Source organism: Phoenix dactylifera, chromosome 9 (genome assembly GCF_051530095.1).
Source record: "Phoenix dactylifera cultivar Ajwa chromosome 9, Ajwa_hap1_PhDact_Kaust_v1.1, whole genome shotgun sequence".
NCBI classification, from domain to species: Eukaryota; Viridiplantae; Streptophyta; class Magnoliopsida; order Arecales; family Arecaceae; genus Phoenix; species Phoenix dactylifera.
The window spans coordinates 11141755-11285933 of NC_143198.1; the positions used below are offsets into that span (position 1 = coordinate 11141755).

Sequence of the window (144179 nt, forward strand, 5' to 3'; positions counted from 1 at the left end):
ATGCTAGGGTGTCGCTCCAAATCTCCCGAATTAGTACCTTTTGACCCCGAAATAGAGCGTTCTATTAGGACCCTTCGAGCCGAAATCCGTACCTATAGAACCATAGGATCTGCTCCACTTATAGAGATGGCTGAAGAACAACCCTCCTAATTTCCTAAAGGAGTACTTCACTCCTTCCATTTATACCTCTCCATCTTGTATTCGACTACCTGATACCACCGCTGCTATGCAATTTGAAATTAAGTCTAGTGTCATCCAAATGCTTCCCTCTTTTTATGGACTCAATAATGAAGACCCATACAAATATTTAGATGAGCTCCTTGAGATTTGTACCACTGTCAAAATTCAGAACTTCACTGATGATGCTCTGAAACTTAGGCTATTTCCTTTTTTCCTTAAGGATAGAGCTAAACAATGGCTCCATTCATTAGAAGCCAATTCCATTCTTTCATGGGCTCAAATGCAACATGAATTTCTAAAGAAATATTTTCCCATAGGAAGAACAAACCAATTTAGGCGTGCTATCACGAGCTTCTCCCAATCTGATGGGGAAGAATTCCATGAAACTTGGGAAAAATTTAGAGATTTACTCCGAAAATGCCCGCATCATCAAATACCCAAATGGCAATTAGTGCAATGTTTCTATGACGGGTTGTCTGAACGAAACCGTCAGATGGTTGATGCTTCTTGTGGGGGTACCTTCATGCTTAAAAGTGAACATGAGGCATGGCAATTGTTTGAGAACCTTAATGAAAATTCCCTCCACCATGCCTCCTCCGCTCGTCAAGCATCCCCGAGTTCTCAAAGAAAAGGAACCATATATGAAGTTAGCCAGTCCATAGGTCTATCTGACAAAGTAGATGCACTATCTCGCGAGTTGGACCAGCTAATGTCTAGAGAACAATTTCCAAACTTTCCCCAAGCACAAGTTTGTGCTCTTTGTTCTAGCCTGACTCACCCTATTCATGAATGCCCTTCGGCAGCTCAATTCCCTGAATTTGTGCAAGAACAAGTAAATGCTGCCCAAACGCAATCCCGACCGGGTAATGACCCATTTTCCAATACTTATAACCCGGAGTGGCGCAACCATCCAAACTTCTCTTGGAAGCAGCAGACTTCCAATACTTCCCAACCTTATTCCCAAAACTTTCAACCATTCCAGAATGTTCACCCAAACCGCCCTCCTACTCACTATTCACAATTTCAACATATCCCTCCTCCAGCACCCCAAAGAGATATGGCTTTTGAGCAAAAGGTTTTAACTGCTCTTCAAGGACTCGAAGCCAATTCACAATTGTTGCACTCTCATACCCAGTCTATTGCTAAATTAGAAACCCAGCTAGGGCAGTTAGCGAGTGCACTAAATAAAAGAGAGGAAGGCAAGCTTCCAAGCCAACCAGTGAGTAACTCGAGAGGGTAATACATGGCTCAAGAGACTCAACCGAATGATGTTCACCATGAACAAGCCAATGCCATGACCACCTTAAGAAGCGGATGCATAGTAGATAATAAGGTTGGAGAAAAAGAACATAAAGAAAATGAAGATAAGAATATGACTGTGCCTAAAGAGAACGCGAACTCGTCTGTGTCGTCATCTAGTCCAGTGTCGACCACACCGTTTACACTGAAGGCTCCTTTTCCCCAGTGTCTGAATACACCTTCTGCCTTTGGCAAGAAAGGAACTTCGTTGGAAGAAATAATGGAGGTATTCAAACAAGTCAAAATCAACCTCCCTCTCCTTGATGCTATAAAACAAGTTCCATCTTATGCCAAATTTCTTAAAGACCTTTGTACACAGAAACGAAAATCTAGGACACATGTGCCTAAAAAGGTCTTCCTGACTGAACAAGTGAGCTCCATCCTTCAGCACAAAACCCCTCCTAAGTTCAAAGATCCTGGTGCCCCTACCATCTCTTGTGTGGTGGGAGACAATCCTATTGATCGAGCATTATTAGATCTAGGGGCGAGTGTTAACCTCCTTCCTTATTCAGTCTACGAAAAGTTCGGATTAGGTGAATTGAAGCCTACCTCGGTGTCCCTACAGTTGGCTGATCGATCTGTTAAAATACCACGAGGAACAATTGAAGATGTCCTAGTCAAGGTCGACAAATTTTATTTTCCAGTCGATTTCATCGTCCTTGATATGGAACCTATGCCCAATCTCAAGAAACAGATCCCCATGATTCTTGGTCGTCCCTTTCTAGCTACAGCCAATGCATGTATTAACTGTAGAACGGGGGTGATGGATATATCCTTTAGGAACATGAAAGTCAAACTGAATGTATTCCACGCCTCCGATCAACCTGCAAGGGAAGATGAGTGTTTTCTAGTAGACAGAATGGACGATCTTGTAGAAGAAGCCCTTCCCTATATTCTGGCAGATGATCCTCTGGAAGCATGTCTAGCCCATTTTGACATTGATAATCTTGATTTAAACAATGCCATAAAAGAAGTCAATGTCCTACTTGACAATCCGTCTCTCACAAATTCTCATCCTTGGCATGTCCGATATGAACCTCTTCCTACTCTTTCTAGTACACTACAGTGCCCCTCCATCGAGTCCCCTCCCAAACTTGAGTTAAAGCCACTTCCGGTAACCCTTAAGTATGCTTTTCTAGGACCCGAAGATACCCTACCTGTAATCATCGCAGCTGACCTATCTGACAAACAGGAGAGTCAACTTTTGAGTGTACTCGGAGAACACAAACATGCAATTGGATGGTCTGTAACTGATCTAAAGGGGATTGTGTTAGATGTATGCCCTAGAAGCCAATTTGGCTGACACATTGTTGATTCTAGGGACATAATTTTATACTTGACTATTTATTATTGAATAAATAAAAGGCATCTTTTCATTCATATTGTTTATGTGTCTATGAATCGTCCAAGAAATTAATAAGATGATGATACATATTCTCAAGAGTTGAGAATTTGAGCCATGTATCATTGGTGATTAATTTCTAAATGCTCCTGATCAATGGATCATCACGAGGACGGTAATCGATCTGATCAGTGCACAGATCACTTTCCTTCTGGATGGACGAGACTTGAGTCCACAGTGTAGGCACACTGAAGTGATAGTGCAGGTGCTTGTTAGAGAACAAGGGTACTGAGCGTGACCAAGACAAGAAGTCACTTGGATGTCTATCCACTCGTCAGTGACTTGCTTGATGTTGCAGTAGTGTGACTGGTCCTTTGACCTGCGGTGCTTCGGCTACTCACAGTGAGGTTATTGTAGTTTGACTGCACACATACATGGTCTCTAGCCATATGGGTCCATGCAGTGTAGATTGGCTGCAGTAAGTTCACTGTAGGAGTAGGGTATGCACCTATAAGGAATCTATCGACCTTGATAGAAGAGGAGTGATCCTATGTGATTTGTTAGACTGAGTTCTAAGACCTTGGCCAGGGCAGTAATATAAAGTAGAAAAAGAGTTTTCCACTATCGAACTCAAGTCGAATAAATCTTGACATATGACAGACGATGGGGTTTGACGAGTTGTCCATGACCTCCGTCCTGTAGGGATCCACGATAGTAGGACTGTATCACACGTTAACTGCACCTAGAGGTTCATCATTCCATTCTGCTGGGTAGCCACTACATGCTGCTAGGTGTCACTGGTGGATGGTGGGACTCATAGGGATTATCTTGATGATCGATAAACCCTAACGAGTTGAGTTGGAATCGTTCCAACCCATTGAAAGGAGTTTTCAATGATATTGAGATAGAGATCACAATATATCTCACTACCAGTCAGAATAGAACCTATGGGGTCACACACACTAGAAGTATTGATCGATCCGATGGTTGAAATCGTGATTAGGAATCACAAGTAATCAATTTGATTGATAAGAAGTTGAAGAAGGAACAAAGGGAATTAATTAATTGGACTTAAACACAAATCCTACTTCGGGTAGGATTCCTAGAGTCCTAATTGGATTAGGACTGGAAATCCTAGTTGGAGTAGGACTGGGATTCCTACTTAGAATAGGATTCCTACAATCCTAATGAGATTAGAAATTTTGAATTAAAATTGGATTCCTACTTGGAGTAGGATTCCTAGAAATTCTAATTGGATTAGGACTTCGGATTCAAATAAAGTCCTAATTGGATTAGGACTAAAATTAAATACATCCTAATTGGATTAGGATTCCTTAAGTCTAAATTAATTATTAATCTAATGAATCAACATGACTCCTAATTGGATTAGGATTGAAGAGTTCAATTGAGTCATGGTTCATTCAAGTCCTAATTGGATTAGGACTAGCCTAGATTGGATCCAAATTGGTTCACCCTTGGGCTAAGCCTAATTGGATTAAGGCTAAACCACATTAGGGCCTCCCAATCCTCATTAGATGAGGATTAGGGCAACATGAGAGGGAGGGGCTCACGCCCCTCCTCCTTGGATCTCTTGGTGCGGCAACAAGAGGGGCCGGCGCCCCTCTTGGTAATACATCAAGGGCTCCTAACTTGTAGGAGCCCTAGATGTTATAAAAGGAGGACTCTTGGGGGCTGACCTAATTGATATAGGAATCCCCCTCCTCTCCATCACGTGGCCACCCTCTCCCTCTCCTCCCTTGGTTCAGCCGCCATCAGCAAAGGGAAAAGAAGAGGAGGCGTCTCCCTCCTCTTGGTCTTCTTCCTTGGCTCCAACGCATGAAAAGAGAAGAAGGCTGCAGGGGCTTTTGATCTTCTTCCCATCTTCATCCTTCTTCTTCCTCCTCTCAAGTGCAATCAAGAGTTGATTGAAAGAGAGGACATCAGCCATCAAAGCTATCTCTGCAAGGGAGCTAGCACCCCGGTGAGATAGAGAGCTTGGATCGGATCCTGCTTCGTGTGGATACCCGTAGAGGCCGGACATTTGAACGGCTTCAAGCGAACCCTCTTCCAAAAACCACGAATTCAGATTTGCGGTGATCATCTACCCGCGCAAGGTGAAGATCTGATCTTCCTAATAGTTTTAAAGGTTTTAATTCTTACCTAATTACGAAAGGTCACGAAATAACGTTCATGCGATGAACGTCGATCCCGCACATGCCTCTTCCGCTGCCACCTGATTTAATTTTTGAAATATCAGCGGCATGGGCGGGTTTCCAACAGTGGTATCAGAGCCTAGGCTTCGTAGATTAAGGTAAGAATTAAATATCTAAAGGCTTATTAGATCTGAAAATTGAATGATCATGCATGCTGAAAAATTCTGCATGCAGATTTTTCAGGGGTGCTGATTTTTGCATGCTGATTTTTATGTGATAAAAAGATGATTCTAATTACATTGTTAATGGGATTACAAAGTTTAGAATCATGATTAGCATGATCAGCGACCTATGTCATGATATAATCAGTTAGTTTTCAGATCTGAAAATTATAATTGTTGCATACGGTGATGATCATAGGATTCAAACCCTTTTGGTGTCAAATGTAATGACCTGCGATGTGATCTGTGATGTCATGTAATTTTTTAGATGCTTGCATGCATCTTATTTGATGTTTTGAGAGGCCTGCGTGCCTCCTGAAAGGGGATGTAATTTATTTTTATTTTTATTTTACATCTGGTTGTATTTCTGTAATGTGATGTACATCAACGATCAAGCTGAAGCAAAGGCATGAGATGAAAGGTGATCTAAGCGGTTGATGGCGATGGGATCAAGAGTTGATCAAGGATCGAATCAAGGAGGCTTGGAACCAATTCAAGAGTTGAAGATCACTTGATCGATTGATGTGCATGTGCTTGTAATACGACCTAATTAGAATCCATGATCATCACCTATTTAAAGTTTAGCTTTAATTTGATGCTGCGATTATAACTGCCTGTGATGTGCCGTTTACATGTGATGTGAATGCGAGTCGGGTAGATAGGTTTACATATGATGTAGCAAACCCAATTGAGACCTAAATCAAAACCTCCTCAATCAAGTCGAGAGTGAACCGACATGAGCAAGTCATATTAGATTAATTGATCTAATTGGTGTCTAGGAAAGCATGAAAGGTGGTTACTTAATTAGGACCTTACTCTCTGAGTAAGGGGAGCCTCCCACCTGCTTACCTGGCCAATTGTTCGATTACCTCTTATGAAGGGCTCAAGTTGCAAATACTAAGACCTGATTAACCAATATTAAGTCAATAGGTCTTCCATTGTAGTAGAGCTGCTAAGGCCTTTCTGATGTTGATTTGTCTCGGCTGGACACAGTGGTCAAGTTGCATCGGGGGGCTGGACCTCTCTATAGACATGAGATGTTGTAGGGTAAAGGTGGGGTTGGGCACCAATAACTGTTAGGTGAGGACCCAATGACGACTTTATTCCTACGGTTATACGGTGGGTCTGACTTAACTAAGAAATGGGACCAATAACTGTTAGGTGAGGTTTTCATGGCTTAGAGACCAAGTTACACTGCTACATGCTTGAGAAGCATTGTACAAGAGTTGTACACTCATCCATCTATGTGTCACCAATAACTGTTAGGTGAGGTGGCATGTAAATCGGTGGGACCGCAGTACCCACTAGAAATCCTAGTCGTGTGGGATTTCCGTTTTCCTACCAGGGGAGTGTGAGGGATTCGAGAAAATAGTGAGAGTTACATTTGTTCTAAAAGACCTTAGAACAGATTAGGATCAAGTACAAAAGTCTAACTAGAATCTTTACTCTCTGAGAATTATAAAGTCAGCTTCTAGACTCTTAACTCATATCCTATAGAACAACCGTTTGACCAAACCCAATTATAAAGATTGGCTCAGCAAATTTCAAAAATAGTTTTGAATTGTGAGAAATTTGGGTATATCCTAGACCATGGAATCCCCATGTTACCAATCCGTCCGATCACTGATCAGCATAAGACGCTTGTTAAGTGGACGAACAATAACAATAAAGTTAGGTGCTGCACAAAGGCATCCATGTCCAATGCATTACAATGCCAGCATGAGAACATAAAGATTGCCAGGGACATATTAAATCACCTGCAAAAGTTGTATGGTGATCAGAGTCACGCAGCTCGGTTTGAAGTGTCCAAGAGGCTCTTCAAAGCCAAGATGCACGATGGGCAGTCTGTCCATGATCATGGTTTGACCATGATAAAGGACTTAGAGAAGCTTGAGAAGCTTGGCATGACCATGCACAAGGAATTGCAAACGGATTTGATCTCGCAATCCCTTCCAGCTTCATATGAATAGTTTATAGTAAACTACCATATGAACAAGGTTGTATGCACTAAAATAGAATTGTTAAATAAATTGGTAACTACCTTAGGAACCTTGAAGAAGTTCAAGGGGCATCGTTTTCGCTGTCAAGTTGGTTTCTACTTTCAAGAGAGAGTCTATTTGGAAGAAGAAGAAGCCTGCGAAGAAGCAGAAGACTAAGAAAACACCAAGTAAGGAAGTTCCAAGAAAAAGGCCAATTGCAAGGAAAAGTGTTTCCATTGCATCATGGACGGCCATTGGAAGAGGAACTGTCCTACATACATGGGAAGCATAAAGTACATGAAGGGTGACAGACCTTCAGAAGGTTTTTCAGATATGCTCAGGATACTTAGGGACTGTGACCTATTGCTAGCAGAAATTTGATTTCTGTATTTTATTTAGCATAGAAAGATTTTTATTTATTTGAAAAATTAAATTGATTTAACATGGTTTTAAGATTGACAGTCTCTATCACATACATATGGATGTATCTGTGAATATATCTGAGCAAACAGTGAATACCATAGGATCTAATAGATCCAAAAATGAGATAAATCTAAAGTATTTAAGGCACCTCAGGCTTGGCCATATAGGAGAAGACAGAATAAACAAATTGGAGAAATATGAGCTTTTGGGCTCATTGACTTTCGAGTCATATTTGATTTGTGAATTCTGCCTTCAAGGAAAGATGGCCAAATTATCCTTTGTAGGACACAGGGAGGTTCACTGAAATACTTACCCTAGTACACACTGATGTGTGTGGCCCATTCGATGTGCAGGCTAGGGGTTGTAATTTTTTACTTCAATTTACCGATGATTATTCACGGTATGGATATGTGTATGAGACACAAATATGAAACTTTTGAAAGGTTCAAAGAGTTTAAATATGAAGTAGAAAAACATATATAAAAACTCACTAAGGTTCTTCAATCAGATCGAAGAGGTAAATACCTTAGTTGAGAGTTCCGCGATTATCTCAAGGAGAATGGTATAGTTTTATAATGGACTCCTCCTGGTACACCTCAGTTCAACGGAGTGTCGGAGAGGAGGAATCGGACTCTATTGGATATGATCCGATCCATGATGAGCTTCATTGATTTACCCTTGTCTCTTTAGATAGATGCCCTATTTTCAGCGATTTATTTATTGAATAAAGTTCCCTCTAAATCCGTTCCTACCACACCGTATGAGATATAGCATGGTAAGAAACCAAGTCTGGGTCATCTCAAGATTTGGGGATGTCCGGCCCACGTCAAGAGACTACAGGCGGACAAGCTAGAGGCTAGGATCATAAGTGCTCGTTTTATATGATATCCTAAAGAGTCATTAGGATACAATTTTTACGTCTCAGAGGATCACAATATGTTTGTGACCCGTCATGCCATCTTCTTGGAAAAACAGTTTATCCTTGATAGAGGCAGTGGGAGGAAAATTGAGCTTGAAGAGAAAGTCTCTGAAAAGCAACGAGTCATGGATCCTATCGAACCCATTAATACTCCAGTACACGATATCCCTCAACCACCTCGCAGATCAAGTAGGGTCTCCCATCCTCCCGATAGATACTTAGGTATACTAGAAGAGGATACCGAGAAAATGTTCCTAGTGGGAGATAGGGATCACATACAGGATCCCAAAACCTACAACGAGGCGATATCTGATATCGATTCCGAGAAAGTCTGGAAGCTATGAAGTCAGAGTTAGACTCCATGCATTCCAACCAAGTCTGGACCTTAGTAGACCCACCAGAAGGTATTGTACCTATTGGATGCAAATGGATCTACAAAAGGAAGATAGATTCGGATGGAGAGGTAGAGACCTATAAGGCAAGGCTTGTGGCAAAAGGGTATAGTCAGCGCGAAGGCATTGACTATCAGGAGACCTTTTCACCTGTAGCCATGCTAAAATCCATCCGAACATTGCTTGCCATTGCAGCATTTCATGATTATGAAATCTGGCAGATGGATGTGAAAACTGCTTTCCTGAATGGATATCTTGATGAAGATATCTATATGGAACAGCCTTTGGGTTTCACTTCCAGTGATGGAGATCACAAGGTCTGCAAGCTGCAAAGGTCCATCTATGGACTAAAACAAGCATCTCGGAGTTGGAACACTCGGTTCGATGACGCAATCAAAACGTTTGATTTCATCGAAAACGAAGAGGAACCGTGTGTTTACAAAAAGGTTAGTGGGAGTTCTGTCGTTTTTCTCGTGTTGTACGTAGATGACATTCTCCTGATTGGGAATGATATTCCCATGCTAACCTCGGTCAAGGTCTGGTTGTCAAAAGAATTCTCCATGAAAGACCTTGGGGAAGCATCCTATATTTTGGGAATAAAGGTCTATAGAGATAGATCTAAAAGGATGCTTGGCCTTTCACAGAAAATGTACATAGAGGAGGTGCTGAAGAGGTTCAGCATGGAAAACTCCAAGAGGGGTCTCTTACCCCTAAGACATGGAATTCATCTCTCCAAGAAGATGTGCCCCAACACATCTGAAGAGATTCAACGCATGAGCAAGATTCCCTATGCATCGGCAATAGGAAGCCTCATGGATGCCATGCTGTGTACACGACCTGATACAGCTCTTACTGTGAGTGTCACAAGCAGATATCAGTCGGATCCAGGCAAGAAGCACTGGATAGCTGTGAAGAACAGTCTTAAGTACTTGAGAAGAACTAAGGACATGTTCTTGGTCTTTGGGAGAAGATCAGAGTTGAAGGTAGAAGGATGCACACATATTGATGATAGAAAGTCTACATCAGAATATGTGCAATTGTGGTTCAGTAAATTGGAAGAGTTCCAAACAACCGATCATTATAGATTCTACCTTAGAAGCTGAATGTTAAGCCGTATCTAAGGGTGCAGTGGAAACCTTCTGATTAAAAGTTAATTGCAGAGTTAGGTGTAATGTCATTAGATGCCATAACACTTTACTGCGATAACATTGGCACCATAGCACTAGCTATGGAGCCATGGTCTCATCAGAAGTCCAAGCACATAGAGCGGCGCTTCCATTTCATACGCGACTATGATGTAGAGGTGCAGAGAGTAGACTCCGCGGATAACGTGGCAGACCCATTCACTAAGCAGCTGAGTAAGCAAAAGACTGAAGCCCACCTTGAGAAGATGGGCCTAAGATATATGACCAATTGGCTTTAGTGCAAGTGGGAGATTGTTAGATGTATGCCCTAGAAGCCAATTTGGCTGACACATTGCTGATTCTAGGGACATAATTTTGTACTTGACTATTTATTATTGAATAAATAAAAGGCATCTTTTCATTCATATTGTTTATGTGTCTATGAATCGTCCAAGAAATTAATAAGATGATGATACATATTCTCAAGAGTTGAGAATTTGAGCCATGTATCATTGGTGATTAATTTCTAAATGCTCCTGATCAATGGATCATCACGAGGACGGTAATCGATCTGATCAGTGCACAGATCACTTTCCTTCTGGATGGACGAGACTTGAGTCCACAGTGTAGGGACACTGAAGTGATAGTGCAGGTGCTTGTTAGAGAACAAGGGTACTGAGCGTGACCAAGACAAGAAGTCACTTGGATGTCTATCCACTCGTCAGTGACTTGCTTGATGTTGCAGTAGTGTGACTGGTCCTTTGACCTGCGGTGCTTCGGCTACTCACAGTGAGGTTATTGTAGTTTGACTGCACACATACATGGTCTCTAGCCATATGGGTCCATGCAGTGTAGATTGGCTGCAGTAAGTTCACTGTAGGAGTAGGGTATGCACCTATAAGAAATCTATCGACCTTGATAGAAGAGGAGTGATCCTATGTGATTTGTTAGACTGAGTTCTAAGACCTTGGCCAGGGCAGTAATATAAAGTGGAAAAAGAGTTTTCCACTATCGAACTCAAGTCGAATAAATCTTGACATATGACAGACGATGGGGTTTGACGAGTTGTCCATGACCTCCGTCCTGTAGGGATCCACGATAGTAGGACTGTATCACACGTTAACTGCACCTAGAGGTTCATCATTCCATTCTGCTGGGTAGCCACTACATGCTGCTAGGTGTCACTGGTGGATGGTGGGACTCATAGGGATTATCTTGATGATCGATAAACCCTAACGAGTTGAGTTGGAATCGTTCCAACCCATTGAAAGGAGTTTTCAATGATATTGAGATAGAGATCACAATATATCTCACTACCAGTCAGAATAGAACCTATGGGGTCACACACACTAGAAGTATTGATCGATCCGATGGTTGAAATCGTGATTAGAAATTACAAGTAATCAATTTGATTGATAAGAATTTGAAGAAGGAACAAAGGGAATTAATTAATTGGACTTAAACACAAATCCTACTTCGGGTAGGATTCCTAGAGTCCTAATTGGATTAGGACTGGAAATCCTAGTTGGAGTAGGACTGGGATTCCTACTTAGAATAGGATTCCTACAATCCTAATGAGATTAGAAATTTTGAATTAAAATTGGATTCCTACTTGGAGTAGGATTCCTAGAAATTCTAATTGGATTAGGACTTCGGATTCAAATAAAGTCTTAATTGGATTAGGACTAAAATTAAATACATCCTAATTGGATTAGGATTCCTTAAGTCTAAATTAATTATTAATCTAATGAATCAACATGACTCCTAATTGGATTATGATTGAAGAGTTCAATTGAGTCATGGTTCATTCAAGTCCTAATTGGATTAGGACTAGCCTAGATTGGATCCAAATTGGTTCACCCTTGGGCTAAGCCTAATTGGATTAAGGCTAAACCACATTAGGGCCTCCCAATCCTCATTAGATGAGGATTAGGGCAACATGAGAGGGAGGGGCTCATGCCCCTCCTCCTTGGATCTCTTGGTGCGGCAACAAGAGGGGCCGGCGCCCCTCTTGGTAATACATCAAGGGCTCCTAACTTGTAGGAGCCCTAGATGTTATAAAAGGAGGACTCTTGGGGGCTGACCTAATTGATATAGGAATCCCCCTCCTCTCCATCACGTGGCCACCCTCTCCCTCTCCTCCCTTGGTTTAGCCGCCATCAGCAAAGGGAAAAGAAGAGGAGGCGTCTCCCTCCTCTTGGTCTTCTTCCTTGGCTCCAACGCATGAAAAGAGAAGAAGGCTGCAGGGGCTTTTGATCTTCTTCCCATCTTCATCCTTCTTCTTCCTCCTCTCAAGTGCAATCAAGAGTTGATTGAAAGAGAGGACATCAGCCATCAAAGCTATCTCTGCAAGGGAGCTAGCACCCCGGTGAGATAGAGAGCTTGGATCGGATCCTGCTTCGTGTGGATACCCGTAGAGGCCGGACATTTGAACGGCTTCAAGCGAACCCTCTTCCAAAAACCACGAATTCAGATTTGCGGTGATCATCTACCCGCGCAAGGTGAAGATCTGATCTTCCTAATAGTTTTAAAGGTTTTAATTCTTACCTAATTACGAAAGGTCTCGAAACAACGTTCATGCGATGAACGTCGATCCCGCACATGCCTCTTCCGCTGCCACCTGATTTAATTTTTGAAATATCAGCGGCATAGGCGGGTTTCCAACAGATTGACCCATCTATTTGCATGCATCGCATTCACCTAGAAGAAAATGCAAAACCTACCCGTGAAATGCAAAGGAGACTTAACCCTAACATGAAAGAGGTGGTCAAGAAAGAAGTAGTAAAGTTGCTAGATGCTGGAATCATTTATCCTATCTCTGATAGCAACTGGGTGAGTCCGACTCAAGTAGTACCAAAGAAGTCAGGCATTACTGTGGTTGAAAATGCAGAAGGAGAATTAATGCCTACACGCACGACCACTAGCTGGCGTGTTTGCATCGACTATAGAAAGCTTAACTCCATGACTAGGAAGGATCATTTTTCTTTGCCATTTATTGACCAAATATTGGAAAGATTAGCCGGTCAGGTTTTCTACTGTTTCTTAGATGGTTATTCTGGATATAACCAAGTGGCCGTGTATCCTGATGATCAAGAGAAAACCACTTTCACATGTCCATTCGGAACATTTGCATATAGAAGAATGCCATTTGGACTATGCAATGCACCTGCGACATTTCAACGATGCATGATGGCAATTTTTTCCGACATGGTAGAAAAATTTCTGGAAGTATTCATGGATGATTTTTCAGTTTTTGGCCCCTCATTCGATGATTGTCTCAGTAATTTAGCCCTGGTTCTGAAAAGATGTAAGGAAACCAATCTAGTGCTAAGTTGGGAAAAGAGCCATTTTATGGTTCAGGAGGGAATAGTTTTGGGACACATTGTGTCCAAAAGAGGGATTGAAGTAGATAAAGCTAAAGTTGATCTTATTTCTAATCTTCCTCCACCCAAATCTGTGAAACAAATTCGTTCTTTTCTTGGCCATGCTGGATTTTACCGTCGCTTCATTAAAGACTTTAGCAAAATCTCGAGGCCCTTGTGCAATCTCCTTGCCAAGGATACACCCTTTGTTTTTGATGAAGCATGTAAAGAGGCCTTTGAAAAACTCCGATCTAAGTTGTCTACAGCACCCATCATACAACCTCCCAATTGGACCCTTCCATTCGAACTTATGTGTGATGCTTCTGACTATGCCATTGGGGCAGTAGCTGTAGTATTTGCCCTGGATAAGTTTCGGTCCTATCTCTTAGGGTCCAAGATTATTGTGTTCACTGATCATTCTGCTCTCCGGTACCTCCTTTCAAAGAAAGACACCAAGCCTCGCCTAATTCGATGGATCCTATTGTTACAGGAATTCAATCTAGAAATTCGTGATAAGAAAGGCACCACAAACGTTGTAGCAGACCATTTGTCTAGGATCGTTCTCGAACCTCCTCATAACATTTCACCACTTCATGACTCCTTTCCCGATGAACAATTGTTTGAGGTACAACAAATGAAAACACCTTGGTTCGCTAACATAGTGAACTATCTTGCCATAGGACAAATTTCCGATCACTGGTCCAAGCAAGACAAGGATCGATTCTTTTCGCAAGTTAAGTTCTACTTTTGGGATGATCCTGATCTATTTAAGTACTGCCCAGATCAAGTAATCCGTCGATGTGTACCGAAATTTGAATTTCAGAGTACTCTTAATTTTTGTCATACCCAAGCCTGCGGAGGATATTTTGGTGGTAGAAAAACTGCAGCTAAAGTCTTACAGAGTGGATTTTATTGGCCTTCCTTGTTTAAGGATGCTCACAAATTTTGCCAAACTTGTGAGCGATGCCAGCGAATGGGTACAATCACCCGTAGAGATATGATGCCACTTAACCCCATTTTAATTATAGAAATTTTTGATGTATGGGGTATTGACTTCATGGGCCCTTTCCCGCATTCTTTTGGTTTTGAGTACATTCTTGTCGGGGTTGACTATGTTTCAAAGTGGGTAGAAGCAGTTGCCACTAGGAGTAACGATCACAAGGTTGTGGTTAAGTTCTTACAAACAAACATATTTAGACGCTTTGGCGTACCCCGAGCTATCATTAGTGATGGGGGATCACATTTCTGCAATCGATCTTTTGAAGCTTTGATTCGCAAATATTCAATCACCCACAAAGTTTCCACCCCGTACCATCCCCAAACAAGCGGACAAGTTGAAGTTTCTAATAGGGAGATAAAACACATCTTAGAGAAAACAATACGCCCTGATAGAAAGGATTGGTCTCAAAGATTAAATGATTCTCTCTGGGCTTATCGTACTGCCTATAAGACTCCTATTGGCATGTCTCCTTATCGACTGATTTTTGAAAAAGCTTGCCACTTACCCATAGAACTCGAGCATAGAGCTTTTTGGGCCATTAAAAAGTTTAACTTTGATATGGCTGCAGCTGGTTCTAACCGGAAACTTCAACTTAATGAGCTTGAAGAGTTACGCAATGAAGCGTATGAAAATGCCAAAATATACAAGGCAAGGACTAAGGCTTTTCATGACAAATACATTAACCGCAAGTCTTTCGAGCCTAATCAAAAGGTTTGGTTATTCAATTCTAAATTGCGTCTCTTTCCTGGTAAACTTCGCTCTAGGTGGGATGGTCCCTTCTTAGTTAAGAAAGTTTTTTCTCATGGGGCAGTAGAAATTCAAAACCTCAGTGATGGTCGTATCCTAAACGTCAATGGTCAAAGATTGAAACCTTATATAGAATGTGTTGCAGACGGACAGTTAATTGAATCCCTTGATTTAATGGATCCTATTTATCGGGATGAATAAGGATGTACTGTGTCTGGCTGAAGACATTAAACTTAGCGCTTATTGAGAGGCAACCCAATTTCCATAGATTATTTTTGCACATTTTCTTGTCATATTTTTTCAGGAATCCTCAGATTACTGATGCAACTAAGGTACAATGCTTCTATCCTCCATATGCATCATATTTTTGTAAAACAAAATAATAATAATAATAATAATAATAATACTTAAATATTTACATAAAAAAAATATTGAGGACAATGTCTGATCTAGGTTGGGGGGTATAAGATTCGAATTTTTGAAGAAATTTTTCGAAATTTTTGATTTTGTGAATAAGTATTTCATCTCATAAAAAAAAAAAAATCTAATTTCTATGCTTTAGTGCTGAAATGATAAACACACAAAGTATATAAAATCTAAAAAGCCCAATAACTAGTCAGGAGTAAGTCAATTTGAGTTCTTTTTATTAAAAGTTCTTTTAGTGAGTTGTAAGATAATTTTTACTTTGGAATTTCACAACACACATGGCCTACACTTCTAAGGGTTAGGTTCAACATTATGTTGTTAAGTCTGGTAGCAACCTTGAGTCCTGATGAATCATACTTATCTAATTCACTTTTATTAAAAAAAAAAAAAGTGAATTTAGTCAGGTACATCGAAAAGGGCTACCTATTGTCAAAGGTCAGCGGGCTTGTAATGAGGAACCCGAGCATAGATCCGTAGGGGAGTCTTGATGCCCAACACCTTACGCCATCTGGTGTGGGAGTGTTGACTGAATGCTCGCTACACGGAGGAATCATTACAAGAGTAAAAGTGCGTAATTTATAAATCTAAAAAAAAAAGAGAAGAAAAAGAAAAAAAAATTATAATATTGATCTTGAAAAAGACGATAGTGCGAAAGCCGTCGTTGTAAAAATTCGAGTAAACTGGAACATTACAGATAAAGCCCATGAGGTATTAAAGTAAACATCCACAACTCTCGAAATCCTGCAAGATAGGATGATTTTGAATCAGTGATTAGGTCTTATCTGACCAATTCTTGGAAACTACTAGCTTTAGCAGTATTTTGGAGAATCTAAAGCCTTAGCTTGTGTATGGTCCAGATATCACCGAGCACCCAAGTATAAATTAGCCTTACAATTCTCTAACGGAAACTTAATGACTTTAACTTAAGTTGCATCTTGACCTAGGATTTGGGCTGACTTAGTAATTAAAACTTTGTGTGCTTTTGAAATTATTGGCATTAATGCATTTGAAATTAGATTTTATAAAACAATAAAATAAATTTTTTTTTCGACACAGTTTGTGGGTATCTGAGCCGGAAACCCTCACGAGACAAAACTCGTCCACTAGGGCCACCTAGGGGTTTAAAGCCTTATTGCATACGGTAAATGCAATCGCGATTCCTGCGAAAGTGAGTTAGTTTTTTTATTATTATTTTATTTTGCTCGAGGACTAGCAAAATGTAGGTTTGGGGGTGTGATAAGTGCTAAATAATGCATAAATTAATATCCTATTCATAGCACTTATCATTATTTTAATTCACATATTTTGTAAATGTAACTAAAAAATGTGTTACCTTCACCATTGCATTTTTATGAACTATCAAAGTTTGATTTGATTATTTATTAAGTTTTATATATGCAGGTCAAGTCAAATCCAATTGAGGGATTGCCTAAGCCCACACCCCAACCGTGTTCCCAGCCATATGAGGTTAATTCCATCTTCCTAGCCAAATCACATTAAAATAAGCTCAACCCCTCACCCAGCCGACCACACCCATTCATAGTTTAGCCATGTTCTTCCGCTAGATCCTAACCCAATCCCATTCTTTCCATGTCCACATCCTCATCCCAACTTTAGCATCCCGTGCGGTGGTTCCCAGCAAATCTTCAATGCCTTAACCTCCGGAACCACTCCTTCCCAGCTCTTATCTTGTCCCGAATCCATGCATTTTCTCCTTGCTCCGTGTTGAATCCCACGAACAAACTCCTCTGATTTCTCATCCGGATTCATCCCAGTATCTTTCGGATAACTCTCAACAAATTCTCCCGAGCATCACGGCACCCAAACAGCTCCTCTGTTTCGCACGTCTTCATCCAAATCACTTCACAGCCGTTCCCAACCGTGAACAGCATATTTATCCTCTTCCTCCGGTTTCAATCGAGTTCATCCCATTCTCCCACGGATAAACCCAGCATCCCAACCGTTCTTCTTCACAGATTCACTCGTATCCCAGCAGTTCCAACGTCTTCCCATTCTCCAGCGTCCGGATGTTCCATGATTCAAACTTCCATAGCCAGCCTTTATCCCGTATCAAGCCGTTCACAGCTTTAAATCCTCTGTTACAGCCGAATCCAGCCATTCCCGAGCTTCTTCTCATTCCGGATTGATCCTGTCATCCATAGGATAAAGTTTAGATGTTCATTCCGAAGCTAGATCCCATGATCTTCGGATCAAACTCTCTCATCTTCTTCCGCGCATCCGGCTCACTCATCCTTATCCAAATAACATCCCCTGCTTCAGCGGAACAGAGGCACCTCATCTTCATCTCCGAGAGCAACCAACTAAGCAAGGATCACGGATCAGTTTCTCTTATGCACAGAATAATCTCAGCATTCCTTGCATCTTGGTCCACGTCCTCGTCACCCCCTGCAGCCGAAGATCAAACAACAGACTTCCAGATCAACTACCAGCTCACCTTCCTCTGCTTCGGAATCAAATCCCAACAGCATACCAACTTTTGGATCAGCTCCAAATCTCAGCAAAGTCAGCACCCATGACGCGTCCGAGTAATCCGCGATTTGACTCCATCCGCAAGAGAGCTTCGTGAGGCTATAAAAGGAGAAGACTCCTCTTCATTGGGGGATCGATCAATCTCTCGGAGGCAAGTCCCACGGGAAGAAGAAGAGGAAACAGGGGAGGGAGTGAGCCACGGGAACATGAGAGAATAAAAAAATAAGAGGAGAGAGAAGAGTTTTGTTATTTTGGGAATATTTCAAAGAAAGAAATCATGAAGGAAGAGATGGGAGCCTGCTGCTGTGCTGCTGCTGCCGTCTCCAACACCATGCAGGGCTGATCTCTTCTCCAGGGCCGAATGTAGCCCTAACAAAGGGCCAAGGGTTTTTATATTTTTAATTTCTATTCTTGGAGTTGTATAAACCTTATTCTGCTTCTAATGAATATTTTATTTCATCTCATATTTAATTTCTGTGATTTTAAATATGAAGTTTATACAACTGCTCTTCATGATCATTGAAGTAAAAATAAGATAGTTCATGCTTAAGAAAGATGCGATGTGCTACCACCTTAGATTAGGGTAGACATTTCATGCTAGACTAAAGATGGATTATGCCTAAATTACTTCTGTGAAATTTTATTCGAATGCTTATTAGGCTTGTAGCCAATTTGCATGTTAATCCAAGAATAAATTAAAATATAAATAACCCTTGTTCCGATGTTAGTGGTGAATTCCTTGCCCTAGGTTCTCCCAAATTGATATCATTTTAATTACATTTTTTATTCAATTGCTTAGTTTAATAGTCTTCAAAAATTCTCTTCCTTTCAAATATTTTTATTTTTAAGAAAAATAACTATACCCCAATCCCTGTGGATCGATACCTGTAATCACTATCCTACTAGATACGTGCTATTGCGTGGTCTTTAAAGTTGACTATCAGTGTACCAGGAGGAGTCCATTATGAAACTATACCATTCTTCTTGAGATAATCACGGAACTCTCCATTAAGGTATTCACTTCCTCAATCTGATCGAAGAATCTTAATGAGTTTTTGTGCTTATTTTTCTACTTCATATCTAAGCTTTTTGAACCTTTCAAAAGTTTCATATTTGTGTCTCATACACATATCCATACCGTGAGTAATCATCGGTAAAATGAAGTAAAAAATTACAACCCCTAGCCTGCACATCGAATGGGCCACACATATCAGTGTGTACTAGGGTAAGTATTTCAGTGGACCTCCCTGTGTCCTACAAAGGATAATTTGGCCTTCTTTCCTTGAAGGCAGAATTCACAAATCAAATATGACTCGAAAGTCAACGAGCCTAAAAGCTCATGTTTCTTCAATTTGTTTATTCTGTCTTCTCCTATATGGCCAAGCCTGAGGTGCCATAAATACTTTAGAGTTATCTCATTTTTGGATCTATTAGATCCTATGGTATTCACTGTTTGCTCAGATATATTCACAGATACATCCATATGTATGTGATAGAGACTGTCAATTATAAAACCATGTTGAATCAATTTATTTTTAAATAAAAATCTTTCTGTGCTAAATAAAATACAGAAATCAAATTTCTGTTAGCAATAGGTAACAGTCCCTAAGTATCCTGAGCATATCTGACATACCTTCTGATGGTCTGTCACCCTTCATGTTCTTTATGCTTCCCATGTATGTAGGATAGTTCCTCTTCCAATGGCCGTCCATGATGCAATGAAAATACTTTCCCTTGCAATTGGCCTTTTTCTTGGAACTTCCTTACTTGGTGTTTTCTTAGTCTTCTGCTTCTTTGCAGGCTTCTTCTTCTTTCAAATAGACTCTCTCTTGAAAGTAGAAACCAACTTGACAGTGAAAACGATGCCCCTTGAACTTCTTCAAGGTCCCTAAGTTAGTTACCAATTTATTTAACAATTCTATTTTAGTGCATACAACCTTGTTCATATGGTAGTTTACTATAAACTATTCATATGAAGCTGGAAGGGATTGTGGGATCAAATCCGTTTGCAATTCCTTGTGCATGGTCATGCCAAGCTTCTCAAGCTTCTCTAAGTCCTTTATCATGGTCAAAGCATGATCATGGACAGACTGCCCATCGTGCATATTGGCTTTGAAGAGCCTCTTGGACACTTCAAATCGAGTTGCGTGACTCTGATCACCATACAAGTCTTGCAGGTCATTTAATATGTCCCTGGCAGTCTTCATGTTCTCATGCTGGCATTGTAATGCATTGGACATGGATGCCATTGTGCAGCACCTAACTTTATTGTCATTGTTCATCCACTTAACAAGCGTCTTACGCTGATCAGTGATCGGACGGATTGGTAACATGGGGATTCCATGGTCTAGCATATACCCGAATTTCTCACAATTCAAAACTATTTTGAAATTTGCTGAGCCAATCTTTATAATTGGGTTTGGTCAAACGGTTGTTCTATAGGATATGAGTTAAGAGTTTAGAAGCTGACTTTATAATCCTCAGAGAGTAAAGATTCTAGTTAGACTTTTGTACTTGATCCTAATCTGTTCTAAGGTCTTTTAGAACAAATGTTCCTCCCACTATTTTCTCGAATCCCTCACACTCCCCTGGTAGGGAAACGAAAATCCTACGCGACTAGGATTTCTAGTGGGTACTGCGGTCCCACCGATTTACATGCCACCTCAACTAACAGTTATTGGTGACACATAGATTGATGAATGTACAACTCTTGTACAATGCTTCTCAAGCATGTTGCAGTGTAACTTGGTCTCTAAGCCATGAAGACCTCACCTAACAGTTATTGGTCCTATTTCTTAGTTAAGTCAGACCCACCGTATAACCGTAGGAATAAAGTCGTCATTGGGTCCTCACCTAACAGTTATTGGTGCCCAATCCCACCTTTACCCTACAACATCTCATGTCTATAGAGAGGTTCAGCCCCCCGATGCAACTTGACCACTGTGTCCAGCCGAGACAAATCAACATCAGAAAGGCCTTAGCAGCTCTACTACAGTGGAAGGCCTATTGACTTAATATTGGTTAATCAGGTCTTAGTGTTTGCAACTTGAGCTCTTCATAAGAGGTAATCGAACAATTGGCCAGGTAAGCAGGTGGGAGGCTCTCCTTACTCAGAGAGTAAGGTCCTAATTAAGCAACCACCTTTCATGCTTTCCTAGACACCAATTAGATCAATTAATCTAATATGACTTGCTCATGTCGGTTCACTCTCGACTTAATTGAGGAGGTTTTGATTTAGGTCTCAATTGGGTTTGCTACATCACATGTAAACCTATCTACCCGACTCACATTCACATCACATGCAAACGGCACATTGCAGGCAGTTATAATCGCAGCAATAATTAAAGCTAAACTTTAAATAGGTGATGATCATGGATTCTAGTTAGGTCGTATTACAAGTACATGCACGTCAATCGATCAACTGGTCTTCAACTCTTGAATTGGTTTCAAGCCTCCTTGACTCGATCCTTGACCAACTCTTGATCCAATCGCCATCAACCGCTTAGACCCCTGTTCATCTCATGCCTTGTCTTCAACTTGATCGTTGACATACATCACAACACAGAAATACAATCAGATGTAAAATAAAAATAAAAATAAATTACATCCTCTTTTAGGAGGCACGCAGGCCTCTCAAAATATTAAACAAGATGCATGCAAGCATCTGAAAAATTACATGACATCACAGATCACATCGCAGGTCATTACATTTGATACCAAAAGGGTTTGAATCCTATGATCATCACCATATGCAACAATTATAATTTTCAGATCTGAAAACTAACTGATTATATCATGACATAGGTTGCTGATCATGCTAATCATGATTCTAAACTTTGTAATCTCATTAACAATGCAATTAGAATCATCATCTTATCACATAAAAATCAGCATGCAAAAATCAGCACCCCTGAAAAATCTGCATGCAGAAAATTTTCAGCATGCATGATCATTCAATTTTCAGATCTAATAAGCCTACTTATAATTAATTCTTACCTTAAACTACGAAGCCTAGGCTCTGATACCACTGTTCGGAACCCGCCCATGCCGCTGATATTTCAAAAAAATTCAGATGGCAGCGGAATCGGCATAAGCGGGATCGACGTTCATCGTATGAACGTTGTTTCATGAACCATTCGTAGATAGGTAAGGATTAAAAACTTTTAAATACATTAGAAGATCAGATCTTCACCTTGTGCGGGTAGATGATCACCGCAAACTGAAGTTCGTGGTCTAGGATGAAGGTTCGCTTGAAGCCGTTCAAGTGCCCGGCCTCTACGGGTATCCACACGAAGCAGGATCTGATCCAAGCTCTCTATCTCACCGGGGTGCTAGCTCCCTTGCAGGGATAACTTTTGATGGCTGATCTCCTCTCTTTCTTTCAACTCTTGAATGTGCTTGAGAGGAGGAAGAAGAAGGATGAAGAAGAGGAGAGGAACGAAGCCCCTGCAGCCTTTCTTTTCTTCCCTGCGTTGGAAGAAGGAAGGGAAGAGGATGAGGCCGCCAACACCTTGGACTCCCTCTCCCTTGCTTGCGGCTGAAGACCAAGAGGAGGAAGGGGCCACGGCACAAGGAGGAGGAAAAGAGGAATACCACTTAGGGTTTGGCCTTTTGGTCCTTATAAAGTCATATGAAGCTCCTACCTTTTAGGAGCTTCATTATATTCCCTTTTAAGAACCAAGAGGAGGGGCGCACGCCCCTCTTCTTTTCTCTTGGATTTCGGCCAAGCCCTCTTCCTAACCCCTCATCACGCACGCCCCCACTTGATCTAATCAAGTGGGGCGTGGGTCCTAACTCAAGGTGATTCAATCCTCTTCCAAAGAGGATTGGGTGCACTTGTTTCCCTTCAAATCCTAATCCAATTAGGATTCGTTTGAATCATGACTTAATTGAACCATTCAGCCCCAATCAAATTAGGAGTCATCATTATTCATTAGATTAATAATTAATTAGGACTTAAGAAGTCCTAATCCAATTAGGACTTATTTAATTTTAGTCCTAATCCAATTAGGACTCTAATTTGAATCCAAAGTCCTAATCTGATTAGGACTCTAGGAATCCTACTCCAAGTAGGAATCCAATTTTAATTCAAAAATCCTAATCTCATTAGGATTGTAGGAATCCTATTCCAAGTAGGAATCCCAGTCCTACTCCAACTAGGATTTCCAGTCCTAATCCAATTAGGACTCTTGGAATCCTACTCGAAGTAGGACTCTTGTTTCAAGTCCAATTAATTAATTCCCTTTGTTCCTTCTTCAACTGAATATCAATCGAATTGATTACTTGTGATTTCTAATCACGATTCAACCATCGGATCGGTCAATACTTCTAGTGTGTGTGACCCCATAGGTTCTACTCTGACTGGTAGTGAGATATATTATGATCTCTATCATAATATCATTGAAAACTCCTTTCAATGGATTGGAACAATTCCAACTCTACTCATTAGGATTTATCGATCATCGAGATAATCCCTGTGAGTCCCACCATCCACCAGTGACACCTAGCAGCATGTAGTGGCTATCCAGCAGAATGGAATGATGAACCTCTAGGTGCAGTTATCATGTGATACAGTCCTACTATCGTAAGACCTCGGCCGGGGCAGTATGCACAGTGGAGAAAGAGTTTTTCACTCTCGAACTTAAGTCAAATAAATCTTCACATATGACAGACGAATTAGGACTTATTTAATTTTAGTCCTAATCCAATTAGGACTCTAATTTGAATCCAAAGTCCTAATCTGATTAGGACTCTAGGAATCCTGCTCCAAGTAGGAATCCAATTTTAATTCAAAAATCCTAATCTCATTAGGATTGTAGGAATCCTATTCCAAGTAGGAATTCCAGTCCTACTCCAACTAGGATTCCCAGTCCTAATCCAATTAGGACTCTTGGAATCCTACTCGAAGTAGGACTCTTGTTTCAAGTCCAATTAATTAATTTCCTTTGTTCCTTCTTCAACTGAATATCAATCGAATTGATTACTTGTGATTCTTAATCACGATTCAACCATCGGATCGGTCAATACTTCTAGTGTGTGTGACCCCATAGGTTCTACTCTGACTGGTAGTAAGATATATTATGATCTCTATCATAATATCATTGAAAACTCCTTTCAATGGATTGGAACGATTCCAACTCTACTCATTAGGGTTTATCGATCATCGAGATAATCCCTGTGAGTCCCACCATCCACCAGTGACACCTAGCAGCATGTAGTGGCTACCCAGCAGAATGGAATGGTGAACCTCTAGGTGCAGTTATCATGTGATACAGTTCTACTATCATGGATCCCTACAGGACGGAGGTCATGGAAAACTCGTTAAACCCCATCGTCTGTCATATGTGAAGATTTATTCGACTTAAGTTCGAGAGTGGAAAACTCTTTCTCCACTGTGCATACTGCCCCGGCCGAGGTCTTACGAACTCAGTCTTATAAATCACATAGGATCTCTCCTTATCTATCAAGGTCGATAGATTCCTTATAGGTGCATACCCTACTCCTACAGTGAACTTACTGCAGCCAATCTACACTGCATGGACCCATATGGCTAGAGACCATGTATGTGTGCAGTCAAACTACAATAACCTCACTGTGAGTAGCCGAAGCACCGCAGGTCAAAGGACCAGTCACACTACTGCAACATCAAGCAAGTCACTGACGAGTGGATAGACATCCAAGTGACTTCTTGTCTTGGTCACGCTCAGTACCCTTGTTCTCTAACAAGCACCTGCACCATCACTTCAGTGTCCCTACACTGTGGACTCAAGTCTCGTCCATCCAAAAGAAAAGTGATCTGTGCACTGATCGGATCGATCACCGTCCTCGTGATGATCCATTGATCAGGAGCATTTAGAAATTAATCACCAATGATACATGGCTCAAATTCTCAACTCTTGAGAATATGTATCATCATCTTATTAATTTCTTGGACGATTCATAGACACATAAATAATATGAATGAAAAGATGCCTTTTATTTATTCAATAATAAATAGTCAAGTACAAAATTATGTCCCTAGAATTAACAATGTGTCAGCCAGATTGGCTTCTAGGGCATACATCTAACAGGCTGGACACAGTGGGCAAGTTGCATCGGAGGGCTGGACCTCTCTATAGACATGGGATGTTGTAGGAGTAAAGATGGGGTTGGGCACCAATAACTGTTAGGTGAGGACCCAATGACGACTTTATTTCTACGGTAATACAGTAGGTCTGACTTAACTAAGGAATGGGACCAATAACTGTTAGGTGAGGTTTTTATGACTTAGAGACCAAGTAGCACTGCAACATGCTTGAGAAGCATTGTACAAGAATTGTACACTTATCCATTTATGTGTCACCAATAACTGTTAGGTGAGGTGGCATGTAAATTGGTGGGACCGCAATACCCACTAGAAATTCTAGTCGCGTAGGATTTCCGTTTTCCTACCAGGGAAGTGTGAGAAATTCGACAAAATAGTGGGAGGTACATTTGTTCTAAAAAATCCTAGAACAAATTAGGATCAAGTACAAAAATCTAACTAGAATCTTTACTCTCTACAGATCACAATGTCAGCCTCAAACCCTTTGATCCGTATTCTTGAGACCAACTGATTGACCGGTACCAATTACAAAGACTGGCTTAGAAACCTCAAAATCATTCTGAGTTGCGAGAAAATAGGCTATGTGCTCGACAATGATATCTCCAAATTACCAGCACGTCCGACCGCTGATCAGCGTGCGACACATGAAAAGTGGACAGACGATGACATTAGGGTCAAGTGCTACATCATGGCATCCATGTCCAATGAACTCCAATGCCAGTATGAGAATATGAAGACTGCTAGGGACATACTGGCACACCTGCAAGAGTTGTATGGTGAGCAGAGTTGCACAGCTCGTTTTGAAGTATCCAAGAGACTCTTCAAGGCAAAGATGCGCGAGGGGCAGTCTGTCCATGATCACGGTCTGACTACGATCAAGGACTTAGAGGAGCTTGAGAAGCTCGGTATGAACATGCACAAGTAATTGCAAGTAGATCTGATCCTGCAATCCCTTCCTAATTCATTTGGACAGTTTATAGTACACTACCACATGAATAAGACTGAATGCACTAAGACCGAACTATTAAACATGTTGGTAACTGCTGAGAGAGTCTTGAAAGGTTCAAGGGAAAATGTTCTTGCTGCTGAGTTGACTTCTGGTTCCAAAAGCAATTCTACTTGGAAGAAAAAGAAGCCTGCAGAGAAGCAGAAGAAAGACAAGAGGCCAAAGAAGGAAGTTCAAAAGAAAAAGGCTAATGACAAAGAAAAATGTTTCCACTGCAATGTCGATGGCCACTGGAAGAGGAACTGTCCTTTATACCTCGAGAGCCTGAAGAACAAGAAGGCATATACACCTTCAGAAGGTATGTTAGACTTGCTCGTGATTGAAACTAACCTTACGGTTTTCTCTACTTCTAGTTGGGTTATAGATTCTGGTTCTAGTGCTCACTTATGCACTACTATGCAGGGTCTAAAGAAAAGTAGAAGGCTGGTGAAAGGTGCGGTAATCCTTCGGGTTGGCAACGGGGCAAAAGTTGCTGTTGTGGCTATGGGCACCTACCCTCTGCGACTACCGTCTGATTTTAGTTTATTACTTAGAGACTGTTATTATGTACCTGCTGCTAGCAGAAATTTGATTTCTGTTTCATGTCTAGCATAGGAAGGTCATGTTTTTACATTTGACAAAGACTGCTGTTCTATGTATTTAAGAAATAAAATAGTCGCATGTGGTTTTATGATTGACAGTCTCTATCATTTGCATATGGATGTATCTGTAAATGTGTCTGAGCAAGAAGTGAGTACCAAAGGATCCAAGAGATCCAGGGATGAGATAAACCAGAAGTATTTGTGGCACCTCAGGCTTGGCCATATTGGAGAGGACCGAATGAACAAAATGGATGAAGATGGGCTTCTCGGCTCATTGACTTCCGAGTCATATCCAGTTTGCGAGTCCTGTCTTCAAGAAAAAATGGCTAGATTGCCCTTTGTAGGACATGGGGAGAGAACCACTGAAATACTTACCCTGGTACACACAGATGTGTGTGGCCCATTCGATGTGCAAGCTAGGGGTTGTTATTCGTACTTCATTATCTTTACCGATGATTATTCACGGTATGGGTATGTGTATCTTATGAGACACAAATCTGAATCCTTTGAAAAGTTCAAAGAGTTCAGAAATGAAATAGAAAAACAAACTGAAAAACTCCTTAAGGCTCTTCGATCAGATCGAGGAGGAGAATACCTTAGTGGAAAATTCCAGAACTATCTCAAGAAAAATGGCATAGTCTCACAATGGACTCCTCCGGGTACACCTCAACTCAACGGGGTGTCAGAGAGGAGAAATCGGACTCTATTGGATATGGTCCGATCCATGATGAGCTTCACTGATTTACCTATATTTCTTTGGGGAGATGCCTTACTTACCGCAATTTATCTACTGAATAGAGTTTCCTCTAAATCCGTTCCTACCATACCATATGAGATATGGCATGGTAAGAAACCAAGTCTTGGTCATCTCAAGATTTGGAGATGTCTAGCCCACATCAAGCAACTACAGGCGGACAAACTAGAGGCTAGGACCATAAGTGCTTATTTTATAGGATATCCTAAAGAGTCATTAGGATATAATTTTTATGTCTCAAAGGATCACAATGTGTTTGTGAGCCGTCATGCCATCTTCTTGAAAAAACAGTTTATCCTTGATAGAGGCAGTGGGAGAAAAATTGAGCTTGAAGAAAAAATCTCTGAAAAGCAACGAGTCATGGATCCTATAGAACCCATTCATACAGAGCTAGTACACATTGTTCCTCCTCCACCTCGTAGATCTAGTAGGGTCTCCCATCCTCCTGATAGATACTTAGGTATGCTTGAAGAGAACACTAAGGAAATGTTCCTCATGGGAGATAGGAAACATATAGAGGATCCCAAAACCTACAACGAGGCGATATCAGATATCGATTCCGAGAAATGGCTGGAAGCTATGAAGTCAGAGTTCGACTCCATACATTCCAACCAAGTCTGAACCTTAGTAGATCCATCAGAAGGTATTGTACCTATTAGATGCAAATGGATCTACAAAAGAAAGATAGGTTCGGATGGAAAAGTAGAGACCTATAAGGCAAGGCTAGTAGCGAAAGGGTATAGTTAACGCGAAGGCATTGACTATCAGGAGCCTTTTCACCTGTAACCATGCTGAAATCCATCCGAACATTGCTTGCCATTGCAGCATTTCATGATTATGAAATTTGGCAGATGGACGTGAAAACAGCTTTCCTAAATGGATATCTTGATGAAGATATCTATATGGAACATGTTGGAAATTATATCCTAAATGTCAATCGTCAGCATGTTGATGATTGAATTTTGTAAATGAATTGACAAATCAATAAAATCTTTTTTTTGGCATTATTCATCATTTTACATCTTCAAATGAACTCTTATATGATGAAGTCCTTAGGACTTATTAATGATAAAGGAGAATTTATCTTCAAGTCCTTAAACTAGTTCACGACCAAATGATATGTTGTTACAAGGACGACAGCATTATCGAGATTAGGTCGTTGTGTGACATATACGTTGGTTGTCCTCTTAACTAAGGAGTGTGGAGACACTGGTATGCCACACAGGTGAAGTGTAGGAGTACATTTCATTGAACGTGACCAATTCCGGAACGCTCTACTGTCAAGAGATGTTCCGAATGGATATGGGTATAAGTTTGACCCTCTGACTTGAGACCGCAACATGTGACTAGCAAGCAACTCATTGTACTTTGGTACCGGACTACCTGAATTTCTAATTCAGTGACGGAAGGTCACTGGGTGCAGTCAAGTACTTGCATAGTCAGTTATGAGTCAAGATGGAATTGACCCCTTCTGGAAATAGGAGATAATGTTTTGTGATTAATTTAGCAAAACCTTGGCTAGGGTAATCCCAGTGAGGAGTCACGGGATATCTAAAGTTAATCACATAATGGATGTACTAATTATAGGGTTGATAGTGAGCTCTAAGTAGTACGGAATCATCCCCAAAGATTTCGGTCATGATTATTTTTAGATAATAGTAGATAGAAACAACGCTCGTAAGGAGTCCTTTGAAACCAAGAAATATAGGCCCGCCTGCCATCCACACCAGAATAGATGGAGTTTTCCGAAAAAACCTGCGGATCCCTCTTGTTCCTGTTTAGTCTCCTTCGTTTCGGAAGTTGTTTCTACATCGCTTTCTTCCTCACTTAGTCATCCTGGCATTAGGAGTCAAAGGGATTGAATTATATAGTAACCATAGTTCTGGGTTCCAGAATATTTGCTTCGCATATATTCGGCCTATCTGGACGTTGGGTACCATTGCTAGATGGTCACATCGATTAGTGTAGGAAGTCGTTCCTATACTACCGGCTTAGGTTCGAACTTATGAAGTCACACGCATAGAAGATTCCTGATTGATCAAGAAGGTTGATGAATGATTAAGAATCATTCAGGGATAATTTGGTCAATTTGATTGGCAAATTATCTTATAAAATAATTAAAGTAATTATCGGAGGATTAATTAGTAATTAGATTGCTAATGAACTCAATTGGATTGAGTAATTAGACTAATGATGAGCCAAATTGAATTAGATTCAATTATGGGCTCAATCAGGGTTTTTGACCTGATTGAATTAGGTCTGAATCAAGAGGACTTAGGTTGACCAAATTAAATTAGATTAAATTTGTTCTTAATTAGGGATTGACCTAATTGGATTAGGTTCAACCCATGGTAATTGGATCATTCTAATTGTTAGTATTTAATTAAATTAAATTGAAACTGTTCGGATCTTGAAATCCACTTGTCACATATCCATGCATGGCGCCATAAATTGATTTTTATTATGATAAAAAATTAATTTAATTTATTTAATGGTGCCATGGGACACTTGGCAACATCAGGGACCTCTTTCATCATTAGATGGTTTGAAATGGAGAGATAAATTTATGAAAAAATTTGGATAAGATCAAATTCTCTCTCTTCATGGCATATGTCATCTTATCTTTATCTCACTTCTAATTAAGGTTGAATTTCGAATTTAATCACCACAAAATCACCATCTGACCCTCTAATCTGATTGGGGGCATGGGAATTTCGAAATTGAAAGAGGAAAGTGGCAACATGATGAATGGTTTAGATTAGATCAAGCTTCATTATGTAATAGCACATGAACTTGAATTTTGAATTCAAAATTCAAAACCCCACAAAATCCTCCACAAATATAGGATGGTTGGCATGAAGTTAGAGGGGATAGCAACACTAAAAGGACCTCCTTCAGCTGGTGGTCGAATTCAAGGAAAAAAGAGAGAAAAAGAAGAAGAAAAAAGGGAAAAGAAAAGAGAGGAACCCTAGTTCATGCATGGAAAAATTCTGCATTCAATCTAGCCGACTTCTTCCTCCTTTAAGTCCATCGCACCATTAGTGTTAGGGGTCCCTGATAAGAGTCTTTAGATCAGATCTAAGTCCTCTTCAATCCCTCCAAACCTTTCCTCCAAGTTCTTTCAAGAAGGCGGTTCAAAAGTTGATAGCGTTGGGAAGATCAAATTTCAGCCTCAAGAAATTCTGCGCAAGCTAGCACTTCTGCAGGATTGGATCTCTTCAGAAACTTCGCGTGTACTTCTCGTAGAGGCCATTCGTGTGCGTGGCTGCGAAGTCAAGGATCAGATCCACAACTTTCATCCATCATAAAAAGTATTAATCTAGCATTAATTATTTATTATGGTGTCAAGATCTAGGTCTGATTCCCCGAGGTTTTACCCTCTTTTGGGGCTCCTCACGGAGATATCTCCAGAATCCATTCGATGGATATTCGGAGATTAATTGGAATAGAGTTCTTAAGTTTCAGATCTGATAGTTAATCATGCATGACAGTTTTAGGATAATTGTTTAAACGATTCCGGCATTATCCTATGTGTTCTTAAGGTGCTGATTTCTAGATTTGATCTTGTAAGCATTAATGAATTAAATTGTTTGATTCGATTTTTCCGCTGCATTTTTGAAACTTAAAAAGAACTACGTATGGCTTGATCCTCCTTATGAAGGGGTACGTAGACAACCCGATCAGGTTCAGCCATGATTTTTTTTTTAAAAAAAGCAGCATGCTTAACACCGAAGAACCTAGGATTCACTTTCAGAACAGCCTTTGGGTTTCACTTCTAATGATGGAGATCACAAGGTCTGCAAACTACAAAAGTCTATATATGGACTAAAGCAAGCATCTTGGAGTTGGAACACTCGTTTCAATGATACAATCAAAACATTTGATTTCATCAAGAATGAAGAGGAACCGTGTGTTTATAAGAAGGTTAGTGGGAGTGCTGTCGTGTTTCTCGTATTGTACGTGGACGACATTCTCCTGATAGGAAATGATATTTCCATGCTAACCTTGGTCAAGGTCTGGTTGTCAAAAGAATTCTCCATGAAAGACCTTGGGGAAGCATCCTATATTTTGGGGATAAAGGTCTATAGAGATAAATCCAAAAGGATGTTTAGCCTATCACAGAAGATGTACATAGAGAAAGTGCTGAAAAGGTTCAGTATGAAAACTTCAAAAGGGGTCTCTTACCCCTTAGGCATGGAATTCATCTCTCCAAGAAGATGTGTCCCAACACATCTGAAGAGATTCAACGCATGAGCAAGATCCCTTATGCATCTGTAATAGGGAGCCTCATGTATGCCATGCTATGTACACGACCTGATATAGCCCTTACTGTGAGTGTCACTAGCAGATTTCAGTCAAATCCAGGTGAAGAGCACTGGACAGCTGTGAAGAATATTCTTAAGTACTTAAGAAGAACTAAGGATTTATTCTTGGTCTTTGGAGGAGCATCAGAGTTAAATGTAGAAGGGTACATAGATTCAGACTTCATGACTAATATCGATAATAGAAAGTCTACATCTGGATATGTGTTCTTGTGCAATGGTGGTACGGTGAATTGGAAAAGTTCTAAACAACCGATCATTGCTGATTCTACTATGGAAGCTGAATATATCGCTGCCTCTGAAGCTGTTAAGGAAGGCTTCTGGTTCAAGAAATTCATTGCGGAATTAGATGTAATGTCATCAGATGCCATAACACTCTACTGCGATAATAATGGCGCCATAGCTCTTGCTAAGGAGCTAAGGTCTCATCAGAAGTCAAAACATATAGAGCAGCGTTTTCACCTCATACGCGACTATGTTAAGAAGAAATATGTCGAAGTGCAGAGAGTGGACTCCTTGGATAACGTGGCGGACCCGTTCACTAAGCAGCTGAGTCAGCAAAAGACTGAAGCCCACCTTGAGAAGATGGGACTAAGATATATGACTGATTGGCTTTAGTGCAAGTGGGAGATTGTTAGATGTATGCCCTAGAAGCCAATATGGCTGACACATTATTAATTCTGCAACATAATTTTGTACTTGACTTTATTATTATTGAATAAATAAAAGGGATCTTTTCATTCATATTGTTTATGAGTCTATGAATCGTTCAAGAAATTAATAAGATGATGATGCATATTCTCAAGAGTTGAAAATTTGAGCCATGCATCATTGGTGATTAATTTCTAAATGCTCCTGATCGATGGATCATCACGAGTATGGTGATTGATCCGATGAGATCAGTGCACACATTGCTTTCCTTGTGAATAGACGAGACTCGAGTCCACGGTGTAGGAACACTAAAGTAATAGTGCAGGTGCTTGTTAGAGAACAAGGGTACTGAGCGTGACCAAGACAAGAAGTCACTTGGATGTCTATCCACTCGTCAGTGAGTTCCTTGATGTTGCAGTAGTGTGACTGGTCTTTTGTCCTGCGGTGCTTCGGCTACTCACAGTGAGGTTATTGTAGTTTGACTGCACGTATACATGGTCTCTAAACATACGGGTCCATGCAGTGTAGAGTGGCTGCAGTAGGTTCACTCTAGAAGTAGGGTATGCACCTATATGGAATCTATCGACCTTGATAGATATGGAGAGATCCTATGCGATTTATATGATTGAGTTCTTAAGACCTCGGCCGGGGCAATATGCACAGTGGAGAAAGAGTTTTCCGCTCTCGAACTTAAGTCGAATAAATCTTGACATATGATAGATAATGAGGTTTGACGAGTTGTCCATGACCTCTGTCCTGTAGGGATCCACGATAGAAGGACTGTATCATACGATAACTGCACCTAGAGATTCATCATTCCATTCTGCTGGGTAACCACTACATGCTGCTAGGTGTCACTGGTGGATGGTGAGACTCATAGGGAATATCTTGATGATCGATAAACCCTGATGAGTTGAGTTGAAACTGTTCCAACCCATTGAAAAGAGTTTTTAATGATATTATGATAGAGATCGCAATATATCTCGCTACCAGACAGAATAGAACCTGTGGGGTGACACACACTAGAGGTATTGACCGATTTGATGGTTGAAATGTGATTATGAATCACAAGTAATCAATTTGATTGATAATCAGTTGAAGAAGGAACAATGGAAATTAATTAATTGGACTTAAACACGAATCCTACTTGGAGTAGGATTCCTAGAATTCTAATTGGATTAGGATTGAGAATCCTACTTAGAGTAGGATTCCTACAATCCTAATTAAATTAGAATTTTGAATTCAATTAGGATTTCTACTTAGAATAGGATTCTTAGAAGTCCTAATTAGATTAGGACTTCGGATTCAAATAAGAGTCCTAATTGGATTAGAACTAAAATTGAATAAGTCCTAATTGGATTAGAATTTCTTAAGTCCTAATTAATTACTAATCTAATGAATTAACATGACTCCTAATTGGATTAGGATTGAAGAGTTCAATAGAGTCATAATTCATTTGAGTTCTAATTGGATTAGGACTAGCATTGATTAAACCCAAAATTGGTTCACCCTTGGTCTAAGCCTAATTAGATTAGGATTTAACCACATTAGGGCCTCCTAATCCTTCTTAGAGGAGGATTAGGTTAACTAAGAAGGAGGGGCGCATGCCCCTCCTCCTTTTCCTCCTTGGTGCGGCAAAACAAGAGGGGCCGATGCCCCTCTTGGAAAAATGTCAAGGAGCTCCTAACTTTTAGGAGCTCCACATCCTATTTAAAGGGAAGAGGGGGCAGCACCTAGGGCAATTGAAACCCTCTTCCTTTCCAGCCATGAGCCCCTCTCCCTTTTCCTTGGATCAGCCGCAAGCAAGGAAGAAAAAGAAGAAGGTCTTGGCGGCCTCCTCCTCCTCCCTTGCTTCTTCTAATGCGGGGGAAAGAAAAAGGCTGCAAGGTGCTTTGATTCTTCTTCAAGTTTCATTCTTCTTCTTTCTCCTCCCAAGCACAATCAAGGATTGATTCAAAGGAAGAAAATCAGCCATCCAAAGTTGTCTCTGCAAGGGAGCTAGCACCCCGGGGAGACAAGGAAGCTTTGATCGGATCTCTACTTCATGTGGATACCCGTAGAGGCCGGACGCATGTGCGGCTTCAAGCGAGCCTTCTTCCAAAACCACGATCATTAGTTTGCGGTGATCATCTACCCGCACAAGGTGAAGATCTGATCTTCCTAATTATTTTAAAAGGTTTTTAATCCTAATCTATCTACGAACAGTTTTTGAATAATGTTCATGAAATGAACGTTGATCCCGCGCATTCCACTTTCGCTGCCATCTGATTTTTTTTGAATTTTCTGCCGCTTGGACGGGTTCCCAACAGGACTTACCCACTTACTATCAGAAATTGGATAAATGATTCTGGCATCTAGTAACTTCACCACTTCTTTCTTGACTACCTCATTCATGTTAGGATTGAGTCTTCTTTACATTTCTCGGATGGGCTTTGCATCATCTTCGAGGTGAATTCGATGCATGCAAATGGAGGGGTCAACCCCTTTCAAATCGGCTACAGACCATCCTATGGCATGTTTATTCTCTTCTAGCACCCTTAAAAGTTTACCTTCCTGTTCAATAGATAAGTTGGCTACGATGATTACAGGAAGGGTATCTTCTGGTCCTAGAAAGGCATACTTAAGATTTGTCGGAAATGGCTTTAACTCAAGTTTAGGTGGAGAATCAATGGAAGGACAAAATGGTGCGCTAGCAATGGGGGAAGAGGTTCAGATCGGATCTTCCAAGGAAGGAACTCATGGGAGATTGATAGTCGAGTAAGATGTTGACTTCTTTTATGGCATTGTTTATATCAAAGTTGTCAATGTCAAAATGGCCAAGCATGCCTCTAGGAGGTCATCCGCTAAGATATAGGGGAAGGCTTACTCTACAAGATCATCCATTTCGTCAATCAAGCAACACTCGTCTTCCCTCACATGTTGGTCAGCGGCATGAAACACATTCAACTTAATTTTCATGTTCCCAAATGATATGTCCATTGCCCTAGTTCTACAGTTGATACATGCATTGGCTGTTGCTAAAAAGGGACGACCAAGAATCACATGGATTTATTTTTTAGGTTGGGCACATGTTCCATATCAAGGACGATAAAATCTACTGAAAAATAGAATTTATCTACCTTGACAAGAACATCTTCAATCATCCCCCGTGGTATCTTCACAGATCGATCAGCCAATTGTAAGGACACCAAGGTGGGTTTTAATTCACCTAACCCAAATTTCTCATAGATTGAATAGGGTAGAAAATTCACACTTGCCCCTAGATCTAAGAGTGCTCGGTCAGTAGAGTTATCTCCTATGACACAGGAAATAGTGGGAGCGCCAGAATCTTTGAATTTCGGAGGGGTGTTGTGTTGGAGAATGGAACTTACCTGCTCAGTTAGGAGACCCTTTTAGGCACATGTGTCCTAGATTTTCGCTTTTGGGTGCAAAGGTTTTTGAAAAATTTGGCATAGGAGGGAACTTGTTTGATAGCATCAAGGAGTGGGAGGTTGATTTTAACTTGTTTGAAAACCTCCATCATCTCTTCTAGTGAAGTTCCCTTCTTGCCAAAGGGAGAGGGTGCATTAAGTGCTTCAGGAAATGGGGCCTTTGGAATGTGAGTTGTGGCAGACGGTGGACTAGCTGAAGAAGAAAAAGAAGGTTTTGGATTTTCATGTGATACATTCCTCTCCTCTTCTTCACCTTCTTTATTGTTACCCTCCCCAACCTTATTATCTTTTACACGTCCACTCTTAAGGGTAGTTAAAGCATTGGCTTGCTCATGATTTAGTCGAGTTTCTTGAGCTACGTATTGTCCCCTTGGATTACTCATTGGTTAACTTGGAAGCTTGCCTTTCTCTCGCTTGTTTAATGCATTAGCTAGTTGACCCATTTGGGATTCTAGTTTAGCAATGGATTGCGTGTGAGAGTGCAATAGTTGTGTGTTTGCCTCCAAACCTTGAAGGGCGGTCAACACTTTCTCCTCAAAGGTTGTATTTCATTGGGTTTGAGGAGGAGGATGTTGAAATTGAGTTGAGGGATGGTAGAGATGAAAATTCTGAGTGTTTTGAAAATTTTGGGAGTAGGGTTGGGCAGTATTCGAAGCTTGCTGCTTCCAAGAAAAAATTGGATGATTCCGCCATCCCGGGTTATATGTATTGAAAAATGGGTCATTACCTGGTCTGGGCTGTGTTTGAGCAGCATTGATGTGCTTTTGCACGAGTTCGGGGAATTGGGGTGCCGAGGGGTACTCATGAATAGGATGCGATGGGCTAGAACAGATAGCATACAGCCTTACTGGTGTTTCCGGTGAGGAACACTCATGAATAGGGTGCTGAGGGGTACTCATGAATAGGATGCTGAGTGGCACTCATGAATAGGATGCCGCCGTCGCGCAGGAGGTGGCCTCCGTCTTCTTCTTCAACAACCGGTGGCTCCCTCGATTCCTTCGGCGTGGTTAGCCTCGGGCCAAATTTGGACCACAACAATACCTTTTATCAATACGTACTAGATGGCAGATGATACACACTAAATAATTAATCATTCTATATTTATTTATTTTTTAAAATTAAAAATTTAATAAACTTTGTTAGCAATCAGAGTTTTACTTTTATTTAATTTTTAGATTTTTTTATTTAAGATAGATGCCCGAGAAAGTTTTACCTTACAGTCCATGAGGTGCGGCCCGTCCGATTTTTGTTCCGAAAAGAGCTGGGATGGACAACACAGGCCCAATCGGCCGGTTCCTCGTAAGAAAGAAATAATAAATTGTCTGCCAGGCATCAGGGAGTCGTCAAGTCGACGATGCTCCTGTGGGGCCCGGGCCTTGCATGTCGTCCACGTCCAGCGTGGCCTCCACTTGCGGATTATTTCCCCGACCCCCAAGTCTCTCTCGCCATGGTGGATAGCTGATGCCAAACCACATCAAACAGAACCAAGCCTCACGTGCATTACACGTGTCTTCAGTTCATTCTGTAAATTTATCCATTTTTATTTTTAAAAATTCGGTACCTACTTATTTGGATGCTGAGACCAGAACTTCTCTAGTCAAAAACAGAAAAAAAAAAAAAAAAAAAGAGGAATCAGGCCACAATTGGGTGAGAAAATAGGAGCCAGGCCGTAAATAGGACCAGAACTTCCCGACCTACCACCATACCAGCCACCGCAACGCCGCCTTTGATGTCCGATATTAAGCTTGTAGGACTGTATTATAAATAAATATTAACGGAAAATAATAAAGAACGAGCAGCAATAAAATAATTTAAAGAAATCGTTACAATATCCGTCACGCCTATATAAAGCCGCGTTTCGTGCATCATCTCCATCTCCTCCGCCTCCTTTCTCTCCCTGTCGGTTATTTTTCTCTCCATTTCTTTTTTGTCCTACTCTCCGTGTGATCATGTCGAGTCCTCTGGCGTCGTCGCCGTCGGAAGGAGGAGGAGCTGGCGGTGCGGAGGAGAGAGGAGGCGGCGGAGACGAGGAGATAGTAGGAGGTCCGTCCGATCGCGGCCCTCGTCGGGCCGGTGATCCGTCCTCCTCCCGGCGGAGGTCGGCCGACGCGGTCTGGCCGGAGCACTTCGTCGAGTCCGTCGCCGTCCGGGTGGCCGTCGATGCCGCTCGCTCCGACGGGAGGCTCGCCGCCGCCCCTGCGGTGGCCGCCATCTTCCAGGTTCCGTTCTCATTATTTTTTTCATTGCCAAGTACATTTGATGTTAATTCTCTCTAAATCGCCTTTTCTACCGCATTTATTTTACTTTTTGTAATTGGTTAGTTAAACACGAGCATTTAATTTCTCGTTGTTTTTTTTTTGTGCGTCTCTAGTTTCACGGATTAAAAAAGCTGCAGGCCTATCCCTGATTCCTTATTCACTTTTTTTTGAAAAAAAAAATATAACGAATTGGAGAAGAAATAGCCATACTATTCCAGGATAACGTGGGATCCAGAGGAGGCTTCCATTTTTTTGATAGATATTTAACATTTTTTTTGTCCTTTTTCTTTCGTTCTGGTTTGGGTCTGTAGCGCTAGGCGGCGCCAATCGTCAGAATCACCGTTACACGCTATTCGAAAATTAGAGACCATCTCGTCGACCTTTTGACGCTCCTTTCTCTCTCCATAGATTTCTCTCTTTTCGTTCTCTCGATGCCATGGATGGGTCAGGTCTATAGCTTTGTGGCTTTCCTTTTCTTTGTTTCCTCTTCTCTCCCTGTGATTTTATTATTCAGTGGAAATCTCTTGAAACATAGGAGCCGGGGGAAGGAGAGAGCGGGGAGGGAGTAGGGGTCCGAGAGACGTGACATCCTACTGAGTTCTGGGCTTCTGCTCTGTTTCTCGCTATCTTTCTCTTTCTTGGCGCACAGTCTCGTCTGACGAGGGCCTCTGAGTATTTGGCAGGAGTGGGTGGCGGTGGTACCTTTTGACCCTGGGGGGTGCGCTTTAACTCCCCGATCCGTCCCTATCGCTACTTTACGTTAGGGTCCGCGGAAAGAAACAAAAAGAGAGATCGGTTATGGTGTTGCCGGATGGGATGGGTGAAGGCATGGAACAGGGAAGACCCACCCAAATCCGGCTTACTACTACCACTGAGCGGCAGCAGCCGCAGAGCAGATGGAACCAGCCCGCCCGTCCCTATCAGTTCTGTTTCAGTATCCCTTTGGGATATTACATTCCCATCCTAGCTACCAAGCCCTCTACGGCTTTCTTGCCTCTTTTAGCAACGCTACAGACGATCCCCAACCCTCTTGAGAAACCTAAAGCTCTTATACCTTTTTGGCAAAGCAAAACGCAGGCCCTATGCTATACTAGTGGATTTCTCGACCACCACGCAAACGTGGTTTCCCCTTTCAACGGTCCTGATGGAGGAGGCCGTCCGGATATTATTATTGTCACTGTGATGGACGTCAGTGATGGTGAGTTTATTTGGGTTATTTTGGTGGTGTCCTTGGAAATGAAAGTGTGGGAAAAGAAGCAACAATGGCAGCGCTTTTTGTTGCATGGGCGGACGATGCTGCGCTGCTCCCAACGACTTGGTTCAGCTCCCTAAACCCAGTTTTCTTTTCATAACACATCTCTGTGGTCTATTTTTCCTCTGAAAATGGGACCCCCTCCTTTATTATCTTTGTATATCCATAAATTTTGATCTTTTAAATACTACCACTGTTCTTTGGCTGTTTATAGAACAGGCAGTTCTCTTTCTTAACGCCTGTATTTATTTTGTTCCATTTATTTATTTTTTAAATATATCTTGTCCCGCAAATATTTCTGCAGAACACATATAGGTAACATGGCGCTTGCCTTGTTGTAATGGTATGCTGTGGTGCTCTCAAGCTTCAACCTGAAATGGTCTAGGACCCAACCCCTAGGGGCCTGTCGTTTTGCTTGCTTTTTGGCATTCGGATGTGTGCAGCAAAGGCAAATCGGATACAAAAGTACTCTTGGTAGAGTAATAGCCAGACGTCAATCAAATTTCAGCACGATTGCTCTTTCTTTTCTGTTCTGATCGAAAACTCAAAATCTCTCTCTCGTCCGCAACCTTTGGTAACTGCAACAAACCGCCCCCCACCCCCTCCCTCCCCCTCGCCCTCTCCCTCCCCCCGGCGTTCTCTGGCCTTATATGCAGCAGCCGAGTACTGTTTTGGTCAAACGGCCATTTGGGTGTGGGCGCGTTATACTGGCTCCCTATCTCCTCTAGCCCCAGCCAAGCTGAGCTGAGTGGCCTCAAAGGACAACAAGTAGCTTTTTGTTTTTTTAAAGTTCCTGCTGTTTAAAAATAAAAAAAATTGTCAGCCTTCTTGCGTACCAACTGTCCATTGTTGCAATCTGCGGATCAGCACGTGCCATCTCTCTTCCCTGGGTCACAAAGAAAGTGGGGTCCATCACTTGTTTGTAGGATGATCTCAGCCACCTGATCGATGTTCCCCTTTTGGGATCACCTGTACGAAAAGTACGATTGTAGGATCGGTGTTAGTATTGCGGGAACAAGGAGACATCGGGTACAAAATATGGCTTGGTGGTCACGGAAAGGAGATGGATCATGGAGATCCTTGTAGCCCTTTTTTTTTTCCATTTCATCTGTCTTTTTTTTTTTAGTTGGTACAACGTCTATGTCTATTTTTACTGAAGGTTAAATCCGATCACATGTTGATCGCCCACTCATGGAGATTGGTCCTTGAGATCATCTGACATGCCATTGTGGGGGTTGCAGTGATTCACGGGTGCCTGTTCCAATAGTAACACCCCTGGGTATGTCGCTGCATGGCATGAGATGACGTTCTTCTCGCGTACAACAGTACGGATGCGGAAAGGTTTTGAAAGCTCGCTGCTGTGATGGCCATCCGCGAGATTAGAATGGCTGTTCCCTTGCCTTGAACCATGAGCTTACTTCTTTGACCCGAGGAAGGGTTGAGAAGATAGGAATTTGAAAACCGGGAGTGTTGGGTATTTAAGACGGACGCTGCCATCGTATCGTTTTTCATGAAAGATAGAAGTAGATTGATATTTTCCGTCTATCTCTTCGTTCCCGGATTGATATGAACCTTACTTTGGCTTTAGTTGTTGAAGGGACTTTATCAATGTTATGGGACAACAAAAGGAATGAAGAAATAAAAATAAAATTCACAAAGAGAAGATTTTACTTCACTGTCATTTACGGCTCTTCCGTTTGTGTTTCTCACATTCTTAGAATGTTATGATTGATTTAATCTGATTATGTCTCACACCAGGTTGGATGTCTTTATTAGAATACCGTTTTGTTATTTTTTGTGTGTTAATTAGCTCTTGCCGATTTATTTGTTTCCTTTTTCCCAGTACATTACTGAATTCATGGTTGGTTTTATAGCACAACGTATGTTTTTTGTTATTAATAAATTTCATGTTTTTCGAGACAAGACCTGTTATCATCTTTGATATAGTCATGGTCATAGTGTCCTGCTGGTAATGCTGACTCTCGAGTCACCTTCTTCAGCAGATTTGAAGTATTAGACTTTATAAGATATGTTGTTTCATTTCTTTTCTCAAAAGTAGTTGTTTCATTTCTTGCTGACTAGAAAAGGGTAGCGTAAGGCAAAGCGGTATGAGACAGAACTAAGGACAAATTGTCCTTGCAGGTGAAAGTAGGGGTGTTATTTGTCTATCTGGTACTCACAGCAAATCATGAATTTAAAAAACTCATCGAAAGCCGTAACATGGTCACATAATGGTTACTGAATCTTCTTCTTTTGTCTATCATTTGTTTAGGTTGAGAGTTATTGGTCAGAAGATTTTCCATAACATGTTTGCTAGATATGGCAGCTAAAGTGGGTTCCTCAACAGTCCAGAACTCTCTCCTTACATAATTATGTATATGCTGCAATTATCAAATTTATTGAAACATAAATTGCAGTAGCCATCCCGCTGGTACATTAAGTTTGCTTTTACTCATAAATTGATTTGATTAACTCATAGGTGCATTTGATCAACATATAGGTTCAATATGTTTAGCGTAAAAAATGTAATTAATTTTCTCATTTACTTATTGTGAGGCTGGTATGGTTATGTTTGCGGCGATCTTTCTAAGAAAGCATTTCAAGTGGCAACATCATGAAAGCTTTGTTGTGTGTGATTCTTTGAACATCCCGGTATGCATAACAAAAAAATATAAAGAAGTCATTAGAGTCAAGAGGATAAAATTTCCACTTAAGGTAACCCATTATGTAGCTCCATTTTCATCTTTGATGATGTGCATGATGATCGTCAACTCCAACTTGTCTCTTACTCAATTTTCCGTTTCTAGTAACATATATTAACATGATATGTTGGTCTTTAAACTATTTTCTTGCGCTGGTCTTACTATCGTACTGATACCCATCAAAGAGGCAAACTATTTGGACAAAAAAGAGAGGCAAACTATCCTTTTGAGTCAGTAATTTCCTAATTGTTGTTTGTTTTGACATTTCTGGTAGAGGATCGAATTTGTCCTTAACATGACTCGTTACACTACCGTTGCATTAATTTCATTTTTTGATTAGGATGAATGGCATCAAAAGTATTGCATTAATTTCGATTATATAACATATGAACAATGCATTTTTCCAATCTTCTGTTATCCTGCATTATCTAGTAATGGAGAAAATTCTGTGTTAGTGATGCAAAGATTTTTTTCTTATTTTGTTAGCATCAGTGCAAAGATTTTGAAATATTGTGTAAATAATCTTTTTGAAATCCCAGTATTGGTTGGTGGTTCCCTTTTCAATCAAAAGAAAAAAAAAAGGAAATCTCAGTATCGGAAGTTCTCCCAAGTGAGATGGCAACTATATTTCCTAGGGATTGGACTGGAATTTGGTTCATAATGATGAAAATGTAATTCATATGTGGAGGTGACAAAATGTCATCTGCTATTGATTGTCATGTTTCTTTCCAACTGTCCATAATATGGGAGATTGTATAAATTAAGATGTTTTTAGAAAAGAAAAACTAAGGCACGATATTAACATTAAGGCTCCCAGTTCATGAATATGATGTTTTCAAGTAATGGGAAGAAAATGTGATTTGGTTGTTGGAAATAAAAATCACTTGGCATCGTGATGATGATGATGATGAATCTGATTGGTGGGAAGAATTTCTGTCTTTATAATTGTGAATTAGATGTAATTTATAGTAATGTCATGCTATGGCAAGGGGAAGAGTTTTAAAGATGTATTGGACCATGTCAGGCTATTTTGCGTCTGTTTCTTTATAAATAACATTTATAAAGTAAAAAGTAAAAAATAATTAATTTTAGAGCAATTCCATGTTATATGAAGTCTTACTGCTTAATTATTATTTTTATTCTGAAGAATAAGATGATGCAATCCAGTGATTTTTCTTTGTTTAAACACTTTGTATGGTTATATGCTTTGTATAACTTACTTTCAATTGTGTAGAATCATTAATTTTTGAAAAATATGCTGAAAATTAGCGATGAATATATTCTGTGTCAATAAAATTAAGAGATGATACAAATGAACTATCTAATGATTACTAGAATTTTTGTACTGTCGATTAAAAGTTTGGGTCATATATCCCGTGGATGATTGTGGTTAGGGTTATCATAACTGTTATGGTTTGTATTGGAATTTATACAATTGCAATTTGACTTTTCTTATCTTCTGTTGGTGGTACATAATCATCTTACCGTCATAGTTTTCGTAATTTGCATTAAATGTAAGTGTTATTTAAATGGAAAATGTGTTACTATGCACAGCAGTGTGATGCTATAAAGTCAAATCAAATGATTCTTTAACATAATTATTGATTTTCTTAAGTGGATCCAGTGGACTAATAATAGTTTTCCTAAAGAACTAATAGTTGAACAAACATGCAAAAAAAAGAAAGAAAATTAATCCTGTGGACAATTGCTTTGCCATTGATTTGAGGTTAATGAATAAGATCTAAAAGTCTTCCATTATGATCTACAATGTTAAAGGTTTTGTCTCTAGCTGTGCAATCGCAAAACTTCGTTTCAATGTTTAATAAGAGCTTTTCCCATTTCTTCCCCCCTTAGAGTTCTCAATTCAATCATTTTTCTTTCCCTTATTGGATCACGCCTTTGCATTAATTAGTTGCAATTTTTGTACTCCATTAATTACTATTACAGTTACATTTATTAGATCCCCTTCTTCTATCATCTAAAATCCTTCATCGAACCATCATCTCCTTGAATCAGTCCTGTGCATCATTATTGCCATGTTCTACTGGCTAAATGCTTGATTGGAAAATTTGGCAATTGCACCTGGCTCACTGAACACTTCATTTTCTGAAGCTAGTGATTCAATATCTTATCTGACTGAGTTTATCATGACTCATGTCTCGCTGTGTTTGAAAACTTGTCAATTTCACATTCCCTCTTTCCATTGCCATTGAATTAATATTGATTAGGACTATTTGGTCTAGACAAGTCAATGAGGCTTAGACCCAGCAAATCAAACATATATGGTTCTAACCAACATCAACTTGTAGGTTAGTTTTTTAATTGCAAGCACTTACATATCACTGCATCCGTGTAGGGATACATGGTTTGAGTTACTGAACAACCTAAAACAGGAGAAATTATCAGATGGACCAAGTCCAGTGGACCAGTCCAAATCTTGAGGCCCGTGTACGGTGCATAACAGGATGAATTTTCACTCCTGTTTTGATCTTGAATACTTTAAATATAAGGGGGGGGTTAATGTCGCAGTGACTATTGGACTGGTCCTCTGGACCTAGTCCATCTAGTAATTTCTCCTAAAACATGGCCAATCTTGTCTAGTTACTAGAAAAGAAATGATATCCAAAGGTTATTAATGACACTTTTTTGAACTGGCCTGAACCAAGATTGGCTTAGTGACCCAAAAATTGAAAATTTGAATCTCATGACATCTAATTATTTCCGCAAAACTGTATTCTGCAATATAATAGCTAGTGAACATCAAAGAAAATAAACAAATAATTGAAAAGTATACTACAAATGTGTACATAACCTAAAAGATGTATAAATTCACGAACAAGATAGTCTAAGCCTTCACCCTAAACCCTACCATCATGCCCCCCCCCCCCAAACCGAAAAAAAAGGAACAAAAAAAAACCAACCCCACAAAAGCAGAAGAATATATTTTGACATAAACAAACAAATCAAACCAGGAGATCTGGTAGTTACTATAGATATAAAGGATTTTGTTTGCTTTACATTTTGATCTCCTTGATTCTTGGAACTGAACTAAACCAATCAGATTCCTATTAGATAAGACCAGAGCCAAACCAATCCATATATAAACCTGTGGGGCTGGTCAGTTTGGTTCCCAGGTTGACTAGAAATCGCTTTCTGTCTTGACATGCATGACTTGAATCTGCCTTTATCAAGAGATGATGTAGTTTGAGCTCCTTTTCTTACATGCAATATCTCCATAAGAAAATTCAAGTCAAATGTAAACTAGATTTTGAGAAGGCTTAGGACATTGTTAAAATGATATTTGTTTTGAAAGTTGTTGAAGTTAAGCTACATGGAAGATGGAAGATGGTGAATTGAGATGCGTGTTTCATCCAATATATAACTTTGCAGAATTACTAAATGGATCTTCTCACGGTTGGATTTTTTTAAGTGGAGTTTCAAGCAAGGCTATCCTCCCTCCTCGTCTGTGTGTTTTAACAAATATTATTGTTACAATACTTGACAAGTCCGTTAAGGTGCCAGTTCAATGGACTTGGTGCAGTTTTCTTCTTTTTCTTTTTTTCTTTTTTTGGGTCTGGGTCGGGGAGAGGTGGGGCAGGGTTGAGCAACCTTCCGATGATACACTCTTTTTCTATAAGTCAAGCTCCTTTGAATTGTGGAATCTCAGGCTTGTCCTCTGTAATTTCAAATTTCTATCAGAGATCAGCTTCCTGAATAGCTTGTTGGCAATGTGAAGGTGGGTGGCATGAACCTCAGTAGACGGTAGGAGGCTATTTCTAAATAGGAACGGTACTTTTGTGCTACTTCAATCCTTCTATGCATGTCCCTGAAGAGAGATGTACGTCCTTTTCCTGGAAGTGTCGGTTGGTTCTTGCGGTTCAGTTCAGCTGTACTTTCTTCACATTGCTTACTGAGAATCAAAAAATTCTTCTGGCCAGATAAGAAGTTATTTGAATCAACTTTTGCTTATCTAGTTGGAGAGTAGCCTGCAAATGAAATTTTCAGGGAGGGTTTCTTTTTAAAAAAATTCTTTGTGGCATCAATTCTATGTCGTAGTGCACATGGTAGCGTAGACATCTGTAAGATAATAGGGCCATTTGGAACATTCTGATTCTATCTCTTACCATAAATACTGCACACCTATAATAGGCAATCTCAAACTAATAAGGTCATCCATGTCTGGAAGAATTTTGACAAGGTTGCAAAAACCACTGGATTGTAGGATAAAGAAGTTTGTTTGTGGAATTGAACATATTTATAGGGGAGTCTCTAAAAGACCTTAAACCAGCCTATACCTGTGCCATTAGATTAAAAAGAGTGGCCAGGATTTTTTTTTCCCCTTGTTGGCTCTAGTGGTTTGTGTTTGGTGGTGAATCACCTTGTTTTGATAGAGGTGGAGTAAGCAACTAAATATTTCTAAGTTCTCGTTCTTCATTATATCATCCCAAAAAGAGAACACCTTACACTACAGCCAAAAAGGGTTTTGCTGACCCTTGTTTGCCGACGCAATTGGTTACTGCGCCAAAATTTACCGACGCTTCTTAGTAGTGTCGGAAGGAATTTGGGTTAGACGTTGCTTATCAGTATCGTGAGAAAATTTTGGCCTCCGATAATGCTTATAAGCATCGTTAGAGGCCTAAGCTAACGACATTTTCTAAATGTGTCGTCGGAGGCCTTCTGCTCCTGAACTTTTCGGAATAAATAAAATGGTCGGAGATTTTGAAATGGCAATGGGTGAAGTGCGATGATGCTTTAGAAAGCGTCGTCGGAGTCTTTCCTCCGACCCCTTCTAGAGCCTTCCCCACCCCCAAAATACATCCCAAACCCCTCTTCCCCCACAGCCCAAATAAATCCCTAACTCCTCCCCCCTCCCCCGTGGAGGTGCATGGAGTCTCTCCTCTGGCAATTGGGCACCAACGTCGTTGCCTCCGTCATCAGAGAGCTGTTCTAGTTCAAGAAACCGGTGGTGACCTGGGCGTCGGTCCCGCGGGGGGTGATCCCTGTGGCTTCCTGCCTCATCGTGAAGGGTGCCGAGGCTTTCAACTCCATCGGCCGCTCCATCATCCACCAGCACTCCCGTCGAGGGTTTCAACTTCATCGCCGACTTTGAGAAGGAGTGGATCAACTCCATCGGCTGGTCCATCATCCAGCACTCCCGCTCTATCATCGACTTCAAGGGTTTCTTCTCCTTTCTTTCTTTCTTGGGTGTGCTTCTCTTAATCGTGTTGGCAGGAAGCCATGGGGAATCGATGTATAGGACCTATAGCTATACATATAGCCGTTGAATTTCTCCGGTGTTATTTACTACGACGCTGATGGGAGCAAGCTGTTGGAGGTTTCCACACCGTGGTCGCCGCTCCGAAGCCCATTGCCTACCTTCCTGCATCCGATCACTGTTGGTTATGATACGAAGAAGGAAGTTGTCCGAGCACTTCGTTAATCCTCCTCTTTCTATTTTGTTAAACAATCCCTCCCTTTTTTGGAGTGCTTAGAAGCTACATGTCCCAGTGTTAAACATTGCAGTGTTTTTTTTTATGTATCTCAATTAAATAAAAGATAACACCCATCTTGATACTCGTGGTGGGTGAGACTCTCTTAGATAATTCATGCAAAAAATAGTGATAAATTTTTTCTTCTTTCTCTGCCTGCTATTGTAATTTGGCAGTGCTGAAAATCGATGTATGGATCTATTCTTGTTGGTTGGGTCTAGATCCTTATAAATTATCGCATGCTTCACTCCCTACTTTGCCTTCTTCTTGTTGTATTCTACGATTTATGTGTTTAATTCTTCATATTTTCTTATTATTATTAGCAAGTACTTATATTGCATGATCGTTGATGAGATGTGCAAAGTAGATAATTTCTTTGCTGAACTATCCAACAAAAAATGGGTATACATGTCAAAAAATAATTATTTTTTTAAAAAAGTAATAAAATGCTGAGCTCAGATTTTAGCGATGCTAGAAATCGACCCTTTAGCACGGTAAATTTTTTTTCCATCCTCACATAACCGACGCTTTTGCGACGCTTTAAAAAGCGTCGCTAAAAAAATTACCGATGCTTATAGGCTTTAAAAAGTACCAGAAAAATTCATTTTTGTTGTAGTGGTAGTCTGGAGGTGGGCCATTTCTAATATCTTAAAATATTTTGTAGATCCTTAGATCCCTTAATTATGGAAGTGTAGTTTGCTTCATGACTAAAGGTTCGTGCAGTTTCTCTGACTTTGAATATTGATGTTTTTTCTCTTTTCGAAAAGGACGAATTCAAGTTCTTTTCCATAATTGGTGGTGAAGAAGTGGATTGTTGCAAAGGAGAATCCTTGAAGAGTATCCAGATATCAAGTGAGGGTTGCATGCTTTTCAGAAAGTGCGTCTCATTTATTTCTCCGCGTCCTTTTTTGAAAACAAAAATGGGTACACTCCAAGCATCTATCAACTGTCAGAGGCTAAGCATGAAAGTCTTCTTTCCTTTTGTATCGAGTGGGGGAAAAGTCGGGTAAGATAGTTGGCAAGCGTGGAGATATGATTGCTGCAGCTTGCTATTGGGCATTTTGGAAGAGAGAGAATATATGAAGCTTCATTGGTGATCCAAAAGATATAAGGAACATTGCTCTATTAAGCTTCTGCCCTTCTAGTTAGCATTATACAGAAGGTTCTAAGTGGATCTTGCTTGTTGGGAGTATTCCAATTGGTTTAAATAATTTCGTTCTGTTAGTCAAATAAATTTGTGGAGTTCTATGCCATCTTTCTCCTAAGATGTAACAGTGCATAGCTATTCACATATATGTGCACTTGGCTGCTTATATGTGCGTCTATATTGATATTTTTCGAGAATAACATGCATACGTCACTGTATTTATCTAGTTAATTGCTAGACTACACTATATTTGATATCTCTTAAAGTTTATTCATATTAGAGGAATTTATCTAGTTAATTCTTTTATCAGACTAAGATAATACATTTTTTATTGATAACACTCTACCTTAATGGTTATCACCATTGCTGATGTAGAGTATATGTAATGTGGTTCTATAGTTTCTTAATTTTTGTTACTGTAAGTATGATTAGAATGTAGAGAAAGGATTCAAGTATGCTTTTTTCTTTGTAAAAAAAGTTAATTGTTTCTCATGTGATTGATGATAAAAAAGTTGATACTTTAACTGCATGATTACTCACTGAAACTTTATTCCCTAATATTCTAGGTTGTTGAACTCGCACATAGATTAAGGGAAGCATCGTAAGTTGATAGCTATCTGTGATTTTTTCATGAGTAACTTAAGTAATTGATGCAAGTAATCTTTTATCATTTTTATCTTTTTGTTTTTGTGACATGATATTGATGCAATTAATCTTTGAAGTAATTGATTCAATTACTGACATGAAATATATGATTCACTTGAATCACTGCGCTGGTTCTTCTGTTTGAAAACTTGAGTAGGTAAGTCAAGCTGGTGTTCTAGGATTTCCAACCTTGGTTCATCAACTTTCTTCCCTTTCATGTTGAGCATATTTTGACCATTCTCATTTTTGTCTTCATGTACTAGCTTGCCTTACAAGATAATCAGGTATTGGAGTTGGTGTTCTCCCTTGTAAGCAGAAACCATGATTTTCTTTAAATCTTAAGCATTTGTTTGCACCTGTTATCGATGAATATTGTACCCCTTAAGAAATCATTTAGTCTTCATCAACTCCTTTATGAGATTAGACAATCTAACATAATCCACCCAGTTAACTACTTAATTTCAATGAGATCGAAACTTTAATTCCACACCACATTGGTTACGCTCTACCCGATTCAGTTGCATATGCTTCTTTCCTTCCTTTTACCTTCTTCTCAACTTGTGTAACAGTTGGAGTGGTTTCGGCCACCCAATCTTGGTCAGGTGCACTCGATGATGTCAGGCTGTTATGATAGGACGTAGTACTTTGCTAGCTTTTTGTTTGGTCCAATAATATTGAAGGGGAATATCATGGAGGACGACTCTGTCAGCTACCTCACATATAGACAAAAAAAGGTCGTCTTTTGTTGAAATAATGGGGTCCTTCCAGCTCTGGAGGATGACAAGGAACTGGCAAGGATATGGTAATCATCACGACGACCCCTGGTGAAGTTAATAATTCCTTCATCCAAGCAAACCTTCGTGCCTAAAATCCCAATTGCTATACTCCACTCTAAGGTTACACTCGAATCCATAGTTTCGTTCATTTTGCTTTTAAACGTTTATTATAAGACACTAAGTGAATCCCCCACGCCTAGGGCCTGTACTTTTGGCAGGAGCTAAGGCTAGATTTTGCTTTTTCTTGCAGTATATTTATGTGCGTCAGCAAGATATAAAGTTACTGATATGATACAGACGGGACATGGGCTGTACTTCACAATGCTGCATTGTGTGAATCCTGTCGCAATGATCTCAAAATCGTTTAGATTTCTTTAAATGTTTATAGTTCCGGCATTAATTGATTTGCTTTTTCCTCGCACTGTGTATGGTGATTTTTTTATGAATGGTTGTTATTTTTCAAAATGAAGCGTACATTAACGATCCGGTAAGGTGGCGCAAATGCCACCAAGATCTCCCATCCCATCCTCCATGAGGGGCTACAAGATCAAAAGCTTCTGGAGTTACTCCGTGCAAATCGGAGTTCCGAATGTTACCGTGTGAAAGATTTTTTATTTTTCTTTCTTTGTTCAGCCACGTTCTTTCAGAAACCATGTCTGAGTTGTTTCTGAAATTTGAATGCGAAAATCAAAGTTAAAAAATGTACAAGTTTAAGCTACCAGTTTTTTGTGCGATGGTGTCTTTCCCTGCTTATAGATGAAAGATTTCTAGCTTGCCATGAATGAGACTCACACATAACGAGTCATCTCAGGTGTGTTCGACGTGGCGAATTGTTTCCCGCTCAGAGCTACTGTGGGAGGATGCTACTCGTGGAGTATGGTCCCGCCGCCGGCCCCTCCGTCCCACATGGCACGAGGAGTTCATCCGCCTCCACCAGACTGCACGCAACTTCCGCACCCGCCGCTCAGCTTACTCCCACCTTCTCTCCGCCGCTTCTCCCGCCGTCTCATGCCGCCGCCTCGCCCTCTCGGACCACTACCTTGCTGCTGGCCTCCTCGACGGGTCGATCCACCTCTTCGAGCTTCCTTCCGGTCGCCATCTTACAACCTACAGGACCCAACCGCACCGCGATCGTCTCGGCCCCTTATCCCGGTCCATCTCCGGTCTTCTCCTGCTCTCTGATCCCAGCCGCCTTGTCTTTGCCTGCCAGGATGGTGACATACACGCTGCACCTCTCGATGACCCCGTCCCCGGTTCCACTCGCCAGGCCCGTGTCGGGAACCTCATGGAGGATGGCACCTTGGTCGACTTCGCCGGCGACGGCCGCCGGTGGGTGGGCCTGTTTGCAGGCGTTCCCGGACGATCATGGCACGTGTGGGATGCCGAGACGGAGCAGCTGGTGTACGTCGGTGGGTCGCTGACGGATCCCGACTCGGTTCTGGGCTGGCGGATGCTCACTGATTTGATTGCTACGGTGGGCCGGGTTAGGATAGCTGAACCAGGAGCCATGGTGGCGTCCACCAGCTCACGGCTCCAGGTCATGAATCTGGATGACCCAGGAGAGGTTTCGAACCAACTCGAGCTCCGGCGCAGGGCATTGGTGGATTCAGTGGATGCCTGCAATGGACAGGTGATGGTGGTGGATTTGCGAGGGCTGGCGAGGGTGCTCCGGGCACGGACGTTAGCGGAGGTGTGTAGGTTTAGCACTGTGGCGAGGGTGGAGGGCCATCCGCAGCAAAGAGTGTCAGGTACGGTAGGATGCATGAACTGGGGCTACGCAGTGGTGTGTTCTGCTGGCAGTTTGAGAGTGTGGGATGCAGCTACTGGGGAGTATCTGTACAGCTTTAGGGAGAGGGTAGGGGATGTTACCATTGTTGCTGCGAGTGATCGGTATGTGGCATCTTGGGTTGATGACACTGGGTTGCACTTGTGGGACTTTGGAGCCTTGTAGGGGGAGACGCCAGCGGATGCAGGGTTTAGAGATGTACGTGAGAAGAAAAGCAGTAGGAAAAATGGGAACAAAGGGAAATAGAGAGGATTTAGAGGGTGGTGAATGGTTTGCATGTGCTGGGTCTGCTTCGTGGGCTAACCAACGGGAATTTGCTGTACGCTTCGGTTATCCATGTAATTTCTTATACAAGGGAATGATATCTATTGTAGGATGGAAACACCCTCAGATGCTCTGGGAAGGTAGCGGAAGGAAATTTAAGACACCAGAATTAAAAAAGATTCAGTGTAAGCATGGGTGCTCATCTGTACTTACAGAACTTGTTTGGTGGATCATTGGCGTCAATATGGAGTTTCAAGTTAAAAGCTGAATGTGTGCCATACCTAGTTTCTCTTTACACCTCTGCAGTTTGAATATTGGGTAGGTTGAAGACAGCCACAAAACTGCAATAATATGAATGCTTCTAACCTAAAATCAGCGAGTACGAGATTATGCAAAATAAGTTTATAGGATACTCAAAATTATTGATCCATGGATTGGTTCATTCATATTCCAATAAAATATTGCCAAAAAGCTAGGAAAGAACTTTCAATCATATTTTATGATTATTTTAAAGAATTTACAAAATTTCAGCATGCTTGCTATAGATGGAAGTATTTACGGGCAAGATTAGCCTGGTATTGGGATATGTATTGGTTAGCAATTGGTTTGGTATTGTAACTGGTATCGTATCGATATATAGTATGATGTGGCATGCTAGTTTGAACCAATATGCTATTTTTTTATTTTTTAAGCATTAATAAATAGTAATTATTTTTTTGGTTTTTTGAATAATTTTTAAGTGTAATTTGATATTTCTATCATTTTGTACATTTTAAATGATGCTTTTTGATGTTTTGAGGTGATTTTTCTACATTGCTATGACATTGCTCTAAAATAATGCTATTTTGTGAAAGTAAAAATTTGGCATTGGATTTGCTACCTTCAGACTTTTGTATTAGTATCGGGCTAAATTCAAATAAGAAAAAAAAAATAGTGACCTTAGCTTCGTACACTATAAGAAGTAATATGAAATATTTTAGAAACAACTAGAAGATACAAAGCAGAAATAATATAATTAATTACATATTTTAAAATATAATATATATACTGATGTCTAAAATATTGTCCAGTAACAATGTCTCATGTAGATATCTGAATTATTAGCATAATAACAAAGTATATCAACTTATCTGTCTAACTAAACGGCATTGTAGTCGTTTATATCATTGCATAAAAATGTGTTCTGGGTTGTAACAGTTCTTAAGATATCTCATAATTTGATAAATATTCTCTAGATGATAATATAACTATGGATTGCTTAGGGTAGTAGCCACTAGAAGAGTATGCTTTAAACGAACTATATCGATATCTGTATAGATCGTAGGTTTCTGTCTCTAGCTATAGGTAATAGGGTCCAACATATGACTCGAAATCTAATACATTTACGGATCCTATTTTACATGCCAGATCATTTGCAGCTAGATCGTATCTTCCTGAATGACCTTCAGGAGATCATCTTCTATATGCAATCATATCTTTGCAGCTCTACCATCTCGTGCACTGTGGTCTTTATCATGCATAAATTAGGACTTATTGCTCAATCAAGGACCATCCTAAAGCTGTCTTATAAACGTTAGTCTCATGTCCACTCATTTTATGGCCACTAGATTCATGATCATCAGAACTACTATTGCTGCTCTTCCTAGTCTCTGAATCTAAGTGAACTGATTTCTCTTCCACTCTCTCTATTGGGCTACAACTATCTCTCCTTTTTCTTTTAGGTTGCGTTGTGTGGCTGCTTGCTTTTTCTTCATACCCAACGACTATCTCATAAGTGTTGTTTCATATCCTCCACTCTCTTTATGGCTATCAGATCAGTGAGCATCAAAACGATCATCACTACTCTCTCTTTTTTCTAAATCTAAGTTAACTAAACCCTCTTCCACTCGCTCTACTAGGGCTACCACTATCTTTTTTTTCTTTTACGCTGTGTTGCCCAGTTATGCAACCTAAGAAGAGGGGTAAATTAGGTTTTTCAAAAATATTATCTAACAATGCAGTGGAGTAAAATGCTTAATAGATGAATATTGATTTCAGCAAATAAGTACTAAGTAAATATGCAAGAAATTAAAGTAAAAAAAACAATCAAAGCAAACACAGGTAATCTACAGTGATTTGGTGGCAATCTTGCACTTACATCTACTCTCTAAGACTTTCTTTTTGAGAATGTTAATATAATCAATAGCCCAAATTAGTGCTCTATTGTTTTTGGATTCACAATTAAATTCTGTTGATTTTTCAGGTCAATCAAAAAAACCTTCAACCGATTATTTTTTGGGTACACAATCAACTCAGTTTTTCAAGCAATTAAGTAAATATTGTTATAATGTATATAACTCCAAGACAATACATGTACAACACTAAATGGAGATGGACTCTTATTGGTTGACTTTGAATGCTCTTGAAGGCGCTTCCCTAACTCTCCAATATTGAAGATGTCATCTTTCAGCTCACTATGTAGGCTCTTAAAGGATTTGTTCGTTGAATCCTTCCTTCTTTCTTTTCTTTTCTTTGCTCTAATAGATTTTTCTTTGTAGTGCTTGAGCTCTTGTTTTTCATTAGTATTTTCATGCATTTATACTCTTTGAAGAAGGTTGGGATACTTTCTTAGTCGTTAGACAGTTAATATAGCCATTGTGAGATGAAAACAATCATTTGGACTTGCAGAAAAACTAGACATTACTGTTGTTACGGGCAGAGGAGTCGACTCGCCGTTTTCTAGGGTCAATTCGAGATTTCTGGGAGTCGACTCGTGATCTTCAAGGGTCGGCTCGAGTTTATTTCTGCTTCTACTGTGCTCTATCTTTCATCTGTGGCATTTGTTAAGTCAGCTCTCTCAGTTTAAAGGTCGACTCGAGATTTTCAGGGGTTGATTCTTGAATAGACTATCTTTCCTGCTTTCTGTCTTTCCACTATGGTCGTTCTAAGGTCCACTCAACTTTTTCTAGGGTCGACTCTAGCTTGACTGGAGTCAACTCGTGAATTTCATAGGTCGACTCGTCAATGTGACGATTTTCTTAGCTCTCTGTCTTTTGTCTGTGGCCATTCTAAGGTTAACTCATTTTTGTCTAGGGTCAACTTGTGCTATGCTGGAGTTGGCTTGGGTACCTCATGGGGCAACTCGTCAATGTGATGAATTTTTTGGCTCTCTGTATGTTCTTTGAGACTGTTCTAGGGTAGACTCGTAATTTGTTAGAGTCGGCTTGTAAAGGTGTATCTGTCAACGATAGTATACCGGGGTTGACTCATTGCAAACTTGGGGTCCACTCTTAAGGCTACTCGGGATGAAATTTTTTGTGAGCTTCCAAGAAATATTTTTATAGCAATTTGGAGTTTATCTTCTTGACGTGCAGCTTCCGATGGATAATCTTCACTTAAGAGTAGCTAAAGGCTTTATTCTTTGCTTTGTGAAATTTATCACATAAACTCAAAACAAATAGATTAGTCTACTTTCAACTCAACTATTTTGCATTATCAAAATCAACCCTTTAGGGTTAACAAGCTGTGCTGAGTAGCTGCTTGCTCTTCTTTTCAATCCCTCTCTATTTGGATATGCTGAGAATATGTATGTCACCCTCCTGATTGAGTTGATTAGGTAGCATAGTAGACAAGTGCCTTATTTGAGCAACTCTCAGTCACATCTCTAGGAGAATGTCTCGGATAGGTAGTTATGTTATGATCGGCTCTGTTGTGACCTTTATGGCTATGGCTGATCAACTGGAAATAGGCATTGAATGTTACGATCTGCTTATTGCTCTGCATCTATTCTAGCCTCGTTGCTACAAAATTGCCGGTCGTGAAGGCGATCCAAGCTCATCAAACTTTAGCTCCTGCTACTAGCCTATAAGTTATATGATCATGAGATTATCCTCTTCCTAAACAAAAGTATTATGTATTGGATCTGTATATTTCTACTCACTTCCTTCTAAATACACTTTATCCCAAACCTCAAATTATAGTGAACATATACAATATTGTTTAGGTGCTTCTATGTTAGACAATTTCTCTGCTTTCTATAAATGAGGGCGAAGATGGACCAATTATGCTCACAGCCACTCGAAAAATCATCTAGAAGAAGATCTGAATAGCTAGTGCTTATGTTTTTTCACCAACAAACCAAAATGAATCTACTGTTTAGCTACAAAAATATTAAAAAAGATTATGTTGTGGTTCAAATCTGGCCTGAGGGTGACTACGCCGGAGGAGTTGCCGGAGTGCGGAGGATGACAAAGGAAGCCACCTCCCGCGACCGACAGGGGTACCTACACAAAGCCTCACTGGTGTTTCCGGTGAGGGCCCTCCGACGATCAAGTTAGAGTGGAGCTTAGTAGGTCCAGCTAAAAGTCCCCTCAATATTACCTGTTGGGGGTTTTTATAGTTCCGGTAGGGGTACTTGAAGTTAGATATATGCCCTAGAAGCCAATCTGACTGACACATTGTTAATTCTAGAAACATAATTTTGTACTTGACTATTTATTATTGAATAAATAAAAGGTATCTTTTCATTCATATTATTTATGTGTCTATGAATCGTCCAAGAAATTAATAAGATGATGATGCATATTCTTAAGAGTTGAGAATTTGAGCCATGTATCATTGGTGATTAATTTCTAAATGCTCCTGATCAATGGATCATCACGAGGACGGTGATCAATCCGATCAGTGTACAGATCACTTTCCTTCTGGATGGACGAGACTTGAGTCCACAGTGTAGGGACACTGAAGTGATAGTGCAGGTGCTTGTTAGAGAACAAGGGTACTGAGCGTGACCAAGACAAGAAGTCACTTGGATGTCTATCCACTCGTCAGTGACTTGCTTGATGTTGCAGTAGTATGACGGGTCCTTTGACCTGCGGTGCTTCGGCTACTCACAGTGAGGTTATTGTAGTTTGACTACACGTATACGTGGTCTCTAGTCATATGGGTCCTTGTAGTGTAGATTGGCTGCAGTAAGTTCACTGTAGGAGTAGGGTATGCACTTACATGGAATCTATCGACCTTGATAGAAGAGGAGTGATCCTATGTGATTTGTTAGACTGAGTTCTAAGACCTTGGCCAGGGCAGTAATATAAAGTGGAGAAAGAGTTTTCCACTATCGAACTCGAGTCAAATAATTCTTGACATATGACATACGAAGGGGTTTGACGAGTTATCCATGACCTCCGTCCTGTAGGAATCCACGATAGAAGGACTGTATCACATGATAACTGCACCTAGAGGTTCATCATTCTATTCTGCTGGGTAGCCACTACATGCTGCTAGGTGTCACTGGTGGATGGTGGGACTCATAGAGATTATCTCGATGATCGATAAGCCCTAATGAGTAGAGTTGGAATCGTTCCGACCCATTGAAAGGAGTTTTCAATGATATTGTGATAGAGATCACAATATATCTCACTACCAGTCAGAGTAGAACCTATGGGGTCACACACACTAGAGGCATTGACCGATCCGATGGTTGAACCGTGATTAGGAATCACAAGTAATCAATTCGATTGATAATAAGCTGAAGAAGGAACAAGAGAATTAATTAATTGGACTTAAAACAAGAGTCCTACTTGGAGTAGGATTCCTAGAGTCCTAATTGGATTAGAACTAGGAATCCTACTTGGACTGAGATTCCTTCTTGGACTGGGATTCCTACTTGGACTGGGAATCCTATTTGGAGTAGGACTGGGATTCCTACTTGGAGTAGGATTCCTACAATCCTAATTAGATTAGGAGTTTTGAATTAAATTTGGATTCCTACTTGGAGTAGGATTCCTAGAGTTCTAATCGGATTAGGACTTCGAATTCAAATTAGAGTCCTAATTGGATTAGGACTAGAATTAAACAAGTCCTAATTGGATTAGGATTTCTTAAGTCCTAAGTAATTATTAATCTAATGAATCAAGATGACTCCTAATTGGATTAGGATTGAAGAGTTCAATTGAGTCATGGTTCATTCAAGTTCTAATTAGATTAGGACTAGCATAGATTGAACCCAATTGATTCATGATTTGGACTAAACCAAATAGGAGCCCTAGATGCCTTTATAAGGCTTTGAAAGGAGGTGCCCTAATGATAAGTGAAGCCCTCCTCCTCTCCATCACGTGGCCACCCTCCTCTCCTCTCTTTTCAGCCACCAACAACAAAGGGAAGAAAAGGATCTTGGTGGCCTCCTTCTTCCTCCACCGTTTGGTTCCAACGCAAGGAAGAAAAAGAAGGCTGCAGGGCTTCGTTCCTCTTCTTCTCTTCATCCTTCTTCTTCCTCCTCCCAAGCACAATCAAGGATTGATTGAAAGGGAGGATATCAGCCATCAAAGTTATCTCTGCAAGGGAGCTAGCACCCCGGGGAGATAGAAAGCTTGGATCGGTTTTCTGCTTCGTGTGGATACCCGTAGAGGCCGGGCACTTGAACGGCTTCAAGCGAACCTTCATCCTAAACCACGATCATCAGTTTGCGGTGATCATCTACCCGCACAAAGGTGAAGATCTGATCTTCTAATGCTATTTAAAAGTTTTTAATCCTTATCTATCTACGAACGGTTTTTAAACAACGTTCATGCGATGAATGGTTGATCCCACACATGCCTCTTCCGCTGCATCTGAATTTTTTGAATTTTCAGCGGCATGATCGGGGTATTCCAACAGTGGTATCAGAGCTTAGGCTTCGTAGATTAAGGTAAGGATTAATTATTAATAGGCTTATTAGGTTTGAAAATTGAAAGATTATGCATGCTGCAAATTTTCTGCATGCAGATTTTTTCTAGGGTGCTGATTTTTGCATGCTGATTTTTATGTGATAAGATGATGATTCTAATTGCATTGTTAATGAGATTACAAAGTTTAGAATCATGATTAGCATGATCAGCAACCTATATCATGAGATAATCAGTTAGTTTTTAGATCTGAAAATTATAATTGCTGCATGTGGTGATGATCATAGAATTCAAATCCTTTTGGTATCAAATGTAATGACCTGCGATGCGATCTGTGATGTCATGTAATTTTTCAGATGCTTGCATGCATCTTATTTGATGTTTTGAGAGGCCTGCGTGCCTCCTAAAAGGAGATGTAATTTATTATTATTTTTATTTTACATCTGGTTGTATTTCTGTGATGTGATGTACGTCAACGATCAAGTTGAAGACAAGGCATGAGATGAACAGGTGATCTAAGCGGTTGATGGCGATTGGATCAAGAGTTGATCAAGGATCGAATCAAGAAGGCTTGGAACCAATTCAAGAGTTGAAGACCAGTTGATCGATTGACGTGCATGTGCTTGTAATACGACCTAACTAGAATCCATGATCATCACCTATTTAAAGTTTAGCTTTAATTATTGCTACGATTATAACTGCCTGCAATGTGCCGTTTGCATGTGATGTGAATGAGAGTCGGGTAGATAGGTTTACATGTGATGTAGCAAACCCAATTGAGACCTAAATTAAAACCTCCTCAATCAAGTCGAGAGTGAACCAACATGAGCAAGTCATATTAGATTAATTGATCTAATTGGTGTCTAGGAAAGCATGAAAGGTGGTTACTTAATTAGGACCTTACTTCTGAGTAAGGGGAGCCTCCCACCCGCTTACCTGGCCAATTGTTCGATTACCCCTTATGAAGAGCTCAAGTTGTAAACACTAAGACCTGATTAACCAATATTAAGTCAATAGGTCTTCCACTGTAGTAGAGTTGCTAAGGCCTTTCTGATGTTGATTTGTCTCGGCTGGATACAGTGGTCAAGTTGCATCGGAGTGCTAGACCTCTCTATAGACATGAGATGTTGTAGGGTAAAGGTGGGGTTGGGCACCAATAACTGTTAGGTGAGGACCCAATGACGACTTTATTCCTACGGTTATACGGTGGGTCTGACTTAACTAAGAAATGAGACCAATAACTGTTAGGTGAGGTTTTCATGGCTTAGAGACCAAGTTGCACTGCAACATGCTTGAGAAGCATTGTACAAGAGTTGTACATTCATCAATCTATGTGTCACCAATAACTGTTAGGTGAGGTGGCATGTAAATCGGTGGGACCGCAGTACCCACTAGAAATCCTAGTCATGTGGGATTTCCGTTTTTCCTACCAGGGGAGTGTGAGGAATTCGAGAAAATAGTGGGAGTTACATTTGTTCTAAAAGACCTTAGAACAGATTAGGATCAAGTACAAAAGTCTAACTAGAATCTTTACTCTCTGAGGATTATAAAGTCAGCTTATAGACTCTTAACTCATATCCTATAGAACAACTGTTTGACCAAACCCAATTATAAAGACTGGCTCAGCAAATTTCAAAAATAATTTTGAATTATGAAATTAGGGTATGTGCTAGACCATGGAATCCCCATGTTACCAATTTGTCCGATCACTGATCAGCGTAAGACGCATGCTAAAGTGGACGAACAATGACAATAAGGTTAGGTGCTGTACAATGGCATCCATGTCCAATGAATTACATTGCCAGCATGAGAACATGAAGACTGCCAGGAACATATTAAATCACCTGCAAGAGTTGTATGGTGATCAGAGTCGCGCAGCATGTTTTGAAGTGTCCAAGAGGCTCTTCAAGGCAAAAGATGCGCGATGGACAGTCTGTCCATGATCATGGTTTGACCATGATAAAGGACTTAGAGAAGCTTGAGAAGCTTGGCATGACCATGCACAAGGAATTGCAAACGGATTTGATCCCGCAATCCCTTCCAGCTTCATATGAATAGTTTATAGTAAACTACCATATGAACAAGGTTGTATGCACTAAAATAGAATTGTTAAATAAATTGGTAACTAACTTAGGGACCTTGAAGAAGTTCAAGGGGCATCGTTTTTGCTGTCAAGTTGGTTTCTACTTTCAAGAGAGAGTCTATTTGGAAGAAGAAGAAGCCTGCGAAGAAGCAGAATACTAAGAAAACACCAAGTAAGGAAGTTCCAAGAAAAAGGCCAATTGCAAGGAAAAGTGTTTCCATTGCATCATGGACGGCTATTGGAAGAGGAACTATCCTACATACATGGGAAGCATAAAGAACATAAAGGGTGACAGACCTTCAGAAGGTATGTCAGATATGCTCAGGATACTTAGGGACTGTTACCTATTGCTAGCAGAAATTTGATTTCTGTATTTTATTTAGCACAGAAAGATTTTTATTTGAAAAATAAATTGATTCAACATGGTTTTATGATTGACAGTCTCTATCACATACATATGGATGTATCTGTGAATATATCTGAGCAAACAATAAATACCATAGGATCTAATAGATCCAAAAATGAGATAAATCTAAAGTATTTGTGGCACCTCAGGCTTGGCCATATAGGAGAAGACAGAATAAACAAATTGGAGAAACATGAGCTTCTGGGCTCATTGACTTCCGAGTCATATTTGATTTGTGAATTCTGCCTTCAAGGAAAGATGGCCAAGTTATCCTTTGTAGGACACAGGGAGGTCCACTGAAATACTTATCCTAGTACACACTGATGTGTGTGGCCCATTCGATGTGCAGGCTAGGGGTTATAATTTTTTACTTTATTTACCGATGATTACTCACGGTATGGATATGTGTATGAGACACAAATATGAAACTTTTGAAAGGTTCAAAAAGCTTAGATATGAAGTAGAAAAATAAGCACAAAAACTCATTAAGGTTCTTCGATCAGATCGAGGAAGTGAATACCTTAATGGAGAGTTCCGTGATTATCTCAAGGAGAATGGTATAGTTTCATAATGGACTCCTCCTAGTACACCTCAGCTTAATAGAGTGTCAGAGAGGAGGAATCGGACTCTATTAATATGGTCCAGTCCATGATGAGCTTCACTGATTTACCCTTGTTTCTTTAGATAGATGCCCTATTTTCAGCTATTTACTTGTTGAATAGAGTTCTCTCTAAAGTCCATTCCTACCGCACCATATGAGATATGACATGGTAAGAAACCAAGATTTGGGGATGTCCGGCCCACGTCAAGAGACTACAGGCAGACAAGTTAGAGGCTTGGACCATAAGTGCTCGTGTTATAGGATATCCTAAAGAATCATTAGGATACAATTTTTACGTCTCAGAGGATCACAATGTGTTTGTGAGCCGTCACGCCATCTTCTTGGAAAAACCAGTTTATCCTTGATAGAGGCAGTGGGAGGAAAATTGAGCTTGAAGAGAAAGTCTCTGAAAAGCAACGAGTCATGGATCCTATCGAACCCATTCATACAAAGCCAGTACACGATGTCCCTCAACCACCTCGCAGATCTAGTAGGGTCTCCCATCCTCCCGATAGATACTTAGGTATACTAGAAGAGGATACCGAGGAAATGTTCCTAGTGGGAGATAGGGATCATACACAAGATTCCAAAACCTACGACGAGGCGATATCTAATATCGATTCCGAGAAATGGCTGGAAGCCATGAAGTCAGAGTTAGACTCCATGCAAGTCTGGACCTTAGTAGACCCACTAGAAGGTATTGTACCTATTGGATGCAAATGGATCTACAAAAGGAAGATAGGTTCGGATGGAGAGGTAGAGACCTATAAGGCAAAGCTTGTGGCGAAAGGGTATAGTCAGCGCGAGGGCATTGACTATCAGGAGACCTTTTCACCTGTAGCCATGCTGAAATCCATCCGAATATTGCTTGCCATTGCAGTATTTCATGATTATGAAATCTGGCAGATGGATGTGAAAACTGCTTTTCTGAATGGATATCTTGATGAAGATATCTATATGGAACAGCCTTTGGGTTTTACTTCCAGTGATGGAGATCACAAGGTCTTCAAGCTGCAAAGGTCCATCTATGGACTAAAGCAAGCATCTCGGAGTTGGAACACTAGTTTCGATGACGCAATCAAAACGTTTGATTTCATCAAAAATAAAGAGGAACCGTGTGTTTACAAAAGGGTTAGTGGGAGCGCTGTCGTATTTCTCGTACTGTACGTGGACGACATCCTCCTGATAGGGAATGATATTCCCATGCTAACCTCGGTCAAGGTCTGGTTGTCAAAAAGGTTCTCCATGAAAGACCTTGGGGAAGCATCCTATATTTTGGGAATAAAGGTCTATAGAGATAGATCTAAAAGGATGCTTGGCCCATCACAGAAGATGTACATAGAGGAAGTGCTGAAAAGGTTCAGCATGGAAAACTCTAAAAGGGGTCTCTTACCCCTAAGGCATGGAATTAATCTCTCCAAGAAGATGTGCCCCAACACATCTGAAGAGATTCAAAGCATGGGCAAGATCCCCTATGCATAAGCAATAGGGAGCCTCATGTATGCCATGCTATGTACATGACTTGATATAGTACATACTGTGAATGTTACGAGCATATGTCAATCAGATCCAGGCAAGAAGCACTGGATAGCTGTGAAGAACAGTCTTAAGTACTTGAGAAGAACTAAGGACATGTTCTTGGTCTTTGGGAGAAGATCAGAGTTGAAGGTAGAAGGATGCACACATATTGATGATAGAAAGTCTACATCAGAATATATGCAATGGTGGTTCAGTAAATTGGAAGAGTTCCAAACAACCGATCATTATAGATTCTACCTTAGAAGCTGAATGTTAAGCCGTATCTAAGGGTGCAGTGGAAACCTTCTGGTTAAAAGTTCATTGCAGAGTTAGGTGTAATATCATTAGATGCCATAACACTTTACTGCGATAACATTGGCACCATAGCACTAGCTATGGAGCCAAGGTCTCATCAGAAGTCCAAGCACATAGAGCGGCGCTTCCACTTCATACGCGACTATGTTGAGAAGAAATATGTAGAGGTGCAGAGAGTAGACTCCACGGATAACGTGGCAGACCCGTTCACTAAGCAGCTGAGTCAGCAAAAGATTGAAGCCCACCTTGAGAAGATGGGGCTTAGATATATGACTGATTGGCTTTAGTGCAAGTGGGAGATTGTTAGATGTATGCCCTAGAAGCCAATCTGACTGACACATTGTTAATTCTAGGAACATAATTTTGTACTTGACTATTTATTATTGAATAAATAAAAGGCATCTTTTCATTCATATTATTTATGTGTCTATGAATCGTCCAAGAAATTAATAAGATGATGATGCATATTCTTAAGAGTTGAGAATTTGAGCCATGTATCATTGGTGATTAATTTCTAAATGCTCCTGATCAATGGATCATCACGAGGACGGTGATCGATCCGATCAGTGCACAAATCACTTTCCTTCTGGATGGACGAGACTTGAGTCCACAGTGTAGGGACACTGAAGTGATAGTGCAGGTGCTTGTTAGAGAACAAGGGTACTGAGCGTGACCAAGACAAGAAGTCACTTGGATGTCTATCCACTCGTCAGTGACTTGCTTGATGTTGCAGTAGTATGACTGGTTCTTTGACCTGCGGTGCTTCGGCTACTCACAGTGAGGTTATTGTAGTTTGACTACACGTATACATGGTCTCTAGTCATATGGGTCCTTGTAGTGTAGATTGGCTGCAGTAAGTTCACTATAGGAGTAGGGTATGCACTTACATGGAATCTATCAACCTTGATAGAAGAGGAGTGATCCTATGTGATTTGTTAGACTGAGTTCTAAGACCTTGGCCAGGGCAGTAATATAAAGTGGAGAAAGAGTTTTCCACTATCGAACTCGAGTCAAATAAATCTTGACATATGACAGACGAAGGGGTTTGACGAGTTATCCATGACCTCCGTCCTGTAGGGATCCACGATAGAAGGACTGTATCACATGATAACTGCACCTAGAGGTTCATCATTCTATTCTGCTGGGTAGCCACTACATGCTGCTAGGTGTAACTGGTGGATGGTGGGACTCATAGGGATTATCTCGATGATCGATAAGCCCTAATGAGTAGAGTTGGAATCGTTCCGACCCATTGAAAGGAGTTTTCAATGATAGTGTGATAGAGATCACAATATATCTCACTACCAGTCAGAGTAGAACCTATGGGGTCACACACACTAGAGGCATTGACCGATCTGATGGTTGAATCGTGATTAGGAATCACAAGTAATCAATTCGATTGATAATAAGCTGAAGAAGGAACAAAGAGAATTAATTAATTGGACTTAAAACAAGAGTCCTACTTGGAGTAGGATTCCTAGAGTCCTAATTGGATTAGGACTAGGAATCCTACTTGGACTGAGATTCCTACTTGGACTGGGATTCCTACTTGGACTGGGAATCCTATTTGGAGTAGGACTGGGATTCCTACTTGGAGTAGGATTCCTACAATCCTAATTAGATTAGGAGTTTTGAATTAAATTTGGATTCCTACTTGGAGTAGGATTCCTAGAGTCCTAATCGGATTAGGACTTCGAATTCAAATTAGAGTCCTAATTGGATTAGGACTAGAATTAAACAAGTCCTAATTGGATTAGGATTTCTTAAGTCCTAAGTAATTATTAATCTAATGAATCAACATGACTCCTAATTGGATTAGGATTGAAGAGTTCAATTGAGTCATGGTTCATTCAAGTTCTAATTGGATTAGGACTAGCATAGATTGAACCCAATTGATTCATGATTTGGACTAAACCAAATAGGAGCCCTAGATGCCTTTATAAGGCTTTGAAAGGAGGTGCCCTAATGATAAGTGAAGCCCTCCTCCTCTCCATCACGTGGCCACCCTCCTCTCCTCTCTTTTCAGCCACCAACAACAAAGGGAAGAAAAGGATCTTGGTGGCCTCCTCCTTCCTCCACCGTTTGGTTCCAACGCAAGGAAGAAAAAGAAGGCTGCAGGGCTTCGTTCCTCTTCTTCTCTTCATCCTTCTTCTTCCTCCTCCCAAGCACAATCAAGGATTGATTGAAAGGGAGGATATCAGCCATCAAAGTTATCTCTGCAAGGGAGCTAGCACCCCGGGGAGATAGAAAGCTTGGATCGGTTTTCTGCTTCGTGTGGATACCCGTAGAGGCCGGGCACTTGAACGGCTTCAAGCGAACCTTCATCCTAAACCACGATCATCAGTTTGCGGTGATCATCTACCCGCACAAAGGTGAAGATCTGATCTTCTAATGCTATTTAAAAGTTTTTAATCCTTATCTATCTACGAACGGTTTTTAAACAACGTTCATGCGATGAACGGTTGATCCCGCACATGCCTCTTCCGCTGCATCTGAATTTTTTGAATTTTCAGCGGCATGATCGGGGTATTCCAACACTTGAGTAGCGCAGGTATGGCCTGTTCCCATCATGAGGGGGAGTGGTGCGCAGCCAGAGCTTGCTTATGGCGCGTGGTGGAGTCCGTTCTTGGGAACGGTAAGGCGCTGACAGTCATAGTAGGGTATGGCCGGAGTAGTATGGCGCGGTTCTTGGACTGTCGTGGGCCAACTAGCAAAGCATGGCGTAGTGGCATTGCGATATATGGCCACGTAGGAGAGCATGGGCGTGCACATGGGTGCGGTGATCGTCAAGATCGAGCTCGTTGAGAGGTTGCATCATGTATTTGACGAGGTCGGCTTAACAGGTGCCGAGGTGCGCCCGGCGAAGTGCCCCGAGCTAAGAGGTCAGAGCATGTAATTAGAGAGGGCGCCCCGAGCTTGGCCGGGGTGCATCATCGAAAGGTGGGGGCCGCATACTGATTTCAGTTTTCAGTCAGATCAAGATGATAGTAAAAGTGTGTTGGGTTATATTTTTACTCTGAAAGATGGTGCTGTCTGTTGGAAAAGTTCGAAACAGCATACTGTGGCTGATTCGGTGTGTGAGGCAGAGTACATCGCAACATCCGATGCTGCCAAGAAAACTGTATGGTTGCGAAAGTTCATCACCGAGCTTGGAGTGACATCCTCTATTGATAGTCCAGTTCCACTTTTCTGTGATAGCACTGGAGCCATTGCTCAAGCAAAGGAACCAAAGGCACATTAGCGGATCAAGCACATTCTACGTCGCTATCATCTGGTTCGTGAGATAATAGAATGAGGTGACATAGATCTCCATAAGATCGAAGGAAAGAAAAATATGGCTAACTCATTTACTAAAGTCTTCAGCATGGAAGAGTTCAATAATTATCAGTTAAAGATGGGTATACGGTACTATACCGATTGGCTTTAATCCAAGTGAGAGTTGTTGGAAAATGTGTCCTAAAAGTCAATCATCAACCTTTTGATGATTGAGATGTATATAAATTAATAAATAATAAAAGTTATTTGGCATTTTTCATCGCATATTTTATACATCTTTATGAACTCATGTAATGTGATGAAGTCCTTAAGACTGTTTTAATGATAAAGGAGGATTTATCTACGAGTCCTTTAACCTGTTCACGACCGAACGATTTGCTATTATTAGGACAATGACATTATCAAGTATGGGTCGTTGTGTGCCATATTTATTGGTTGTCCTCTTAACCAAGGAGTATGGAGACACTGATATGCTACACAGATGAAGTGAAGGAGTATATTTCACTGAACGTGACCTATTCTGGAGTGCTCTGCTGTTAAGAGATGTTCCGAGTGGATAAGGGTATAAGTGTCCCTCCGACTTGAGATCACCACAGTGACTAGCAAACAACTCGCTGTACTTTGGTACTAGACTATCTGAATTTTTAATTCAGTGACAAAAGTTTTTTTGGTACAGTCAAGTACTTGCGAAGTCGCTGAGTGAGTCAAGATGGGATTGACCCCTCTTGGTGAAGGAGATAATGCTCTTATGTTTAATTTAGCAAAACCTTAGCCAGAGTAATCCTTGTGAGGAGTCACAGGATTTATAAAGTTGAAACACATTTTGAATGAACTAATTAAAGAGTTGTCAGTGAACTCTGAAGTCATCCTATGCATTCGGAGTCATAGGGATGAATTATACGGTCACTATAGTTCAAGGGTTCTTGAATGTTGCTTTGCAATCATTCGGCCTATCCGGACGTCGGGTACCATTGCTAGATGGTCATTTTGATTAGTACAAGAAGTTGTTCTTATGCTACCGACTTAGGTTCGAACCTATGGGGTTACACGCATAGAAGATTCTGGGTTGATCAAATGGTTGATTGATGATTAAGAATTGTCCAGAGGTACATTGGTCAATTCGGTTGACAAATTACCTTAAACAAATATTGCAGTAAAATAATTATTGAATTATTGAAGGATTAATTAGCAATTAGATTGCTAATAAACTCAATTTGATTGAATGATTGGGCATAGGTTGAGGAAAATTGAATTAGATTCAATTTGGACTACATTTGGGTTTGACCTAATTGGATTGGGTTCAACCCAAGTAGATTGGGCTTGACCCAAGTAGATTGGGCTTGACTCAATTGGATTGGGCTAGACCCGAGTCAATAAGAAGTCCTTATTTGATAAGGATTCTAAGTTCAAAATTCAGAATATGAAAAGGAGAAGAATTCCTAAAAATTAGGGACCTCCCTTTCCTTTTTGGAGAAGGAATTATACCTCATAACTATCCTAAGATTCATGGCGCCTCTCTCTGACTTTTTAGCCAAGAGTTGGCATGAGAAATCAGAGGAGGCGTGGGGGTTTGTTTCCTAAAAAAGTGGCGCCATGAATCCCTATTTGATAGGGACTCATGGCATGAAAAAATGGTCCAAGGCTTGGGGCGTGCGACTATTTCTTTTGGAAGGAATGAATTTCTATTCTTTAGGGATTCAAATGCAGAATTAAATGGACACGCCTCCTCCTCTTTTCCACCGTGAATAGCCCCTATTTGATAGGGATTTTGATTGCCATTTTGATGGCAATTAATTGGTGCATAATAGGGATGAAGGCATGAGGATCTAAGGCCATAAAAAGACCCCCCACGCCTAGGGTTTGGGTGTGTGCTTCTTGGGGTTTTCAAAAGGGTCCTAAAAATTCAGAGAAAGGGAGAAAGGGCAGCCATCTCTTCTCCTTCTTCTCTTCCTCCATCATCTTCTTCTTCTTCAGCAAGCAATCAAAGAGTTGATTGCCACGAGAAAGAAAAGTTTAGCCATTGCAGCACCTCCTCGCAAGCTAGCACTCCCATGGACATCGATCTTCCTGGAGCTTCGCGTGGACGATCCATAGAGGCTGGACGTGTGTACGGCTACAAAGCGTGATCAAGGAATCATCAAAAGCTTCCAGCAAATCAGGTTTGAGATTTGATCTTATTAGATGTTAAGATTAGATCTTAACATGTTGCTGAAATTTCAGGATTATATGTTAGACATACAATCATAGATTCATGTTTTACATAGATGTTTAAATCCTGGAGATTATTTTATTGTTGAGATCCGATCTCATGCATGCATAAAAGTTAAAGAGTTTAATTTTTAATTGCTTTCGCTGGAAAAAAAAAACATGCATGCTACCCACATGGGTTTCTTTCAAAGTCGACGTCGAGGTCGCGCTTAGGAGCCTGGTCTTGGAGTGTTTGAATTTGTCGCTCTAGCTCCTCGACCTTTCTATTGAGTCTGGGTGGGGACGTCGTCGCCTGTGGTCGACGGGGCCTCTCTGACTCTTGATCGATGCTACAGGCGCCCCGAAACGGGGCAGACCCCGCCTCCGATAGGAGCTCCCACGACTGAGGCGTCGGACTTCGGCGCCGGCTTTCAGGGTAACAACAGCACGGTGAGCTCTCTTGGCTTGGGGATCGAGCTCGACGGGGGCTTCGACGGTGATGGGGCCCCCGTTCATCCATTGTGCGCTGCCTGGTAGGAGAGCAACACCGCGGGTGGCATCCTGTGGACTCACACCCATGAAGAGGGAGTGTTGACTGGACCCCATCTCGCTGTAGGCCTTGGACGGCCGCGATCAGTGTTTAGACTTGCTGAAGAAGTAGGTCAAACTGCTCCGACTGGACCGAAGGGACCTGGACCGCTGGTGGAGGTGCTGCAGGGGGTGAATTTTGGAGAGTGGCCAGGTGGTGAGATCCGGCTGCTTGATGCATTCGAAGCTATGTGACTCCTTAGCCTTATGATCATGACTCAGGCCCTTCCTCTAGCGCCAAAAATATTGTGCTTCAAATCTGGCCCGAGGGTGACCACGCCGGAGAAATCGGAGGAGCTGCCGGAGTGTGGAGGACGATAAGGAGAGCCACCTCCCGCGACCGACCGCGGTACCTGCACAAAGCCTCACCAATGTTTCCAGTGAGGGCCCTGCGACGATCAAGTTAGAGTGGAGCTTAGTAGCTCCAACCAAAAGTCCCCTCAATATTACCTGTTGGTGGTTTTTATAGTCCCGATAGGGGTACTTGAGTAGCGGAGGTATGGCCCGTTCCCATCATGAGGAGGAGTGGCGCGTAGCCAGAGCTTGTTTGTGGCACGCAGTGGAGTCCATTCTTGAAAACGGTAAGGCGCTGACAATTGTAGCAGGATATGGCCGAAGTAGCATGGCACTGTCCTTGGACCGTTGTGGTCCAGGTAGCAAAGCATGGCATAGTGGTGTTGCGATGTACGGCCACATAGGAGGGTGTGGGCGTGCACATGGGTGCGGTGATCGTCAAGATCAAGCTCGTTGAGAGGTCGCATCTTGCGTTTGGCAAGGTCAGCTTGACAGGTGCCGAGGTGCGCTCGGCGAAGTGCCCCGAGCTTAGGGGTCGGGGCGTGTAATTAGAGAGGGCGCCCCAAGCTTGGCCGGGGCATGTCGTTGAACAAGGAGAGCACCCCGAGCTTCGCCGGGGCGCGTCGGCGAGCAAGGAGGGCGCCCCAAACTTGGTCGGGGCGTGTCGTCGAACAAGGAGGGCGTCCCGAGCTTGGCCGGGGCGCGTCGGTGAACATTCGAGGTTGGAGGAGTTTTCGGTGAAGTTCGAGGTCAGGCTAATTCTGGGTCGGACCGAGGACACGTCTGGTCGGTGTTGGTATCTGTTGGGCCAAAATTGAGTAGCCGTTTTGTTATGGGCTGGACGATCCCTTTCGGCTCCCCATCAGATTATATATAAGATAGGATCATTTTGGTAACTATTTAATGTTAAGTAATAGTTATCGTTGATATCCAATAAACTTAAATTCATAGATTTCTTACTTATGATAGCAACCAAAAGTCCAAAGTTATCATTGCCCTCTCCAAATTTTTTCATCTGTAAAAAAAAATACGTGTTATAAAATGTTAATGATAGAAGATACAAGTTAACTTACGCACACCACTTAACTTATCTTTTGTAGACATAGGGCCGCAATTTCTGAATCAAGCTCCATCTTATAGATCATTTTACGTAGGGCGGCTAAAAGTTCCTAATCCATATCGATCCCAAGTACGGTGTATTGAATTTCTCGAGTTCATGTAGTAAGCTGCAAATAAAGTTCATAATTCTTTTAGTGAAATTATACATGCATAGGAATGGTCAAATTTTTTATATTCTTGCTTATCAGCTACATGCAAGTTCCTACACATCTGGTAATCCCACCGTTGCTCAACGATGTTGATGTATTTTTAGGCATACTTTGGATCTGCCTTTATGTTCTGATTCTTCACCCTCTCCATCATATGATATAGAAAGCTTATCTGGGGTTATCTCTTGCTGTCTATAGCCCGAAGCACTCCGTATAACGGTTTGATAGTCTTCACAATCTTTTTAGCCTTTTGCTAGAACATCTGTCTCATCACCAAGTTCTCCATATGGCTCCTCTTAGTATCAGCCCTCTCAAATCTACTCTTCTATCACTTAACACTGACAAACATCTGGCATAGGCGTGTTTTTCCGCATCCTGTATTTATGAGGGGTGTGACTATATTTGTCTTTTCCGAAGCGTTGTAATCATGAGAAATGTATGCATGTTAAATGGCTGTTTGGAGTCAACGACGATTCGATAAGTCGCTCAAGGCCGAACATCTGGTCGACACATGGTCAGAGTTGGTGAAGTGTCGCATCAGAAAGATTTGGTTAGATCTTTTATAAATAGGGAATGCGGTTGCTGTGGCCGAGCTCCATACCTCTCAAGCCGAGGAGAGGTTTACTTGGGGGGAAGGCAAGGCCACCTAGTCTAAGGAGAGGGCCAACCTCGCTGCGAAGGAAACCGTCTAGGCAAGGGAGGAGGTCTCCCGAGCAGAGGAGAGGGCCCAGCGTGCCATTGCGGATTACAAGGCCTTTGAGGTATTATGCAACAAGATGCTGGAAGCCACTAGAGACTCCTTCAAGAAGGAATTCACCGTCTATTGAGAAAGGATCCACAAAGTGGACCCTAAGCTCGACCTCAACTCGGTCACCTTCTTGGGGGAGTGCTTGGACAAAGATGCCTTCCTTCAGTCATTGGGGAGTAAGGCCGAGGAGGAAGAAGAAGTGGGAGAAGAGGAAGTAGAGCAAAGAAGAGAGGACTAGTACCTTTTCTTTTTACCATTGCTATCTTTGTAACCCATTGTTTTTCCCTTTGAATGAAAGAAAGTACCTTTTGTCTCAACCTGCTCAATTGTCTGGTCGAATTGATAACTTTTTACTTGAGGGATTGCTCAGTATCTTTATCATTATGTTGACTAGTTACCTAGTTGGTTGTTGACAAGGACACTGTAGTAGGCACAATGAGGCCTGCTCCCTAGTCATTATATGGCTAGGGTCCATCTATTTCCTTCAAAAGCCGCACATTTCATCATGCTGACCAGCACCAGAAATTCGAACCATTTTCCCCCTATGAGATTTAAACTACTATCAGGTGACCACCTGAGATGCTGCCACCTTAGCAATAAGCTTTAAGGGAATATTCACAGAGTTGAATGTAAATCGGCTAGGAGATGGGAATGTGCCCTCTGATTCAAACTTTGGTGCTTTGATTTCCACCGTGTATTCTTCCTACAAATAGAACTAAAACCCCCTAGCGACTCTTCACTGTAGCAAACACTTGGCCATCTATCTTCGCTAAGCTCTTGAAATGCTGTAGAGCAATTCATGCAAGATTTCAATTGTCAGATGAACATCAGGCAGATGAAGATGAAGGTAGGGCTGAGAGTGGGAGTGAACCAGGATGAAGATGTGGGTCTCAAGATCGTGAGATCGGCGGTGAAATCATGAGTCACGCCTTTGTACGCCATGGAAAACTAGAACAAGGTTGTTCCCATTGCTGGATATGAACCTTCCACTGTTATTGTACATGAAGAGGCCGAATCCTCATTGAGGAAGCTTGGTTGAGGATCCTCATGTCGCCCTGTAGGGAGGGTATGGTGGAAAATGGCTGCTTGTCTCCTTCAAGATATTGAAGTCGATGGAGGTTTAGCTACTACCAAGTCATCCTCATTTCCGTTCGTGTTGTCCTATTTCTCTTCTTGTTTAAGAATATACTCAATTGATTTGTTGGCTCCTCTATAATTGGAGCAATGAACAAAGATTTTCATCCTTAGCCTGCCCATTTCGTTGCTTTTTTTTTCTTTCATGCTCATGGTGCCTACGTGCATAGTGGCTACATCCACCGTTGTGCGGATCTCCCCTTTTTGCTGAGGGTGAAGCCCCATGCTCGACATCGAAATATGTACCCCAAGCCTTAGTGGCTGCTGGCAGCTTCCACATGCTTCTTCTCTAGTGAGGTCGTTAGCTCGGTTGGGGTGAGCTACCAGTAAGGTTGGTGCCTCGGTCCTAGCAGTTTTATAGGAACCTCTGTAGGGAACAACGACTCCAGTTGGGTTGTTTGGATCTAAAGAGATTGGCTAGCTCGCCAAGCCTTTGGTATGAGGGCTGGGACTCCGCTTGGGCTGTTTGGACCTAAAGAGATCAGTTAGCTCGCCAAGCCTTCGACACGAAGGCTAAAACTCTGCTTGGGCCATTCGACCTAGAGAGGTCGGGTGGCTCGCCAAGCCTTCGGCACGAGGGCCAAAATTCCGCTTGGGCCATTGACCTCGAGAAGTCAGGTAGCTTGCCAAGCCTTCGGCACAAGGGCTGGAACTCCACTTGGGCTGTTTCGACCTGAAGAGATTGGGTAGCTCACCAAGCCTTCAACACGAGGGTCGGAACTCTGCTTGGGCCATTTCGATTTGGAGAGGCCGAGTAGCTCGCCAAACCTTCGATATGAGGGCCAAAACTCTGCATGGCCCGTTTAGACCTATAGAGGTCGAATAGCTCGCCAACCCTTCGACATGTGGGCCGAAACTCCACTTGGCGGTATTTGAATTAATAGTGTTAGGATGACATATTTTTTTGTAGATGGTCGGGGGAAAGAGTTTCTTTTGAGGAAAATGGAGCAAGTGATTTTATTCAGCAGTCACAACTTGTTGCCTAGCTATGCAGCCCAAGAGAGGGATGATTTGGGCTTTTCAAAATTTTAAGCAATAAGTGCAGCAGAATGAGAATTTAATGTGTGCAACATATGATTAAAAATATAAAAGATAAGCAAGTAAAAATGTAAGAGAATAAAGCACACTAATCAGTCACTACAAACATACTAAGGTTTATAGTAGTTCGATGCCAACCCTACACCTACGTCCACTCTTTAAGACATCCTTTTTGAGAATTTCATTATAATATCTCCAAGATTACATTACGATTGCTTTGATCGGGCTCACAACCAACTCAATTGATTTTTACTGAAAAACAACCAAATATGCATTTGAAAAGAAAAAGGTGAAATATTTGGGACATGCAATATCTAGTGATGGTATCGTCGTTGATCCTGACAAGATTGCTTCAATATTAGAGAGGCCAAAGCCAGCCACAGTGAAAAGCTTGCGTGGATTCTTGGGCTTAACCGGTTACTACAAAAAAAACATTAAAAATTGTAGCAAGATTGCAGAGCCACTAACACAAATGTTGAAGAAGGGATTTTTTGAATAGAACTCTAGAGCCGAAGACTCCTTCGAGCAACTTAAGATGGCCATGAAACAAGCACCTGTCTTAGTTTTGCCAAATTTTTAAAAGCCTTTCATTGTGAAAGTGATGCATGCGGGACCGGTTGGTGGGGTTCTCATGCAAGAACAACGTCCAATTGCTTTTTTCAGTCAAGTCTTACTAGGTAAAGATTTACTTTTATCTACTTACGAAAAAAATGTTGGCTTTAGTGTTTGCAATGAGAAAATGGAGGCCCTACTAGCTTGGACGCAAATTCATAGTACAGACTGATCAAAGGAGTTTGAAGCATCTATGGGAGCAAAAATTCACAACTGCGGTTCAAGAAAAGTGGCTTGCAAAATTAATGGTACGCCTTCAAAAGTGAGTACACAAAGGAAAAGGAAAATTTGTAAGTGGGTCGAGCCCATTTGGGGGTGGGCGTGGCAGATAGCCCACTAGGGCTTCATCCCTTTGCTTTAAAACAAAAAGCTGAAATCTTAAGAGGGGGTGGTGGCGGCACTTAACAGAGAGAGGAGTAGAGAGAGTGATGTGCAGCGAAGAAGAAAGGACGCTAGAAGCTTTGCATGCTGAACGGAGAAGAAAAGAAGAAGAAACAGATTTTTCTCTTATCTTTCTTAAGTGTGGTTTTTCACATGAAGATTTAACAAATTCAGTTTCTGTCTAAGAATTGTATTGGATGCTATAAAGAGTTGTATTTTTTATTATTAGGGATCTTATTATATTCTTGGATTCATCACATTGTGGTGGTTTGGATGAGATTATTGTTACTCTTCGAGAGGTAATATCGATATTTTTCCAATTTGTTGAGAACTTAAGTTTTGGGCATAAAATTGAGTATTCTTGAAGAGAAGACAGCATTCTAGAATTCATCCAAAGAGAACTCCTTGACCAAATCATTTAAGTCCATATTGATGTCGCCATACTGGAGAGACCACACTACAAGAAAACTCATCTTTCCCGGCGCTTTTTGTAATCTTTACCGACGCTTATAAGCGTCGGCTAAAGTTTCCGCTTTGGCGATACCGGAGTGGCAAAAGTTTTTGCCGACGCTAAGAGAAAGCATCAGCAACAACAAGGCTTTCCCGACGCTAATGAAAGCGTCGGCAAAAATTACATTCGCCGACGCTTTAAAGCGTTTAGAAAGCCCGCCCAGTTGTGGAAAGCCTTGTTTTTTGCCGACGCTTTAAAGCGTCGGTAAATGTCATTTTTTCCGACGCTTTCATTAGCGTCGGGAAAGCCTTGTTTTTGCCGACGCTTTAAAGTGTCGGTAAATGTATTTTTGCGACGCTTTTGTAGCATCGGCATAGGCGTGCCACAACTTTTATTTACCAACGCTTTAAAGCATCGGGATTGCTATTTTTTTAAAAAAATAAAAATACGAATGTAAATTATAAAAACACATTATAACAATATAAACCTATATTACATTTACATTGACACAAACATTCAAATCATTCGAAATATTTAAATTGTCATATAATCAAACTACTTTGTCACTACTATTGAACAATTCCCACACCAATCTTCCCTCTCACTATAATCATATAATGTATAGTAATGTTGCACAAGTTATAATTACAACTGTTGTTGTCTGGTAACCCTGCTGCCATTGCTCTTTTTGGTTTCTAAAGTCGAGCTTTCGTGGCCCTCCCATACAGTCATCATCATCATCTTCTCCATCCTCATCATCTTCACCTTTATCCCATGGAGCTTTTCCACCTCTCAAACTTCTTGGAGTAGGTCGTTTCCTCTTGACATTAGCTGTGCACGTAGCATAATCCATAGCATCTTCCCTAAACAACCTCTTGAACTCCTGCATTACAATATCATATTATGAATTGGTAGATCCTAAAGGCAAGACAATGATTGGCCTGATTGGGACAGAATCTGTTCGTTAATTCTATTTTTTGCATGTTTTTCTTTCTTTATTCTTTGGGGTGGGGGGTGAGGGCATCTATCTTCTTTCATCAAACTTGCTTTCTGTCTTGAAATACAAGTCCTTACTGTAGAGAAAAAAGATTTTACTTCTATATTTAAATTTTATTTTGTGTGGAAAAAACCGAATGAATTCAAACTCACAAGGTTAATACTTGCATAAATATAACAATAACACAGTTTCAATTTAGTGCAAATAACGACCAGATAAATTAAGCTTCCAATTTCAAAAGAACTTAAAAAATAGAATGTAAGTTGGCAATAGCAATGAAAGAGAAATGGAACAGCAGTAACTTTTAAAGAACAGGGAAATCTAGCACCTGAAGATGCTCCCTGATTCTTAGATTCTGTCCTGCTGGGTTCAGTAAATCATTAACAACCTGGGACCAAGAACGTTCAGTGAGCAATATATCATCTCCTCTATATGTATAAAAGAGGCAAATAATTAGCATCAATAGGAAAGCAGTCATCTCAGTACAACCAGTATCCTTAGCAAAAGAAATTATTGTATCAGTGTTTAGAAGCATAAATTCTAGGAGACTTGATTCTTGCAAGATCACCAATAGAAAAGTACCAAACAGAAAACAAGTTGATTAATGGATAACATAATGGGAATCAACTACTATATGAAACAACAAATAAAAAGATAATAAAAAATTCACAAAAGGGAAAGCATGGCATCTAGAAGGGAAATGTATACCGCATTTTGGACATCATCCTCCACAATGAAGTTGATTGTTGGATCATAGAAGGAGACGACAACATCTACTTTTGTTAACCATATTTGGAATTAATTAGGCTCCTAGAAAAAAGGGAAACAATGACTATGTTCTATATACTTTTAGGACATTTCTTAACAAAAATTTGGATATATACATACATATATATGTGTGTGTGTGTGTGTGTGTGTGTGTGTGTGTGTGTGTGTGTGTGTGTGTGTGTGTATGTTTGTATATGTTGGGCATATCTGGCTTTTTTTTCTTGACTATTTGAATCAGAGATGGTTCTAAAAAAAAAGAAAAAAAGAAACTATTAATTTGAGCTGAGGATTTAACTTTTATAATCATTAGGTCCTACCACTCAAAGTTGAGAGACCTAACTCTTCATCTAATTAGAAGCTAAATGTAGTAAAATGAATTATATAATGATTGATATGAACAATTAACTTAAAGAGAATCTTGTCAAAAAGGTAATACCTGGCACAGCATCTAGAAGTGTTTAAATATCAGTACTACAGTCTTTTGTGCCAAGCATGGCAATTTCACAAACGGACTCAACTATATAATCATTATGCATCAAAGGATTAAAATAGAAAGACCTCTCACCTTCTAGATTCCACAAGCAGAGCACGCTGTTCAGATGTTTTATCAGCACTAACATCTCTCTCTCTAGCAGTATAGCTGCACAAAAATAACCAGGCTACATGTGGAGTGATTGATTAAAACCCCTATTTGATTTTGATGAGCTCAAAGCATTTGAGTATATCTTATGTTTACTAATGAATTCAATTAAGTGTTTCAGTGAAAATCGTGTCTAAGTGTTTCTAGACTTGGTTCAAGATATTTTGGATAAGGTATGAAGTCAGTTTGAACCAAAGTCTGAGACTCGAGTCGACTCCAGGATATTACGAGTCGACTCCAAGCGTATCAGAATCACTGGCACGGGCTCGAGTCGACTCCAGACCAGTACGAGTCGACTCCGACTGCGAACAGACAGACGAACAGAAAGCATCAACTTAAAACCTGTCAGCGAGTCGACTCCTGAAGTGCGCGAGTCGACTCCGATGCTTACCGAGTCGACTCCGGAGTAATATGAGTCGACTCCAAGAAGCTACAGACAGAAAAGTCAGAGAGCGTTATTTCGACCCTGAGATTCGAGTCGACTCCTGTGGAACGCGAGTCGACTCCGATGGTTGGCAGGTCGACTCCAAAGAAAGCGAGAGTCGACTCTCAGTGGTACACAAAGAAAAAGTCAGAGAGGAGTTTTCGGACTCTGAGATTCGAGTCGACTCCCGCAATACACGAGTCGACTCCAAGGCAGCGCTCCACCAAAAAGACAGAAGGCCAAGTTTCGGAAACTGAGAGTCGAGTCGACTCCAGAGAAGTTCGAGTCGACTCCAAGACTGGACGAGCCAAAAGACAGAAGATCGGGAGTTCGGGCTCTGAGCGCCGAGTCGACTCCCAGGATTATCGAGTCGACTCGAGTGGGCCAAGTTGAAAATTGGCTCCGTGGATTTCATGAGATGAGCCAACTCCGAAAATGCCAAGTCAGCTCCAGAAGTTGGCGAGTCGACTCCGGGTCAAGACGAGTCGACTCCCAGTCGAAGAGGCCACTTTAATTCAAATCCGGAACAGTTGCCGAGTCGACTCCAGAAAAGCATGAGTCGACTCCCGCTACAGCCGAGTCGACTCCTGATCGCGCAAGTCGACTCCGACCCCCCAACGGACATATTGTCAGGTTGTGCAGAGTGTGCAGAACGGGCAGAAAAAGGTGTCTAACGGCTAGTTTCCGTGGGGGATGGCTTAAATAGCCACAGAGGACTGTAGCAAAGTAGAGAACTACCATTCCATTCAAAGAGATCAAGCTTTCATTCTCTGCAAGTCGGTTTTCAACGAAAAGAGGGAAGAGCGGCATTAACTCCATCCAACTTCCTCTTTCCAGCATTTAAAGAAGCCTCCTCCTGCATTCAAGTCGACCAGACATTCAAGAGGAGACCCGAAGCTCAAGAAGCCCTACTCAACTCCAACTCAAATGTGTTTGAGGGCTTCTAACCTCTCTTCAGTTTATATTGTTATTTATCTGCTTTTGAGAAGCTTTGTTTTCTGTTTGTCCCTTTTATTTACATCTTGTCTTTGCTTGGTTCAATCGGGGGATTGAATCAAGGGTGTAGAGGTTGGTTGGTGAGCCGAGTGTAAAACCAACGTGTAAGGGTTCGATTGTGATCCCGAAAAAACAATCGGGGTTGGTTCTAGTCGGTGAGCCTGGAAAAACCGACCGAGTTCGTTGTGAGCTCGTAAAACAACAAGTTTGGTTGTGAGCTTGGAAAACAACCGGCTGTAATCCAAGGGGTTATAGTGAATTTCCAAGTGAGGCTTGGGGAGTGGACGTAGGAGCAAGGGTTAGCTCCGAACCACTATAAACATCGTGTTTGTGATTGCTTGTCTCTCTTTCTCTCATTCTCATTTCACTCAAAGCACATAGCAACTAATTAATCACCTTGCAAAAGTATTAATTAGTCATCTACAAAAGTTTTAATTGTAAAATTATTTTAAAACCCAATTCACCCCCCCTCTTGGGTTGTCTATCTGGGCAACAAGTGGTATCAGAGCCTAAACTCTTCTACCCTAAGAGTAAAAGATCGAAATGACAACCCCATTTGGATCTTCCCACATTGAGGGTCAGTCCACCCAAAGACCCCCATTCTTTAATGGATCCGATTACTCATATTGGAAGGCTAGGATGAGAATATTCATCCAAGCCCAAGACTATGAGATGTGGACCATTGTATCAAATAGACCATACATCCCATCCATCTATGTAGAGGGGGTCACTGTACCCAAACTAGAAAAGGATTGGGATGAACATGACATGAGAAAGGCACAACTCAATTCTAAAGCAATGAATGTGCTTTACTGTGCATTAGATAGGAATGAATTCAATAGAGTCTCTACTTGCAATTCTGCAAAAGAGATTTGGGACAGACTTGAAGTGACCCATGAGGGCACGAATCAAGTCAAAGAATCCAAAATAAATATATTAGTTCATAAGTATGAACTATTTAAGATGGATTCTAATGAGACAATCACTAGCATGTTCACTAGGTTTACTGACATTGTCAATGGCCTAAAAAGCCTTGGCAAAAACTATACTAACAGTGATCTTGTCAGAAAAATTCTTCGCTGTCTACCAAGGTCATGGGAAGCCAAGGTGACGGCAATCCAAGAAGCTAAGGACTTGAACAAACTTCCACTTGAAGAGCTCCTTGGATCCCTAATGACTCACGAGCTAACAATGAAGCAGCACAGCGAAGAAGAGTCCACCCATAAGAAAAAGGTAATAGCTCTTACATCTACATCATCTAACAAGGACTTATCTTGCAGTAGCAGCAGTGAAGAAGAGGATCATGAGGGAGATGATGATGAGGCTCTTCTTGTGCGCAAATTCGGAAAATTCATCAACCACAAGAAGTCCTATCATCAAAGGAGAGGCCCCTCAAATTCCTATCGCAAGGATAAAGGTAAGGAAAGGAAAAATGAGGGGATTGGTTGCTATGAGTGCAAAAAGCCGGGACACATCAGAGCTGAGTGTCCCTTACTAAAAAAGAGCAGCAAGTACAAGAAGAAGAAAGCTCTTGTCACCACCTTATCGGACTCCGACGCATCATCGTCATCATCGGATGAAGAACAAGAAGAAAAGGCCAATTTCTGCTTCATGGCCAATGAAAATGAGGTAACATCCGAAACACATCTTGATTTTACTTTTGATGAACTGTATGATGCATTTAATGAACTAATGATTGAATATAAGGCTATAAACGTTAAGAATAAAGAGCTAAAACTAGCTAATCAATCTTACCTACATAAATGCGATAAATTAGTTAAGGATAAGGACTATATCACCAAAGAAAATCTAGAACTTAAGACAAGCAACCAACTCTTAACTCAAAAGACTAATACCTTGAGCAAAGATAATGAAAAACTAATTAAGGAAATTTCAGAACTTAAAAACAATAAACCAATCTTAAACGAGAATCTCATAAAAGACTTAAACATTCTGAAAACAGAAAAACAAACTCTAACTAAAGAACTTGAAAAATACAAACCTTTGGTTGAAAAATTTACATATAGTTCTGAAAAATTGAATATGATACTTAACAGTCAACGAGCGGTATTCAATAGAGCGGGTTTAGGGTATAAACCTAAAAATAAGCAAAAACTTCTTAGTAACTTCTTTGTTAAAGCAGGAGAAAGTAAAACTAAGAAAATAACCTGTTTTTGTTGTGGAACTGTAGGACATAAAGCAAATGTGTGCAATTATAGAAAAGGAAAAACAAAAAGAAAAGTTAAAAGGGTATGGGTTCCAAAAGGAACCAACATGACTAACCATGAAGGACCCAAGAAAACTTGGGTACCTAAGATTACATGATTTGCTTGTGTAGGAGTGTCTTGCAGCCAAGGTCAACAAAAATTGCTGGTACTTGGATAGTGGCTGCTCGAGACACATGACGGGTGACAAGGATCAATTCTTCACCCTTGAAGCTAAGAAGGGAGGTGCTGTGACTTTTGGAGACAACAACCAAGGTCACATCATTGGTATAGGTAAAGTACAAATTACTCCTTCTACTTTTATAGATAATGTTCGATATGTTGATGGTCTTAAGCATAATTTATTAAGCATTAGTCAATTATGTGATAGAGGCTATAATGTCATATTTAAACCATCACTATGCATCATAACAAACCCAAATGACAATAGTTTAGTTTTTAAAGGAATAAGACGTGGAAATGTGTATGTTGTAGACCTTGAGGATCTTGCCAAACACAACCCATGTTTAGTGGTTAATGAAACCAAGGATAATGATGCTAGTTGGTTATGGCATCGTAAGTTAGGTCATGCAAGCATGGACACAATATCTAAACTAGTTAAAAGAGATTCTGTGATAGGTTTGCCAAAATTAAAATTTGAAAAGAATAAAATATGTGAAGCATGTCAATTTGGCAAACAATCAAGGAACTCCTTTAAATCTATAAATTGTGTCTCTACCTCTAGACCTCTAGAACTACTACACATGGACCTCTTCGGACCAACTAGAACCACAAGTCTAGGAGAAAATAAATATGGTCTAGTTATCGTAGATGATTACTCTAGATTCACTTGGGTTATGTTCTTAGCACATAAAGATCAAGCTTTTTCAGTCTTTAAAAAGTTTCATAAGGAAGTAACAAATGCTAGAGATTCTTTAGTCATAGCCATTAGAAGTGACCATGGAACCGAATTTGAAAATCAGTTATTCGATGAGTTTTGTAGTAAAAAGGGGATAACTCATAATTTTTCTGCACCTAGGACACCACAACAAAATGGAGTTATGGAGAGGAAAAATAGAACTCTAGAGGAAATGGCTAGAACTATGTTATGTGAAAGTAACCTCCCTAAGTACTTTTGGGGAGAAGCCATTAATACTTCTTGTCATATATTAAATAGAGTTCTATTAAGACCCATTATAAAGAAAACACCTTATGAACTTTGGAAAAACAGAAAACCAAAGGTAAACTATTTTCATATCTTTGGATGTAGGTGTTTTGTTCATAATAATGGAAAAGATAATCTAGGAAAATTTGACTCTAAATCTGATGAGGGCATATTCTTAGGGTACTCTACAACTAGTAAAGCCTATAGAGTCTTTAATAAAAGAACCCTAGTCATAGAAGAATCTATACATGTTGTTTTTGATGACTCGAGTGATATCTCCTCTAGTAAGAGAGTTAATTTTGATGATGATACGGAAATTCTTGAAGAAAAGATTGATGAGATGACATTACAAGATAACAATCAAAGATTAATTGAAGATGCATCATCAAGCCAAGAGACTATAGTAGATCATGGGCTAACTAAAGCTTGGAGGTATGCTCACGGGCATCCTAAGGAATTAATTCTAGATGATCCGTCTCAACCTATTAGGACTAGAGCATCCCTTAGGAACTTAAACAATCATCTAGCTTTCGTTTCACATTTTGAGCCCAAACACATAGAAGAAGCTGAAAAAGATGTAAATTGGATAAATGCAATGCAAGAAGAATTAAACCAATTTACTAGAAACAAAGTATGGAATCTAGTTGAAAGACCTACTGAATATTCAATTATAGGTACCAAATGGATTTATAAAAATAAACTTGATGAAAATGGTATTGTAATAAGGAATAAGGCTAGACTAGTAGCAAAGGGTTATAATCAAGAAGAAGGTATAGATTTTGATGAAACCTTTGCTCCGGTAGCTAGACTTGAAGCAATTAGACTTTTACTAGCTTTTGCATGCTCTAAGGACTTTAAATTATTTCAAATGGATGTAAAAAGTGTATTTTTAAATGGGTATATTAATGAGGAGGTATATGTAGAACAACCTCCTGGTTTTGAAAATCATCAATATCCTAATCATGTTTATAAATTGAACAAAGCACTTTATGGTTTGAAACAAGCACCTAGAGCATGGTATGAGAGACTTAGCAAATTCCTATTAGAACATGAGTTCTCTAGGGGTAATGTAGATACAACACTGTTTCTGAAAAGGCAAAACAAAGATATGTTATTAGTACAGATTTATGTTGATGATATTATTTTCGGTGCTACTAACAATCGCCTCTGCGAAGAATTTGCTGATTTGATGCAGAGTGAATTTGAAATGAGCATGATGGGAGAGCTGAATTACTTCCTTGGACTTCAAATCAAACAATCTGAAGAAGGCATCTTCATCAGTCAAGCCAAATACATCAAGGAGATGCTCAAGAAGTTTGATATGGAGGGAAACAAATCAATCAGCACCCCCATGAGCTCATCATGCAAATTAGACCAAGATGAATCAGGTAAATCTGTAGATCAGAAGCTATATAGAGGTATGATAGGATCTTTGTTGTATTTAACTGCAAGTAGACCTGATATCATGTTTAGTGTTTGCATGTGTGCAAGATATCAGTCTAATCCTAAAGAATCTCATCTAATTGCAGTCAAAAGAATCTTTAAATACCTAATAGGAACCAAGAATATAGGTTTATGGTATTCTAAAGAATCTAGCCTAAAATTAATAGGATACACAGATTCAGACTTTGCTGGATGTAAACTTGATAGAAAAAGTACCAGCGGGTCTTGTCAATTTCTAGAAGAAAACCTAATCTCATGGTTTAGCAAGAAACAAAACTCGGTTGCTTTATCTACTGCTGAAGCTGAATATGTTGCAGCCGGGAGTTGTTGTGCTCAAATCTTGTGGATCAAACAACAATTAGAAGATTATGGCATTAAACAAGACAAAATTCCCATTAATTGTGATAATACAAGTGCCATTAATCTAACTAAAAATCCAATTCAGCATTCAAGAACTAAACATATTGAGATAAGACATCACTTCATAAGAGATCATGTACTGAATGGTGATGTGACACTTCAATTTGTTTGTACTGATGATCAATTAGCTGACATTTTTACAAAATTCTTAAGTGAAGAGAGATTTAGTGTGCTTAGGAGGGGATTAGGAGTGATTGATCCATCCTAGTGGTGTTTTCCACTGGTTCATTGATTTTGATGATTAGATTATGGTTAATTTAGAGTTTCTTTACAATGATCATCAAATCAGATCATAACTTAGTGATTTTCCCTCATTCGGCACGAACATAGCATGATTTTTAGGTGCGTGCCAGAGTTCGAGACGACTCGAGCATGTTTCAGAGTCGGCTCATAAGGGGGAGTCGACTCGCGCATTCACGGGAGTCGACTCGAGAACGATGGCAGCAGAGGGGGAGTCGACTCGCATACAGTCGGGAGTCGACTCGAGGTCAATAGGCGCATAAGAAGAGTCGACTCGCACATATTTTGGAGTCGACTCGAGGTCGAGTCGACTCGCGACTCAGTGGAGTCGACTCGCAGTCGGGATCCGACTTTTTAACCCTAACTTCATCGCTTAGAAAACATTTCTTTTCACCGCCGCCACTGTTCAAAACCCTAGAGTCGACTCGTAGATCGTCTCCGGCCGCCCCTAGGTCCTTTTCCCGTCAATTTTTCATCGCCCATTAGGTTTTCATCCCATTCTAGGTCAACCATGCCTCGCAAATCTGTTGTCTCAAGCCGGAAGAGGCCCCATTCCGCGACCGGTGCCGAGCGGCGTTCCAAGGCTCGGAACGACCCCGTGAGGCCACAACCTCCGGCTCGTTCCCCGCCGAGGGCGGTTCCCGCGAGGCCGTGCGCCGGAAAGGCGGTCTCCACCGGGAGATACGTCGATTTCGACTATCTCTCCCGGGAGGGCTTCACCATAGGTGAGATATTGCGTGTCCAGGGCTTAGAATATTTCCTTACGTTAGATCTCCCCACATACCCTGGATTAGTTAGAGAGTTTTACGGTACCGTCCATCGGGGAGATGGGGGTATAGAGGGCACGGTAGCCGGTGTCCCTTTGTTCATTTCGGAGGATATCATTGCCCACATCCTCCACCTTCCACAAGTAGGGGTGGCTCCCACACATCCCGAGGATAGGACTGAGGCCCTTACGGCCATTCTAGGATACCCACCTCAGTCCCCCTTAGATGAGGTGTCCGCTAGCTCACTTCCTGTTGAGGTGCGGATCCTCCTGAGCATCTTGTCTAGGTCCATCTTCCCGAAGACTGGCCGCTTCGATTTTGTTTCTGAGAGGGACCTCGCCCTTATGTTCTATATTCTTCAGGACACCCCAATCAACTTTCCCAAACTCATTTATAGGTATCTATGTGAGCCACTAGATAGACCTAGGCTCACCCTCCCCTATGGCATGTTGTTCACCCTTATCTTTAGGGAGGCCGAGCTCCCTATTCCTGAGGGGGAACCCTTTCGCGCATTGCGATGGACAGATCGCATGCGTCCGGGGACCCTACACAGGATGGGGTTTCGGAAGGTAGAGGAGACCTGGGTTAGGAAGTCTTCCACCTCCACACATACCACCAGACATTCCCCTAGTCCTGAGCCAGATTCTGACTATCCTGACTTTCCCTCCACTTCTGCTCCTACCACCTCAGCCGGACCCTCCTCCTCAGCTCCACCACCCATGGAGGTCCGGATCGCTCCTGAGCAGCTCCTGGAGTTGCGGCAGGAGATTGTCCGAGACCTGCGAGATGATCTGCTTCGGGAGCTCCGAGGTTCAGTGCCTGCTCCCACTCCTGCACCCACATCTTCTGAGTTGGTCCCTTCCTTGACAGCCGTGACTGACATGACGGCCCATGTACGGGAAGAGATCTACAATGTCCGGAGTTTGGTCCAGGCTCAGTTCTCCAGTATGAGTGAGGTCACGGGCATCACTCGAAAGATGCGCGATGACATCCGGAAGGACATGAGCACCACTACTCAGGGGGCCGAGCGCTTGTCGAATGTGCTCATCGACAAGCTGGATGCACTTCAGAAGTCGGTGACCGAGCTCGACACGATGCATAGCAGGGCCACCTCGGCCATCATCCGACAGCTAGAGCACGTCACCAATGCGGTCCAAGCACTCGCTGAGCGCATGCCTCGAGGAGCCACATCCTCGAGAGGAGGAGACACATCCTCGAGAGGAGGAGATACATCCTCGAGAGGAGGAGTTACATCCTCGAGGAGACCTTAGCTGTTTTTGTGTTGACATGTATTGTTTTGCTTTACTTATTGTATTCTCAAATGTATTTACATACAAATCAATACAATGAGTAGCCATATTTTCTGCAATTCTGTGCCATTTGATCTATGATTGATTGTGTGCTCTGATTACCTCCTTTTTGATACGATGACAAAAAGGGGGAGAAATATTTAATAGATATGTAAATGGAATCAACATAAAAGGAATCAAAATGAAAATTAAAACATAATTTGTTCTTAGTAGATTTGGTACCTCGAGGCTCATTATCTCTCTGTTGGGGCTCCTAATGGAGTAATCTCCAGAATCTATTCAAGGGATATTCGGAGATTAGCTGAATCCAACTCAAGAACAAATTGACAGATTTTTCCTCTAAAAACCAAAAATTTAAAATCAAAAAATTCAATACATTAAAAGAAAATTCAGAGAATCAAATCATAAGTAGAATGCATATGTTGAGGGGGAGAATCTGAATGTTTTTAAGAAAGCTAAATCATTAAATATATATAAGCCAAACAATGGATTGCATGATATGAAGGCTTATATAATTCCAAATGAAAGGGGGAGCTTTAATTCCAAAATTTATTGCTTCACACCTTTCAAGCTTGGATATATTAAATTACCAGACATTTGAATTCATTTATGGATTTTATTTCCTTGTTTATTGAGCAATTCACTTTACATATACTCAAAGTTTTGTCATCATCAAAAAGGGGGAGATTGTGGAGTGATTGATTAAAACCCCTATTTGATTTTGATGAGCTCAAAGCATTTGAGTATATCTTATGTTTACTAATGAATTCAATTAAGTGTTTCAGTGAAAATCGTGTCTAAGTGTTTCTAGACTTGGTTCAAGATATTTTGGATAAGGTATGAAGTCAGTTTGAACCAAAGTCTGAGACTCGAGTCGACTCCAGGATATTACGAGTCGACTCCAAGCGTATCAGAATCACTGGCACGGGCTCGAGTCGACTCCAGACCAGTACGAGTCGACTCCGACTGAGAACAGACAGACGAACAGAAAGCATCAACTTAAAACCTGTCAGCGAGTCAACTCCTGAAGTGCGCGAGTCGACTCCGATGCTTACCGAGTCGACTCCGGAGTAATATGAGTCGACTCCAAGAAGCTACAGACAGAAAAGTCAGAGAGCGTTATTTCGACCCTGAGATTCGAGTCGACTCCTGTGGAACGCGAGTCGACTCCGATGGTTGGCAGGTCGACTCCAAAGAAAGCGAGAGTCGACTCTCAGTGGTACACAAAGAAAAAGTCAGAGAGAAGTTTTCGGACTCTGAGATTCGAGTCGACTCCCGCAATACACGAGTCGACTCCAAGGCAGCGCTCCACCAAAAAGACAGAAGGCCAAGTTTCGGAAACTGAGAGCCGAGTCGACTCCAGAGAAGTTCGAGTCGACTCCAAGACTGACGAGCCAAAAGACAGAAGATCGGGAGTTCGGGCTCTGAGCGCCGAGTCGACTCCCAGGATTATCGAGTCGACTCGAGTGGGCCAAGTTGAAAATTGGCTCCGTGAATTTCATGAGATGAGCCGACTCCGAAAATGCCAAGTCAGCTCCAGAAGTTGGCGAGTCGACTCCGGGTCAAGACGAGTCGACTCCAAGTCGAAGAGGCCACTTTAATTCAAATCCGGAATAGTTGCCGAGTCGACTCCAGAAAAGCATGAGTCGACTCCCGCTGCAGCCGAGTCGACTCCTGATCGCGCGAGTCGACTCCGACCCCCCAACGGACATATTGTCAGGTTGTGTAGAGTGTGCAGAACGGGCAGAAAAAGGTGTCTAACGGCTAGTTTCAATGGGAGATGGCTTAAATAGCCATAGAGGACTGTAGCAAGATAGAGAACTATCATTCCATTCAAAGAGATCAAGCTTTCATTCTCTGCAAGTTGGTTTTCAACGAAAAGAGGGAAGAGCGGCATTAACTCCATCCAACTTCCTCTTCCCAGCATTTAAAGAAGCCTCCTCCTGCATTCAAGTCGACCAGACATTCAAGAGGAGACCCGAAGCTCAAGAAGCCCTACTCAACTCCAACTCAAACGTGTTTGAGGGCTTCTAACCTCTCTTCAGTTTATATTATTATTTATCTGCTTTTGAGAAGCTTTGTTTTCTGTTTGTCCCTTTTATTTACATCTTGTCTTTGCTTGGTTCAATCGGGGGATTGAATCAAGGGTGTAGAGGTTGGTTGGTGAGCCGAGTGTAAAACCAACGTGTAAGGGTTCGATTGTGATCCCGGAAAAACAATCGGGGTTGGTTCTAGTCGGTGAGCCTGGGAAAACCAACCGAGTTCGTTGTGAGCTCGTAAAACAACAAGTTTGGTTGTGAGCTTGGAAAACAACCGGCTGTAATCCAAGGGGTTATAGTGAATTCCCAAGTGAGGCTTGGGGAGTGGACGTAGGAGCAAGGGTTAGCTCCGAACCACTATAAACATCGTGTTTGTGATTGCTTGTCTCTCTTTCTCTCATTCTCATTTCACTCAAAGCACATAGCAACTAATTAATCACCTTGCAAAAGTATTAATTAGTCATCTACAAAAGTTTTAATTGTAAAATTATTTTAAAACCCAATTCACCCCCCCTCTTGGGTTGTCTATCTGGGCAACACTACAGCAATCAGATGATCAGCAGGGCACAAAGATCGCAATGTATCATGTATTGATACTGTAATATGCAGAAATTCAGCATTAAAAATACACCAATTACTATGAAAACTACTATTTACCAGTGAAAATTCATGAGAATACATCAAATTTATGTTAAATAGCTTCGCACAACCAAAAAAAAGGGAAAAAGACAAACACACATGATTGACAATCATTATTCACGACTTCTTGAGACCTAATAAGAGCTAAGTGAGTAAATCAGTACCTTGAAGGAAGAACTGCTTGAGGAACAAAAGGGGCATAAGCAGTTTCCCTCTCAGCTGCAAGCCTTTGAGCTTTCTGAAACTCTTTCAGAACTGCTTGGAAATCTTTTGCAAGCTTTGCATCGGCTATCTTTTTGCTTGCCTGCATTTAGAAATTCATGTCTAAGAATCACGGAATTAAGGGGGAAAATCAGCATGATGTGTGGACCAATAGTCTTAGAGGCCTTATTAGAATGAAGCATATATACAATATGTCACCTCTATATAGCTGGAAGTCTCAAAATAGCTGCCACCATGCCATAGTAATTTAAACACTATGCACCAGAAACAACAATCATGACCACTACATCATTTGACAAGGACAAGTTCATGAATTACCGATCAAGAGCACAGCCATGATATAGCTCTCAAAAAGGTTTAACAACCCAAGAGATCAATTACATCAATTAAATACTAAGGCTGTCTTTGGTTCATGGATAAACCCCAAAAGTAATTGCAATCATGACCAACTACATTATTTGACAAGCACAAGCTCATGAATTACCAATAAAAAGTACAACTATGGTATACCTCTCAAATAGTTTGAACAACTCAAGAGATCAATTCCCAAATCTAAGTTATATCATAATCACAAAGAATAACCAATTTTATCATGCGGGTAGAAGCAATTTCACATGTGAAAGAACATAAAGTTTCCACTTAATCAAAATGCCAAGGGAAAGATGGAAATGGAAGGAACACAAAAACAATCAAAATAAATGCCATAATGAATATTAATGAGCCCAAATCTACATTATATCATAATCGCAAAGAATAACTAATTTTATCATGCGCGTAGAAGCAATTTCACATGTGAAAGAAGATAAAGTTTCCACCTAATCAAATGCCAACGGAAAGATGGAAATGGTACCATTTGATGAGCGAACCAAAGACAAAATGCTGCATGATGGGCACCTTCTCAAGCACCTCAGCCTTATACATCTTCAGCATTCCACTGTTCACCTTGCTCCATGTCGGGACCGCACTGATATCATCAAGCATCGGGGAGTGCTCAGCAAACACCCCCTTCTTCACCTTCTTGACAAAAGCCACACAGGCCAAGTACATATACTCGTGGGAGAAGTTATCAAGAATGTCCTGGTTGTGAATCGACTTGGGCTTCATATACTTGTGATCAATAAGCTGAGCTGAGCCAAAGATAAAGGGGAGAAAGTGGTAGTCGTCGAGGCCCCAGACACCGTGAGACCCAGCGGGCTCGAGACAGTAGGTGATCTGGAGCCTGCGCATGAGTTCGAGGTAGGCGACGAAGACCCGGGTGACGAGGGTCGGGTAGTCCTCCTCCCTGATGAGGCCGAGGCGGACGAGGCAGTAGAGGAAGGCGGCGAAGTTGGTCTCATGGCCGGTGCCGTAGTCGATGCGGGAGGCATTGCTGAAGAAGTCGAGGAGGTAGGGGAGAAGCTTGTCAGCGGCGGGGAGGAGCTCCTTGGAGGTAATAAGGGGGAGAAGGAGGGCGGGGGCCTCGGCGGAGAGGCGGGCGAGCCAGGAGCGGTAGGCGGGGTTGCTGTAGCGGGCGGAGTGGGGGAGTGGGGGAATCTCATCGATCCAAGAGGTTAGGGCTTGGAGGAGGGAGAGGAGGGAGGTGACGGTTTGGTGGAGGGGGGGAACGGGGTCGGAGATCTTGCGGCCGTGGACAGAGTGGGAGAGGGCGGCGACGAAGCCAAGGAAGTGGCGGCCGGCGGCAGAGGAGATGGAGGCGGTGGGGCCACCACAGCCGGAGCACACCGACGACGGCGGCGGGCTTGCCTCGGCCGCGGTGGCGGAGGTGGAGCAGACGGCGGCGCATGAAGAGTCGGCGGAGGCGGCGGAGGAAGGGGAGGAGGGCTCGGCGTCGGTCATTTTTTATGGCAGGCGATGCGGGGTTCGGAGGGAGAGGATGAAGAAGAATCAAGGCGGCGGGAGGGGGGAGGGAGAAGAATCGGGGCGAAGAAGAAACGAGAGAGGGCGAGAGAGAGAGAGAGAGAGAGAGAGGAGGCGGGATGGGTGCGGGCGGAGGGAGAGGAAGAACCGGTTTCTTGCAACACTGGTCGGCGCCGGAGAGGAGGGAGGAGGAGGTAGAAGAAGGAGGAGGCAGAGGAGGGCTTGATATGTCGATCGAGGATGGAGGAGGGGGGCGGATGCGGGTTTTGATGGGTATTTGGTTTTCAACGATGCTAATAAGCGTCGTCTTAGGCCAACTCTACGACGACGCTAACGAGCGTCGTATATTGACGACGCTAACGAGCGTCGTATATTGCCAACGCTTTTAAAATGCGTCGGCTATTTTTGGCGCTCTGCGGGACATTGCCGATGCTTGTAGTAAGCGTCGGCAAAAAGGCGTCGTTAAAACCCTTTTTTCTTGTAGTGCCAGTTGATGGAAAAGCTTGGCTCGGAAGAAGAACCGAGTAGATTCTTGGATGCTGATAAAAAAAAAACAAAATTGTAAAAACAAATGACTCTTAATCAAGGCTCATTCCGGTTCTGCATCAGAATGTAATCTAAGGGCTATAACCTCATGATGCTGATATTCAATACCTTCATCCTTGAGTGAAGTAATTAAATTTCTCATTTTCCTTCCTGAGGCTACTTTGTAGGAAAAAAAACGTGTTTTTATCTCCTTCTTTAGGCCAAGATATTTTGACTCTTTGCTTCCAATATATTTTTTCTTTTTGATGGACCTCCTCCGATGACTTTTTAAGAATTTTCCTTGTGCTAAATTCTTCCAGTGATAGATCCATTTAATCTCCTTTTTATCAATAATTTCCACATCAAGAAGCAACTTTTCTTTAGTTCCCTCGTAAGAGATTCTTGATCTATATTGAGCCCATGCTTTAAGAGCACCCTGGAGTTTTCGAACATTGTCCACCCAAGCCGCCGAATGTTTTGGAGAGTTTCGGATCTTGGGCCAATTGCTTGTCACAACATCCTGCAAGTTAGGTTCTCTAATCCACCAAGCCTCGAACCTGAAAATTCTAGGGTAATAAAATTTGAAATTACAATCCAAAGCATCTGGGACGTGGTCAGAGGAAACCTTTGACAGAGCTTTTTAGATGGAAGCGGGAGAAAGGTCCTTCCATTCTGAAGAGAGGAGAAATTGGTCTAATCTGGCATGTGATGGGTGTTCTCTACCATTATCCCAAGTCTCTTTCCTTCAATTTAAGATCCACCAGATCCAAGGAGAAGATGAATTCCATAAAGTCTTGACTGTCCTTTACACATTGCAGATTGCCTCTTCTATCGCCTATCGATTTAGTGATATTCAAGTCCCATCCATTTAACAACGGCCCGAATGGTTACACCTTACATCTCGAAGTTCTTGAAAGAAAGAGTCTCTTTGTGCCCTCTCATTTGACCCGTGTATAGAAGAAATTATGAGAGATTCCTCTAATGCATGGCACCATAGTTCCACAGATAGAAAGTAGAATTTTGTTTGATTGACCTTCTAAGAGCTAAGTATGATGAATTCTAACCAACAATGATATCCCTTGCTAAACCAATCAAGTCTATATGAGACCATTCAACTATTCTTGAACCCCCATCAATTGTAAGGGCTGAGATGGAAAAGCCACTTTAGATTCTTGAATTAGAATAACATCACATGATGAGGAGATGATTAGGTCTCTAATAGCCCTCCATTTAGTCACTGCCCTGGATCCTCTACATTCCATGCCGCAATTATTGTGGCCATAAAATGAGACGGAACAAAAGAAGTAATGAAGTGACCTGCACCTGTAATCCACATATCCAAAGGTAACAACTGTTGGCAATAAATTTGAAGCAGAAATAAAACTAAACTATTCTACTTCAATAAATAATAGGCAGTAATAGGCTAAAATAAAAAATTAAAAGTAAAAGTAGGAAAAATGGAACCCGAGATGCTGAGGCGTGGTATGTTGGTCACTTTCCTTGAAGTAGATTTCGCCGCCTTACAGTGCACTAGGCTTGGATGGCGTTCTACTCCTGAGATACAACAGCCTCTCGTTCCTTCTGCCTCGATGATTTGCACGGATCAAAAAAGGCTTTGAACCCAGAATCAATATGCTTCAAGCCCGTTAAACAATTTTGAAAGAAATATTTTAACTGGTGGGAATAGAGAGTATTTTAACTGGTGGGAATAGAGAGTAGAGAGTGAAAAAGAATTGTTCTTTTCTAATCTGTAGAGGCCTTCTATTTATAGACTTCTACAGACGTATGGCTACAGGGCGCGTCCTTTTCCGTGAGGCGCGAAACCTTCGCGTGGACGGGCGCGATCCTTCGCGTGGAAGCGCGTTGCTGCGCCTCCCTTTTTGCACGGTCGTAAAAGCACTTGCTTTTACGTTCGTGCAAGGCGCGTCTTGCTTTTACGTTCGTGCAAGACTTGCACGGTCGTAAAAGCAGCAAGAGGGACACTAAAAACCGGTGGGAAAAAAACGATGGAAAGAAGGACTCGAACTCACAATCTTGTGAGAACAAACCCCACACACAAACCAACCATACCACCAAAGGATTGTAATAATATAAAACATTTAATCATTAATAAATACAACAATCCCCCACCTGATTAAAATGTTTTCAAGATTTTATAAAAATAGTCATACCGGGCTTTTATGTCACGACTTCAATAAAGGTAGCTTGCGGCTTTGAACCTTTACCTAGTGAAAGTATACTTTCATCTGAAAGGAATAGTGGTAGCTAAAAAATTTTGAACCAAATCCTTTAGTTCAAATTTCTATATACTTCACTCATGACAAATGCAAATACTGGGTTCATCATAGGTGGTGCTTTTTGGCCTCATGCACCAATATCTCAGTTTCATGAGCGCTCTAGGGGTTAAACCCTTATCCCCATAGACTGCGGCCACACAGTCACACTCACATAGGTGAATCCTCCAAGGGTGCTCGCAGCACAGCACCTTGTCATAGACTCGGACTCATTCAGAGTTTTAAACTCTTCCGTATACCTCTGCTGTATTTAGCACTCACATCATAGGGAGAGACCAAATGACATAAAGTCATTTTAATAATAGTGCTAACTAATCATTAAACAACTTGTTTTTCCCGTTGAACCTTTCGTCTTGGGATCTCCAGTCAGAATAGGTTGGGTTGCCATTGTCAATGATTCTTTATGGGTTTCAGTCCCATCCCCCTTGATGTTTCTATGACTTTGCTTCTAGCTAGTCCTTTAGTCAAAGGATCTGCTAGGTTACCTTCAGATCTAACAAATTCCAAAGTCACGATACCATTTTTAATTAGGTATCTAATTGTCTTATGTCTCACACTAATGTGTCTTCTGTTTCTTTTGTTATATTCAGTATTTCTACAAGTATTAATTGCAGCTTCATTGTCACATAACAAAGAGATAGCAGGCATAGGCTTTTCCATAATAGGAATTTCTGACATAAGATTCTTAAACCATTCTGCTTCTTGAGATGCAGAATCTAAGGCTACAATCTCAGCCTCCATAGTGGATCTGGTGATCACAGTTTGTTTGGATGATCTCCAAGCAACAGCTGCACCACCCAACATGAATATGTATCCACTAGTTCCTTTTCGGTTCATTGAATCAGTGATCCAACTAGCATCACTGTATCCTTCAAGTACAGTGGGAAATCTTGAGTAATGTAAACCATAAGACATGGTACCTCTCAAGTATCTAAGTACTCTGTCCAGTGCTTCCCAGTGACTAAGACTAGGGCAACTATTAAACCTACTGAGCTTTCCTATAGCATAGGAAATGTCAGGTCTACTTGTATTTGCAATATACATCAGTGTCCCAATAATCTGAGCATATTTTTCTTGGGCTACTGGATCACCTTTGTTGCACTTCAAGTTCAAACCGTGCTCATAAGGTGTACTCACTGGTTTACAGTTGTACTTATCAAATTTCTTCAAAATTTTCTCAATATATTGTGATTGATCAAAGATTATACCATTAGGTATTCTGGTAATTCTGTTACCAAGAATTACCTCTGCCTGACCTAAATCTTTCATATCAAAATTATTAGATAAAAAATTCTTGATATCAGTTACAATATTTATATCAGTACCAAAAATTAAGATATCATCAACATATAAACATAAGATAACACATGAATCATTTTCTAACTTAGAATATAAGCATTTATCAGATTCATTTACTTTAAAGCCATAAGAAACAATTATTTCATCAAATTTTCTATGCCATTGCTTAGGAGCTTGTTTTAAACCATAAAGGGATTTGACTAACCTACAAACTTTTCTTTCCTGTCCCTGAGCCACATATCCCTCTGGCTGTTCCATATAAATCTCTTCCTCTAAATTACCATTGAGGAAGGCAGTCTTGACATCCATCTGATGGATAATCAAATTATGGATTGAAGCCAGTGCAATTAAAGTACGGATAGTAGTTATCCTAGTCACAGGAGAATACGTATCAAAGTAGTCAATACCCTCTTTCTGAGAAAAGCCCTTAGCAACTAATCTTGCTTTATATTTTTCAATTGAACCATCATGTCTTAATTTCCTTTTAAAGATCCATTTACAACCTAAAGCCTTACTACCAGGTGGTAAATCAGTTAGAAACCATGTTTCATTAGTCATAAGTGAATTCATTTCGCTATTAATAGCTTCCTTCCAAAACATAGAATCTAATGAGTTCATGGCATCTTTATATGTTTTAGGATCATCTTCAACCATAAAGGTATAAAAATCAGATCCAAAATCTTTCTTTTTCCTAATTCTTTTGCTTCTACCAAGTTCATTAACATCAATAAGTTCATTTTCATTTTCATTAGAAGGTGAACTACAAGATGCATTATTAGATCTATCTATTATATGTTTTTCTATTTTATTCTTAAAAGGAAAAACATCTTCAAAGAAAGAAGCATCTTTAGATTCAATTATAGTATTCTTGTCTATGCCATTAATATCAGAACTAATGACTAAGAATCTATAAGTAGCACTATTAAGAGAATAACCAAGAAATATAGCATCAAAAGTATTAGGTCCTAATTTTCTTTTCTTAATTAAAGGAATATTAACCTTAGCCAAACAACCCCAAACTTTTAGGAAGCTTAGGTTAGGTTTTCTTCCTTTCCAAAGTTCATAAGGAGATTCATTAGAACCTTTAAATGGAACTCTATTAAGCAAGAAACATGCAGTAAGCACTGCTTCCCCCCACCAAACCTCAGGTAAACCTGAGTTGGCAAGCAAAGATCTTACCATATCTTGCAAAGTCCTATTTTTTCTTTCAGCCACTCCATTAGATTGAGGTGAATAGGGAGGTGTTACTTCATGTAGAATTCCATTAATTCTACAGAATTCATTCAAGTCATTAGAGGTGTATTCTCCTCCTCTATCTGACCTGAGAATCTTTATTCTCTTGTCAAGTTGATTTTCTACTAAAGATTTATAAGACTTAAATATCTCAATTACTTCATCTTTAGTTTTCATCAAATAAACTTGACAATACTTAGAATAATCATCTATGAAGGTTATGAAATACCTTCTTCCCCCTTTAGTCAAAGTTTCATTTAGTTCACATACATCCGAATGAATTAATTCTAATAAGGTGGAATTTCTATTTACCATTTTAAATGGTTTTCTAGGTTGCTTAGACTGAACACAAATTAGACACTTTTCTTTTTCATCTAATGAAACATTAGGCAATAAACCAGAACTAATCATTCTTTTAATAGTATTATTATTCACATGTCCTAATCTAGCATGCCAAAGAAATGAAGAACATACTGAAAGAATAACTTTATTATTACTATAAGAAGGAATATCCAAAGGTACATCATTCATTTTATTAATTACATATAAGCCATCACACTCATAGCCTTTGCCTACAAATGTTCCATTCTTTGTTATAATCACTTTCTTAGATTGAAATAACAAAGAATAGCCACTCCTTATCAGAAGAGATCCACTGATCAGATTCCTCCTTCCTTCGGGTACATGGTACACATTAAATAGAGGAAGTACATTCCCAGATGTAAGCCTTAGAAGTACTTTCCCAGTTCCAAGTACTCGTGCCGAGGTAGAATTTCCCATAGTCACTGTTAGGCCGCTCCGGACCTGATAAACAGTAAAAAGGGTACGATCAGTACACATATGAACATTCGCACCTGTATCCACTAACCAATCGGTAGAATGAATTGCCAAATTTAACTCTGGACTTAAAGTTACATACCGATCATCAATACTAGAAGGACCAGTACTGGATAACACCATGTTGGTTTGTGGATTGGCAGGTTGAGGAGGTGCATGTTCATAGTTCTGATACTTCTTCTTCTTCATCCGGCATACTCGTGCCATATGACCGGATTTTCCACAATTGTAGCAAATCGGCCTCCAATCATTCTTATTGATCTGGTGTTTTGGCTTCATAGATTTTCCTTTGTTCTTAGGTCCACCCTTTTCAAATTTGGAGTTTTTGAACCTATAAGTTTTATTCTGGCCTTCCACAAAATTTACCTTAGTTAGAAACTCAGGGTTCATAATTTGCTCATTGTCTTTCTCAAGATGTTGCTCTTGGATCCTAATGGCAGATAGTAGGGTTTTCATGCTCATTTCTTCGGTCTTATGTTTTAGAGACAACCCAAATTCTTTCCAAGAAGGTGGAAGCTTGTCAATGGTACAAGCAACTTGAAGGCTCTCAGTTATACCCATTCCTCTTAAGCCTAATTCATGATAAATCACTGTTAGCTCATGGGCTTGGTCAACTATGGGCTTTGTGTCTACCATCTTATAAGACAAAAATTGACTAGCAGTATATTTGTCCATTCCGGCATCTTGGATACCATATTTTTTATTAAGATCATCCCAAATCTCCTTAGAGGTTTTCAAAGTGCAATAGACATCAAAGAGGGGATCAGAAAGATAGGACAAAATCCTACCCCTACACAGGTAGTCTTTCTTCCTAAATTCCTCTAAATTACAAGTCCTCGCCGGTTCATTCTCATCCTCATTTGGAGGAGAGTCAAAAATTATGGAAAATAATCCAAGCGTGGTTAAGAAGATTTCCATTTTCTCTCTCCAACGCTTAAAATTAGTTCCATTAAACTTTTCAGGAGGAACCGGGTCACTTGCATTGGCCATTGGGGTAACTCTAATTACTAGCCTATTATACGTAGATATCTACTTCAAGATTGTTGGCAATAAATTTGAAGCAGAAATAAAACTAAACTATTCTACTTCAATAAATAATAGGCAGTAATAGGCTAAAATAAAAAATTAAAAGTAAAAGTAGGAAAAATGGAACCCGAGATGCTGAGGCGTGGTATGTTGGTCACTTTCCTTGAAGTAGATTTCGCCGCCTTACAGTGCACTAGGCTTGGATGGCGTTCTACTCCTGAGATACAACAGCCTCTCGTTCCTTCTGCCTCGATGATTTGCACGGATCAAAAAAGGCTTTGAACCCAGAATCAATATGCTTCAAGCCCGTTAAACAATTTTGAAAGAAATATTTTAACTGGTGGGAATAGAGAGTATTTTAACTGGTGGGAATAGAGAGTAGAGAGTGAAAAAGAATTGTTCTTTTCTAATCTGTAGAGGCCTTCTATTTATAGACTTCTACAGACGTATGGCTACAGGGCGCGTCCTTTTCCGTGAGGCGCGAAACCTTCGCGTGGACGGGCGCGATCCTTCGCGTGGAAGCGCGTTGCTGCGCCTCCCTTTTTGCACGGTCGTTCGTGCAAGGCGCGTCTTGCTTTTACGTTCGTGCAAGACTTGCACGGTCGTAAAAGTAGCAAGAGGGACACTAAAAACCGGTGGAAAAAAAACGGTGGAAAGAAGGACTCGAACTCACAATCTTGTGAGAACAAACCCCACACACAAACCAACCATACCACCAAAGGATTGTAATAATATAAAACATTTAATCATTAATAAATACAACAACAACTCCCATCATTTTCCAGCTCCAGATCATGCAACAAAAGGGAAATCGTCCCAAGGGAAGGTCCAAAAACAGCACATCAAATTCCAACTGGAATAAGAGGCTAATAGAGGCTAATAGTGCAGAATAAGAGCAAAAAAAAGGATAGAGTGGTATGGATACAACAATAAAAAAGGGAACCAGTATCTATAAATCATCTCAATCGGGGTTCACATCCGTCATCTGACGACAAAGAGTATCCTACTTGACTGCCACAGCAGCCTTCTCCCTTTCAAGATCTAAGAGGATACCAGCCACCTCTCTAGCAACCCCCTCTAAAAATGAGAATCCACGTGCCCTTCCCCACTCAAGAAGCAGTTCATGGGGAATAAAGCCTAGTGGCTTGGTGATCTCTTAAGTTCCTTCTTCTTTCACCTAGCCAGTAGCAGTTTCGCAGTTGCCTCCTTTACCGCTCTGACTGCTCGAGTCTTACAGATTTGCGCGTCAAGGATGAAGATGATGCCGGCTTCTTCTAGGTTGAGGGAGCATCAGCCTGAGGGGGAAGGAGCTCCTCTTCTACTTCCATACCCACAGGCAAGGTGTGAGTTTCTGTAGTGACCTCATCTATTTTAGCATCAGAAGCAGGGTTAAAATTTAGAGTCGGAGCCACCTCCGTTGCATACACCACATCATCCACGAGACCCATCTAAGATGTTGGCAAAGTGGGGAATAGAGAGGCTGTTTGAGTGGGAGTCTGAGGGTGTGAGGCCCAATAGTCCCACATTGGAAAGACTCGTTCCAGAGCCTGGACATATGAGGCGGGTGTCTCCTAATCCTGCAGACGCGTTTTGGGTGGAAAACAAAACCGGGGAGGGGTGAAGGACGCTTGCGTGAAGCCCCAGAACCGGACAATATCTGGCAGGGGAGCCCCGTGTTCCTCCCTCATGTGGCCCCCACGTGGGCACTAGGTGCCTCACGTGCCTCGCAGAGGAGGGGGCGTGACATTTGGTATTAGAGCCGAGGACGGCTCTTGTCCGATGGTGGGAAGGGTGTGAGGCCCAATAGTCCCACATCGGAAAGACTCGTTCCAGAGCCTGGGCATATGAGGCGGGTGTCTCCTAATCCTGCAGACGCGTTTTGGGTGGAAAACAAAACCGGGGAGGGGTGAAGGACGCTTGCGTGAAGCCCCAGAACCGGACAATATCTGGCAGGGGAGCCCCGTGTTCCTCCCTCATGTGGCCCCCACGTGGGCACTAGGTGCCTCACGTGCCTCGCAGAGGCGGGGGCGTGACAGAGAGGGCGCCACTGTGGATGCTAACACTCCACAAGAGTCTTTCTTGGCAAGGGGTGTCGACGCGCAGTTAGCAAGTTAGCAGAGGGGTGCTGGTTTTCAACCAAGCATCACGAGATAATTAGGAGTTCATAGATGGAATTAGATGAGGTCTCTCCCATTCGTCAGCTGGGCAACCAGTGATTTGAAAGGATGGAGGCAGTCTTTCCGGGGCTCAGCAGTTCCAAGCCCATCAATGGAGATCAGATCAACATGGCTGCAGAAATCTCAAGCCCCTCGTTGCCCTCTAGGAGAAGATTCAAATTTCGGTCTAGGCTGGATCAAGGAGAAAGGCTCGAACCCAGCTCATCAACAGTGTGGACCGCGAAGAAAGGCTCGAACCCAGATTATCTACACTACGGACCGATCTTTGCTTTGAATCACAGACCGGTGAAGGTGTGAGGTCACGCCCCAGATCCGATATTAGGTGAAGGGGCTTCCAAAGGAAGAGAAGAGACTATCACACCCAAACCGTAGGATATTTTCCACAATAGCACAAAACGCACAATAAAAATAAAATATAGCATGATAAAAATTTGTCTAATTTTATTTGCTAAACAAAGAAAAACCGGTCCCAAGCATTTAAACCCAACATATGAATATTCTTGACTGCATAACTCAACTTTATTGACATAACTATACTTATTGATAGCTTGCAACTATGTTTCAAGCTTTATTCTTTTATCCTTCATTCATTTATTCTTTCTTGCTCCTAAGAACCTTAATTATCTGAAACAAAAAAATATAAAGAGACAAATAAGCTTTGCGGCTTAGTATGTAGCCAAGCACCACCTTACGGGATCTAGTATAAAATTTTGCATGATTCAAAGCATCATTTGAAAAGTAAAATTATACTGTAAAAAAAAATTTCATGAACATGATAATAAATTATGTCGTGGCAAACTGCATCTTTTGTAGCGAAGACTGAGTGATTGATCTCGTTATCGCTAAGGCATGGCTTTTCTGATATGGGTTTGGGTGTTCATGCTTCTATCCTGCCTGCTTCGGATGCTAATTTAAGTCATAAAAATTAGTTCAGTTAGTATTTTATCGATATTATCTTGCTAGCAGAGGTTTCTATGTGCTCATTTAACCTACTTGAAAAAACTTTTTGCCTCTGCTCGGTAGTTTCGTAGCCGTTTTGTTCGATCATTTTCTAGGACTAGAAGGAACCGCTATAATGACCACCACGTGCATTTCATTTTCTTCGACCTGGAAAGAGGAAAAAATGGAGTCTTTGTCTAAAGAAATACGTTGAAAAAGGCAAAGAACCTTTCAACGAGATAGTGTTTGATTGTATATATAAATCATGCAAGTTCGTAAAGTTGAAAGTGCAATTTAAAATATTCATGATCATCAAATATTTACCATTTATCCATAATTTTATTTAAAGAATGCTCACAGATTTTTCATACTACGGTCACCATAACCTGTAATAGGGCCATCTTTGTAATCAATAATATATCATAGTTTATATTCGTTACCAATTTTAACCCATTGACAGAGGGCTATTTTCTTTAGATGCTAGCTCCAGGATGTCGATTGGCCTTTATTTATGAAGACGATCATAGCTATCTAAGAGCTCATAAAATATTTTATATTTTTTTATAAATCATATGTTTATAAATAAGTTGGAAATGCTAAATAGCATTACAAAAGTTTAAAATTTGTAATCATGCCACATATATCATTTTCATGCATTTTTGTATAATCATAATTTATACGTAAATTATTTATAATTAAGTATTCAGTACAGACGCTATTTGGCCAAAAATATGGAATATTTACAATCATATGCTTGATTCTAAATTTTTTAAAAAAATGCACAATCAATCATGTCAAATATAATTTATAATTATATATCTAAAATTAATTAGTAATTTAAAATTAATAAGGTTTGTCGAGAGTCACTTAGCACTGTTCGGCTAAAGGTTACTATGTTCAATTGGGCAAATTCGTTGCACGTTTCAAAACCATTTAAAACAGAATAAATTACTTGCTATTCACTATTTAAAATCTAAATATAAACTAAATCTAAGCAATCCGAAATAGACAGGCTTTAAATTCTATATGGGTAAATCAAATTAGGATCTATAAATCAAGTAGAGAGAATGATTGCAACAAAGATAAAACCTTTCTCTCAATTTTTTGACATATTTATTTAATTAATTAATTTTTCTCTATCTTTTTCTCTCTTTTTTTTCTTATTTTCTCGTTCTTCCCTCACCTTACCACCAACTCAAGGGGCAAGAACTAGGGGTGGCAATCAGGTCGGGTCGGGTCATAAACGGGTCGGGTCACATGGTTGTCGGGTCAGAAAATCATTAATCTGAACCCGACGTGTTTATTAAACAGGTCAGAAATTACAACCTGAACCTGACCTGTTTATTAAACAGGTAACCCGATCCGATCCGTTTAACCTGTTTAATAAACAGGCAACCTGTTTACCCAACCCGATCCGACCTGTTTAACCTGTTTGCCCAAGCTGACATGTTTAACCTGTTTAGACCTATTTAACCTATCCAACCCAACCCATTTAACCTGCCCAACCCGACCCGTTTAACCTGCCCAACCAAACCTGTTTAACCTATTTAATAAATAGGTCACCTCTTAGGCTCTTAGCCTTAGGCCTTAGCCCGACCCAACCTGACCCAACCTGTTTTATACATTAAGATTTAAGCATTTAAGCAGCACAAGAAAAAAAGAAGATAAATATAGAAAATATTACAAAAATCTTGTCCCAACATCATCGACATTAAAAAAGGATTCAATCTTTACAAAAAGCTAAACATAAGGAATACAAGTTATTTGTTCATTCATCTAATACAAGCAATATTCAAAAAGCATTTAATCTTTACAAAGACAAGGAATACAAGTCAAATCATCCAAATTTACATATGGAATAGCCTGAAAATACTATCTGCTTGACATAGAACAAATGTCAAGATACATAATCGCTTCTGATGCTAGGAAAGCATGGTACTTTTTAGCAAGCTTTTTGACCAGCTTCCTGTTTTTGTTCATTTTTTTAGTGCTTCAACATTTATATAGTCAAGCCCTATTTTCTCTGCCTGTAGAAGACATAATCAAGCATTAGTATAATATTTTGTTGTTGCAAATTGCATCTCCCCTATTCATTAAGCAGGGTCCAAGTTCCTTTTTGCATACCTTTTTGCAAGTCCCCTGTTAAAGTAAGCAAGGTCCAAGTTCCTCTGCCTCTCCAAAGCCAAGAACAACCAGGCCCTGAATTCAAATTCATTAGACTAGGCCAACACCAAAAAATAAAAGAGATAATAGGAAATGAGATACTATGTTAATTTTCAGATTCCAGCACAATTCTGAGTTTGGATGATTTGCACTTTTGCAGTTGCACGTGCCAGCAATTCAATGGCTAATATCATTAGATGGCAGTGAAGACAATACTCTCAGGGCAACAGCGCAAAACAACCGTGCAAGATAATATCAATAGGTGACTTTTCATCTTTGATAAACATGATGGTCCAAATATCAGTGATTTTTCATCTTTGATAAACATGTTGGTCCAACTAATCAGCATATCTATATTAGAAAACAAACCTTTCTTCATCCATCTCAGTGCTAGCATCTTCTAGTCCATCCAGCATAGAAGAGTCTTTACTAACCAGTGAATCCTAAAGGACAGAAAAAGATAGATTAAAGTAAAACTAATAAACTATTATCAATAATTTACAATGAAAAATATAAAAAAAAAACTGAAAACGAACCAGAATTGGAGTTAACTGACCCTCCAAATCAAGAAGGCCTTTGGCAAATGCTGCTGCAGACATCTACTAGAAAATTGGTTTTGATAAGTACTATATATTTCTGAAACTTATGCATACAAGCATCAACATTTTTTACCTCCACAAAATGCTGAGCATACAAGCTCAATACAACTAACAAATTCTAAGCTCAATACAACATTTACTGGTTCTGATTCTATTATACAACTAACAACAAAGCATCAATACACTGCTGCTTAATCCAGATGACAGAAAAACAAAAGGCTTTCTCATCTATTACCTTCTTTGGATGTGCCCTGAAACTCGGTCACAAGCTCCTGCAACAAAAGAGGAATGCATTGCTAAGCAACAAATTCTAATTAACTAAAATGACTGAAAATCACAACCACGCAATCACGCATACAACATAAATATTCTGCCACATGAAGTAAACCCCAAACCCTAACATCATATTATAGTCGAAAGCCCACAAAAAAGGAAAAAAAAATAGATATCAGCATCTAGGTTCTAGGAGAACCAATGCCGGAAGAACAAAAAAATAATACTGAAATCATCAACTTCACCCAGAAAATAAAACCAAAAATTATACCAAAATGAATCACTTATAAAGCCTGCATCGACCGATGAACTAGAACACAATAGAAAAGAGAACAACAAAAAAAAACTTAGAAATCGAAGAAATAAACGAAGGAAGGGATGAATCCGTATCAGATCTGAGAAGAAAAGAGGAAAGATTAAGGGAAGAAAGAAGAAAAGATGGATCTTTCTTACCTCGGTAGAGCAGAGGATCCGACCTCGCACGCACGGAAGACTTCGAATGGAAGAGGGAGAGGGAAGGCGACGGGAGCCAAAAAAATCCCAAGACCTATTGAACCGCCGCGGTCGCCGTCGACGGGGAGGCCGAAGTTGTCGGCACGGGGGAGGAGAGGGCGAAGGCGAAGGTCCAGAGGAGAGGGCTTGGGAGACGAAGAGTCCAGACTCCGGAGGAGAGCTGGAGAGGAGAGGGGAGACACTCGAGAGGGACGCTGAGGGAGGGAATAGAGCTTGGGCGGCGCCGACGCACAAACCCTAAGTCCTCACTCCTCAGTCCTCACCCTAACAACGGAGAAGTCTCAATTAAAAGATCCATCTGATTCTAAAGTCGCGGATGGTGGATGGGTGGAGCAGTGAAGCCAGTGCTGCAGTGGACGGCTGGTGGTCCTCGCATTGAGATTGGGCCGAGCTGGAGTTGGGCCGAGGCAAAGAAAATGGGCTGAGGCGGGGAGTTGGGTCGGCCCTGGGCTTTGTGGATTGTGGCTCTTATCTTAGTTATTTATCAGCCCAATAGTTAAACAGGTTACACGGGTTAAACGGGTCAAACATCTAAAATCCGTATCCGACCCAATTAATAAACAGGTTAAATGGGTCGACCTGTTTACGACCCAAACCCGTTTAAGCCAAACCCAAACCTGTTTATGGCGGGTCGAACATGGGTTGGGTTGGCGGGTCGGGTCATATTTTGCCACCCCTAGCAAGAACCTGCCCCACCGAGAAAACAGGGGAGGAGGAAGGCGGCCTCCCGCCTGACGGCAGTTGCGGCCGAGGACCGGCTGCTGCCGCAGCTAAGGACCCGTGGCGGCCGCGGTTGAGGACTGTGGCGCACGGTGGGACGACCACTAGGTAAGTGGTCTTCCATCTTTCTTCTTCTTTCTTATCCTGGCGACCCTTTGCCGGATTCCGGCCATCGTCGGGTCGATCGGGAGGAGGGGGAGATAGAGAAGAAGACAGGAACCTTACCTTATCTCCGAGGAGGCACTGCGGCCATGATTCCGGCGACACGAAGACAAGTCACGGTGAGCCCAAGTAAAGGAAGGAAGAAGGGAAGGGAGAAAGGAAGGGAGGGAGAGGAGAAGGGAGAGAGATGGAGGAAGAAGGGCTCGGTGAGCCCAAGCAGATAGAGAGGGGAAGAAATAGAGAGAGGCGACTGCGGATTCCGCGATCTTCTCGTGCTATCCTTCCAAAATCGGAGCTTGCCAGCAAAGAGATTCGCCAAAAAGAAAAGAAGAGGGGCAGGGATCCAGCAATGTCGCGCAGCCCTGCTCTCCCTTACAGTGAGGATTGGGGCTAGCTGGGTTGATTTCCACCCAGCTAGCCCACGCCCAAAAATAGGGTGTCACAGAGACGACAGCATTGCAATTAAGGATGGATCAAATAGGAATTCCTCGACGAGTGGAGAGTCCCAAGAGCCATGGGTTGCAGGGCCTTCTGCAGTGGTCCTCTCAGGGTGCTGCACACCTCCATCTACCAGGTCTTCCTTGCTATGTCAAGAAGAGGAATCATCACGTCTTGGCCCAAGTTAGGAAAATTAGAGCCTAGAAATAGGAGGCCACGAGGAGGCCAATCTGCCTCCCAATCAGGACGATGGGAAATGTCTGAAAGTGGCGACACATCTTTGATGTTAATTAGGATTTTTTAATAGGCATCCTGTTGGGAATCCGCCCATGCCGCAGAAAATTAAAAAAATTTAGATGGCAGCGGAAGAGGCATGCGTGGGATCACACGTTCATCCTATGAACGTTGTTCAAAAACTGTTCGTAGATAGATTAGAATTTAAAACTATTAACTACATTCAGAAGATCAGATCTTCACCTTGTGTGGGTAGATGATCACCACAAACTGATGATCATGGTTTTGGAAGAAGGCTCGCTTGAAGCCGCACAAGCGTTCGGCATCTACGGATATCCACACGAAGCAGAGGACCAATCCAAACGCTTCAATCTCCCCGGGGTGCTAGCTTCCTTGCAGAGATTGGTTTTGATGGCTGATCTCCTCCTTTTTGATCAACACTTGATTGTGCTTGGGAGGAGGAAGAAGAAGGATGAAGTTTGAAGAAGATTCAAAGCACCTTGCACCCTTTTGCTTTTCCTTGCGTTGGATGATGCAAAGAAGGAGGGAGGAGGCCGCCAAGCTTCCTTTCTTTTTCACCTTGCTTGCGGCTGAAAAGAATAGGAGGAAGAGGGCTCACGGCACAAGGAAGAGGAGAGGAAGAAGTTGGTCTAGGGTTTGGCCTTTGACTCCTTATAAAGGCATATGGAGCTCCTACTTATTAGGAGCTTCATAATTTTCCTTTTTGGAGCCAAGAGGAGGGGTGCACGCCCCCTCTTCCTTTTTCTTTGATTTCGGCCAAGCCCTCCCTCCTAACCCTTCATCACGCACGCCCCTACTTGATCTAATCAAGTGGGGCGTGGGGCCTAACCCTAGGTGGCTTAATCCTCTTCCAAAGAGGATTGGGTGCACTTCAAATCCTAATCCAATTAGGAATTGATTGAACCATGACTCTATTGAACCCTTCAATCCTAATCAAATTAGGAGTCATTATAATTCATTGGATTAATAATTAATTTGGACTTAAGAAGTCCTAATTCAATTAGTACTTATTTAATTTTAGTCCTAATCCAATTAGGACTCTAATTTGAATCCGAAGTCCTAATCCAATTAGGACTTCTAGGAATTCTATTCTAAGTAGGAATCCAAATTGAATTCAAAATCCTAATCTAATTAGGATTGTAGGAATCCTACTCCAAGTAGGAATCCCAGTCCTACTCCAAGTAGGATTTCCAGTCCTAATCCAATTAGGACTCCAGAAATTCTACTCTAAGTAGGATTCGTGTTTAAGTCCAATTAATCAACTCTCCTTGTTTCTTCTTCAACTGATTATTAATCGAATTGATTACTCGTGATTCATAATCACAATTCAACCATCGGATTGGTCAATACTTCTAGTGTGTCTGACCTCATAGGTTCTATTCTGACTGGTAGTGAGATACATTGCGATCTCTATCACAATATTATTGAAAACTCCTTTCAATGGGTTGGAACAGTTCCAACTCAACTCATCAGGGTTTATCGATTATCGGGATATTCCCTATGAGTCTCACCATCCACCAGTGACACCTAACAGCATGTAGTGGCTACCCAGCAGAATACAATGATGAACCTCTAGGTGCAATTGTCGTGTGATACAGTCCTACTATCGTGGATCCCAACAGGACGGAGGTCATAGACAACTCGTCAAACCCCATCGTCTGTCATCTGTTAAGATTTATTAGACTTAAGTTTGAGAGTGAAAAACTCTTTCTCCACTGTGCATACTGTCCCGACCGAGATCTTACGAACTCAGTCTTATAAATCACATAGGATCTCTCCTTATCTACCAAGATCGATAGATTCCATATAGGTGCATACCCTACTCCTACAGTAAATCTACTGTAGCCAATCTACACTGTATGGTCCCATATGTCTAGAGGCCATGTGTATGTGCAGTCAAACTACAATAACCTCACTGTGAGTAGCCGAAGCACCGCAGGTCAAAGGACCAGTCACACTACTGCAACATCAAGCAAGTCACTGACGAGTGGATAGACATCCAAGTGACTTCTTGTATTGGTCATGCTCAGTACCCTTGTTCTTAACAAGCACCTATACTATTACTTCAGTGTCGCCACACTGTGGACTCGAGTCTCGTCCATCCATAAGGAAAGCAATGAGTGCACTGATCGGATCGATCACCGTCCTCGTGATGATCCATTGATCAGGAGTATTCAGAAATTAATCACCAATGATGCGTGGCTCAAATTCTTAACTCTTAAGAATATGCATCATCATTTTATTAATTCTTGGACGATTCATAGACACATAAATAATATAAATGAAAAAGATGCCTTTTATTTATTCAATAATAAATAGTCAAGTACAAAATTATATCCCTAGAATTAACAATGTGTCTGCCAGATTGGCTTCTAGGGCATACATCTAACAATCTCCCACTTGCGATAAAGCCAATTGGTCATATATCTTAGTCCCATCTTCTCAAGGTGGGCTTCAGTCTTTTGCTGACTCAGCTGCTTAGTGAATGGGTCTGCCACGTTGTCCGCGGAGTCTACTCTCTGCACCTCGACATACTTCTTCTCAACATAGTCGCGTATGAGGTGGAAGCGCCGCTCTATGTGCTTGGACTTCTGATGAAACCTTGGCTCCTTAGCAAGAGCTATGGTGCCATTATTATCGCAGTAGAGTGTTATGTTATCTGATGTCATTACGTCCAACTCTGCAATGAATTTCTTGAACCAGAAGCCTTCTTTAGCAGCTTCAGAGGCGACGATGTATTCAGCTTCCATAGTAGAATCAGCAATGATCGATTGTTTAGAACTTTTCCAATTCACCGTACCACCATTGCACAAGAACACATATCCAGATGTTGACTTCCTATCATCGACATCAGTCATGAAATCTGAATCTATGTACCCTTCTACCTTTAACTCTGATGATCCTCCAAAGACCAAGAATAAATCTTTAGTTCTTCTCAAGTACTTAAGAATATTCTTCACAGCTGTCCAATGTTCTTCACCTGGATTCGACTGATATCTTCTTGTGACACTCACAGCTAGGGCTATATCAGGTCGTGTACATAGCATGGCATACATGAGGCTCCCTATTGCCGATGCATAAGGGGTCTTACTCATGCGTTGAATCTCTTTAGATGTGTTGGGGCACATCTTCTTGGAGAGATGAATTCCATGCCTTAGGGGTAAGAGACCCCTTTTAGAGTTTTTCATGCTGAACCTTTTCAGCACTTCCTCTATATACATCTTCTGTGATAGGCTAAGCATCCTTTTAGATCTATCTCTATAGACTTTTATCGCCAAAATATAGGATGCTTCCCCAAGGTCTTTCATGGAGAACTCTTTTGACAACCAGACCTTGACCGAGGTCAGCATGGGAATATCATTCCCTATTAGGAGGATGTCGTCCACGTACAGTACGAGAAACACGACAGCACTCCCACTAACCTTCTTATAGACACACGGTTCTTCTTCGTTCTTGATGAACTCAAACATTTTGATTGCATCATTGAAACGAGTGTTCCAACTCCGAGATGCTTATTTTAGTCCATAAATGGAGCTTTGCAGCTTGCAGACCTTGTGATCTCCATCACTAGAAGTGAAACCCAAAGGTTGTTCCATATAGATATCTTCATCAAGATATCCATTCAGGAAAGCAGTTTTCATATCTATCTGCCAGATTTCATAATCATGAAATGCTGCAATGGCAAGCAATGTTCGGATGGATTTCAGCATGGCTACAGGTGAAAAGGTCTCCTGATAGTCAATGCCTTCGCGCTGACTATACCCTTTCGCCACTAGCCTTGCTTTATAGGTCTCTACCTTTCCATCCGAACCTATCTTCCTTTTGTAGATCTATTTGCATCCAATAGGTACAATACCTTCTGATGGATCTACTAAGTTCCAGACTTGGTTGGAATGCATGGAGTCTAACTCTGACTTCATAGCTTTCATACATTTCTCGGAATCGATATCAGATATCGCCTCGTCGTAGGTTTTGGGATCCCGTATGTGATCCCTATCTCCCATGAGGAACATTTACTTAGTATCCTCTTCTAGCATACCTAAGTATCTATCGGGAGGATGGGAGATCCTACTAGATCTGCGAGGTGGTTGAGGAATATCGTGTACTGGCTCTGTATTAATGGGTTCGATAGGATCCATGACTCGTTGCTTTTCAAAGACTTTCTCTTCAAGCTCAATTTTCCTCCCACTGCCTTTATCAAGGATAAAGTATTTTTCCAAGAAGATGGCATGTCGGCTCACAAAAACATTGTGATCCTCTAAGACGTAAAAATTATATCCTAATGACTTTTTAGGATATCCTATGAAATGAGCACTTTTGGTCCTAGCCTCTAGCTTGTCCGCCTGTAGTCGCTTGACGTGGGCCGGACATCCCCAAATCTTAAGATGACCAAGATTTGGTTTCTTACCATGCCATATCTCATACGGTGTGGTAAGAACGGATTTAGAGGGAACTCTATTAAGTAGATATACTGCGGTAAGTAAGGCATCTCCCCGAAGAAACATCGGTAGATCAGTGAAGCTCATCATGGACCGGACCATATCCAATAGAGTCCGATTTCTCCTCTCTGACACCCTGTTGAGTTGAGGTGTACCCGGAGGAGTCTATTGTGAGACTATGTCATTCTCTTTGAGATAGTCCCGGAATTCTCCACTAAGGTATTCTCCTCCTCGATCTGATTGAAGAGCCTTAAGGGATTTTTCAGTTTGTTTTTCTACTTCATTTCTGAACTCTTTGAACTTTTCAAAAGATTCAGATTTGTGTCTCATAAGATACACGTACCCATACCGTGAATAATCATCGATAAAGGTAATGAAGTACGAATAATGTCCTCTGGCTTGCACATCGAATGGGCCACACACATCTGTGTGTACCAGGGTAAGTATTTCAGTGGTCCTCTCCCCATGTCCTACAAAGGGCAATCTAGCCATTTTTTCTTGAAGACAGGACTCGCAAACTGGATATGACTCGAAAGTCAATGAACCGAGAAGCCCATCTTTATCCATTTTGTTCATTCTGTCCTCTCCAATATGGCCAAGCCTGAGGTGCCACAAATATTTTTGGTTTATCTCATCCCTGGATCTTTTGGATCCTTTGGCACTCACTTCTTGCTCAGATACATTTACAGATACATCCATATGCAAATGATAGAGACTGTCAATCATAAAACAACGTGCGACTATTTTATTTCTGAAATAAATAGAACAGCAGTCTTTGTCAAATATAAAAACATGACCTTCCTGTGCTAGACATGAAACAGAAATCAAATTTCTGCTAGCAGCAGGTACATAATAGTAGTCTCTAAGTAATAAACTAAAACCAGACGGTAGTCGCAGATGGTAGGTGCTTACAGCCACAGCAGCAACTTTTGCTCCGTTGCCAATCCGAAGGGTTACCGCATCTTCCGCCAGCCTTCTACTTTCCTTTAGACCCTGCATAGTAGTGCACAAGTGAGCACTAGAACCAAAATCTATAACCCAACTAGAAGTAGAAGAAACTGTTAGATTAGTTTCAATTATGAGCAAGTCTATACCTTCTGAAGGTGTGTCAGCCTTCTTGTTCTTCAAGCTCTCGAGGTATGAAGGACAGTTCCTCTTTTAGTGGCCGTCGACATTGCAGTGGAAACATTTTTCTTTGTCATTAGCCCTTTTCTTTTGAACTTCCTTCTTTGGCTTCTTGTCTTTCTTCTGCTTCTTTGCAGGCTTCTTTTTCTTCCAAGTAGACTTTCTCTTGGAACCAGAAGTCAGCTCAGCAGCAAGGACATTGCCCCTTGAACCTTTCAAGGCTCCCTCAGCAGTTACCAACATGTTTAACAGTTCAGTCTTAGTGCATTCAATCTTATTCATGTGGTAGTTTACTATAAACTATCCAGATGAATCAGAAAGGAATTGAAGGATCAGATCTACTTGCAATTCCTTGTGCATGTTCATACCGAGCTTCTCAAGCTCCTCCAGATTCTTGATCATAGTCAGACCGTGATCATGGACAGACTGCCCCTCGCGCATCTTTTCTTTGAAGAGCCTCTTGGACACTTCAAAACGAGCTGTGCGACTCTGCTCACCATACAACTCTTGCAGGTGTGCTAGTATGTCCCTAGCAGTCTTCATATTCTCATGCTGGCATTGTAGTTCATTGGACATGGATGCCATGATATAGCACTTGACCCTAATGTCATCATCTGTCCACTTTTCATGCGTCGCACGCTGATCAGTAGTCGGACGTGCTGGTAATGTGGGGATGTCATTGTCGAGCACATAGCCTATTTTTTCGTAACTCAGAACAATTTTGAGATTTCTAAGCCAGTCTCTGTAATTGGTACCGGTCAATCGGTTAGTCTCAAGAATACAGATCAAAGGGTTTGAGGCTGACATTATAATCTGCAGAGAGTAAAGATTCTAGTTAGACTTTTGTACTTGATCCTAACTTGTTCTAGGGTCTTTTAGAACAAATGTACCTCCCACTATTTTCTCGAATTCCTCACACTCCCCTAGTAGGAAAACGGAAAACTTATACGACTAGGATTTCTAGTGGGTACTGCGGTTCCCCCGATTTACATGCCACCTCACCTAACAGTTATTGGTGACACATAAACAAATGAGTGTACAACTCTTGTACAATGCTTCTCAAGCATGTTGCAGTGCTACTTGGTCTCTAAGTCATGAAGACCTTACCTAACAGTTATTGGTCCCATTCCTTAGTTAAGTCAGACCCACCGTATAACCGTAGAAATAAAGTTGTCATTGGGTCCTCACCTAACAGTTATTGGTGCCCAATCCCACCTTTACCCTACAACATCTCATGTCTATGAGAGGTCCAGTCCTCCGATGCAACTTGCCCACTGTGTCCAGCCAAGACAAATCAACATCAAAAAGACCTTAGCAGTTCTACTACGGTGGAAGACCTATGGACTTAATATTGGTTAATCAGGTCTTAGTGTTTGTAACTTGAGCTCTTCATAAGAGGTAATTGAACAATTGACCAGGTAAGCAGGTGGGAGGCTCCCCTTACTCAGAGAGTAGGGTCCTAATTAAGTAACCACCTTTCATGCTTTCCTAGACACCAATTAGATCAATTAATCTAATATGATTCGCTCATGTTGGTTCACTCTCGACTTGATTGAGGAGGTTTTAGTTTAGATCTCATTTGAATTGGTTTATTAGTTTGCATCACATGTAAACCTATCTACCCCACTCACATTCGCATCACATGCAAACGATACATCGCAGGCAGTTATAATCGCAGCAATAATTAAAGCTAAACTTTAAATAGGTGATGATCATGGATTCTAATTAGGTCATATTACAAGCACATGCACGTCAATCGATCAGTTGGTCTTCAACTCTTGAATTGGTCTCGAGCCTTCTTGATTCGATCCCTGATCAACTCTTGATCCAATTGCCATCAACTGCTCAGATCGCCGTTCATCTCATGCACTATCTTCGACTTAATCGTTGACGTACATCACATCACAGAAAGACAACCAGATATAAAATAAAAATAAAAATAAATTACATCCCCTTTTAGGAGGCACGCAGGCCTCTCAAAACATCAAATAAGATGCATGCAAGCATCTGAAAAATTACATGACATTGCAGATCACATCGCAGGTCTTTACAATTGATACCAAAAGGGTTTGAATCCTATGATCATCACCACATGCAACAATATAATTTTCAGATCTGAAATCTAATTGATCATCTCATGACATGGGTTGCTGATCATGCTAAACATGATTCTAAACATTGTAATCCCATTAACAATGCAATTAGAATCATCAATTTATCACATAAAAATCAGCATGCAAAAATCAGCAACCTTGAAAAAATCTGCATGCAGAAAAATTTCAGCATGCATAATCTTTCAATTTTCAGATCTTATATGCCTGTTTATAATTAATTCTAATCTTAAACTACGAAGCCTACGCTCCGATACCACTGTTGGGAACCCGCCCATGCCGCAGAAAATTAAAAAAATTCAGATGGCAGCGGAAGAGGCATGCGCGGGATCACACGTTCATCCTATGAACGTTGTTCAAAAACCGTTCGTAGATAGATTAGAATTAAAAACTTTTAACTACATTAGAAAGATCAGATCTTCACCTTGTGCGAGTAGATGATCACCGCAAACTGATGATCATGATTTTGGAAGAAGGCTTGCTTGAAGCCGCACAAGCGTCCGGCCTCTACGGGTATCCACACGAAGCAGAGGACCAATCCAAACGCTTCAATCTTCCCGGGGTGCTAGCTCCCTTGCAGAGATTGGTTTTGATGGATGATCTCCTCCTTTTTGATCAACACTTGATTGTGCTTGGGAGGAGGAAGAAGAAGGATGAAGTTTGAAGAAGATTCAAAGCACCTTGCACCCTTTTGCTTTCCCTTGCGTTGGATGATGCAAAGGAGGAGGGAGGAGGCCGCCAAGCTTCCTTTCTTTTTCACCTTGCTTGCGGCTGAAAAGAATAGGAGGAAGAGGGCTCACGGCACAAGGAAGAGGAGAGGAAGAAGTTGGTCTAGGGTTTGGCCTTTGACTCCTTATAAAGGCATATGGAGCTCCTACTTATTAGGAGCTTCATAATTTTCCTTTTTGGAGCCAAGAGGAGGGGCGCACGCCCCCTCTTCCTTTTTCTTTGATTTTGGCCAAGCCCTCCCTCCTAACCCTTCATCATGCACGCCCCTACTTGATCTAATCAAGTGGGGCGTGGGGCCTAACCCTAGGTGGCTTAATCCTCTTCCAAAGAGGATTGGGTGCACTTCAAATCCTAATCCAATTAGGAATTGATTGAACCATGACTCTATTGAACCCTTCAATCCTAATCAAATTAGGAGTCATCATAATTCATTGGATTAATAATTAATTTGGACTTAAGAAGTCCTAATCCAATTAGAACTTATTTAATTTTAGTCCTAATCCAATTAGGACTCTAATTTGAATCCGAAGTCCTAATCCTATTAGGACTTCTAGGAATCCTATTCTAAGTAGGAATCCAAATTGAATTCAAAATCCTAATCTAATTAGGATTGTAGGAATCCTACTCCAAGTAGGAATCCCAGTCCTACTCCAAGTAGGATTTCCAGTCCTAATCCAATTAGGACTCTAGGAATCCTACTCCAAGTAGGATTCATGTTTAAGTCCAATTAATCAACTCCCCTTGTTTCTTCTTCAACTGATTATTAATCGAATTGATTACTCGTGATTCATAATCACAATTCAACCATCGGATCGGTCAATACTTCTAGTGTGTGTGACCCCATAGGTTCTATTCTGACTGGTAGTGAGATACATTGCGATCTCTATCACAATATCATTGAAAACTCCTTTCAATGGGTTGGAACAGTTCCAACTCAACTCATCAGGGTTTATCGATCATCGAAATATTCTCTATGAGTCTCACCATCCACCAGTGACACCTAGCAGCATGTAGTGGCTACCCAGCAGAATGGAATGATGAACCTCTAGGTGCAGTTGTCGTGTGATACAGTCCTACTATCGTGGATCCCTACAGGACGGAGGTCATGGACAGCTCGTCAAACCCCATCGTCTGTCATATGTCAAGATTTATTAGACTTAAGTTCGAGAGTGGAAAACTCTTTCTCCACTGTGCATACTGCCCCGGCCGAGGTCTTATGAACTCAGTCTTATAATTCACATAGGATCTCTCCTTATCTACCGAGGTCGATAGATTCCATATAGGTGCATACCCTACTCCTACAGTGAACCTACTGTAGCCAATCTACACTGCATGGTCCCATATGTCTAGAGGCCATGTGTATGTGCAGTCAAACTACAATAACCTCATTGTGAGTAGCCGAAGCACCGCAGGTCAAAGGACCAGTCATACTACTACAACATCAAGCAAGTCACTGACGAGTGGATAGACATCCAAGTGACTTCTTGTATTGGTCACGTTCAGTACCCTTGTTCTTAACAAGCACCTGCACTATTACTTCAGTGTCGCCACACTGTGGACTCGAGTCTCGTCTATCCATAAGGAAATCAATGTGTGCACTGATCGGATCGATCACCATCCTCGTGATGATCCATTGATCAGGAGCATTCAGAAATTAATCACCAATGATGCATCGCTCAAATTCTTCACTCTTAAGAATATGCATCATAATCTTATTAATTCTTGGACGATTCATAGACACATAAACAATATGAATGAAAAAGATGCCTTTTATTTATTCAATAATAAATAGTCAAGTACAAAATTATACCTCTAGAATTAACAATGTGTCAGCCAGATTGGCTTCTAAGGCATACATTTAACACATCCCCCCAAGTGACATTGATCAATTGAGGAACATCCTCCAATCACTCACAGAAAGAAAGAATTTCGAAGGATGATAAATCTCTGCCACCCAAAGTCTTTGGGTTACCTAGTCTAAGAATTACAAAGCCGGAAATCATCCTTCTATTGGATTCATCATCCCATGCATGAGGAGGCACTCCAAAAAGCTCCAAGAGAACCTATAGTTGAAGACGGTGAGGTGCTGCACCATCCTTGTAGGACCAAGGCTTCATGATAAAATGGAAGAAACTACCTCGCATTCAAATGTTGGGCCAGGAAGGGAACACCACCAGGAAGGTATCGTATCCAAATGTGATCGAATCCCATTCAAAAGTGGGATAAAACCTGTTCCGAGGTCTAAGAGATTCTCACTGGGATAGGGGGTTCCTTAGATGGCGCATCTCCTTGCACTTGTAGCAAGCCCACAGACTGAAAAGAAGATCCTTTCTGGGTTTAGCAACTCTATGACTATGAGATGCCCTGATAGGAGCTTAAAGGGACTGCTGAGGAACAGGGGCTTGAAAGCCTGCAGGTGGGTGCACTGAGGATCATTAAATAGATCTCGCTAAGACCTCCCAAAAGGGCCAAGCAGATTAGGGGCCAATCTAGGGTGGGCCGGCTGTTTTTCTTTGCTTATCTCAGGGGGAACCGAGGGTGAACTCAAGGATTCCATGACCGTCTCTTGGAGCACCAAATTTACGATTCCAGCATTGTCCTCTACCCAAGGGCACTGCATGTGCACCGGTCAGGTACAGCTCAGAAGCTCTTCCACTCGTCCTCCTCCTAAATCTCCGGTCTTCCACCTCGTTGTGCCTCCATAGGCTCGCCTCGGTCCAATGCCAGCCAGATGCAACATTTGGCCTATCTGCTCTCTAAAGCTTGCTGCTTCAGAGTTGCACCTCCATTTTATCACTGCCAAGCTACTCCAACTATTACTAACAGGTTAGAGTTGCCTGTCATTTTCTTACTAATAGGCTACTCCAACTCTAACTAGCCAATCCCCTCGTCTATGACATGATTGCCAATCTCTTCATCCACCACCCTGCCATTTGCATCCAACATCACTACCATGTCCAACATGACGATGCCAAAAAGCTTGTACTACCGGAGGAAAGGAGGGGGAGAAGGAAAGGGGAAGGGAGGAATGAGTTTATTGGAGCAACCAAACCAGGTGTGGGATCCCAAGAAAAAATGGAAAGCTTCTCTCTCTGATGGGAAAGATAGAGATAGGAAGAATATTTGATTTTATTTCACCAATTATTTAAGCCCCTATAAGGTTACCTAGGCGAAGAAATACATCTATCTGTAGTTGGGATAAGCTGTGAAAATAAAGATGGAACATCTATGAGAACACATCGGTGGTAGAGTAAATAGCACCACCTTTCCAACGAGCTCTCCCCATGATTGGCTTGACCCCATTGCCATGAGACTCAACTTGATAAGCGTTCTTGTTAAGAATCTATTTTCCCTCTCAATTACTTGTAAGAGAAAGCATCTTGCTATAGACCTTGGATATTGTTTTCCCTACCAATAAAATATGGGTGTTTATTAAGAACTTTTATAGCATCACCCGCAGTCGCTTTTTTTGTCCAGCAGTTCTCTCACCTTCTGTTTTATCTATCACTATCTTCTTTTCCTGTTAGTTAGTTGAAGAACGAATATTGGGCTCTTATTGTTTGCTCCATTTGTTTATACAATTTGAATGTATTGTTCTTTGAACAAAATCTTATATGCCATTACATTCAATTGGCAGTAAAACTTTTTTTATAAACAAAACATGGTGCTCTAGCAAAGGACCACTACTATGAAGAATAAAATATCATCGGGAGCTTATTTACTAGGCATATTAATGCATATGTCATGGATTTAGCTGACATGTATTGGAACCAACGTATTTCAAAGGCTAACAAAAGGAGATTCAATATCAAATTTAAGCCTAAATAAGAAGTCTGCTATAGATAAGGAGTTAATCTTGGAGATTTAATTAAATAAGGCTGATATTAATAAAATTTAGACAAATTTGGAAGGATCCGACATCGAGATCAGTTAAAGATCTTATCTAATCAAGAGACATACTTTAGGAAATATTTCTTATTCCTACAACCACTTGCCACATTTATACCAAATCAAATGCCAGCATATTATGAAAAAATTGTTTTTCTTATTTGTAAAATTCCTTTGTCCTTTCAGCATGGAAAGAACCAAAAAAATATTTGTGGATAGGTTCAAGGGTTCCTATAGCCATAGTAGAGTTGCTTAGACATTGTAAAAGGCATCTTGAATTGAATAAAATTTTTAGTTTTATTCGCCATTATTCTTTGAGAGCTCTTTATTGGTGCTTCTTTCTCCTATCTAGCTACTCTATTATTTGGTAAATCTTCTTCCTCAAGGACAAAGATCACCATATGTGCTATTTTGGCATCAAAGCATGTTCGGGTTTGCTTTGTAGTATTCTACATCGATATTGAAGCCAGGGTTCGCTAAAGCACCTGCAAAAATCAATCTAAGAGACATGAAGATCTAACAATTGTGAGGACAAATAATGAAACTACATTTGGAGCATGACCATGCAGTTTTCCATGATCACCACCTTAAAAGAATAGATTGAGACAATGATATGTCATCGAATGCATGTTCTAAGCACCTTATCAACATTTTCCATAACTATGCTCTAAATCAAGAGCCGGTTCATTTCCTGCCACTTGATGAGATAGTTTTCAAGATCGTGATAGGCTCTTTAGCATCAAAGTTGAGCTTCCAAAGTTCCAAAGGAAGCTAAAGCCAGAGGACTTTCTCGGTTGGATCACTACAATTAGGATATTCTTTGAAGCTATGGATATCCCCAACAGCAAGAAGGTGAAGATTGTGGTCTTAAAATTACGACGTATGCATATATATGGTAGGAGAATATCCGGTCTCAAGTGAGCATTGGAAAAATAAAGATCGCTGATTGGCTAATGATGGAGAAGCATCTAGGTTGCCACTTCCTTCCGATAGATCACTCTCGCTCTATTTATCAAACTTAATAGGAATCTTAGGGTGAAAGAAGCATCATTAACTACATGGTAAAGTTTTTTCAAACCCTTTGCTTTGGCATACCATCATGAGAATGAAGGAACTCATATAGCCCATGAAGGATTCTAGCATGTCATAAAGGGGTAGCGGAAGCTAGGAATTTTAAAATTTTCCTAATAAAATTCCTTAATATGAAACCCTTATAAGCCTAGATCACCTTAATGGTAACAATCAAATAATATATAAATATAAATGTGGGAATAAAAGAATACCTCTAACGCTAATCCAATATGAATGATCTTCACGAGGCGTCCAAGTGTCCACCCTCCAATGGTGATCCACACGAAAACTTGATTTAAGACTTTAGCTCCAAAGACTTTGATCCTTAATGCAGAATTCTTCCAAAGAATTCTAATGGCTTGCTTTCCTTCCTTTCTAATTTTCTTCTTCTTTCTAAAATCATTTCTAATCCTTTTGTCCTAAAGAAGACTACCTTGTCTTGGATTAGAATATCCTAGAATCAATCCTAGAAAGAGACAAAGCCTTGTAAGAAAGAAGGGATAAGGGAGAGAGAATGCGGTGGAGTTGGAATGAATAAATACGATGGAATGAGATGCTCTTTATAGATGGCGTGGAGATACATCTCCAAGGGATGCATCCCATCCACACATCCCTAGATGAAAGGGTGTGATAACTCATGAAGGGTGCTTGATAAGTGCTAAATAATGCATAAATTAATATCTTATTCATGGCACTTATCATTATTTTAATTCAAATATTTTGTAAATTCAACTAAAAAAATTGTGTTTCCTTCATCATTGCATTTTAATAAATTATTAAAGGTAATTCGAGTTTTACTTATTTATTTACTGATTAAGCTTAATGTATGCAGGTCGAGTTAAGCTTAATTAGGAAAAGCCTAAACTGACACTGCATCATTTCACAATTTTACATCCTCCAAAATCGACTCCAAGAACTCTTCTCTAAAACCCAGTGCTTCCCATTAATTCCTGACTCTTCACAAGTTCACCTAAATTTCTTTCCGCTCGTTTCAACTCTTTTTCCACATAATCCAATTCCCCTATTTTAATCTCAAAAACAATAAAATCCCTTCAATTATTTATCGCTTAGATCTCAAAGCATACCATCATTTTTTGCATGAATCCCAAAGCTCCATCCACATCTATTCACATCTCAGCCTAAGAGGGTGGACTATTGTAATCATCATATGTGTTCAAAAATAAAAATAAGCATGAATAGGGTTGGTCGAACTGAACCCAGTGACATGTGGTAAGGGCTGGTTTGACTCCATTAATTTGGAACTTTGTATACTTTGGATGTTTAGTTGGGACTGATTGCTCTTTCTTTTTATGCGAACCATTCTTGATAATTTTAGACAACCTGAAATATTCTGAAAATTTGATGGATCAGGCTCTAATAAATTGTAGAAAACACTTGTGAACTTGAGTAGTGCACCTAAAACTCAGGCGGTGCCCTGTTGTGATGAAGGTATTAGTACTCAGAGAAAATCATGCGATTTGATACACACTACATGACCATATTTTCCTTGCTTTGATAGTTGCCATGCTTGAAAATATATATTAACTAATTACATGTGTATTAGTTTAGAATTTATTTCATATTTTTATTAGGATCTCATGTCATGTCATATTATTCATGATGTTTGTGGGTAACATCTCTACAAACCCTCACGAGACAACACTCATCCACTAGGATAACCTAAGGATTTAACGGCTTATTGCACGTGCTAAGTGCAATCGTGATACCCTATGAAAGTGGGTACATATCTTAGTTTTATGTCTTTAGCTTCAATAAAAAGTCAAAGGATTGATTAACACTTTTTGTACTCTCATGTTATTGTTTACTCTGAATTGCTAAAGACTAACAATAAGCTAGCTGGGGGGTGTGATGAGAGCACAAAGGTGCGATCTACATACCACTTAAATTAGTATTATTGCTAACAAGATAATGTTAATCTCACTGAATTAATATTATATTTTTGTTGAGTGTAGGTGATCGTAAATCGAGGCCAAAATGCACATTCAGTACAGATTGGGCTTAGACAGATGCATAACTCAGACCGCGTATGCCCAACCTCGTCATGGTCTGATCGAATTCACCATTCATCGAGTATATTTGTACCCAAGTGTGGAGTGATTGATTATAACCCTATTTGATTTTGATGCGCTCAAAGCATTTGAGTATTTCTTATGAGTACTAATGAATTCAATCTAGTGTTTCAGTGAAAATCTTGTAAATTTTATGGTTAAGTGTCTCTAGATTTGGTTAAGAAATTTTGGATAAGTTAAGAAGTCAATATGAACCAAAGTCTGAGACTCGAGTCGACTCCGGGATATTACGAGTCGACTCCAAGCGTATCAGAAGCACTGGCACAGGCTCGAGTCGACTCCGGGACATTACGAGTCGACTCCGACTGAGAACAGACAGACGAACAGAAAGATACAACTCAAAACCTGTCAGCGAGTCGACTCCTGAAGAGCGCGAGTCGACTCCGATGCTAGCCGAGTCGACTCCAGGGTTGTACGAGTCGACTCCAGGGAGTTACACACAGAAAGACAGAGAAGTCATTTTGGACCCTGAGAGCCGAGCCAACTCCTGAGGAACGCGAGTCGACTCCGATGGTTGGCAGGTCGACTCCAAAGGAAGCGAGAGTCGACTCTCAGTGTTATACAAAGCAAAAGTCAGAGAGCAACTTTCGGACACTGAGAGCCGAGTCGACTCCCGCAAAGCCCGAGTCGACTCCGAGACAGCGCGACCCCAAAAAGACAGATGTTGCCCAGTAGATACAACCCAAGAGGGGGGGTGAATTGGGTCTTTTAAATCTTTTATGCTACTTCTTAAATTTTTTGATTAACTATGCTAAGTTGTATAGATGCACAGTAAAAGTTAAACTTAGCAAGGGTTTGATGTATAGACTTCGACTTAATTAAATATGCTTGCAACTAAGGGATGTGCGGAAAAGAATTAAGCAAGCAATTTATCTAAGTAAGTAAGTGTGTTAGTTAGACAATAACTAGAGGCATTACAAACACAAAGGACATATAGTGGTTCGGTGCACCCCAGCACCTACATCCACTCCCCAAGACCTCTTGGGAATTTCACTATAATCCTACCGATTACAGCCGGTTGTTTTACAAGCTCACAACCCAACTTGTTGTTTTACGAGCGCACAACGAACTCGGTCGGTTTTTCCAGGCTCACCGACTAGAACCTCCCCGATTGTTTTCCCGGGATCACAATCAAACCCTTACACGTTGGTTTTACCCTCGGCTCACCAACAAACCTATCACCGTTGGTTTTTCTTTGGCTCACCAACAAACCTTAACCCCTTGATTCAATCCCTTGATTGAATCAAGTTACAAGATATTAAAACAAAGTATAAAACAAAACAAAAGCTTCTTAAACAAGCAAATATGACAATATAAACAAATAGAGTAAAGAGAAGCCCTCCAACGAGTTTTGAAGATGGAGGAGCTCGGCTTCTTCTTTACTTGATCCTCCTCTGATTTGGCATGAAGTAGAGGATCCCCGAGGCAGCACACGGATGGAGAGGAAGCTTTCGGATTCACTTGGATGCTCTTCTTCTCTCTATTTCGTTTTGGATGGCCCTTTTGTGCTTATGGGAGATTTCCTTTGTAATCTCTTTGAGATCTCTTTCCTAGATGATCTCTCCCACTTCCATGAGTTCTCCCCTAGCTCTCTTCTTGTTTTTATAGCTTTAGATGGCGTGAAAACAAGAATATAGCCGTTAGAGACAAGAAAAAGAGCCGTTGGACACAGTCTGCATTTCCTGACAATGTTACCGTTGGGATCGGAGTCGACTCGTGCGATCAGGAGTCGGCTCGCCTGTTGCAGGAGTCGGCTCGTGTTTTACCGGAGATGACTCGGCCACTGTTCCAAATTTGAATTAATGTGCTTGCCTCGACTGGGAGTCGACTCGTCTTAACCTGGAGTCGACTCGCCAACTTCTGGAGCTGACTTGGCAATTTCGGAGTCGGCTCATCCACTGAAGTCCGTGGATCCAATTTTGAATTTTGTCCTCTCGAGTCGACTCGACTGTCCTGGGAGTCGACTCGAATCTCAGAGCCCGAACTCCCGATCCTCTATCTTTTGGCTCGTCCAGTCTTGGAGTCGACTCGAACTTCCTTGGAGTCGACTCGGCTCTCAGTTTGCGAAACACAGCCTTCTGCCATCTTGGTGTAGCGCTGCCTTGGAGTCGACTCGAGCTGTCTGGGAGTCGACTCGAATCTCAGAGGCAGTAACTTGGTTTTCTGTCTGTTGATGGTCGCGGAGTCTCAGAGTCGACTCGTGCAATGCGGGAGTCGACTCGAATCTCAGTGTCCCAAAAATGCTCTCTGACTTTTTCTTTGTGCTCTTTGAGAGTCGACTCTTGCTTTCTTTGGAGTCGACCTACCAACCATCGGAGTCGACTCGCGTTCCACTGGAGTCGACTCGAAGACTGTTCTTTTGAATTTTTCTTTTGATTTTACTCCTCCAATTTGAATCCTTTGAACTTTAAACTGGGCCAATAAATTGTAGCTTTCTTCCAACTTGAGAGCTTTGGAGGCCTTCTTGTGTTCTTCCAACTTGCTATGTTCCTTGCAAAATAAATATCTTTCTCCTTGCAACATAAACATTAGTATCTATACTTCAAGGTTTTGTGATCATCAAAATCAATCTATGAATCAATCTTTGGGTCATCAATCTCCCCCTTTTTGATGATGACAAAACTTGGAGTATATAAAATATAAAAGATATTGATTTCTAGAAGTAATACATAGCTAAGTTGCATGAAGTGGAAAACATATATATTTAAAAACATACTTCATGATAATACTTTAGATTTAATCAGCTTAACACAATCAACATATTTAAATTTTAAGCTGATTTGTATTCAATTCAAAGTAATAAAGCATTCTGAGTATATAGCATATACTTAGATATTTCTTCTCCTTTTTGACAACATCAAAAAGATAGTGAAACATTAAGTACAAAGATCAGAGCAGAACACATCGAGTGTGAATTCAAGAGGTTTTTTTTTTAATTTGATACCACAGATAGTTTTCTAATCAAGTGTAGGTGGAATCTTCCTTAGGTTAATTCAAGAAGTACCACAAATGATATTCAAGGAAAAATATGAGTGGAAATCTAACCTCTCTTCACTAAGTATGAAAGCTTGTTCATTTAAGACCTTTTGCCCAATCTATTAAGTATTTTATCAATAGGAGAGCAATTCAATTGATTTTCAGAGTAAAAGATCAAAACTTATATATTTGAAAGACATATCATCCTGTTGGATCATTAATTCTTAATGACTTCAAAGTTCTTTTATGATAATAAGAGCATTGGGGCACAAATACCAAAATATGAATTCATGCAATTTTTTGATACATCTTAGAGCTCTTTTAAAGACTTTCTTTTATTTCTTTAGAGAATAAGCACAATTTGATACATAAAATAATGAATTGGCACAAAATTGAAGTTCGAAAGAGCAAGCCAATTAGGACTCATTAGTGAAGTTCAAAAATAGATTTTCTAAGAGATACTCAAGAAAATTTTACACGTTATTCTCCCCCTTTTTCATTAAGTTAGAGGCTCTTTAAGCTCAACTTGCAATTTGGTTCATGATTTATGCATAAGATATACTAACCAAATAACAGGCCTCAAGGTGTATCATAAAGATTTTCAGATTAAATTTCAGATGATACATATTGGAGAGTATTAGGATCATTTTTCATTTTGTATTCTTCCTCTCTCCTTTAGTTATAGATATATGCGATTAAGTTCCGTGAGACCTCTCCTTCTGAAATTTTCTTTCTCCCCCTCCATTGATCATTCCATTTAAGAGTTTAGAATTTGAAGATAATGTTCAATAAAATTGTCAATCTCAAAAATATATTTTCTATAAGTTTCAGCTCATTTTCATAAGACTCAAGGTTTGAGATAAGACAGCCTTTATAGAACTCATCTCAAGGAATTAAAGCATGTCTTGCAATATAAGGAGGTTCATCAAAATCAATCCATAAAATTCAAGGTATGCATCAAATTAAAGTTTCTTTAGGATAAGATACTGAATATCTAAAGTTCCCCCTCAAAAGATGCATTCTTCTTTAATCATTCTTTTCTTTGGTTGAATTTCAGAATTTAATAATAAACGTGAATAAAACTGAAATTCTATGTTATCGAGAATGTAGAGTGATCTAGAATTATTCAAAATTTATAGTATTCACTCTATATATATATATTCTGATGATAGTTTCTAAGAATGTAGGAGAGAAAAACATATAGATGATCATTGAGGTATGTGTATTTATAGAACTCAATTTCTTAATCACAGTTTTTCAGCAATGTATACATGAAGCTCAATAAATTTTTTAAATATTAAAATAAAGTCATATATTTTAAAAATATTTACTTGCAATCAAGATCATCGTAAGACACATCATTTGAATCAAAATTAGTATACTTTGAAGGTAAGAAATGATATGTTTCGGATGCGTATCAGAGCAATCAAAATAAATTCTGTTTTTCTTACATTAACATTTTATTTAGTAATCATATGGAGTTTAAACTTTTATACAAAATCGAATTCTGAATTACATAGAATTTTTAATAGAAGCTTTCTAAGTCATAATATGAGATATGTATCTTTCACAATGTAGCTCATCTTAAATTGTTACGATTGAAAAATACATATTTCAATAACATTAAAGCACTTTCAGAATCTTTGTGTTTAATTTTGAGTTTCGATACAATGGATATTTTAACAAGTATTAGGACATTATGTATCAAAGTTAGGCAAGTAGAAAGATAGATCAATATCAATTTATTTTCCCTAAATAGAGATGTTCTTCTCTTCTCCTTTCTACAATTTTATTTAGCTTTCAGATTTTAACAATGATTGTGAATGACAAATCTGAAATTTCTTTTCAATAAAACTAAACAAAAGATGTTATGTAGCAATTCAAACATTCAATCAAATTGTCCAAGTATGAAACATTACAAAATATTGAGAATCCATAAATCAAGACATCATACCATATGCAAAATATACCATGTGTTAAGTCATGCATTAAAATACTAAGAACAAGAATGTCAAGGATCAAAATCAATTCTTTTCAAATAAACTCCCCCTATTTAAATATAATCTTGCAATGATTTCATCCTTAAAGTATGTTTTCAAGTGATTAAAAATTTGACTTAATTCTACTTTCATTTACTTTGTTTTTCATTTATAACTTTCTTATGCTCTATACTCTATTTGCTCCCTATCCGGTGGAGTTGGGAAGGGGCACGAGGTACTACCACTAGCTTCCCTCTTGTGCCGTCCCTAATATGCCCTACACCGAATAGTTGGGTCAAATAGTGCCGGGTACTACCACTAGCCTCCCCATTGGCACCATCCCTATGATGAGCAATATAGAAAGGTTAAAATGTTTACTTCAAAACCTCCCTGTTTAAGTGTAATTAATTATGGATTTTATCCCTTCCAAAAGAATGCTCACACAAGTCTCACAAATGTGTCGAATATATTAAGTTTGTTTTGCTTTTCCTTAAGGTTGAAGTGTTTGCCTCTACTTGGATTTTACTTCTCTTGAATAATATCCATTTTCTTTTCTTTATCTCTCTCTCTTTTTGTTATTCTCAAGTAATTTTCATGAGAGAGCAGAATAGAGAATTAATCTTACGTATCATATATATGTATATCATGCAAACAACATTTTCATTATGCTCAAGGATTCATAACTCTCACAAGTTATTTTACATTAACATTTTAAGCATATACTTGTGTATTTCATGGTTATGACATAGGCAAAGATATATTTTAGTTTGGGCAAACCATGAAATAATTTCTAAAAGTATAAGTCAGTCAATACACATATAGACATGATATCAAAAAATTAATAATTAAAGAATTTAATCATGCCATAATAAGATTTAAGTTACTGACTTTGCTCAACTAATTTGTGAGAAAGGTATCTAAATTACCTATTCATTATATGTTCTTCAAGCCAAACTAGATTTCTTATGTGTGAACTTTTGGCTGAAGAAGATCCTCTCTCTTGTTTGCATGTGAATGTTTAGTGTATCTTACATGAAGATATCCTTCAAGTTGAAATTTCTCATTTTTCTTTCTTGAAGGAAGGTCATTAGTTTCTTTAAGATACAAAGCATACATCCAACATATATATTTTTTTAACTAGATGACTCAATATAAGATATGACAATAGTTGCATGTTGAGTCACTTTACTCAAGAGATTGCCTAAATATAAGCAAGCACATATCATTTGAACTAAAGAGATAGATTCATTAACCAAGATAGTTTAAGTCAATTTAGTTTAGATTCTATTTGCTTAAGATAATTATCAATAAGATATGTTAACTATGTTTTAATCAATTTATCTTAAACATTTGTTTCTATCAAAATTCAGATTATGATTTATTTGTTATCAATAAAATATGATTAATTAAAGTTAGATTGAAGTCTTGCACAAGGTCACATAATGAGCATACAATCTGGTCTACTAGCTGTATGATAAAATAATTATTCTATCATACTTCAATACAGCTTTAAACAATAGATCTACTTTGCTCATCCTTTACAATTTCTACAAGATGGGGTCATAGATATACCTTCTTCACGCCAATCTTCTATAGGAGTTTTCTTGTGGACTAACGTTGGTCAATGAAGATCCCCTTTTCTGTTTGTCTTAATTTTGGAGTTTGAGAGAAGATGTTAATTCATTCATCATATTTCAAACTCACTTTGCAATATAACTCTTCATTAGTAGAACCAAAAATGATGTCATCAATGTGTGCTATGAGCAAGCAAGATATCATAGATTCTTCTTTTTGATGCATAGATTTATCACTATTACTTTCTATCAACAAGGTTACCTAAGCTTTTATATATCAAGCTTTTGATGCTTGTTTTAAATCACATATTGCTTTATCATATATGTAATGTGTAATTTTTAAATATGGTGGTTATTTAACATAGATCTACTTTTTAATGAAATAACCACATAGGAGTGAATTCTACACATTCATTTGACAGAATATAAAGCTCATGAGTCAAGCAAATGATAGTGGTGATCTTTACTTTTAATCATGCAAGAATCAAGATCTATTTCATCTTTTCTTGATTCAGTCTTTTAGTAGTTATCAATTTTTCTTCATTAAGTGCATTTCTGAAAAACTCAATTTTGTTATAATTATTAACAAGTTTTCAGATTGTTATATGTAAAAGATTAACCATATATAATTTGATCTTAGTATCTTGACAGTAAATCATTAGTCTCATAGAGAATAAGACGACTTGATATTTTTGCAACTAAAATCTTTTCATTGAATATTCTATATGCATTGCTTGATGAATGATATCCAAGGATAGACATATCTCTATCAGATTTGGCATTATTTTTCATAAGAACATATCAAGCATAACATGTACGACTGAAAAATATGAAAGATATGCAATGGTTCATTTTCCATTTTTCAGAAGATCAAAAGGAGTTTTCATCAAAAATAGATCTAATAGAAATCATATGTATGACAAGCAGTGATGATAGCTTTTTAAAAATCATTTAAGTAGATGACTATCATACACAATTGTCTTTTTCATTTCTTCAAGAATTCTATTACCCCTATTTTACTTAAGATGTCCTTGGTGCTGAAATAGTTAATTTCTGCATAAACTTTATCAGGATTTTGGTTTTCAACACTGTGCCATGATACTCTTTATCTTCACAGTTAGGAAACCTTTATCATTTGAAACACTTTTACAAGATTCAGCAAATACAGAAAATATTTTCAAGTTTATTTTCCAAGAACAAATCCAATGTAAGCTTTTGAAAACTTAGAGATGGAAACAACATCTTTAGATTTAGAAATGATTTTTGGTTGTTTCCTTAGTTAGCATGCATAGCAAAACTTTGACCTTTAAGAAGATAATTTAAGTAAGCCAATGGCAAGGTCTTTTGAGATTAAGTATATACTAGCATGAGTTGATTTTGTATGCTAAAGATGGTTTCTTTAATCTTGGTATTCATAGTGCATATATTTAAAAACATACCAAGTACACATTATCATATCTATGATCAATAAACAATAATGCCATGGATAAAAACTCTCAATCAAGCATATAGAGAATTCATAGAGTTATTCTTAATAAATTGATTAATCATTTAGCAACTTATCCAATAGTGAGTAAAGTATACTAAAAAATGAAGAGATTTGATTATATTTCCAAAAGTATTTTCTATATCACAAAATTGATCACTACTAGCAAATCATATCAAATACTAAAGCACAAATAATGATGAGATGCAAGAATTACTGATTTTCTTATTATTATTATTATTATTATTATTATTTTTATTTAAAATTACTTTTCATAAGTATGTTTTAAGTTTCAGTGTGTCTAGAACACCCACTTGTATGAGTTTATTTGTTCCATGGGTATCTTGGCACATCTATGTCTACATCCTCATATTTTCATTTTGGGTACCCAAGCTTGCTTGGGTCCTTGAGAGTTAGGACATATGGTTCCTTTTGGAACCCAGATCTGTTTAATAGTAGTAATTTTACCATTTGATTTAATTGTGTTAGAATAATGGAAAAAGTTGTTATGCCCATTCTTTTCATGTTTGAGATAAGTTATCTTATTTAATGGTTTGCATGGTGAATTGATAACCTTTTTCTCTAGAGATTTATTGTTAAGTAAAGGAGTCAAGTCAAGTTTTGATTTATCATAAGCAACATATTGGCTTTCAAACATCATTTTTAATCGTTCTGAACTTACGGTGAATTTGTTAATAAAAGATTTTAATTGATTAATTTCTTTACTTAAGTTTTGATTTTCTTTAATTAAGCTATGATTTTTCTGAATCAATTCTTCTGAAAATGACCTTAAACTTTTATTTTCAGAATTTAGTTTGTCTTGTATTTCAGTAATAGAATTTCTTTCTTTTGAAATTTCCAAATTTAGCTTTTTAAGATTTTTATTTTTTCTAGCTAATTTTCTACATTCACTATACAAATCATGAAAAGCATTTAAAAGTTCATCATAAGAATATTTTTCATGAAAGTCATTTGGTGTAAGATTAGATTCAGATTCTACTTTATCTTCTTGTACCATAAGACATAAGTTAGTTACCTCTTGTAGTTCATTGTTGCTCCTAACTTTCAATTCCTTGTCTGACTTTCTCTTAGTCAAGGCTTTCTTGCGCTTTACCTCTTTCTTCCTTTCTTCTTGCTTCCTCTTCTTCTTTGTCTTTAGGAAGCTGATTTGCCTCGGAGTCGACTCGGACCTTATTGGAGTCGACTCGACTAACTTGGGAGTCGACTCTGAGCTACTTGGAGTCGACTCGACTGAGGGAGATTCATCACCCTTTTCTGCAGTCTCATTGTTAGTATATAATTGAAGCATATGAGAGCTAATCTGAGATTTATCATAAATATTTTCTAAAGTATCCCAGATCTCCTTAGCAGATAAGCATGCAGAAATTTCATTAAACTTTGTTTCTTGAATAGCACAATATAATATGTTCATAGCATTAGCATTTAATTGTGCTAAGTCCTTCTCATTAATATGAGAGAGTGTGTGAAGGTCATTTATTATGATTTTCCATAGATAATAGTTTTGTGATTGAATGAAAATGCGCATGCGTATTTTCCAATGTGGGTAGTTTATACCATTAAACAGTGGAGGTGTATCAATTGATTGTCCTTCTCCTAGAAAACTATCTATTTGAGTTGTCATGATCTTTGGCTCTAGTCGGTTAAGACTACAAATAATATTTGAGCACTTGCTCTGATACCACTTGTTGCCCAGTAGATACAACCCAAGAGGGGGGGTGAATTGGGTCTTTTAAATCTTTTATGCTACTTCTTAAACTTTTTGATTAACTATGCTAAGTTGTATAGATGCACAGTGAAAGTTAAACTTAGCAAGGGTTTGATGTATAGACTTCGACTTGATTAAATATGCTTGCAACTAAGGGATGTGCGGATAAGAATTAAGCAAGCAATTTATCTAAGTAAGTAAGTGTGTTAGTTAGACAATAACTAGAGGCATTACAAACACAAAGGACATATAGTGGTTCGGTGCACCCCAGCACCTACATCCACTCCCCAAGACCTCTTGGGAATTTCACTATAATCCTACCGATTACAGCCGGTTGTTTTACAAGCTCACAACCCAACTTGTTGTTTTACGAGCGCACAACGAACTCGGTCGGTTTTCCCAGGCTCACCGACTAGAACCTCCCCGATTGTTTTCCCGGGATCACAATCAAACCCTTACACGTTGGTTTTACCCTCGGCTCACCAACAAACCTATCACCGTTGGTTTTTCTTTGGCTCACCAACAAACCTTAACCCCTTGATTCAATCCCTTGATTGAATCAAGTTACAAGATATTAAAACAAAGTATAAAACAAAACAAAAGCTTCTTAAACAAGCAAATATGACAATATAAACAAATAGAGTAAAGAGAAGCCCTCAAACGAGTTTTGAAGATGGAGGAGCTCGGCTTCTTCTTTACTTGATCCTCCTCTGATTTGGCATGAAGTAGAGGATCCCCGAGGCAGCACACGGATGGAGAGGAAGCTTTCGGATTCACTTGGATGCTCTTCTTCTCTCTATTTCATTTTGGATGGCCCTTTTGTGCTTATGGGAGATTTCCTTTGTAATCTCTTTGAGATCTCTTTCCTAGATGATCTCTCCCACTTCCATGAGTTCTCCCCAGCTCTCTTCTTGTTTTTATAGCTTTAGATAGCGTGGAAACAAGAATATAGCCGTTAGAGACAAGAAAAAGAGCCGTTGGACACAGTCTGCATTTCCTGACAATGTTACCGTTGGGATCGGAGTCGACTCGTGCGATCAGGAGTCGGCTCGCCTGTTGCAGGAGTCGGCTCGTGTTTTACCGGAGACGACTCGGCCACTGTTCCAAATTTGAATTAATGTGCTTGCCTCGACTGGGAGTCGACTCGTCTTAACCTGGAGTCGACTCGCCAACTTCTGGAGCTGACTTGGCAATTTCGGAGTCGGCTCATCCACTGAAGTCCGTGGATCCAATTTTAAATTTTGTCCTCTCGAGTCGACTCGACTGTCCTGGGAGTCGACTCGAATCTCAGAGCCCGAACTCCCGATCCTCTGTCTTTTGGTTCGTCCAGTCTTGGAGTCGACTCGAACTTCCTTGGAGTCGACTCGGCTCTCAGTTTGCGAAACACAGCCTTCTGCCATCTTGGTGTAGCGCTGCCTTGGAGTCGACTCGAGCTGTCCGGGAGTCGACTCGAATCTCAGAGGCAGTAACTTGGTTTTCTGTCTGTTGATGGTCGCGGAGTCTCGGAGTCGACTCGTGCAATGCGGGAGTCGACTCGAATCTCAGTGTCCCAAAAATGCTCTCTGACTTTTTCTTTGTGCTCTCTGAGAGTCGACTCTTGCTTTCTTTGGAGTCGACCTACCAACCATCGGAGTCGACTCGCGTTCCACTGGAGTCGACTCGAAGACTGTTCTTTTGAATTTTTCTTTTGATTTTACTCCTCCAATTTGAATCCTTTGAACTTTAAACTTGGGCCAATAAATTGTAGCTTTCTTCCAACTTGAGAGCTTTGGAGGCCTTCTTGTGTTCTTCCAACTTGCTATGTTCCTTGCAAAATAAATATCTTTCTCCTTGCAACATAAACATTAGTATCTATACTTCAAGGTTTTGTGATCATCAAAATCAATCTATAAATCAATCTTTGGGTCATCAACAGAAGACAGTATTTTTGTCTCTAAGATGCGAGTCGACTCCACGACAGTTCGAGTCGACTCCAAGGCAGCGCTACTCCAAAAAGACAGAAGACTATTTTTCGGATATTGAGAGCCGAGTCGACTCCGAAATAGTCCGAGTCGACTCCAAGACTGCACGAGCCAAAAGACAGAAGAACGGGAGTTCGGGCTCTGAGCGCCGAGTCGACTCTCAGAATTTCCGAGTCGACTCGAGTGAGCAAAGTTGAAGAATACCTCTATGGATTTCTTGGAATGAGTCGACTCCAAAAGTGCAAGGTCAGCTCCAGAATTTGGGGAGTCGACTCCGGGTTAAGTCGAGTCGACTCCCAGTCGAGAAGCTCACTTTAATTCAAATCCGGAACAGTTGGCGAGTCGACTCCAGAAAAGCATGAGTCGACTCCTGCTGCAGCCGAGTCGACTCCAGATTGCGCGAGTCGACTCCGATCCCAACGAAAACATTGTCAGGATGTGCAGAATGTGCAGAACGGCTAGTAGATTGTGTCTAACGGCTAGTTTCCGTGGGGAATGGCTTAAATAGCCACAGAGGACTGTAGCAAAGAAGAGACGTGACATTCCACTCTAAGAAAATAAGAAATCTTCATCTGCAAACTGATTTCAACGGAAAAGAAGGAAGAGGGCCATTAACTCCATTCAACCAACTCTTCCCAGCATTAAAGAAGTCTCCTTCTGCCTTCAAGTCTTCAAGACATTCAAGAGGAGACCCAGAGTTCGAGAAGCCCTCCTCTACATCGTCATAAACTAGTTTGAGGGCTCTTAACTTCTCTATTGTTTATATTGCTGAATATCTACTTTCTTAGAAGCTGTATTTTTCTCTTTGTTCCTTCTATCCATTTGTCATTACCTGATTCAATCAGGGGATTGAATCAAGGGTGTAAAGGTTTGTTGGTGAGCCTAGGTTGAAACCAACGTGTAAGGGTTCGATTGTGATCTCGGGAAAACAATCGGGTGGTTCTAGTCGGTGAGCCAGGGAAAACCGACCGAGTTCGTTGTGACCTCGTAAAACAACAAGTTGGGTTGTGAGCTTGTAAAACAACCGGCTGTAATCCAAGGGGTTATAGTGAATTCCCAAGTGAGGCTTGGGGAGTGGACGTAGGAGCAAGGGTTAGCTCCGAACCACTATAAATTCCTTGTGTTTGTGATTGCTCTGTTGTTCTTTATCTTCATTTCATTCACAGCACATAGCATCTGATTAATCAACTTGCAAAAGTTGTTAATTAGTATTTCATAAATCAAATAATTGTAATAATTATTTTAAAACCCAATTCATCCCCCCTCTTGGGTTGTCTATCTGGGCAACATTCACCATTCATCGAGTATATTTGTACCCAAGTGACATGTGGCAGCTATATGTTTTTAGCCTTCCGATCTACATTCCGTGCACCCGATTCTTCCGTGTAGAGGACCAGCGAGGAGATCCCGATCAGTGTACATCCTTCCAGCATCCCGTGAAGTTTCCATCTTCGCCATCTAGGATGATCCCGCGATGCAAGCAATCGTGATCTTCCGAGCGCATCCACAATCTCCCGAAATCCACTCCTTCAGCCATTCGCATGCGATCAGCCATCTAGGACCCGCATCCAAGCTTCCCGCTCCACAACGTCCACGCAGAGTCTTTCCATCTTCGCCAGAACGATCCCGTTCGTCTGCTCATCCCAGCACTCGTCCGCCTGTCTCACCCGTCCGCGAGTCCAAGCTTCATCCCCCGCGTCCGTGAGCCAGCATCTGTGGCGATTCTCCTGCATCCAATTCCCAGCATCCGCCTCCTCCATCACGTCCGTTCTCAGCGTCGGATCCGCCCGCGATTACCTCCCAGCCCCATTCATCCCGTTCGATTCAGTCATCCAAATCCCAAGCGCCAGCAGTCCAAGCTTCATCTTCAGCTCTCATGCGCTTCCGGATCTTCCTCCCCACCAGCGCATCATCCGGCCGCGATTACCTCCCAGCAATCGCGTTCCACCTTCGTCTCCGCCTCATCCATCCGTGCGCCCCAGCATCCCAGCCGTCCGTGCCTCCTCCTCTCCACGTAAGATCAGGGAATTCAGCGCTGTCATTAGGGCTCAGGGGATCTATATGAAGGAGGCTCTCTTGGCTGGGAGGGGGATCATCTGGGAGATTTCACAAAAACAAGGGAGTTCGGTCGAAGAGGAGAAAGTGGGAGGGAAACAGAGAAAAGAAAACAGAGCATGTTCTATTTTCCGAAAAGAAAAGAAAAAAAAAAAGAAAGGAGGAACAGGGGAGAGTTTTAATGTTGATGGCCGGCTAATCCCTTTGGTCAAGGGTGATGGGAGAACCCTTAACTTGTTACTCTCTTGAAGTAAATTCTGAACCTTAAATTTAATTGAGTTACATCTTTTCATATGTTTTGATTCTCTCTTATTTATTTATTAGATAGATTCATCATGTTTTATATTTATTGATGCATGGATTGCTCTGATATTTGATTTGTCGTAGACATAATTGACATGATGAATGCTTAGACATTGAGTTCATGTATTCAAACAATATATTTCATGATTAGAACTATTTTATTTATTTGATCCTTGATAGAGAATCGCCGAGTTTATTTGTTGAAAGTAATATTATCAAGGAGGATTCCGGATCCCTAACCATCTCTATCCTATTGAACTTTGTTTATTCACCTATTATTCTATGCTTTTAATTTCTGAAAAAAATCAACTGAAAATTACATCTGAAGTTACGCTAATAATACATAGATCGTTCCCTGAGGAATCGACCTCAGACTTTCGAGTTATACTACTTGTGCGATTCTCCTGCACTTGGGAGAACATTTTTACGAGTGCACCAGCCTACCTTGGTACAAGGCCAAATGGAGGCACCTAGATTTATTCTATTATGCAGACCTCATAATATCACATCTCAAGAAGGCTGACTAGTGACCAACTTCAGTAAAAAGCTAAATGGAGGCGACCTCATCTAGTCTACCTTTGATATAGAGTTCTATGCTATCGTGCAGGCCTTGTGACAGTAGAAGCCATACATCCACTAATGTGACTCATACTCTACTCTAATCATGAGATATTTTGCTTTCTTAATTGCAATCACCGCCTATCAGCAATATGGAAGATGGGCTGCGATTCTCCAGTAGTTCAACTTAGTGTTCAAGGATAAGTTCAATGTGATGAACCAAGTAGTAGATGAACCAAGTGTAGGACATATTCTACTTACGACATTCTTTGCAAAGGTATTGGGTTTTGCCCTACTAAAAACCTGTATAAGGAAGATGAAGATTTTGGAGCTATCTGGTCTTCATTTGTCCTATCATCTCTCTAACCAAAAGTTTTCTGCACTTTGAAACTTGACTTTACATCGCAAGTTGTTCCATGTGAGAGATCATCTAAGAACTACACTCAAGTGGATTGGAAGGACAAGCTAGCCACCGTAGAATCATGGATATTAGAAGTTGAGTTGATGAAGCTATGCCCTACTTTGTTAGAGAAACATAGGGCTTTCAACTAGATTTTCCTTCGATTAGGGAGAATGATGCACATGTCATGGACTTGGCTGACATGTAATAGAACCAATATATGTCAAAAGTTGTCTAAAAAAGCAACAAGGCTCGATATAGAGTTTGGCCTAGATCAATTTTTGAAGGTCGCTATCAATAAAATCTAAATCGAAGGATCGGACATCAACATCAATAACAATTAGAGACATCCAATGAACAGATATATGGAGGTCATTCTTTGTTCCTATAACCATTGTCTATATTTGCACCAAATCAAATCCTAGCATATTAGAGGATGTTTTTTCTTTTTTTGAAATTTTTTACCTTTTCAATAGGAAACAAATTTAGACAAATTTGTAGGTAGGTTTGAGGGGTTCTACAACTATAAATAGGGATGACTAGTCATTGCAAAGGGCATCTTGAGTTGAGTGAAATTTTTATTTCTATTCCCCATTATTCTATGGGGGTTATTTATTGTTACTTCTTCATCTTGTCTTGTCACTCTATTGTTAGATAAATATTCTTCCTCAAGGGGAAAGATCGCCGTGGGCACTACATATTTATTTCCCACTACCAAAATAGATGTGTTAATCGAGGTAAAGTCAAAAATGTTAGAGCTGCCATCCTCTCTAGCAGTTGAATTAGTGGAATCCGATCTACCAAACATTGACAATATTATGGCTACTTGTGTATTGTTCAATGACTATGATGGGATCAGATTTCCACAACATCATGCAGTGAGTTATCTTATTTATCCATGAGACTCATTCAACCATAGTCATCACGTATGTGATTGATAGACTTTAATTTAGAGGATGGACCTTACAATTTACGTGCAGACTTTAATTTAAGTATGCAAATAATTGTACAAATAGTGGTGTTAGATTTGTTTTCCTTTATTTTTTCTTTTACTTTATCTCTTGCAAATGTGATTAGTTAGTGATTAGCTCATAAACTTAATTTTATGGTGAAAATGTTATTTTTGCTAGTTTTCCTAGATTTTTTCAGTTTCTCCGGCTTCTACACCTTGTTGTAGCATTCTATGTTAGACTTACCCAACATATGATTGTTGAAATTACCAACTAATGATTGGTAAAATTAGCGAGACTTTGCTTCTTCCTGGTGAGGCAAATGATCTACATCTAGCCTAACCTCCACTGATTCAGTTTTAATTTTGCAATTCAAATAGAAATTGACAAGAGTGATACTCGCTGGCAATGAACAAGGAGATAATAAAAATATAAATATAAATATATATAATATAATAATAAATAATTTATCAGAAAAGAATAAAAATAAATTTGAAGTGTAATGTATTAAATAATTAATGACCATTTCGTGACACGGACTAGCACTATAACCCTCCCAATCACTATAATACTTTATCGGACTTTTTGCATGTCAAATTTAAGTAGGGCTCAGAAAAAAATAATTAAGAAGATTTTCTATATTTTCTAAATTAATTAAGAAATTTTTGCTTGACTAGCACATATTTTTTAAGGATTTTTTTTTTGCACATCAAATTTCAACAGGGCCCGATACAAATTAATTAAGAAGAGCTTCTGCATTTCATACAAAAATAATAATACTTTCTATGTTTCCTAAAATAATTAAAAAAATTCTTTATGGAAGAATATATTCGCTAAAATAATTAAAAAGCTGACTTCCTGAAATAATTTTTTTCTCTAAGAAATTGCTAAATAGATGGGCTCAAATAATTTTTCCTCGTAATATTTTCTTAAAATAATTAAGAAGATTTTGTTATCTAGTGATATTTCGAATAGCTTTCGACATAGGGAAACTCTAAATAGAAGGCTTTAAATGTTTCTTAAAATTTCTGCATTTCTAAAATAGTGTTTTCTAAATAGGGCTTGGCAAAAAATAATTACAAAGAATTTTATGTTTTCTAAAATAACTAATAAGTGTTTCCATGTTTTCTAAACTAATTAAGAAATTTCTACATGGAGGAAAATATTTCCTAAAATAATTAAAAGGCAAGATTCCTAAAATAACTTTTTCTCTTCTAAGAAACTTCTAAATGGATGGTTTCATATAATTTTTTTTCATTATTTCTTCCGAAAATGACTAAGAAGGGTCTAGTGCATGGTGTTTTTTCTAATAGCTTCTCATCCATCATGACTATGCATGACGACTCTAAACAGACGGCTTTAAATATTTTCTAAAATTTATATGCTACCCTCAAATAATTTCTGCATGGGGTTAAATAATTTATCTAAAATAATTCTACATGAGGACTATAAATGGACATCTTTATATTATTGTGTTTTTCTAAAATAATATTAGATATTTCTAAACATATTTCTAACATATTTAGACAACTTTAGCATATATAGATATGTTTAAGATACTTAGATAACTTTAACATATATAGATTACTGCTTTTGAATTACTCTAGATATTTTAGATGATTTTTTATGATTTTTTTCTGATTTTCCTGAATTTTAGAGAGGGATTGACTTTTCTCTCTTCTTTACATTTAATAGATATAGAGATTCTTTGCACAATTTTCACCAACTTCTCATTTTAATCTAAAGTTCTTATGCTTGAGGAAACATTGGTTGTTGAGTAATGACAACATCCAACTATTTATGGTAAGTCCTCAATAAGTGGAGATTGTTACAAAAGAAATGCATATACATAATTAAAGAAAATATAGATGCTTACCAAAATAATGGAATCATAGATAAACTTCAAGCTCAGAGTCTAGCAAAGTTGTTAGGACATATGGTTTTTTTGTACTTCCTGCTTTTATTCTTCGAGTCGTGTAGTTATTCACCTCATTGGCATCTTGATCCAGCCATTAGCAAAAGCAATTGCAAGGATGACAAATGGTGTGGACATGCCAAATATGATGATGTAAGGCAGAGGTGTCTTCATTGGATTTTCTCCCTCTCTTTCCCCTGCCGTCTGCCAGTACCTGCATTTCAAGGCTCTATCATTAGTGAATTAAAATATATCATCCAAACTCTACCATTCATGAAAGTTATATGATGCAAACTTTTTGGTGACATTCTAGGACTATTATTCTCTATGTTTCTGGTACAAAATTCCAATGCATTTTTAACACACTAATTATTGTCAAAACTTTCAGATGTTTTTGCTTGCCAACCATCTATTCATCGCCTCCTAGAAAACTAAATCCCATCATCATGGGTGTCAGGGGAATAGGTTCTAGTCAAGATTGGACGCATCCATACCTAAACCTAAAATATATATGTTAGATCCAAACCTCAGCTCGAATACAATTAAAACTCTAAAACAATATCCAATATTAGACCTAAAAAAAGATTGGATACTGGGTTTAGTTTTGAGAAGAATTTTTGTATTTAATAAATTGTTTGCCACAATTTTGGACTATTTATTTAAATTATTTAATTCATCCTGAAGACTATCTCATTGACTGTGAAACATGAAAAATATAATGAAATAAAATTAAAATATTATACCCTAGATGAAGGAATTTCTTCAGTTATTACAAAAATGACAAAGGATAAAAAATCCAACAATAGTCAAGCTTAGTGTTGTGGGATGGGGTTCCCAGTTTAGTCCCACATCGGCTAATCAGCGGAAAGGTCTGTGCCTTATAATGAGGAGGCCTAAAACCCTTTCCTCACGAGGCGCCTTTTATAGGACAAAACCGTGAGGGTAGGGGGCAACCTCCGCGGACTCCCGCGCCGTCAGGGCTCGGGACTGTCATTGGGACTGTCATTGGGCTCCGGCCCTGGGCGACCTCCCTGGGCGACCTCCCGCAGACCCGAAGCGGCAATCCCAGAGCGGACAATACCTCGGGAGGGACGCAGATGCTTTTCCTGCTCGGCCGGTGTGTGGGCTGGTGTCGGGGTTCCGACCCCACATCAGATGGCGCTAGAGGAAGGGCTCCGGCCACGCACAGACCTTCCCGTTGGGGGGCTGTGTTGTAGGATGGGGTTCCCAGTTTAGTCCCACATCGGCTAATCAGCGGAAAGGTCTGTGCCTTATAATGAGGAGGCCTAAAACCCTTTCCTCACGAGGCGCCTTTTATAGGACAAAACCGTGAGGGTAGGGGGCAATCTCCGCGGACCCCCGCGCCGTCAGGGCTCGGGACTGTCATTGGGACTGTCATTGGGCTCTGGCCCTGGGCGACCTCCCGCAGACCCGAAGCGGCAATCCCAGAGCGGACAATACCTCGGGAGGGACGTAGATGCTTTTCCTGCTCGGCCGGTGTGTGGGCTGGTGTCGGAGTTCCGACCCCACATCACTTAGTATATGTAAAACCACAACAAATCTATTATAAAAAGACTAATTTATTAGTAACAACTTCTAACCATATCCACTCATGGCATAGATGCGAATTTGGTAGAACAAGATGCGTGATGTCTTAACTACTCTCTACCTGATTTTTTTACAACTAAAAAAAACAGATAAACACATGCCCACACACACGTACATATATCATATGTGTATGCGTACGGATTCACCTAAACCCAAACCCAACCAATAAAATTTCATTTCTAAATTGGGGACCCAAACGAAGCACAAAAGCTTGTTGGTTTTATTTTTCATACCCAAAACCTACATTTCAGATCCCATTGGCCCCTACAGAGACCCCTACCTATCATAGCTAGTACAGCATGTCAATTAGCATTAAATTTCTATATATCTTTCTATAAGATCAAATCACACCCAACATTTTTTGAAATCATATATAAAATATCTCCTTATTATTATTTACAAATTCAGCCAAAAATTATTAAGCTATACTGCAGCGAACATCTTGAGTCAAGGTTTCGTCAGTAGATCAGGATGAAAATGTTTTGGGTTTTAGGAAAGTAATGTCTATTTTATGATGAAAGCACCCCCTTCTTTTCTTCTCCAATTCTTCCCCTTCCTGGTTGGAGGTTATAATGATCATCTTAATATTTTGTGATCCTCTTAGGTGAATGACCTCCCTTCTTCCCTTCTTTTGGATCCAAAGGTGATAGATCACACTGCCTTAAGGCATCACCATTATCAACACCTTGGGGTAGAGCCCGATCCAACCTAGCATCATATCTATTAATGCTGGGGCTGCATCTTCACATAGTTGGTTGATATGACCGTGGAGATGTGGCATCATGTTTGCTAGAGTAGTTTATATACTAAAAGCCATTTGCATTAATTGTAAATATTTTTTAAATTAATTCATCTTTTTTTTCCTCTTCTATGATCAAGTAAACACATCAGGCCATGGGACTTTAGTTATTCAATTTTCTTTCTGAAATCTTTTTTTTGACAAAAGTATTATAATTGATAATTACAAAAAAAAATTTATATGAACAACTTTGTAAAAGGGTGCCTGACATGATCTAGGATTTTAATGAGAAATGACATCATGTGTCTAAAGCTTTTAGTATAGTTTAGTTATTAAAAGAGAGACTAATTATTTTCATCCTTATCTCAGAGATTCAATAATGCAATGTGGGCATTATATCCCCATGCTGGAACAAGTTACTATTGTGTAACTAGAGCAAACCTAAAAGGCAGGTTATTGATAAGTATGAACCTAAGTTGACCAATCTCATTAACTCATATAGTATATGACACCTATCTCCAAGTCAATTAGAATGAGATTCTAGTTAATTATTCTCTTAAATATTAGATGTAGAAAGATTTAGATTTAATGAAATAAGTAATTGTGCAAAAAAAAAAAAGACTAAGGATGGGTTTAGGCTAGGGTTGTCAAGCAAAACTAGACCATAGTCAAGCCCTGGTCTTGTTTGGATTGGATCCAAGTAGGGGTGCCAACAAGGAAAGGGGCTGGCCCCTCGCCTTCCATATTTAGTCAGTATCCCAAGGAGGAAACCCTGACATCTCCATTCTTTACGACTGTCAAGAGGAGGCACCCTAAGATTTCATGCTAAGCAAGGAAAGAGAGAGAGGCACAAAGAGACTTGGAGTTTTCTTCTCCAAGAAAGAAAGAGAGAGAGTGAGAGCGAGTGTGAGAGAGAGAGAGAGATAGAAGATTTGTTCCACAGTAATAGAACATACATTGTAGCAGTGTATCCACTTAGCCTACTATTTTTAGAGATTCGGGACGCAACAAAGACTTGGAAGACAAAGCATGTAGACTCAAGTGGCCGAGGATAGTATTCTCCAATGATCCTCAAGATTCCATTATATATCCCTATGCCAAACTATGTTGCTAATATGTGCAAATAGCAAACCTATAGAGGTTGTTTATTAGCAAGCAAGAACATG

General features: G+C 40.4%; 3 protein-coding genes across 6 annotated transcripts; 1 reads left to right on the forward strand and 2 right to left on the reverse strand.

Annotated features, from left to right (window-relative positions):
* The first annotated feature begins 37770 nt into the window (after window positions 1-37770).
* Window positions 37771-52798, forward strand: SAP (Transducin/WD40 repeat-like superfamily protein). Of its 2 annotated transcripts, none has more exons than XM_008780091.4 (2): window positions 37771-38105; window positions 50967-52798. In XM_008780091.4, the coding sequence occupies exons 1-2, from the start codon at window positions 37836-37838 to the stop codon at window positions 52104-52106; spliced, it is 1410 nt and encodes a 469-aa protein (XP_008778313.2). In that variant the 5' UTR covers window positions 37771-37835; the 3' UTR covers window positions 52107-52798. The 2 variants fall into 2 exon arrangements, 1 of the variants encoding a protein (XP_008778313.2); XR_015968769.1 differs by lacking the exon at window positions 50967-52798 and adding an exon at window positions 48355-49167 and having other exon boundaries at window positions 37966-38105.
* A 23558-nt stretch (window positions 52799-76356) lies between these two features.
* Window positions 76357-91856, reverse strand: LOC120105274 (uncharacterized). The gene is made up of 5 exons (XM_089925510.1): window positions 90852-91856; window positions 89963-90102; window positions 78077-78151; window positions 77072-77171; window positions 76357-76629 (listed from the first exon to the last, which is right to left on the reverse strand). Exons 1-5 carry the CDS (start codon window positions 91854-91856, stop codon window positions 76357-76359), a joined length of 1593 nt encoding a protein of 530 aa, XP_089781636.1.
* An 11359-nt stretch (window positions 91857-103215) lies between these two features.
* Window positions 103216-106234, reverse strand: LOC108510782 (inositol hexakisphosphate and diphosphoinositol-pentakisphosphate kinase VIP2-like). 3 transcript variants are annotated; one of them, XR_005507672.3, is made up of 6 exons: window positions 105696-106234; window positions 105205-105241; window positions 104927-104969; window positions 104740-104813; window positions 104332-104406; window positions 103217-104234 (listed from the first exon to the last, which is right to left on the reverse strand). XR_005507672.3 is itself a non-coding variant. In XM_039117601.3 (6 exons), the coding sequence occupies exons 3-6, from the start codon at window positions 104967-104969 to the stop codon at window positions 104222-104224; spliced, it is 225 nt and encodes a 74-aa protein (XP_038973529.1). In that variant the 5' UTR covers window positions 105205-105241; window positions 105696-106212; the 3' UTR covers window positions 103221-104221. The 3 variants fall into 3 exon arrangements, 2 of the variants coding, with proteins under 2 accessions (XP_088560345.1, XP_038973529.1); XM_039117601.3 differs by having other exon boundaries at window positions 103221-104234; window positions 104907-104969; window positions 105696-106212; XM_088704219.2 differs by lacking the exon at window positions 105696-106234 and having other exon boundaries at window positions 103216-104234; window positions 105205-105686.
* Window positions 106235-144179: the final 37945 nt, after the last annotated feature.

Excerpts from the sequence above, each read along its gene's own strand:
- SAP (XM_008780091.4), top strand. The coding sequence starts at position 37,836 with ATGTCGAGTCCTCTGGCGTCGTCGCCGTCGGAAGGAGGAGGAGCTGGC. Across the intron at positions 38,106-50,966 it reads CGGTGGCCGCCATCTTCCAG|GTGTGTTCGACGTGGCGAAT; the intron begins GTTCCGTTCTCA and ends GAGTCATCTCAG.
- LOC120105274 (XM_089925510.1), bottom strand. The coding sequence starts at position 91,856 with ATGACCGACGCCGAGCCCTCCTCCCCTTCCTCCGCCGCCTCCGCCGAC. Across the intron at positions 90,103-90,851 it reads GGTACCATTTCCATCTTTCC|GCAAGCAAAAAGATAGCCGA; the intron begins GTTGGCATTTGA and ends TTCTAAATGCAG. Across the intron at positions 76,630-77,071 it reads GAATCAGGGAGCATCTTCAG|GAGTTCAAGAGGTTGTTTAG; the intron begins GTGCTAGATTTC and ends ATTGTAATGCAG.
- LOC108510782 (XM_088704219.2), bottom strand. The coding sequence starts at position 105,263 with ATGCATTCCTCTTTTGTTGCAGGAGCTTGTGACCGAGTTTCAGGGCAC. Across the intron at positions 104,970-105,204 it reads TCAGGGCACATCCAAAGAAG|ATGTCTGCAGCAGCATTTGC; the intron begins GTAATAGATGAG and ends ATTTTCTAGTAG. Across the intron at positions 104,814-104,926 it reads AGGCCTTCTTGATTTGGAGG|GATTCACTGGTTAGTAAAGA; the intron begins GTCAGTTAACTC and ends TCTGTCCTTTAG.